General features: G+C 35.8%; 6 protein-coding genes across 12 annotated transcripts; 3 read left to right on the top strand and 3 right to left on the bottom strand.

Annotated features, from left to right (window-relative positions):
• Positions 1 to 11,617: 11,617 nt before the first annotated feature.
• LOC131553952 (microfibril-associated glycoprotein 4-like) lies at positions 11,618 to 13,304 on the bottom strand. Its single transcript, XM_058798942.1, has 5 exons — positions 13,214 to 13,304; positions 13,040 to 13,092; positions 12,806 to 12,956; positions 12,353 to 12,520; positions 11,618 to 12,167 (listed from the first exon to the last, which is right to left on the bottom strand). The coding sequence occupies exons 1-5, from the start codon at positions 13,302 to 13,304 to the stop codon at positions 11,911 to 11,913; spliced, it is 720 nt and encodes a 239-aa protein (XP_058654925.1). The 3' UTR covers positions 11,618 to 11,910.
• A 2,455-nt stretch (positions 13,305 to 15,759) lies between these two features.
• On the top strand, positions 15,760 to 23,628 carry ube2ka (ubiquitin-conjugating enzyme E2Ka (UBC1 homolog, yeast)). 2 transcript variants are annotated; one of them, XM_058797728.1, is made up of 7 exons: positions 15,760 to 15,912; positions 17,340 to 17,433; positions 18,194 to 18,252; positions 19,264 to 19,346; positions 19,431 to 19,530; positions 21,679 to 21,798; positions 22,377 to 23,628. In XM_058797728.1, exons 1-7 carry the CDS (start codon positions 15,841 to 15,843, stop codon positions 22,449 to 22,451), a joined length of 603 nt encoding a protein of 200 aa, XP_058653711.1. In that variant the 5' UTR covers positions 15,760 to 15,840; the 3' UTR covers positions 22,452 to 23,628. The 2 variants fall into 2 exon arrangements, with proteins under 2 accessions (XP_058653711.1, XP_058653710.1); XM_058797727.1 differs by having other exon boundaries at positions 21,670 to 21,798.
• Positions 23,629 to 25,090: 1,462 nt separating this feature from the next.
• On the top strand, positions 25,091 to 31,228 carry LOC131553224 (neuronal acetylcholine receptor subunit alpha-9-II). 2 transcript variants are annotated; one of them, XM_058797716.1, is made up of 6 exons: positions 25,091 to 25,662; positions 26,661 to 26,806; positions 27,631 to 27,785; positions 27,909 to 28,089; positions 29,399 to 29,750; positions 30,601 to 31,228. In XM_058797716.1, exons 1-6 carry the CDS (start codon positions 25,602 to 25,604, stop codon positions 31,137 to 31,139), a joined length of 1,434 nt encoding a protein of 477 aa, XP_058653699.1. In that variant the 5' UTR covers positions 25,091 to 25,601; the 3' UTR covers positions 31,140 to 31,228. The 2 variants fall into 2 exon arrangements, with proteins under 2 accessions (XP_058653699.1, XP_058653700.1); XM_058797717.1 differs by lacking the exon at positions 25,091 to 25,662 and adding an exon at positions 26,508 to 26,527 and having other exon boundaries at positions 26,626 to 26,806.
• Positions 31,229 to 37,242: 6,014 nt separating this feature from the next.
• Positions 37,243 to 59,394, bottom strand: LOC131553951 (GTPase IMAP family member 2-like). The gene is made up of 3 exons (XM_058798941.1): positions 59,346 to 59,394; positions 47,390 to 47,991; positions 37,243 to 37,362 (listed from the first exon to the last, which is right to left on the bottom strand). Exons 1-3 carry the CDS (start codon positions 59,392 to 59,394, stop codon positions 37,243 to 37,245), a joined length of 771 nt encoding a protein of 256 aa, XP_058654924.1.
• A 1,793-nt stretch (positions 59,395 to 61,187) lies between these two features.
• On the top strand, positions 61,188 to 102,456 carry LOC131553715 (putative methyltransferase NSUN7). Its single transcript, XM_058798556.1, has 13 exons — positions 61,188 to 61,381; positions 62,610 to 62,925; positions 75,157 to 75,215; positions 80,346 to 80,482; positions 82,435 to 82,587; positions 83,609 to 83,792; positions 83,858 to 84,116; positions 90,312 to 90,455; positions 90,534 to 90,635; positions 93,462 to 93,582; positions 98,423 to 98,558; positions 101,394 to 101,673; positions 101,938 to 102,456. The coding sequence occupies exons 2-13, from the start codon at positions 62,613 to 62,615 to the stop codon at positions 102,312 to 102,314; spliced, it is 2,265 nt and encodes a 754-aa protein (XP_058654539.1). The 5' UTR covers positions 61,188 to 61,381; positions 62,610 to 62,612; the 3' UTR covers positions 102,315 to 102,456.
• An 18-nt stretch (positions 102,457 to 102,474) lies between these two features.
• Positions 102,475 to 135,983, bottom strand: LOC131553714 (amyloid beta precursor protein binding family B member 2). 5 transcript variants are annotated; one of them, XM_058798552.1, is made up of 14 exons: positions 135,844 to 135,983; positions 131,329 to 132,300; positions 129,940 to 130,118; positions 127,648 to 127,779; positions 127,434 to 127,567; positions 127,292 to 127,352; positions 122,582 to 122,710; positions 122,295 to 122,485; positions 112,786 to 112,900; positions 112,263 to 112,338; positions 109,809 to 109,892; positions 107,866 to 107,981; positions 106,629 to 106,811; positions 102,475 to 104,699 (listed from the first exon to the last, which is right to left on the bottom strand). In XM_058798552.1, exons 2-14 carry the CDS (start codon positions 132,281 to 132,283, stop codon positions 104,544 to 104,546), a joined length of 2,511 nt encoding a protein of 836 aa, XP_058654535.1. In that variant the 5' UTR covers positions 132,284 to 132,300; positions 135,844 to 135,983; the 3' UTR covers positions 102,475 to 104,543. The 5 variants fall into 5 exon arrangements, with proteins under 5 accessions (XP_058654535.1, XP_058654536.1, XP_058654534.1 ...); XM_058798553.1 differs by having other exon boundaries at positions 109,809 to 109,889; XM_058798551.1 differs by having other exon boundaries at positions 122,358 to 122,710.
• Positions 135,984 to 144,179: the final 8,196 nt, after the last annotated feature.

Here is a 144,179-nt window from a genome sequence, read left to right as displayed (position 1 = left end):
GCATGTTGAAAGCGATCCGTGGTTCAGTTACTGATGTTGTCCTCAGCTCTTGATTCTGGAAGACGTGCAGCGGAAGCACTGAGGAAGGCTATCGGAAGTTGAGCGCCGAAGAAGCGACTCGCGAGGATTCCATTTTTCTGCATCTACCACGTGAACGATGATGGTGATCCCGGCCCACAGATCCTACTGACGGAGAGGGTGGAGCCAAGGAACAGCTCAAAGTCCTCCCGAGACGAGCCTGGGAGTGAACGCTCACGGGCCCAGGAATCTGCGCAACCGAATGAGAGCGCTCTGAACAAACGACTGCGATCGGGACGATGAGAAGCATTCCTCGAGCGACGCCAGTGACATCGAATTGAACAGAACACCGACCATGCAAGTCCATCTTTCTTTCGAGAGAAAGAGACAAACAGCGTGGTATGAGGCGGCCTGATATATGAAGGATTCGGGAAGTGAGGTGATTGGTAGAGGCGTGACCTCGCTCCTGACCCTTATGAAAAAGAAGTTTATTCAAATGTGGTATGAGTATACTTCTTTTAAACTAAAAATAGGAAAGTATACTTTTTGTCTACTTTTTATGTACTTCTCAGAAATGGGCTTTATGTACTTCTCAGAAATATACTTAAAATTACATTTAAGTATACTTGACTTACAAGTGCATCTCAATAAATTAGAATGTCATGGAAAAGTTCATTTATTTCAGTAATTCAATTCAAATTGTGAAACTCGTGTATAGACGGTTTCATCGGGCGCACGCGCCTGGACCTAAGTTAACTTCCGGTCTGTGTTTGTTTATCAGTCTTGTTAGTGGTTCCGGCTACAAACGCAGTTAAAGTTAAAGTGATGAGCAAGTTGGGCTCAGGTTGTTGTGCTGTGGGATGTGTTTCACATACATTTATTTATTTGTGGCGACCCACCATGATATCAAAACTGACCGATTTTCCAAAAGGCTTCTTTGAATAAACATGAGCACGTAACGCATATTTAAAAATCAAAACGAGGCGCAGGTGTTTTTATATCACTGTATTTCTGAAGGAACACTGTCTTTAGAAAATGTTCGATGTCATTTTTATTTCATCTGACATGTTATATGCCTGATAAAGCAGCGTTTGTAAGCTCAGCACTGCTTTGTGTAACCTACAGCCCAACAGCCGTTTCCGGGGAAACCTCTAGTTCTCCCGCTTTAAAGCGCCTCCTGCTGGCAGAGAATGAATTTGCATTTTTAATAAGTCCGTCCAAGTAGTTATCGCTGCATCTCAGTCCGTCTGATTTACGCAGCAAACATATTTTGCTTGTTATCAAAACATATTCTACTCTAGAGGGACTTAGCTGTTGTTACTGATTGTATTTGGATGTCTACCGGAAGTTAAGTTAGGGCCACAAAAGCGCACATGCGCAGTAACGTTTGTTTATGTTGTTGCTGTTGAAACCGTCTATTAAATACATTCAGTGCACACAGACTGAAGTAGTTTAAGTCTTTGGTTCTTTTAATTGTGATGATTTTGGCTCACATTTAACAAAAATCCACCAATTCACTATCTCAACTAATTATAATATGGTGACATGCCGATCAGCTAATCAACTCAAAACACCTGCAAAGGTTTCCTGAGCCTTCAAAATGGTCTCTCAGTTTGGTTCACTAGGCTACACAATCATGAGGAAGACTGCTGATCTGACAGTTGTCCAGAAGACAATCACTGACACCCTTCACATGGAGGGTAAGCCACAAACATTCACTGCCAAAGAAGCTGGCTGTTCACAGAGTGCTGTATCCAAGCATGTTAACAGAAAGTTGAGTGGAAGGAAAAAGTGTGGAAGAAAAAGATGCACAACCAACCGAGAGAACTGCAGCCTTATGAGGATTGTCAAGCAAAATCGATTCAAGAATTTGGGTGAACTTCACAAGGAATGGACTGAGGCTGGGGTCAAGGCATCAAGAGCCACCACACACAGACGTGTCGAGGAATTTGGCTACAGTTGTTGTATTCCTCTTGTTAAGCCACTCCTGAACCACAGACAACGTCAGAGGCGTCTTACCTGGGCTAAGGAGAAGAAGAACTGGACTGTTGCCCAGTGGTCCAAAGTCCTCTTTCCAGATGAGAGCAAGTTTTGTATTTCATTTGGAAACCAAGGTCCTAGAGTCTGGAGGAAGGGTGGAGAAGCTCATAGTCCAAGCTGCTTGAAGTCAAGTTTCCACAGTCTGTGATGATTTGGGGTGCAATGTCATCTGCTGGTGTTGGTCCATTGTGTTTTTTGAAAACCAAAGTCACTGCACCCGTTTACCAAGAAATTTTGGAGCACTTCATGCTTACTTCTGCTGACCAGCTTTTTAAAGATGCTGATTTCATTTTCCAGCAGGATTTGGCACCTGCCCACACTGCCAAAAGCACCAAAAGTTGGTTAAATGACCATGGTGTTGGTGTGCTTGACTGGCCAGCAAACTCACCAGACTTGAACCCCACAGAGAATCTATGAGTTATTGTCAAGAGGAAAATGAGAAACAAGAGACCAAAAAATGCAGATGAGCTGAAGGCCACTGTCAAAGAAACCGGGGCTTCCACACCACCTCAGCAGTGCCACAGACTGATCACCTCCATGCCACGCCGAATTGAGACAGTAATTAAAGCAAAAGGAGCCCCTACCAAGTATTGAGTACATATACTGTACATACTTTCCAGAAGGCCAACAATTCACAAAAAATGTTTTTTTTTATTGGTCTTGTGAAGTATTCTAATTTGTTGAGATAGTGAATTGGTGGGTTTTTGTTAAATTTGACCCTAAATCATCACAATTAAAATAATCAAAGACTTAAACTCCTTCAGTCTGTGTGCACTGAATTTATTTAATACACGAGTTTCACAATTTGAGTTGAATTACTGAAATAAATTAACTTTTCCACAACATTCTAATTTATTGAGATGCACCTGTATACTTAGAAAAAGTCAAAATTTTGAGCTATACTTTTGCTCCGAGAATCCGTGTGTTCATTGTTGTATGGTAGGGGACGCTAGTACACATCTACAAAATTTCCAAAAAACAAAACACAAGTGAAGAACAAACCGAAACAACAGATGCTTCCACACGATCATCAGACATAAAACAGCATCAAAACTGTGTAACATTATGGAATAAAATGTCGACCAAATGAAGAGGTAATAATGACTGTCAATCTTTGGGGTGTTGATCGACTCCATCTATGTTTTGATTATCATTCTGAATCCAATTCATAGTCTTTTTTCAGCTTTTTGTTCAAAATGTTGTTTATTTCTTTATTTTTTTATTTATGAAACTTTCCCACATTCAAGTGTTTTAAAAAAGAATGCATGAAGCTAAAATAAAACATTTTTGTTTACAAGCAGACACCCTGTTCTTTCTGTTGATGTTTTGTATGTTCAGATATTCATATAACAAAATATATACAAATTAATAAATAGGGACATAGTAGTATACTTAAAGTATGATGTAAAGTTCACGTAAAGAAAACGAGTATACTTGCAGTATAAAACTACTAAACTAGTAGTTTACTGAGACTATGCTTCAAAGTATACTAAAAATGCTAAGTATTTAACTATCAGTATACCTATAAGTTCACTTTCAGTATAGTTGCAGTACAAGCTAAAAACTTTGATGTAAACTAGTTGTGTACTCAAAGTTTACTACTGGTATATTTAAAATATACTTAAAGTATATTTTATATACTAGAACGTGGGCCAATTTAGTCCCATGGAGTATTGAAATAGCACACTTACGAGTATACTACTAGTACACTAATATTTGTATACTTACTACATAAAGTACACTTACAAATATACTTGAAATTTACTTAAGTATACTTAATAAAATAAACTTGAAGTATACTGCTTTTTGGTAAGGGGAACCTCAGTTAACAAGTTAACTCCCTTTCATTTGGACATCTAAAATGATTTTTAAAAATAGCTTATGCAAGGTCTGACAAAAGTCCTAATTTGTAAAATCTGCAGAAACCCAGCATCGACAAGAAAGTGCATCAGCTTGATTTTATAGTATGTCACCAAATGTTTAGTCATCAACATCATGTTAAAGATGATTGAATATTTACATGTCAACAAGGCATCAGGACCTGGTTGTATCAAACCCCTTAAAGGCAAGGCAAGGCAAGTTTATTTATATAGCACATTTCATACACAATGGTAATTCAAAGTGCTTTACATGAAAGGAAGTGAAATAGTCATTAAAAATAATAAGAAATTAAAAATAATAAAAATCACAACAAAGTGATTTAAAAATTGATTTTAAAAGAATTTAAAACATTTAAGAATAGAAAGTGATTATACATAGTGCAATCAGTTCGGACGTAGCACAGTGCTCATTCAACAAATGCACAGCTAAACAGATGAGTTTTGAGTCTGGATTTAAAAGTGGCTAATGTTTTAGCACATCTGATCTCTTCTGGAAGCTGGTTCCAACTGCGGGCGGCATAATAGCTGAAAGCAGACTCCCCTTGTTTTGTGTGAACCCTTGGTATTTCTAACTGACTCGATCCTAATGATCTGAGTGGTCTGTTAGGTTTATATTCAGTGAGCATATCTCCAATGTATTTAGGTCCTAGGCCATTTAGAGATTTATAAACGAGTAAAAGTACTTTAAAATCAATCCTAAATGTAACTGGAAGCCAGTGTAAGGACCTGAGGACTGGTGTGATATGCTCAGATTTTCTGGTTCTAGTCAGAATCCTGGCAGCAGCGTTCTGGATGAGCTGCAGCTGTCTAATGGTCTTCTTTGGAAGGCCGGTGAGGAGACCATTACAATAATCCACCCTGCTGGTGATAAAGGCATGAACCAGTTTCTCCAAGTCTTGACTGGAAACAAAACATCTAATTCTTGCAATGTTTTTGAGATGATAGTATGCTGATTTAGTTACTGCTTTGACATGACTACTAAAACTAAGGTCTGTCTCCAGAAACACCCCAAGATTTTTGACTTGGTTTTAGTTGATTGACCCCTAGAGTCAAGGTATGCATTCACCTTGAGAACTTCATCTTTGTTTCCAAATGCAATGACTTCAGTTTTCTCCTTATTTAACTGAAGAAAGTTCTGGGACATCCAACAGTTTATTTCATCAATGCATTGGCAGAGGGAGTCAATGGGGCTGTAGTCATTTGGAGATAAGGCTAGGTAAATCTGCGTATCATCAGCATAGCTGTGATAGGCAATTTGGTTCTTTCTCATTATTTGACTTAGTGGGAGCATATACAGGCTAAACAAGAGCGGTGCAAGAATTGAGCCTTGTGGGACTCCGCATGTCATGGACGTCCACTTAGACTTATGCTCTCCTATACTCACATACTCTCCCTTCTAAGTATGACCTGAACCATTTGAGTACCATCCCAGAGAGCCCAACCCAGTTTTCCAGTCTCTCTAGAAGTATGTTATGATCAACAGTGTCAAACGCAGCACTAAGATCTAGTAGTACCAGCACTGATATTTTGCCTGAATCAGAATTGAAGCGAAAATCATTTATTATCTTAATGAGTGCTGTCTCTGTGCTATGATGTGCTCGGAAACCAGATTGAAAATTGTCCAGGTATCCATTTAAGTTTAAGTAGTTGTTCAGCTGATTAAAAACTACCTTTTCAATAATTTTACCTATGAACGGAAGATTTGATATTGGTCTATAGTTGTTCAACATTGTGTTATCAAGATTGCGCTTTTTCAGAAGGGGCTTAACAACTTCAGTTTTCAGGGAGTTTGGAAAAGTCCCAGAAAGAAGTGAAGCGTTCACCACTTCGAAGAGATCTGCTGAACAGTTAAGCACACTTTTGAAAAAAGTTGTGGGAAGTGTGTGAAGATAGCAGGTTGATGATTTAAGGTGCTGTACTATTTCTTTCAATATTTTACAATCAATTGCTTCAAAAACAGACATAGTCACTTCTTTTTGAAATTGCGGTCGAATCTTTGTGACCTCTGCAAAAGTAGATATGCCAATCTCCTTTCTGATATTATTGATCTTCTCAGAAAAGAAGGAAGCAAACTCATTGCATTTACTGTCGGAGAGCATTTCACTGGGAATCTGACTTGGGGGGTTTGTCAGTCTCTCCACAGTAGCAAAAAGAGTGCGAGAGTTGTTTAAGTTACTGTTTATAAGGTTTGAGAAGAAGGTCTGTCTAGCTGTGGCTAGTTCCACATTGAAAGCATGAAGGCTGTCTTTATAGATGCTATAGTGAATTTCAAGTTTTGTCTTCCGCCACATCCGCTCAGCTTTTCTGCATTGTCTTTTCATACTCTGAACTGCTGTTGATTTTCTCCATGGTGATTTTTGTCTGCCATTCTTCTTGCAGACCCTTGCCGGAGCAATATCATCAATAACATTCTTAACTTTTGAGTTAAAAGAATCCAGGAGAAGATCGACAGAGTCTGCAGAAATGCTTGGTGTTAAAGATATAGCCTTCATAAATAGTGCACTAGTGTTCTCGTTAATGCATCTCTTTCTGACAGAGACAGATCTAGATTCAGTGGTAACAGAGATCAATATATCAAAGAAAATACAGAAGTGATCAGATAGTGCTACATCCTTAACAACAATGGATGAAATGTTTAGACCTTTACTGATGAGTAAATCTAGAGTGTGTCCACGATTGTGTGTGGGTTCATGCACATGCTGGATCAGATCAAAAGTGTTTAAAACAGTAATAATTTCTTTTGCAGTTTTGATTTCTGCATTATCTATGTGAATATTAAAATCCCCTGCAATAGTAAAACAGTCAAACTCTGAGGAAATCATTGATAACAGTTCTGTGAACTCTTCAACAAAGGCTGGAGAGTATTTTGGAGGCCTGTAAATAATGATAAACAGAATGCGTGGAGCACCTTTCAGCACAATACCTAGATATTCAAAGGACAAATACTGACCAAATGACACTTGCTTGCATTGATAAACATCTTTAAATAGAGCAGCTACACCTCCACCTCTCCTAACAGTCCTGCAGACACTTGTAAAGTTAAAGTTAGGAGGGGCTGTTTCATTGAGGACTGTTGCACTGCAGCTGTCTTCAAGCCATGTTTCATTTAGAAACATAAAATCCAGGTTGTTTGTGGTTATAAAATCATTGATCAGAAATGATTTATTTTTTAGTAAGCGAATGTTTAAAAATGCTAACTTGATGGAATTACATTTTGTCTCTACAGCAATCTTAGATTGACGCATTACAGGCCGCAGATTAGATGGGTCAGCCGTACGGCTTGAGAAGGCCTTAGACTTTCTATCACGTGATAAAACAGAAATATAGAAAGCTACAGGCACACTGGGTTCCCGCTTGTTCTGTGAACATTTGTGAGTGTTGCTGCTAATATAGCGGGGACCCGACACATATCACTGAGAGCTGTTATCAGTTGTTTTTGGTTCACCTACAGCTGATGGAGGAGGGTTTGGGCCCTGGCGTTGTGGCAGCGGACGGAGAGCTCTCACAGGAGGAGGAGGGAGAGCTGGGCCTGCTGTCTTTGGTGGTTGTGGGGCCCGCCGTTTTTTAGTTGATATCTGGGGGCTTGCAGCGAACGAGTGGGAGAGTTTGGTCCCAGCATACACCAGTTCCTCCATTTTCTGTGAGAAGCTTAGAAGTGGAGATTCTGGAGAGAGGGATAGTGTGTCTGGCGAGCGGGGCTCTGGCTCTGGTGTTTCCGGTGGCTGTGATATGTTGTCCTGGCTTCCCTGGCTGTTTTCCAGATAGTTGTCCTTGGATGCTGAGTCTTGGAGCTGTTGTAGTACGTCACAGTCTGTTTGTGATGAGCTGTGTGGGCAGGGCTCAGCCGGGATAGTCTCTGTGAGGAAAGTTTGTTTTGGCTGCGTGGTGTTATCAGTGTCCTTGTGGGATGTGTCAACCACAAGATGACTCTGAGGCTGACATGAAGTCCTGTGGTCACTCATATTCTGTCCAGGTGTGTGTGTGCCATTGAGGCCGAGTGGATTGGCACACACCACTGAAGGATGACGGAGGGAGAAATAGATATTGTCCTTTAGCACTCTCGCACCAAGTTTGTTTGGGTGGAAGCCATCCAGTTTAAACAGTTGTCTATGGCCCCAGAAAATATTGAAGTTGTCGATGAAGTTGACTCCTTTTGTACTGCAGGTTCTTTGTAGCCATGTATTCAGCCCAAGCAGCCGTGAAAACATGTTAGTTCCTCTTGCTGGGAGTGGTCCACTGATGAACGACTGAACTTCAAGTCTTTGAAGTGTTTCAAAGAGTTCACTGAAATCCTTCTTAAGCAGTTCTGACTGCTCTTTCAGAATATCGTTCTTCCCCACATGGATGATGATTCGATTTGCAGTCTTGTGCTTCATCAGAATGTTCCGAAGTTCCTTGTTCACATCAGAGACGGTTGCTTGAGGAAAGCAGCATGTAGTTGTAGTCCTGCTACTGATGTTTCTGATAATAGAGTCACCCACTATCAGAGTCCTGGGCTCGGCTGCGCTCTGAGCTGAGTGCCGCTGTCTGCTCGACCTCGAGCGCCTGTTAGTAGCGATGTTAGCTGCTGGCTGATACGATCCATGTTTTGTCACATTTGGGGATTCCTCACCCACATTCATTAATGCTTCGAATCGGTTCTCAAGATGTATAGGGGGTTGTAAAATGCCAGTGTTTACAAGTCTTGTCATAGCCGTATCTGGGGTAGAGGATGCTACGGCAGCAATACGAGATACTCGTGACAATCTGATGTCTCGAGTGCCTTTGGGTCTCGCTCCCTGTTTGTGCCATCGATTAGTCTGTCGATCAGCTTGTTCTTCTACACTTTGTATAAACTGTTGAGATTCACTAGATTCATAGGACTCACCGGCTGTATGCTGCGGGGGTCCGTGATGACGATCTGCTGTGTGTTCCACTTGTTTTGGAGGTCCAGCAAGTAACTTTGTTTCAAGAACCGCAATCCTTTGTAGAAGTCTGTGGCAGTTCATGCAGCAAGTAGATTCCACAAGGGGCATTTTCTTTCCCGTCTGTTTGAATGTAGACAGCTGTGTTTTCCCGTCTCCGGAATGTAAACTGCTGTCAGTGGGAGGCAAAGAGTCTTCTTTTTCTAAAAACTGTGTTGTTTGAGCACTGTGCTGATATGCTGAAGTTAAAATCTTAGAGAAATCTGAGAAAAGTGCATAAATAGGGAGTGAAGCGCAGAGCAATAAGCAGGAGCGTCCGAACAGTAGTGAAGCCGGGAAGCAGAGAAAACTAAGAAAAAGGTTTTCTTAAGCTGTCTCTGCTGCAATTGGTTGCAGATAATCACTTTATCAACATTTTCAGATGAAATACATTTCTCTTTTAATTCCACTGAAGATGATAAAGGTTTTTTTTTTTTTTTTTTGTAAATGTCAGATGAAGAGGAGGATCAGGATCCTGACAATCAGAGAGACATATAAAGACACATCTGTCACCTGAACATTCACAAGATTCTCAGCGCATACGGTGAGTTTGATTCTGGTCATTTTGAAAATGATGCATCTTATTTCAGAAACTGACTTGATTTTAAAGTATGTCACCAAATCAGGCCCGGCACCAGAGGGGGGTGGCCGGACTTTAGTTTAGCGTGTACAATAGTCTAACTCATTGTGTAAAATAGTCTAACTGATTGCTTTTAGATGGAAAAGCTGCCCACAACTCCTGGTCTAGAATCAGTTTACTTCGTAATAATAGCATAACGAAACGTTAAATGATTTTACAATGCATTTTCACAGAGGGGAGCAAAGTAGCCATTCATAGACTTGTTTGTTGATTTCTACAACGCAATGGCCAATCAGTGGTGTTTAGGTTGGAATCCACGCACTCACCGCTTTTTGTCCAGCGCCGAGTTCTATCATGCTCGCAACTTCATAAAAAAAAAAAGGTTTCATTGTGTGGTCACATTAATTAGTTAAAACGGAACTTAGGGACAGTTTTTAATAAATTTAAAGGGTGCGCTCTTTGCATGCTATATATGATAATATATTCAGAATTTAAATAAAACTTGTTTTTCATGGTTGACAAGCGACCATGTACGACACAGAGATAGCTATAACTAAACTATATAGATCAAGATAATAATTTCAGAAGCACAGAGTGATGTGATTCTGCAACCGAGCCTGGTCCAAACGCAGGATTTAGGAAAGGAAACGGTTATTCATTATTTGTATTGGCCGCCATGCCAAATCATGCACCCCGTATCAAAAGAACACAAATAAATGAATATTTGCATGTCTACAAGGCATCAGAACATGGTTGTATCAAACCCCTTAAACTAAGAAAAAGGTTTTCTTAACTGTTTTTCTTAAGCTGTCTGTTGCAATCGGTTGCAGATAATCACTTTATTAACACTTTCAAATGAAATAAATTTATCTTTGAATTCCTCTGAAGATGACAAAGCAGGTTGCTCAAGAAAAAAAAAAGTGAAATGAACAGAATCTTGTCCTTTTATGGCATCGAACCCATGACTCCTATCATGATTTCAAATTGTTGTTTTTTTGTAAATGTCAGATAAAGAGGAGGATCCTGACAATCAGAAAGATATTTAAAGACACATCTGTCGCCTGAACATTCACAATATTCTCAGCGCATACGGTGAGTTTGATTCTGGTCATTTTGAAAATGATGTTTCTTTCTTCAGAAAATGACAGAATGCATGTTCATGCTCTAATAAAGAGACTGTATTTGTCTGAACTGTATTTCAGGTGCATCTGATCCTCTGAGCTGGACGTCTGAAGCGATGATCACAAACATGATTGTGAGTTTCTGTATGTGAGAATGTGAGTGTGATTTTGTCAGACGTCGATCATCAGGCTCAGATCTTGAGTTTGTGTCTCTCAGGTGTTGCTGTGTTTGTCTGTAGTGTTTTCTGTGTTGATGGGCACTGAAGAGGTCAAATCAGATTGTTTTCTTGCCAAAGACTGCTCTGATATTTATTTGAGTGGGAAAAATACCAGTGGTGTGTACACCATCGTCTCATTAGATGGACCTGTGCAGGTCTACTGTGAGATGGTCTCCAGTGGAATAAATGACAGAGGACACTGGATGGTACGCACTTCACTTTGAGCTAATGTTTTATTATCTTCAGAACTTATTTGATTAGCAGATGCATCCCAGCGTGACTCCCATGCAGCTAGTTTATAAAACATTGTGGGAACATTGTTTTGAAGTGTTTCTAAAATGTTGAAATGCCAAGTTTTCTTTATTAGAATGTTATTTAATAGTTACAAAAATGTTTTTAACTACATTCTGCTAAATTTATTTTCACCCACTTTATTGGAATGTATATTTTTAATATTCTTAGGTTAAAATTACAAATGTTCTTGTCATGAACGTTACTTAAAGGCTACAAAAACGTTTCTTTCAATGATAGATGATGTGATGTGTGAAAGTGATGAATGACTTCTGAGTGTTTCAGGTGATTCTCAGGCGAATGGACGGTGAGGTGAATTTCTTTAGGCCATGGGAGAGTTATAAGAAGGGTTTTGGTAATAAAGAAGGCGAATGTTTTTACATAATAAACTATTTTCTTAATTTATATACTGTATGAAACCTATTTAGTTGGTTAATATAATACAAAGCAACCACAACAACAACATTTTGAGAATAAACTTTTATTGTTTCAGACCAGATGTAATTCCAGCTGCTGCAGTGGGACACATAGGTTTTGCTGGTGCAGAAGAGCATGAAGAAATGCTTCAAGTCAGGAACCCAATTTAAACACATTTTTATTTAAGAGGGCAAGGGATTTTTCTGGAGTCAAATTCTTTCTTTATATATTTTTATACAACCTCATATTTGAGGTTTCTTGACCTTTTGAAATATTTTTCATCACATAAAAAGGAAAGGGACATGTTTGTCACCATATTTTAAGAAAGATCCACATGCATAACAGTTGTGGATATGCACACAAGCTGCAGTGAAGCACATATAAAGGATAGAAACCCCTTCTCTACTTCACACGTCTGATCTTCATGGTGATGGACTTCAGAGAATTCCAGTTGTTCTTCCAATAGTACCAGGTGACTCCAGTATTCATTACTGTACCCTCTTTCTCCCACAAATACTGACCAGTGGGGTTTGTGTAATAACAATCGTTGTACCAAAACCCTCCTCCAAAGTATGTCATAGCACAGTTTCTTTTTGAATTATCTTGGTCTTTATCATAGGTGGAGAACTTCACTCCATTAATATAACTCAAAGAGTCACCTGCAGGAAGGAGAAACTTTCATTATAAGCATTCATTTGGACTTTTTTAAATAAATAATATAAAAAATAAAAGCATTCGTTTAAATATTATGGTTTAAAAGAACTTTTAAAACTCCTTCATTACTACTATTTTATTTGATTAAATTCTTCTGTATGGAAAATTAAACGTTTGTAGTTTGTCTCACCTGCTCCTCCATCTACAAAGCCGCTCACATGCAGTTTGTACCCATCAGCCTCAGAGTCCACAGAGAAAGACTCGTACAGAGCGTAAGCCTTCTTTCCTTGAAAGTCCTCCAAATCTACTCTGAGTTTATAGTGATGCCTGCGCGTCAGCTGGTGAACAAACTCTACACCTGTAAAAAAGCATGAAATGAAACCGGTTTAATAACTTTAATAACAAATATAATCAGCATTTATACTGCAGCCAATTCTTTTGTGTGATTTCTCAGTGATTTCAATGACTGTTCTCCAACGTATCAAAAGAACACAAATAAAATAACTGAATAATAGTTTATTTGAAATCATGGTGTCACACTGGGGTGCATCTGATAATAAAATATCCTTCTGCAAGATAAAACCCATTGAAACGCATACCATCCAGTGTCCTTGCTCATTTTGTCCGCTGGACTCCATCTCACAGTAGACCTGCACAGGTCCATCTAGTGTGTTGATGGTGTACACACCACTGGTACGATATCCACTCGCATAAATATCAGAGCAGTCTTTGACACGATTTGACACATGTGCGCCCATCAACACGGGAAACAGTGCAGACAAACACAGCAACACCTGAGAGACACAAACTCAAGATCTGAGTCTGATGATCGACGTCTGACAAAATCACACTCACATTCTCACATACAGAAACTCACAATCATGTTTGTGATCATCGCTTCAGACGTCCAGCTCAGAGGATCAGATGCACCTGAAATACAGTTCAGACAAATACAGTCTCTTTATTAGAGCATGAACATGCATTCTGTCATTTTCTGAAGAAAGAAGCCATATTATATATTTGCTGAGACCTGCATAATTATACAACTCACCGTATGTTCTGAGAATCTTGTGAATGTTCAAGTGACGGATGCGTCTTTTTATATATTTCTGATCATCAGGATCCTCCTCTTTATCTGACATTTACAAAAAAAAAAAACACTTTATGGGACAGCCACGAGTTGGATTCCATAAAAGGACATGTTTTTGTTCACTTGGCAATCTGCTTTATCATCATCAGAGGAACTGAAAAGGACATTTATTTCAACATCGATTTTATTTAATTGCAACAAACCCCTCAAGAAAAAAAGTTAAAGGGCTATTTCACCCAAAAATTAAATTTTGTCATCATTTATTTACCCTCATGTTATTCCAAACCTGTATGAGATTCTTTCTTTTGTTGAACATTAAATACGTTTTTAACAATTGTTGTTACCCATTGTTATAAGTAAAAGTAAACATTTTCTTAGCTTAAGGTGTTTGCTGACTTTTTCTGATAACTTTGTGAGAACTTTATTCCTTCATCTCCCCCCAAGTTCGGAATCTGGGTGTGGTGTTTGATAACTCCTTAAAATCTGATAAATTAGTGCTGTAGCAGGTTCTTCTTCCATCTTCGTTCTCTTTCTAAACTTGGATCACGTGTGCCTTTATAATCAATCACACTACAGCCTTGAGTTTGTCAATAATGCAAGAGAACAGTAACAAAGAGTCGTTTTCAGTTAAAGCCAATTAACTGGTGATTCAGTGATGCCAGTAGAGTGTAAAAGTACAAAGATTTAAAGGGAGACAAAAGTTGTGCCATCTTCAGACAGAATCTGATAAGATGCTTAAGAAAACAAGAAGATGTTTGAAGTTTCTTCAGAGGTTTTGATCTAGTACCCAAGATGAAGCCTGCAGCATTATTTACCCAGCTAACAAAAATATCCTAAAAACGTTTTGCTAATGTTCCAGTTAAGTTATTAAAATGTTGTCTCAACACTTAAAACATCTAGTTTTTAAGAACATTAAGGAAACATTCCATTGTATCATTTTGCAAACATTATAGGGATGTTACTGTGAACGAGTATTAATTATTAAAACGTAATACTCTTAAAAAGCAGAACAAGTGCTTTCAATTTTTTTTGGTGAATTTTGAGTAAACATTAAGTTTAAAAAAAAGGGGTTTTTTATAATAATGTTTATAAAGTGTTTTATTTTTATTTTTTTAAACATATTTGTCAGTTTTGTGTACTTCTCATTATATAAGCCGTATCTCTGCTGTTTACCAGAATCAGAATCAGAAAGTTTACATGTTAATTACTAGTTTTCTAAAGATGCCAGTCATTTGAGCGAGTGAAAAACAAAGCGAAAAGAACCTAATGACCAAGCAGCAGGTGAACTTCAGTCATGAATTAACTGCTGAAATACGTTAAGTGTATTTAACAGAAACACAGCAGACCAGACCGGAGCCCTAAACCTGTGCAGTCACGTGAAAGACAGAAATAACGTCAGGTTTAAGGTCCAATTCAGTGAGTTTAATGGTCTTATCTGTGTATTTGTCTATTTACTGGAATCATTTATTACAAAATATTGCTAAAAGTATGTTAATGTTTCTGTTAATGTGTCTGGATATGTTCTATGAGGATACATCTTACGCATTGAGATTTAATTAGCACCAACAAAAGCCATCTTTACACTGTAAAGGTGGAACAGAAGTTTCTTCGGTCGTGCCATTCATGTGTATTGGCACAGACTGTTTAATGCTGCTCAAATGTGGCATAAATATATGTATACAACAATTGCATCATGCAATGAAATCAATGTAGTTTTTAATTATATAATGTAGCCTATATAAAATATAAATTAGGAAAATGACAAAAACAAACTTTAAGGTTGCTCTGATGCGTCTATTCATTTTTCACAGAACCAAGCTGGATCAGAAGTGATCTGGGGGTCACATATCAGATGTTATAAACACAAGAACTTTCTAAATACTAAAATAAACTTACAGAGGGCTGACAAAAACAAAATTAATTATTGTTTATTATTGATATGTAACCATGATTATTCATTTACATTTTTGCACACCATATTCTACATTACACAAACTAAACAAGCAAGGAACTGCTTATGAATTAGTTTATTGCTGTTTTATGCATCTTATACTTCTCACTGGTTCTCTTCAGGCAGTTTTTACACAGCCAAGTTAAGGCTGCTCTGTGCCTGCTTAAAATTCAGTGTAAAGATGCAATGCTGCATAATAGCCAGACTAAATTATTCCTGCTCAGACCCACTTTAGACCCTAGTATCAGAGCATACAGATGTAAATGCTGTGTAAATGCATTCATGCCACCTCTGAGCAGCACTGTCTGTATAAAGCACCTAAATGCCAGAAGAGCTTCAGTCCCACCTTTGCCATGTAAATTTGGCATCTTTAGTAGCATTAAAAACAAATTGGTTATGCAAATTGGGACAACATTATACACAGAATATGAGTGAAGGGCATTAATGCAATGCTGTAATCTAAAGGTTGTGCAAAAGGTACTGATAATCAGAAAGTAATACTGATACCAAAGCACATGTCCATAATCTGTACCATATTGCACAGAGAGAGAGAGAGAGAGAGAGAGAGAGAGGTGTGTGTGTGTGTGTGTGTGTGTGCGCGCGCGTGTGGTGGTGGTGGTGGTGTGTGTGTGTATATATGAACAGCATGGCCAACATCGCGGTCCAGCGGATCAAACGGGAGTTTAAAGAGGTCCTTAAAAGCGAAGAGGTGCGTTTCACATGACAGCTGTCAATCATGTCAATCATGCTTCATGACTCACACATGTGCATTTATTCATGTGAGATGATACACACACACATGCGGCTGATCCGGACCGAACCCGATGAAGCTGCTTGGACTCGTGCATTGAGATAACGCAGTTTAGTGTGTGTTTGATTTGTCAGATGGGTGGTTTGGGGGAATGTTATGGTGTGTTTGTCCCATCCAGGCCGAACCGCATTGCTAAACGAGTCCAAACCAGCCGAACCGAGTCACAACACAGCTCTGGCCTCTAAATGTACTTATTTAATCGTTTACATAGCGCTTATTGTGTTGATACAGTGATTTGATGTGTATTCCTGTGTGTTTGTGGTGTTTTTAATAAAGGCCTGCGAGTGTGAATGTTATTATTAGCCGCGTGCTAACTGAAGGCCAGCTAACGTTAGCTTCATAAACACACATTTACTCACGTTTGACATCTAAACGATCTTTTTAGACTCACGACAGTTAATATTTGGGATCATTTATGTAGGTTGACTGGTTTGTGAACTTTTATTTCAGTTTTATCGAGGTTGTGGTCTGATAGCATTGTGTAGCATCGAAAGAATCACGACGATAAAATTAAGCATTGTTTTGATTTATACGAACACGTATTTTCATTTAAACCACCTGATTAATGTTTGTATTATAAAGAATAAGTTACGTGCGATAATGTACTAATGTGTGTATTGAATGTTGTGTGAAACTTTTAAGATTAAAACTTCAGCACAAATCAATTGAATTTACCATCTAGCTAAATCTTTGATCCCTCTTTAAATACTCATTAAACTTAGATTATAGATGTAAAATTGGGTATAACACACTGTAGTGAGCTGTCAGTGTGACTTTGTGATGTTGTCACAGCTGTCATCCACAAATAAAGTGCCAAAAATACCATAGTATTACCATGGTACCAAAACCACCATATAATATCATGTTTTTTTTGTTTTGATTTAAGTAACGTTACAATGGAGTATAATGTAAATACCATAATACATGATCTTTCTGTAGGATGATTTACCATATAATACCATCTCTGTACCACAAATACAGCATTTTTGTAATTAATTGTTTATTTTATTATTATTATTATTATTATTTGTTTATTTTGCAAGAATTTGTAGTTTTAGCGTTTGGGTTTTGGATTTATTGGGTTTGAATTTTGGATTCAGTTTTGAAGTTTGTGGTCTTGACTTTTGATTTTGCATGGTTTTTCCATTTAAATTTCAGATGTTAACTTTAACGTTAACTCAATTTTGGCATTCCCAACCTTGGAAACCCAATCCAGACTTTCTAGACATTTTCTGCTCTCATTTTGGCAGAATTCTGTGGAATGGGTTTAAAAATGTAAACTATGTCACTTGTTGACTAATTGTTCTGACACTTTATTTTCACAGACGAGTAAAAACCAGATCAAGGTGGATTTAGTAGATGAGAATTTCACAGAACTAAAGGGGGAGATCGCGGGACCGCCAGATACGCCTTATGAAGGTCAGAGAAAAGATGTTATTCTGAAGTTTTGATTGTGTTTTTCCAAAAACCTCTTAATTTTAGACCAGAAATACCATTACTGGTTGCAAAGATATCCGCAGTATTTAATATATGCTTTTTGAAGATTTAATTTTCAGACCATGTGCAATACACAGAGTCCAAATGTTTTGCCACACTTGCCAGTGGGCAGAATTGAGCAAATGCACTGATAAAGTGCTTTTCTTTTTACCAGTTGTTAAATTGTATTTTGCATTATATTTATGAAAAATACATAGGCTATTTGTTCCCATGAGAGTGTGATTATTCTGGCAGGAGTCTCTCAAAGTTATGAACAAATGTTCTTCAGTAATGTTAATAGAATGTTCCCTCAGAGTTATATGGTCTTTAATAATGTTCTCAAAATGTTACCACAACATTATTTATATTAACATAATTTATTCATTCATGGAGTGTTTTTTCCTGAAAGGTTTCAGTTAGTTATATTTTTAAATGTTACTACTCATTTCAGAATGTTCAGAGAACATTCAAAAGTAACATTCTCAGAATGTCCGTAAAATTATAAAATGGAATGTTCCATTAACATAACCAAGTAAAAAAAGATTTTTTCAGAAACATTCAGAAATAACGATGTTATAATTTAATGTGAACGTTAGCAAGACGTTCTTGGAACGTATTTTTGTTAGCTGGAGTATGATGTTGATTTTATATCTTGCTTTGATTTTGGCTCTACTTTTGCTTGACTTTCTGTCTTGTTTTGCAGGTGGCAGATATCAACTAGAAATAAAAATTCCAGAGACATATCCATTTAATCCGCCAAAGGTGAGTAACGCGACGATGATGTTCTGCCGAGTCAAAATACTGGCTAATCTAGTTAAACTGGGTTTGTTGTTACAGACTCTTGCTCAGAAACATGTGGGGCTGTATTTACATGATATTAGGGTATTGTTGACTAGCAGTGCTATGTTTGTGCAATCAAATACATACAGGAGCCTTCGTATAAACTCAATAGCCTTCAGTAGACAAAAAATGCTGGACAAGCTTTATTTTACAGCATCTCAAAGAAAACACTTTATATATTATGTACAATTCACTTTAAGCCAGTATTATTTTAGTGTCATTGATATACTATAATAATTAGATTTTGTTTATCGTTTTCACTTTAATCTTATTTAAATTCTTAGAAGTTTTGTTGTGTTTTTGTCATTTTTTATGTATATTTTAAGCATGCCTATATAGTTTATAATTTTTTATTTAGTTTTAGTTATTTTAGTACATCAATTTAAACTAAACAAAAATGAGAAATGTTGCCTTGGTTTTGTGTTTTTGTCATTTTATTTATTTATTTATTTTTATGTCTACATAGTTTTTATAAAATGTTTTATTTATTTTAGTTTATTTAGTTTTAGTTATTTTAGTACATAAAGTTAAACTAAATGGAAATGAGAAATGTTGCCTTGGCAGCTAGGTGAAATAAAGTAAGTTTAAGTTTCATTAAATTTAATTTTATTTCAGTAAAAGTTTATTTTATTTCAAGAATCAATTTTTTTTTTTTTTTTTATGGTTTTAGTTTTACCTAACTATAATAACTTTGCTTTAAGTGACATTAATTTTTTGCACGGAAATCGCTTTTTATTTTTGTTTGTTTAAACAGCAAAATATGGCAACGATATGTCTTAACTTGTTCCTAGTTTAAATATTTAGTTTGAATAATTTTGTACTCGCATTGTGACTCAACTGAATCAAATCATGAGCTTCACCTCTATCATTGAGACATGTGTCTTTCAAAGGACAATTATATAATTATTGCATTTGACCACTGATGTTTTTCAGGTTCGGTTTATAACGAAAATCTGGCATCCCAACATCAGCTCAGTAACAGGTGCTATTTGTTTGGACATCCTGAAGGACCAGTGGTAAGATCTCACTGAACGCACAGTAGAGATGTGAACCGCAGCGAGCTGGAGCTGAAGCTGAAGCTGAAGCTGTGTGTGTTTCAGGGCGGCGGCGATGACCCTCCGAACAGTCTTACTGTCACTACAGGCTCTTCTGGCCGCCGCTGAGCCAGATGATCCACAGGACGCAGTAGTTGCCAATCAGGTAGATGTTTTGGGCTCGTGCTGTGAATGTGCAACTAGGGATGGCCGATATGAGCTTAAAAATATATCACGATATTTCTGGTATTTATTGCGATAACGATATCAATGATGATAATTCAGGGAATCCTGTTTCTTTAGGGAAAAGTATTATCTTTCCTATTTTTACCCAAAATAGGGTATTGTGAGCATTACTGAGTAGCCTGCACGTAATGTAATGACTGTTTAATTCATACCGTAAGCCGGAGGGCGCTCTTGCGCAGAAACTACACATATGCATCGCAGAAGTAACGCTCCAGGAAATCCCTAATATGGACAAAGGTATCCAGTTATCGCTGAATAAAACGCACAACGGAGATAGAGAAGTTTTAACTGATGAAACTTGAAGACAATAAACATACGATTGCACAAAATATGTGACCCTAGATGACAAAACCAGTCTTAAGTGTCAATTGAGATTTATACATCATCTGAAAGCTGAATAAATAGCTTTCCATTGATGTATGGTTTGTTGGACAATATTTGGCTGAGATACAACTATTTGAAAATCTGGAATCTGAGGGTGCAAAAAAATCAAAATATTGAGAAAATTGCCTTTAAAGTTGTCCAAATTAATTCTTAGCAATGCATATTGCTATTCAAAAACGACGTTTTGATATATTTACAGTAGTAAATTTACAAAATATCTTCATGGATCATGATCTTTACTTAATATCCTAATGATTTTTGGCATAAAAGAAAAATCTATAATTTTGACCCATACAGTGTATTGTTGGCTATTGCTACAAATATACCCCAGCGACTTAAGACTGGTTTTGTGGTCCAGGGTCACATATATGGTTTATCCGAGTTCTTCAAGCAATCTTGGGTATTTTTATAAGGAAAGCATATTTATAATGCAATGCTAATCGACATGACAGCTGATAATTCTTTATCACTGTATATAATACTATTATTCTGTAATAGGAAACCACATCTGGTCACTCGACTATGTTATGAAGTTAATTTGGAGAAAAAGCATGTCAATAAATGATATCTTTGTTGGACAACAGGTTTGTAAACAGGCTCATACACATGCAATACTGTATCGCACACATGCTACTGTAGTACATTTACTCAGACTGATTTTTTGTGCGCTGTACAGCCCTGACCAAACCAGTTTCAGACTGAAGAAGGAGCTTCTCGTTTAGCGATAAACTCCTCCTCAGTTTCACATCCGCTGATGTCGCTCCGCACTGTCGCACACAGAAGTATGTCAACAACTAGACTTTATCATTATTATCACGGGAAGACTAATTATTATGGTTGGGAGAATTTTTACCAGTATATTGCAAACGATAAGATATCGCCCATCCCTATGTGCAAGAAAAAGTGGTGGAAAAATGCCTTTCAGGTAGCATTCCGGGTCCTTAAAAAATGTCCTTTTACTTTGATCAAATTTAAGGCCATAAAAAGTCTTACATATCTTAAATGGTGTAACAAAGGGCAGGAAAAAAAGGAACTGTGATGCATTCTTATGTGATTATTACACTCCAAAAGGCAAATATTAAATTTAATTATTGTGAGTGCTGCACATTTCAAAGTAAAAATGCTGTGCTGATGTACTGCTGATGAATTTTGATTTTGAATTTTTTTAAAAACATAATTCATCTGTGAATCCTGAAAAATAAAATGTATCATGCATTCCCCAAAGATATTGTGCAGCACAACTGTTTTCAACATTGATAATAATAAGAAATGTTTCTTGAGCAGCAAATCAGCATATCAGAATGATTTCTGAAGATCATGTGACTCTGAAGACTGCAGTAATGATGCTGAAAATACAGCTGCGCATCACAGAAATAAATTACAGTTTAACAGATATATTCACATAGAAAACATATTTTAATTTGTAATAATATTTCACATTTTTACTGTATTTTTGATCAAATAAATGCAGAAGAGACTTCTTTCAAAAACGTTTTTAAAATCTTACCAACCTCAAGACTTTTAAAGAGTAGTGTGTATATATACCACCATAGTTTCACTAACATGCAGGTTTTCTACTAGAAAAACATAAAATTACTTGCTAATATAAATAAACATGTTTTGAGTCTGAATTGGTCACTTCCTCTTTTTTCATTCTTTATTTCCTGTCTGGAAGTATAAACAGAACCCAGAGATGTTCAAACAGACGGCTCGACTCTGGTCACATGTTTACGCAGGAGCTCCCGTCTCCAGCCCGGACTACACACGCAAAATAGACAAACTCTGTGCTATGGGCTTTGATAAAGTGAGTAAATACACACACATTGACATCACGTTTGTATGGAAGCTCATTTTACAAAAATGTTTTCTCTCACAATTCAAACTTTTTTCTCATAATTTTGAATTTATAGCTGACAACCTGCACTTTGTTTCTCAGAATTGCAAGATATAAACTCAGAATTGCAAAATAAAAGTTTGAATTGTGTGCTATAAATTGTGAAAAAAACGATGTCACAGTTACCTTACTTTTTTTTCTGTGGTGGAAACAAAAAGTCAGAACTGCGAGATGTAAACTCAGAATTCTGATTTAAAAAGTCTTAATTGTGAGAGAAGAAGTCTCAATTACCTTTTTTTATTTTTTTATTCTGTGGCAGAAACAATCTTCCATACATTTGTGTATATCACGTTTATTGCAGTTTTTCAAAGCTGGAAAATAATTATCACAAACTTCTCTTTCTGTAGCACTTCTGTGCCAAATATTTGTCCAAAAAGCATATGCAAATTGTGATGCAGCTTATGATTTTGTTATGACAGATGACGCTTGTGTAGCAAGTATTTGCACCCCGCAGAATCACTGACATGTGGATCTTCTCTTCTCCTCAGAATGCAGTAATAGTGGCGTTGTCGTCGAAATCCTGGGACGTGGAGACCGCGACAGAACTGTTGCTTAGTAATTGAGTCCAACCTGAGGGGCCAAAGCACCTTATCTGACACAATCCCACCCTCAAATCTCCTCCTCAGTCCACACTACCTTCATCTTTCTCAATCTCTCTTTCTTTATCCATCTTTTACCATTCCTCTGTTCGGAACAGTTCATCCCAAACTAAAATGCCGTCATCTTTATGTTGTTCTAAACTTGCCTGACTTTATTTCTTCCACGGGAGACTTTCAGCTGAATGTCTCTGTACAAAGAACAGCTGGTGATTTGGCAGTAAAAACCTCCACCCGTTTTCCTTGTATAATGCAGATTGGTTTGGAAGCTTGTTTCCACCATGAAAAAAAAAAAAAAAATAATTGAGACTTTGTTTTTCGCAGTTCTGTAAACAAAAGTCAGAACTGTGAGATGTAAACTCAGAATTCTTTATAGTTTTTTCCTCCAAATTGAGTTTATATCTTGCAATTTTGAGTTATATCTCATAATTCTGAGTTTATGTCTCATAATTCTGACTTTTCTCAGAATTGCAAGTTTATATCTTGCGATTCTGAGAAAAAAGTGAGAATTGTGTGATATAAACTCAGAATTGTGAGGGAAAAAAAGGTCAGAATTGTGAGATTAAAAAATCACAATTACCTTAATTTTTTATTCTGTGGCAGAAATGCGCCTCCATAGGTTTGGAACAACATGAAAGTGGGAAAAAATTACATTTTCATTCATTTTTAAGTGAACTGACCATTTTTCCCTCTATATGTCTTTCGCTCTCTTTTGTTTTGTTTACTTATTTTGGTTTGGATGTGCCTTTTTCTTTCTCATAATAATAATAATCATCATCATCATCATCTCCCTCAGATTGGTTCTGCAATCTGACTGTAGCCCCGCCCCTCATGCACATGCCCAATCAGCACTACGGTTGTACTCCCACCTGCACAATCATTGGCCCTTTCATCTGGAAAACATTTGGATTCCATTTTTGAAATTCCAGAGTTCAAACTGAATCGAAATGGTTCCTTCACTCATAGATGTTAATCTCAAACAGTCAAGACTGGAAGAAACCCACACACGCAAATAAATGAAAGACGAGAGTTCATCTGTAAATAAAGCTATTAAAGTCTGTATAAATTAAAGCAATGTGGCAATGCCTTTATTTATTATTGCTTTGTGGAATAGTGAAATAAACACCAGTTTCATGGCTGAGCACGTGATGTTTGGATGATCTGTATTTTGCGTTAACTGCAGGTTCTGAGAGTGCAAAGACATTCATAAAAGTATTTCTTTCTGAGTATATATGGACAGATATTGGCATAATATATATAGAGAGAAAATGTTAATTAGAACTTTAGAAGACACTACAGTGCAGTAGACAAATATGTAACTATAAGAGCAGTAACACTTTATAATATGTTATATTACATTACAATTACACTTATGCATTTAGCAGACCCTTTTATTATTATTTTTTTTTACATTTTATCAGCTCTTGCTTTCCCTGGGAATCGAACCTATGATCTTAGCGTTGCTAGCGCCATGCTCTACTATTTGAGCTACAGGAAAGCCGATTAAACTGAAAGCTGAATTGATTTTGATCATATCTAGTGTAAGTATTGTTTTTTGAGTGATCTCAGATTTTTAGACCCCACTGACATTTCAGATATGAAAGTGAAATTATGTGAATAAGTGTGTCCTAAGTTAAAAGTAGCCAATCTGTGAAATGTATTTCACTGAAATTAACAGTAAAAAATATATATAATGTATATTAACTAATATAATGTTAGTAATATTATATATGAATACTTTGTTTTATACCTGTATAACATGGACAACAGTTTTTCTCCATAAAGTGAAAAGGTTTTTTTTACAATTTTCACTCAGAAATGTTGTCATTTTCACAAATAATTGCAGTTAACTGATTAAGTTTTTGTTTTTTAGCGGTAGCATTTTTAGTCTTTTACAATTAAAATGACAAACGTTTTTTTCAGTATGTATGTTTGTTTGTTTATGTATTTATTTATTTATTAATTTATTCATGTGTGTGTGTGTGTGTGTATACCTGTTTTTCTATTCAGGTGGGGACTTAAACCTGAATACACACAGACTCATGGAGACTCGTGTCACGGGTAAACAAGCTAATAAATCACACAGAATGAAGTTTTTTGAAAATCTAAAAATGCCTGTAGTCTCCTGTAAGGGGTAGGTTTAGGTGTAGGGTTGGTGTAGGACAATAGAATATACGGTCTGTACAGTAGAAAAACCATTACGCCTATGGAGAGTCCCCACAAGGATAGCAAACCAGACGTGTGTGTGTGTGTGTGATTAAGTGTAAATCATTAAAATTAGTATTTTATGTATCTGTGAGTAATGATATGTAGGATAAACAATTGTTTACATCATTTCATATTTACTAGAAACGTACTTAAACATGCGTAAAGTTTTATTGGACGCTATTACCACTTTATTGCACATATACTATGACATTTTCAGACATGGCACCACACTGATAATATATTTGGATATTTATGTATGTATGCATATTGATTAATTAGGCTACCATTGTGAAGCAATTAGAAGAGATGTATTTATGTTGGGAATCATTCAGCATCAACTATATAATATTACCCACTTTTTTCGGACACATGGCAGCACGGTAATGTGTTTTGGTGGGTTTTGTGAGTGTGTTTGTGTTGTTCTGGTCAGCTGTCCTCTGGTTCCAGTCCAGACTGATCAGGCCTCTCCGGTTTCTGTCCGTTTTGTCGTGTTTCTGTTGGCTAGATGCGTATCTTGGTGCTGAAAGGAGGATAAACTCAGTCACCTGATCACATGACCCTCAGATCTCACGGCGGGTTAACACGCGCTTTAAACATCTAAAACTCAACTCTGTGCCAAAAGCGCGCAAGACAATTGACCCAGATTGCATTTCGCTCCCGTGTCACTTCAGGACACGATGTAATGATGAAGGTGTCATTTCCGTCTCCGTTACCTGCCCGCGAGCCCACCTGTTGCGCGCATGATTGACAGCTCAATAGCGGCGCGTCTGGTTACCCGGCGCGCAACGCGACACCCGCAGCTCCAGTGTCCCAAACGCCAGCGCGTAACGGGCCAGAACCGAGCGGATGACCGCCGAGCTGATGAAGATCCTCGCTGTCCTGTGAGGCGGAGGAGCTGCGGTCGGCGTGATGGAGGGGACGCGGCGCGGGATGGAGATGCTCTTCTTCTCTGCGTTATTGCTGGTTGAAGGTGAGACATGCATATTCATATTTATATTCTAATCAGATTATACATTAATATTAATTCCAGGCTGGTTTGGTGTTGGTGAACCTATGCGGTAGATAATTAATAAGCAATAGGTTGGTGTCAGCTAACAAAATGCGTTCTAAGAACGTTCTTTAAACGTTTTCTGAACATTCGAATATTTTTGTTTACGCGAACGTTAAGGGAACGTTCCATTTTATCGTTTTGTACGAGAATGTTACTTTTGAATGTTTCTGAACGTTCTGTAAAAAAAGTAGCAACATTTAAAGAACATTAGAAAAACTAAAATGAACAATGTATAGCAAATGTTAACGTTTTGAGAACATTATTAAAGACCACATAACTTTGAATGAATGATCTAATGTTACTGGAAGAATGTTTGTTCATAACTTTGAGAGAACCTCGCCAGAACGTTCTCACATTTATGCTAAATATTGTAAAGAGTTAAGCTCAATGAAATATATTTTTGAAACGGAACATTTATCCATTTCAAAATGTATTTCAAGGGCAAGAAAATTAATTTCCATTCCATACACTTACAGTAGCCTACATTTAGGCTAAATCCTAATATATAATCCCTATATTGATATTATATGTAATATTGTATTTTTTGGAACATTATCAAGTATGTTCCTTGCTAAATTTTATTCAGATGTGTTCTACGTTCACATGCCTTATAGACAACAAACAAGCTTTTCTTCAAATATATTTTCTTGGATGGAAATATAGGCCTATACGGCCAAATATATTTTTATATGCTTTAAATATATATATAAAAAAAAAAAAAAAAAAATATATATATATATATATATATATATATATATATATATATGTGTGTGTGTGTGTGTGTGTGTGTGTTGGCAGAAAATATATCTTGAAACATATTTTAGCAAATATTTTTTTGCCATTTTTTGTATATTTTGAAATATATGTGCTGATCATCTGGAGTGATAATGTGTGTGTGTGTGTGTGTGTGTGTTCAGCGGCTCATTGCGCTCAGGGTCGGTTCGCACACAAGCTCTTGAACGATCTGATGGAGAATTACTCCACCGCTCTGCGACCAGTTGAAGACACGGACAAATCCCTCAACGTCACGCTGCAGGTCACGCTGTCTCAGCTCAAAGACATGGTCAGCTCACACACACTCTCACACACACACACACACGATGTTACTGCAGGTCAGCTGAGCAGAGACACTCAGACTGCTGTTAATATTAGATGCAGACAAGAGACAGAGACAGAAAGAGAGAGAGTGAGAGAGAGAGACGATGGATATATCACACAGATGATGTCATGGCTTGTTCTTCTTCTGCTAACTCAGTGTAAAACAACACATAATTCTCGGTATGTAACACAAAAATCTAACAGGATTGATATTATGGCAAAGGTGTTTGCAAATGTTTGCTTTTGAGATGTGTTTTCGATGTTTTGAATGCAGAGCTTAATTTTGCAAGAGATGTGAGGCATTTTGCGTGCAATTCTTGGATTTGTGTGTACAATTTAGGTGGGGGTGGGGTGAAAACTTTTGAACAGAAAGAAGATGTGTAGGCTACATTTTTCTAATTTTGCCTAAATATCTTCTTTTTTTTTCACTTAGTACTGCCCTTCAGAGGCTACAGAAGATATGTACATGTTTCCCAGAAGACAAAATAAGTTAAATTTACCCTTATCTACAAATTCAAAAAGTTTTCACTTTTATAAATTCAACTAATATTTTCTCTTGTGGACTATATGTAAACATATTTTATGTGAAATATGTTATTCAGGTCAGTACTAAATAAATAAAATAACATGCATTTTGTATGATCCCTCTCATTTTGGTAAAATAATTAACATTTTGCAGATTCTGAAAGGGGGATGTAAACTTTTGACCTCAACTGTAGAAGTTCAAAATCACCTGGCCATGTCTCTCTGTGTGTCTGTGTGTGTGTGTGTGTGTGTGTGTGTGCGCAGGACGAGAGGAACCAGGTGTTAATTGCGTATCTGTGGATCAGACAGACGTGGCACGACGCTCATCTGAAGTGGAATAAAGAGGAGTACGACGGTCTGGAGGTGATTCGCATTCCCAGCAGCCTCGTGTGGAGACCGGATCTGGTGCTGTATAACAAGTACGTCCCCCGTATGTTCACACACACATCGCTTTATCTGTTATCCTTCCACTGACGTCTCCCCACAGCTCCGGTGAGGAACGATCAGTAACCTGTATTCTCTGTGTGTGTTCTGCTCCTCAGGGCAGATGATGATTTCTCGGGGCCGGTGGACACAAATGTGGTGCTGCGGTATAACGGTGAGATTACGTGGGACGCTCCGGCCATCACTAAGAGCTCCTGTGTGGTGGACGTTTCCTACTTTCCCTTTGACAGCCAGCAGTGCAACCTCACCTTCGGCTCATGGACCTACAACGGAAACCAGGTGCAAATACAGTATTACATCCCCAAACATCTGGCTGATGTTATGTAACGGTTGGGTTAAATAATGGGATTTTTGTGATGTTAAAGGTTCTCACAACATTTGTGGAAAACAATCTTTTTAAACATTAGATGTTTTTAAAAGATGCCATTAGATTCCTGATTTGTCAGGTACACATATCTAAACATTCTTAAATCAAGAAACATTTACTGGAGATATTAAGTCTTGTTTTCTGAAAAATGTGTCAAAATGAAGTTTATGCTTAAAACAAGAAAAATATCTTTCAGATTATTTTGCTTTTTTAATCAGAAAAATAGTCCTGTTTTCCTTTTTTTGTTTTCAGTCATTAATAAATATTGCCGTAATGAACCTATTTTTAGATATTTATACTTGAAAACATGAGAAAATTCTGAATAAAATGATTTTCTGCAGTGCATGGGATATTTTTGTATGGTGCTAATATCAGGGTTATTATAGTTAACTAAAACAAAAAACAAAAAATAATGATAAAAAAATAAATAAATAAAATGAGCGGAAATAAAATAAAATATTTAAAAAAACCAAAGCTAAACTCATTTTAGTTCAGCTACCCTAACTTGATGTACAAAATTGCTCAAACTTAATAAATAAATAAGTAAATAAATATAATCTATAAGACATATAAAAAAACTAATAAACTAATAAAAATGACCAAACCACACAACAGTATTATTAAAACTAACAGAAATTACAATGAAAAGTGAAAATATGAAAATAAAAACTAATTCAAAATAATAATAAAAACTATAATGGTACTAAAATAGCACTGGTCCACATTAAATGATCCCACATTCAAATATTATAGGAATTACAGCATAAATGAAGCACTACATATTTAACAACAAACTATTTCCCAACAAATAAAGATGAGAACATTTCTTTCACAGTATTATGATAACCTATAAATAACATTAAATTAATGTGCATGTGCAAAAACCTGTAAAATACATGTAAAAACTTTTTTTTTTGAAAAGTGTAAAGTTTTCCACAGCCTAAATAATAAAACATTAGCTGTCTGATTTTAATATAACTAGACTTTAGCTTTTAAATGCTTAGACATTTTGGCACAACATTTGGTGGAAATCATTGTCAGGATGTCCTAAAAGTGCCTAAAAAGTTTGAAGACAGCGCAACCTAGCCTTTAGAAGATATACAGTAAATCTCTAGTTCAGCTTGCAGTAAATTCTGGCCAAGATTTATCCACAGACTTATTTTAATAATTCTATAGTGGGACATGTCTCTGGTATCTAACCCATGCATTGATCTCCTGCAGGTGGACATCACCATGGGCATGGACAGCGGTGATCTGTCGGACTTCGTGGAGAACGTGGAGTGGGAATGTCATGGGATGCCAGCCACTAAGAACGTGATCATGTACGGTTGCTGCTCGGATCCGTATCCCGACATCACCTACACAGTCCTGCTGCAGAGACGCAGCTCCTTCTACATCTTTAACCTGCTGCTGCCCTGCTTCCTCATCTCCTTCCTCGCTCCTCTGAGCTTCTACCTGCCTGCAGACTCGGGCGAGAAGGTCTCGCTGGGCGTCACGGTCCTGCTGGCGCTCACCGTCTTCCAGATGATGGTGGCGGAGAGCATGCCTCCCTCCGAGAACGTTCCTCTGATCGGTGAGTCTCTCAATTAGTGTGTGGGGTCCTAGTTTTGGGGTCCGAAATGAATGCTTTTATTCATCAGGGATGCATTAAATTGATAAAAAGTGAGAGTTAAGACATTTATAATGTCAACAAATATTTAAATTTCAAATAAATGCTGATCTTTTGAACTTTCTATTAATCTGTGAATCCTGAAAAAAAAAAAAGTATCATACTTTCCACACAAATATTGTGCAGCACAACTGTTTTCAACATTGATAATAATCAGAAATGTTTCTTGAGCAGCAAAACAGAATATTAGCTTGAATCACAGAAATAAATTACATTTTAACAGATATTCACATAGAAAACAGCTGTTTTACATTTTAATAATATTTTACAATTTATACTTTATTTTTGATCAGATAAATGCAGCATTTTGAGCAGAAGAGGCTTCTTTCAAAACATTAAAAATATTACCAATCCCAATCAAATTATGAATTTTGCACAACCTTGTATGCAGTATGAATATTATACATGATGGTTTAAAAAAATTACTGCTGATTTTACTTCCATTTTCTTACTGGTGATGCAACATTATTTAGCATTAATACATAATATATAATGATAATGGAATTAATTAGCTGTTTTAGTGAATGTCAGATTATTATACTGATATAATATTGTAATTCACAGATTATGTTGGAGTTTGCTAGTCAACAATTAACTGGTGAATTTTATTCATTTGCCAAAGCTTGCATTTTTACTTTCATTTGATGCTTGGCAAGAGGTCATTTTGAATTCTGATTGAATGATCTATTATTCTATTCTAAACACAAACAAAATATAGCAAAAAAAACATATTGACACAGTCTCTCTCTGTCAGGTAAATACTACGTAGCGACGATGACTATGATCACAGCGTCCACTTCTTTGACCATCTTCATCATGAACATTCATTTCTGTGGAGCCGAGGCCAAACCGGTGCCGTACTGGGCCAAAGTCATCATCATCGACTACATGTCCAAGATCTTCTTCGTCTATGAAGTTGGAGAGAGCTGCACTTCTCCGTTTGGACAGATGGAGGAATCCGAGTCTTTCCGTCAGAACCAGAAGCGGAAGCTCCATCCCAAAGAAAAACCTAAAGCAGCTCCGCCCCCCTGCTGCCCCGACAATGACAAATCGGCTGCCTTCACGCTGACCTTTGACCCCTGTGTTTACTGCAGCGGTGGAATCCTCGGGTGCGATCCGAAGCTGGTCTGGAATGTGGAATATATCGCAAACTGCTTCCGCGAGCAAAAGGCCACGTGCCTGAAAGTGGCCGAATGGAAGAAGGTCGCCAAGGTCATGGACCGAATCTTCATGTGGATATTCTTCATCATGGTCTTCCTCATGAGCATCCTCATCATCGGGAAAGCACCTTGAACTGATTGGTGTGGCAGTCAGGTGAGAGACTAGAGCGCAGACGCCATATTTAATTGGACTATTGACATTTTCAAGTTCCACTACCCATGTTTTGCCCACTTTTTATTGTCCACCCTTAAATTTACATGGAAAACAATGATTTTCCTACTCAGTATTTTTGCCTTGTTTTTCAGTACAAATATCTAAACATTCTTAAATCAAGAGGCATTTACTGGAGAAGCAAAATGAAGTGAGTTTCTTTTTAAAACAAGAACAAATATCTGCCGATCAGGTCAGAAAAATGAACTTAATTCAAATAGAAAACAAGATTCTTTTTTCTGACTCCCACTGGCTGATATTTTTTCTTGTTTAAATCATACATTTTTAGAAAATAATACAATATCTTAAGTAAGTTTCCTTTTAAAGCAAACATACCTTGATTTAAAGGAATAGTTCAACTAAAAACTTGTGTTCACTCTCAGGTCATCCAAGATTAGAATGAGTTTGTTTCTTCATCAGGTTTGTAGAAATGTGTCTCTGCATCAGTGTCTCAGCAATGGATGCTCTGCAGTGAATGGGTGCCGTCAGAATGAGAGTCCAAACAGCTGATAAAAACATCACAATAATCCACACCACTCCAGTCCATCAGTTAACATCTGGAGAAGACAAAAGCTGAAACAAATCCATTAAGAGGTTTTTAAATTATGAGTCCATAATCCATAATAACGCTTTCTACAGTTAAGAAAGACCATACTCTTACGATTATAATTGAGTTTTCTTAACTTCTTACTACAGCCGTTTTGTTTTCGATTCAGACAGATTGTGCTGTATTATGCATCATGCTGGAGCCTCTGTGTGTGTGTGTGTGTGTGTGTGTAAGATAATCTGAGTATTAATAATGCAGACTATTGCCTCTCAATGAGCACGTCAGTTATATCGGTCTTTCTGATAAGAGATCCGCTTTTCTTCATTAGAAGGCTGTGACACGTCTTCATTACAGGAGTCTCTCACACACATGCAGCTGTGAATGAGGATATACCACAGACTTATACTGGTTTTATATGAAAGTAATGATCATGCTCAGTGAATTTTGTTGTCGCATTCACTTTACAGAAGCCCCTTTTGTCACCTGTGTGTGGTGGGAATGTTTTACACTACATAATGTTTAATGTTTTTTTAGCTTATTGTGTTTATTTTCCATTTTTTGCCATATGTACAGTGGGGGAAACAATTATTTGATCCCCTGCTGATTTTGTACGTTTGCCCACTGACAAAGAAATTATCAGTCTATAATTTTAACGGTAGGTTTATTTGAACAGTGAGAGACAGAATAACAACAACAACAACAAAAAATCCAGAAAAACACATTTCAAAAAAGTTATAAATTGATTTGCATTTTAATGAGTCATAAGTATTTGACCCCTTTGCAAAATATGACTTAGTACTTGTTGGCAATCACAGAAGTCAGACGTTTCTTGTAGCTGGCCACCAGGTTTGCACACATCTCAGGAGGGATTTTCTCCCACTCCTCTTTGCAGATCCTCTCCAAAGCCGCTTTTCTACCAATTTGTCCCAGGAACTTTTTTTCCCCCAGACCTGTTGCTGTCTGCGTTTCCATCGCGGTCTAATGTACCGAGAAGAATAGGCAAACAGTCTGGTGACATAGGTCTACAAAGTACGCAAATTTCAAACTTTCATCCTCGGTAGTTCGGACTTCGTGAGTTCGACTCGGGAGTGTGAGTACAGCGTACTGTACTTGATAACATCAGTCAGCTCACCTTGGCTACTGCAATTTTCCTCACTGTATTTACAATAACATGAAATATGATATCAAACACCACTGCCTCTTTTCAGTTTCATTTAAACATATTAATAGCTGCAGAAATGTAGTTCAGGGGACATATATACATTACAGTGAAACAAAATATTATATCAAACAGCATTGCCTCTTTTAATTTTAATTTTAACATAGCCTATTAATAGATTAATAGAATAAAGACCAAAGATGACCTGTTAGATTTACCCAAAACAAATTATATCTTATGTTTAACCACTACAGAGACATCAGAACCAGCAGCAAATGTCAGAAGGACTAGCCGAGTTGAGGCTGCTCTCGTCGGGATACATGAGCACTGAGTGCCCGGTGATCGCGTGGAGCTCACGTCTCCAAAATCGGCGAAGAACATTTTCAAATAGGCGCTGTCTTTATAAATAAACCGCAGATTTGAGTTTTAAACAACTACATTCTCGCCTGAAATACTTTTAAAACTACATTTCATGACACAATAACAGTAATATTTCAAAAAATTATGCGAATATGGTGGTTGAAATACAATGCTGCATGAAGTCAACCAATCAGCATGCTCAGCGCCCAAGTCCTGCCCCCGAAGGTTCCGGACCTTTAAAAAAGTACTAGTTCCTGAGCAGGGACTTTCTGAGGGGAAAATTTTTACCCGGAACTTTATTTAGTTCCTGGTTCCCGCTGTGGAAACACACCGAGTACCAGCCCAAAGTCCCTAGTTCCTGGGTAAAGTTCCTGCGGTGGAAAAGCAGCTCAAGTCATTAAGGTTTGGAGGTTGACGTTTGGCAACTCGAACCTTCAGCTCCCTCCACAGATGTTCTTTGGGATTAAGGTCTGGAGACTGGCTCGGCCACTCTAGGACCTTCATGTGCTTCTTCTTGAGCCACTCCTTTGTTGCCTTGGCCGTGTGTTTTGGGTCATTGTCATGCTGGAGTACCCATCCACGACCCATGTTCAGTACCCTGGTCCTGACGGTACATGGTCCCGTCCATCGTCGCTTTGATGCGGTGCAGTTGTCCTGTCCCCTCAGCATAATGTTTGCACCTCCATGTTTGACGGTGGGGATGGTGTTCTTGGGGTCAGGCAGCATTCCTCCTCCTCCAAACACGGTGAGTTGAGTTGATGCCAAAGAGCTGGATTTTGGTCTCATCTGACCACAACACTTTCACCCGGTTCTCCTCTGAATCATTGGCAAACTTCAGACGGGCTGTACATGTGCTTTCTTGAGCAGGGGAGCTTGCGGGCGCTGCAGGATTTCAGTCCTTCACGGCGTAGTGCGTTACCAGTTGTTTTCTTGGAGACTATGGTCCCAGCTGCCTTGAGATCATTGACGAGATCCTCCCGTGTAGTTCTGGGCTGATTCCTCACCGTTCTCATGATCATTGAAACTCCACGAGCTGAGATCTTGCATGGAGCCCCAGTCCGAGGGAGATTGTGTTTCTTCCATATGTGAATAATCGCACCAACTGCTGTCACCTTCTCACCGAGCTGCTTGGCGATGGTCTTGTAGCCCATTCCAGCCTTGTGTAGGTCTACAATCTTGTCCCTGACATCCTTGGACAGCTCTTTGGTCTCGGCCGTGGTGGAGAGTTAGGAATCTGATTAATTGATTGCTTCTGTGGACAGGTGTCTTTTATACAGATAATAATCTGAGATTACTCCCTTTAAGAGAGTGCTCGTAATCTCAGTTCGTTACCTGTATATATCTTGCTGATTGATTGGGGATCAAATACTTATTTGACTCATTCAAATGCAAATCAATTTATAACATTTTTGAAATGTGTTTATCTGGATTTTGTTGTTGTTATTCTGTCTCTCACTGTTAAAATAAATCTACTATTAAAATTATAGACTGATCATTTCTTTGTCAGTGGGCAAACGTACAAAATCAGCAGGGGATCAAATCATTTTTTTCTTCACTGTATGTACTTCACCCTAATGAAGTTTTGTGTTCATTTATACACTGATTTTGTTCTTCTGTTGAAAAAAAAGTAAATCCCATAGATGCTTTTAAGACATTATACTCTCTCTCTATTTGTTCATAGATATTAATGAATATATATTTTATATGTTTTATTTGTCTCCTGCAAGTTAAGTGGACTGGAGTTTACAGAAGAAAAAAAAATAAAAAATTTGTAATTGTTAGATCATGCATCTACGCTAGAAATATAATATCCATCCCCGGATGCCAGATCCTGTCAGAAAATATCCATTTTGTCTGGTAACAGAAAAACTAGTCAGCTAAGTTGTTTAATACCCAAAACCTGTTAACAGCAAGTCTTGTCTGGTTCCCAAAACCGTATTAACAGTCTTCTATCAGCCAAGAAGTTGACTGAGTAAATCCAGTGAAAAGCAGAAACAGGAGACAAAGTGATGATAAAAAGAAGCAGAGTTTATTGAATAATGTTAGTTGCGTATGTTTCAATGCTCAGAATTCATTTGATGAACACAAATCCAATAAGTGTTATTACATCAAAAACAATAGCAATGGAAAATTATTGCTTCACAACAACATCCCATGACGTTAAAAACCTTGAAAGGAAACATTCTCTGATCTCTTACTCATGAAGACAAATATCCCTTCAAACCACACATTATAAGACTATAACAACAATGGAAAAATAATATTAAACATAATAATATAAAATGAATCACTAATCAATCAATGAATCAGTGAAATGAGTATATAAATGGCTTAAATTATTATTCTAAATTATTATATGATTCAATGGAATAATAAATGATAAATGAATATAAAAGAAAGTAAAACAAATATATGGTTTCATTTGAGGATCTTTAGGTCCTTCACTCCCCCTCTTAATCATATGAAACCATCTGATTACATATACTGATTAAATGCAAGCAAACTTCCATAATCATCATCAAAAACATAATTTAAAAAGTCTGGGTGATCTGGATTTACTCTTCACTTCATGTTCAAAAGAACAGGTCTCTTCAGTCATGCCACATACCAGCATCAGTTAATTTGGTACAACTGGAATTTCCAAAAATTATTGTGAAAACATTATTTTGTTATTTGAAGATTACTGGCGTATATTTTACAAGAAAATGTGTTCGTTGCCTTTTCTTTTTACCATTATTTGCTAAATTTACTTGCAATTTTTGAGTGAAGTGAAAATGACTGAAATGTTTAAAATAAAAATTATTTACAATCAAATTAAAAGAACAGATGAAATGAAATAATTATTTGTTTGGCTGAATTCAGAAAATAAACCAGATCAGGTTAGATGAACACGAACTCTGGTCTGAAAAGTAAGCTCACTTTACTTTCATTAAGTTATTCCAACTAAACTTTATCAGTTCAAATAACTACATTAGTCAAGTTGAAATACTTAATATTCTGGGTTAATATAACCCAGAGTCAAATTATAAAGAGAACTTAAAAAAAATTAAAAATTAAAAATTAAGTAAACTAAAACATTTTTACAGTGTGCCCTGTGCAGTCTGTTTCAACTAACTAGATATCTCATTTTAATTTATATATTCAAGACCAATCAAAAAACAATGAAGAAAAAAGTATATAGGCCTACAAAAAGCTGAGGATATCAAATCACAAGTAAAGCAAATCATAAGTCATAGGCTATAATGAAGATATATGTTTTTAGCTTTGATTTAAAACTATGTAATGTTGGAGCAGTTCTAATATGGATCGGTAAACTGTTCCAAAGTGTGTTTGCGTTTATGGCAAAAGCTTGATCTCCCCTGCATTTTAATTTTGACTTTGGAACAGTTAACAAACTCTGTTCGGCAGACCTAAGAATTCTTACTGGATTAATACAAGTCAGAAAGGTAAGACGGGTGAAGCTATTCAAACATTTAAAAACAAGCAGAAGCACTTTAAAATCAATTCAAAATCAAGTGGATTGGGAGCCAACGTAAGGAAGATGTTCATGTTTATGAACACATGGTTTAACAGTTTTTTTGTTTTGTTTTTTAAAGAAAAACCCAGCCTTGGTGAGCATAAAATACTACTTTCAAAAACTTAAATCTTACTGACCGCAAACTTTTAAATGTTAGTGTATGTTAGTATACGGGAGACTCTGGAGAGGGGAGTGAGAAAGGACGCTGGCGTTGTCTGTTCGCCGCTTTTCCACTCGAGTTTCAACTGTAGTGTAAATGACTGTAATCAGTAATCTGTCTAAATAATAATTGGGTCGTACGGATTTTACCGACTTTGAAGACTTTTTACCGGCAAGTGTTTACGGCTAGCTGTGTAGCTAACCAGCAACGGCTTCTTCTAGCTCTGCCTGCATCATCAGCGCTCACAGTTCCTCGTGGTGCTCACCGCGATCCACATCTCCGTCACGGATGATTTCTTGGTGCCGAGTTCTCCTCTTGCTCTGCATATTGCCTCTGTGGCTTGCGGCTAACAACAGACATGGAGCCCGTGTGACTGGCATAATGATCTACTCGGCTACTCAACTGATGGAACATAATAACTATGACACTCCATTATGTATATCAGTCATTAAAGAACTTGGACTCCTACGTCGGCCCCGTTATATCCACAGATGCTTTCGGCGAAAGTTTGTTTACTCCCGGTCTGATGACACCATCCCTTCCATCTGGGCAGCTGTGCGCCCTGTCGCATCTCATTCATGTCATCAGAGTGCTGACACTCTGTGGACTAATAGCAATGGAGATACTGCAACAGCGCCACACATGGAGATAGACAGAAAACGCGGAGTGGATCTTAGCCTACTTAGGCCAGTAAAAAGACTCAACGCTAACGCAACGTCTAACATTAAAATTGAGCTGTTTAATACACAATCTCTCACAAACAAATCCTGTTTTATACATGATCACATTCGGGACAAAGGTTTGGACATAATGTGCCTCACAGAAACCTGGCATCAACCAGATGTTTTTTCTGTTTTAAATGAGACATGTCCTCCTGGCTATTGTTATCTTCAAAAAGCCCGTAGCACTGGCCGTGGTGGTGGCTTGGCTGTTATCTACCGCAGTGAGTTGGATTTGTCCCCTCTGACCCTCCCTGAGCTGTCTTCTTTTGAATGTCTGGCATTTAATTTTAATTGCAAGCTTTCTCCCCCAATGACAATATTGCTAATTTACCGGCCACCCAAGTCAAATTCATATTTCATTTCAGAGTTGTACAATTTACTTTCAAATTTTTGTGCAACCTCGTCTAATATAATAATACTTGGAGATTTTAACATTCATGTTAATAATCCCTCTTGCCATTTTTCTACAGAATTCTTGCAGTTACTGGACTGCCTAAATCTCAGACAATATGTTGAGGTATAAAGCCTCTGGACTTACTGTTTACAAACTGGCTTATCGGGACCAACAAAAAGCTTATTCAAAGGCCATCAAAGAAGCACGGTCACAGTACTATTCAAATATTATTCAAAATAGTCCTGGGAATTCCAAACGGTTGTTCTCCACTATAAATCATCTGCTTAAACTAAAATTGCCAAAATTCGCTCTTGCTTTTCTGTTCCCTCTTCCTCGTATGTTCCAACTGCTGACCTACAGTCTGGGAGTATGGTTGCTCAGTCTGTACCTCGTCATTTGTCTTCTTAATTTACAGTCTTTCACTGTACTCAGATATTCTGCAGTGGTGTAATCTCTATTTAGGGCCAAATAACATTCAAGTTTACTTTGTTTTTCTGTTGTTTCTGTCCAATAAGTTAGATAATTTTGTTTTTGTGCTTTTATAATTAGTTTGGGCTGAATGTTGTGGATTAATATTTCAGTGTCCTGATGCTGACTGTTGTTAGTCATGTTAGTCTGTTTTTGCAGCTTCAGGAGCATCTGAATCAGGGGACTTTTTCAGGATTCACTTCATGGTTTTTAAGGGCTTTAAAATGGTAAGAGTTGGGGTCTCTCATTTTTAGGTGTTTCCAAAATTTGTTTCTCAATGTGCATTAGTAGAGGGTATTGGTCTAATTCTGCCCTGCATGCGTTTGTTCAGTGTGTTCCTCTGTACTCTGAGGATATTCTTACAGAACGCAGCATGCAGGGCTTCAATTGGTTTTTTGTCCAAATTCAAGTTTGTGATTTAGGAGAGAACCCCACACTTCACTGCCATATAATGCAATAGGTTCTATGACTGATTGGAATATTTTGAGACACTTTCTCTTTCAGTTCATTCACAGCCAAATTAAGTTTAAATGTGCAGTAGGAGATCTTGGAAAATGCTAACTTTAGCCTGATAGCACTGAAAGCGAACGTCCCACCCTCCCTTCAATCACCAAGCCACGCCCCCTGAACGCATACGCTCACAGACCGAATAACAAAGACAACATTACTACATCATTGGTTCCCAATCCCAGTCCTCGCCATGATTCCAGTTCGAAGCGAGCGTATATGTTACATACAAAGGGAATGTAAATTTAAATAGTATTTATTTACAGAGGTATATTATGTCACACTTCACACTTCTCTAGTAAGATTCGTCTGTGTGTGAAGACGCTGCACAAATCCTTGAATGAATGAACACAGTTCATGCACGTAGCTCTCTTCTAACGAGCTGGTTATCTGAAACAGGTGTGTTAACTAAGCGAGACATGCAAAATATGCAGAGCGGGGGGCGTGAGGACTGGAACTGGGAACAGCGCTGGGCTACATCATGTGTCATTCGCTGGTGAGAAAGCTTTACACCAGCGAAAAGCTTACAGCACAAGGAAGCATGATTTAAAATTTGATTTCAAACTTAATTGAATGTATAAAAAAAGACAAGCACACAGTCAGTAATAAAATAAAAATTATAAAACAAATGACTTCAATTCAGTTGAGGTATTCAAAATATGACAACACTGAATTTTTATAGGCAGTGTTTTAAGAGCCATATATGTTGTTTATTTAGATAAAATGGGACATCAGATGGCTTTGACATGTAATGTCTGTACAATGTAGCGATGCAGTTAGACAGACTAGGATGTACACTGTAAAAACAATTATGTAGTTTTTACGAAATAATTTTGGCAGCTGTGGTTGCCAGAATAATTTTGTAAAAAAATAAAAATAAAAATACAGAAAAACTGTAAACACATTTACGGCCAAGAACTACATTTTACAGTATTAAACTGTAATTTACAAACAAGAAAATTGGAATTCAAACCAGTAAATTCAACAACGCACATTGCTATTAAAATCTGTTTTGTACTTTTAACACACTGACAACCACCATAATAATGCAGGTGGTAAAAAAGAAAGCCACATGAAGAATCAAAGCTCATCACAGGTAACTTCACCACAAGCAGAAGTATATACTGATATACAGAAGGTGCACAGAGTCATTCATGCAAACAAACACAAAACACCATCGTGGTAACACACATGATACTTAAATAATGCAATAAACATTCATTAAACAACAGAAGATGTAACATAAAGCCCAAATGTACATAACTGATAACAAAAACTATTAAAAAAAACATGATTATTTAAACAAAATACTTTCAAATGTGGAGTGTCACACAGGGAATTCTGGGAATATCAGTTTTGACTGTAAATTATACATTGATTTGTTGTTTTTACTTCTAACAACTGTACAATTAACAGCATTTTACTGTAATATTACATGAAATGTCTGGTTAGATCTTTTACAGTTTTTCCCTGTATATATAGTACGGGAAATTACTGTTAACCTATTAACAGTTTTTTTCCGTAGCGTTTTAACAAAATTTTACAGTTAAAATTGCTATTATTTTTTACAGTGTACAAATCATACAAATATCCCATTCCGAAACATTTCTAGCATACTTACATTGTAAAGAAATTAAAGTTCCTTCTTTGATTATTGAAAGACTTTCTGATGCATTTCACTTACAGCCAATACAATTTCCAGTAGCATTTTCATCAGTCAGGTGTGGAGCTATTCTGCACACAGCCTTGAGTGCGCACAAGCAATATTGGAGTGAAAGGACAGGCAGTTTATTTGTATAAGTTATGCCTGAGCTCGTATCCAGTTTTCTGTGATTACATGACTGTGTTCTCATGTTACAATAAAGAGTTAGCCACATTTGTGCGGAAATGATCAAAAGAGAGAACAAGAGACAGCGTGTAGATACTGTGGAAAATGAGAAATGTTACCATGTCAGGTATTTCAGTATCGGCATCAAAATATAGATATTTATGATAACACTACCATTTAGTTAGTTTCTCCAAACTTTGAGTCCATAAATTACGCTGAGTTCCCTCACTGTCTGATCAGCTCTTCACCTGCTGCAGCTTTTCCCATGGTTCAGATATCAGGGCTTTTATTGGTCCGTTTACGATCGGATATCTTTATTGGCTACTTAAATGCCATCAAAGGTTTGAATATCAATTCAAATGGTGGGCGTACTCAGTAACAGACTATGATTTAAATGTAACGAAGTAGATTATTTTGCTTAATTTGTACATAAGTACAAGTAAAAGTACATCTTTAAAAATGTACTCAAAAAAGCACAAGTACCCGAAAAAACCTACTTAATTACAGTAACGTGAGTAGATTCGTTACCTCCACCACTGGTTGACAGGCAGGTAGGAAAGCAAATTAAAACGCTCGGATTTCTTGGTCCTACGCCTTCCACAGAATATATAAATAGGGTGTCAACGTTTCCGCATGCGATTAATCTAAAAATTTTAACGCGTTAATACGTTTTTAGCGCAAATTAATCATTTGATAAGGTTTGACTCCAACTTCTTTCCGTCATCGCAGCGCTGAAGGTCATCTATCATTGTGTGATGAGGGTACAGCACCAGTGTTGCCAGGGTAACGGCACTAGTGGGCTATTTTGAAAATACAGTCGCGGGAAAAATTACAGAACCGTGGGTTGTGGTTTTTTTGGGCTACTTTTATAATGTACCGCGGCCGCCTAAAGTGTATATAGACAAATAAAAATTAAAAAAGATCCTTTTACTAATGTGTATTATACTTTGAATGTATACCTGGCAACTTAAGAACGGAGAGACGGTTGTAACATCAAACAACGTGAGTTTCAGCAGAGCACATGTTCAGGCTTTTACACAGCAGAAATAAACATGACAACAGCCACTATAGATTATATAAGATAATAAACACACGATTACGATAGATATGGTTTGTATGTGATTTTCTTGAGATGAATGTGTACATCTGAAATGCTCATTTGTGCAGCGATATAAAAGGCTATAAATAGCATATTTTAACAACAGTAAATGACCAAATTCCACATGTGATCGTAAAAGGAAGTTATTACAAACACTCGATGGTGGTTTGTAGTGAGTTCTGAGGAAAAGTGTACTATTAATCTCATAAATTGTCTTATGAAGCATGATGCTAATATTAGCTCTAATGCACCTGCAGAACAGGTCCAATTCTTCTTCATAATGCATTTTGTCATAATACTTCACGTAAGGTCGCAAGAAAATATTTTGTTGTATTTATTTAGATTAATAGACCAAAAAGATCCGCACTCATCCAAATAGCCCAAAAAGGCTTATCATTTATCACTCAGAGGTCATAAAAAGTGCACTGAGGAAGGGGTAATACCCGGAAACGTCTTGCACTGTTGCACCTTTGCGCTTTTTTGAACTTTTTATGACCTCTGAGTAATAAATGATAAGCCTGTTTTGGATATTTGTATGAGTGCGGATCTTTTTGGTCTATTAATCTTCATATTTTTTGGATCTACACACCGTATATTATTGATCTACTGGACTTTCGGACAAGTGTTTGGCACTACAACCTTCTCTATTTGTTGTATTTATTTAGAAATACTTTTGATAATAGTTGGGTAAATGTATACTGGGATTGAAGCGATGTGGCTTGGTAAACGTTTTAATGCCAGTTTAAAGGATGATAATGGCTGAATAAAAACAAAAGAATAATGATAATAGAATAATAAGGATTATGTCTCATACCTGGCAGAAGTGTGAAAGGTTCCTTAAACTAGTTTGTCATGCATTTCTTTATTTCAACACATTTACAGGTAAATCCTGGTATTTTAAATTTGCGATTAATCGTAATTAATCACAGTCCATGACTGTGATTAACGCGATTAAATTTTTTAATCGATTGACAGCACTAATAAATACAGATAAATACATTTAGACCACTTAACTTAATGGTTGCTATCGGGATGTGAGGAGACTTTCAACCAGCATAATGACAAAAAATGTTTCTGAAGACAATCACCTATTGCACCTTTAACAGTTGTACTTATTTTCAGGCCGAGGTATGTGTAGTTTGTGGCATATTCAATTTTGGTCGTACCAACACTCTTAAAAATAAAGGTTCCAAAAGGGGGTTTTCACAGCGCTGCCATAGAAGAACCTGTTTTGGTTCCCCAGAGAACCTTTCAGTGAACAGTTCTTAAAAGAACATTTTTTTCTTAGCGTGAAGAGCATTTTAATAATGTAAAGAACCTTTTGTGGAATAAAAAGGTTCCATGGATGGTAAAGGTTCTTAAAACCTTCTACTCTTTGCATACAGAGAATACAAGAATATTTTTTGCATTTATTTTTTAGCCAGTTAAAAAGAAAAAAAACTATCTATTAAGAATAGTTAAAGAAAGTTAGTAGGGGACGTTTTTTAGAAAGTGTATCTAGTACCACATTAAACGTCTGGGTAATTTAATACATTGCTGGATCGACTGAGTCATCACAATCTCACTTTAGCCTGGAAACCAAAGTTGGCAATCCTGATTCATAGCAAGGACGGAATGACAGGTGCAGTTCCCTTTGTGTCCACCAGATAGCAGCAGATCCACACAGATTCAACCAAAGCTGCAACATCAACCTCTAAACCAGAGTACATATATAAAAGTTAAACACACTAGTGCTTTAATCTTAATTTATTCAGGGTGTGGTGACAGTTTTTTTTTTTGTTTGTTTGTTTGTTTTGTTTTTTACAGTTAAACATGAGTGTGTTACACCCTGATAAAGGGGGAAAATAGACATAAATAAATGAAGACAAGGCCTCGTGCTGTCGTCTCTGCGTCAGTCTGTATTAGCTGTGACGCACAGCTCAGCTCGCGTCAGCGACAACCTGCCACCTTCGATCTCCCCCTAGTGGACACTCCAAAAAGTACACATCATATTGATTTTAACTCTTTTGTTCTTTTTCTTTTTCTATTACAGTTGAATCACATTGATTCCATCATTTGTATGATCATTTTGATCTTTTTAACCTCTACAAGTGCAGGGCTGAGGGAGTTTTTCTGTAATTCTGTGAGGTTTTATATGAATCTATGATTGAACTTCTTATTCCAACTACAGCAAAACTGACTGAGAGCGCGTTTGTTTTGCTCTTGAAGCATCATTCCCGCAGATCTCCTATATTTATTTGTCTCCTAAAGATCTATGTTAAGTGGACTGGAGTTTACAGTAAAAAAAAAAAAGTTTAATCGTAAATTGTTTAATCATGCCTCTGCACTAGAAATCCATCCCCGGATGCCAGATCCTGTCAGAAAATATCTTTTTTGTCTGGTAACAGAACAACTCAGCTAAGTTGTCTAATGCCCAAAACCTGTTAACAGCAAGTCTTGTCTGGTACCCAAATCCGTATTAATAGCAATACCGTATTGACTGAGTAAATCCAGTGAAAAGCAGAAGTTTATTGAAGAGTTTAAAAGTTTAAAGAAGAGTTTATTGAATAATGTTAGTTGCACATGTTCAATGCTCAGACTTGAAGTGTTATTATACCACAAACAATAGTGATTGAAAATTACTGCTTCACAACAACATCCCATGACGTTAAAAACCTTGAAAGGAGACATTCTCTGATCTCTTACTCATGAAGACAAATATCCCTTCAAACCACACATTATAAGACTATAACAACAATGGAAAAATAATATTAAACATAATAATATAAAATAAATGACTAATAAATCAATGAATCAATGAAATGAGTATATAAATGGCTTAAAGGATTATTCTAAATGACTGTATGATTCAATGGAATAATAAATGAATAAATGATAATCCACGGAGTGATTATCACGATAATCTGTGGAGATGGTCGTGGACTTCAGGAGAAACCCCCCTGCTCTCCCCCCACTCACCATCATGAACAGCACTGTGGCTGCAGTGGAGTCATTCAGGTTCCTGGGCACCACCATCTCTCAGGACCTGAAGTGGGACATTCACATTGAGTCCATTGTTAAAAGGCCCAGCAGAGGTTGTATTTCCTTCGCCAGCTGAGGAAGTTCAACCTGCCACAGGAGCTGCTGAAACAGTTCTACTCCGCCATCATTGAATCCGTCCTCTGCACTTCAATAACTGTCTGGTTCAGCTCAGCTACCAAATCTGACCTCAGAAGACTACAGAGGGTAGTCCAGACTGCTGAGTGAATCATTGGTACAACCCTCCACGCTCTCCATGACCTGTACTCATCCAGAGTGAGCAAAAGGGCTGAAATCACTCTGGACCCTCACATGAACTGCTGCCGTCTGGTCGACGCTACAGAGCTCTGAGCACCAGAACGACCGGCACAGGAACAGTTTCTTCCCTCACGCAATCCATCTCATGAACACTTGACAATAAACGTGGAACACACAACACTATAATTAATTATTTATTTAACACACATACTTATTTACATTTCAAATTTGCATATATCATACCTGTACATACATAATTGTCTACATTATATATTGTGTTTTTGTTATTTTGTACATTGTCTATTTTGTATATTTGTATATTATTCTTTTTATTATCTGTCATTCTGTCACACTGTGGAGCTTCTGTCACTAAAACAAATTCCTCGTATGTGTAAACATACCTGGCAATAAAGCTCATTCTCATTCTCTCAAATGAATATAAAAGAAAGAAAGTAAAACCAATGTATGGTTGCATTTGAGGATCTTTAGGTCCTTCACTCCTCCTCTTAATCATATGAAACCATCTGATTACAAAGACTGATTAAATGCAAGCAAACTTCCATAATCATCATCAAAAACATACTTTAAAAAGTTTGGGTGATCTGGATGTACTCTTCATGTCATGTTCAAAAGAGCAGGTCTCTTCTGTCATGCCACATACCAGGCATCAGTTTCACCCCATAATTTGGTACAACTGGAATTTCCAAAAATCATTGTGAATATTACTGCTGAAACTCTGCAGCATGTGCATTCAGCAGCGGTATTTACATTAAACGGCATGACATTTTATGCACAGAAGTCACTGACACGTGTTTAATGGCACATCTGGTTTTCAGTCTAAACATTTTCAATAAAAAAACTGACAACTAGAACCTCTTTTAATTCTCAGAAACAATTTATGAAAGAAATAAAGGCAAACTGGACTGTAAAAAATGAAGTGAAAATGACTGAAATGTTTGAAATAAAAATGATTTACAATCAAAATAAAAGAACAGAAGAAATGAAATAATTATTTATTTGGCTAAATTTAGAAAATAAACCAGATCAGGTTAGATGAACACAAACTCTGGTCTGAAACGTAAGCTCACCTTACTTTCATTAAGTTATTCCAACTAAACTTTATCAGTTCAAATAACTACATTAGTCAAGTTGAAATACTTAATATTCTGGGTTAATATAACTTCACTGAGTCAAAGTAAAAAGATAACTTAACTTTTTAAGTAAACTAAAACATTTTTACAGTGCAGACTGTTTCAATTAACCAGACAAAGCACAATTAAAACAGCCACAGTTGACCAATGTGCTCTAAAGACTTATAAAAACAGCAAAACCAAACAAAAAACAATGAAGAAAAAAAATATATATATACAAAAACAAAGCAAAATATCACAAGTCATAGAATATAGTGAAGAGATACGTTTTTAGCTTTGATTTAAAACTATGTAATGTTGGAGCAGTTCTAATATGGATCGGTAAACTGTTCCAAAGTGTGTTTGCGTTTATGGCAAAAGCTTGATCTCCCCTGCATTTTAATTTTGACTTTGGAACAGTTAATAAACTCTGTTCGGCAGACCTAAGAATTCTTACTGGATTAATACAAGTCAGAAAGGTAAGAGGGGTGAAGCTATTCAAACATTTAAAAACAAGCAGAAGCACTTTAAAATCAATTCTAAAGTGGATTGGGAGCCAACGTAAGGAAGATGTTCACATTTACAAACACATGGTTAAGAGTCTTGCAGTCGCATTTTGGATCATTTGTAATCTAAATGAAGAATTGTTTATTCACAGGAAGTTACAATAGTCAATTCCTAAAGAAATATAAGCATGAATTGCAGTTTCAAAGTTCTTAAAACAACTGAAAGTCTTCACTTTAGCCAGCGCTCTTAGCTGGTAAAAGCTTGATTTGACAACTAAATTCTTTTTACAGACAGATAAAATCATCTAAATACGCCGTACGCAGCCTGGGAATGTGTAATTCTCTCAAACAACTCAAGCCAGCTTTTCAAACTGAATCGACGTCTCTTCAAATAATCAAATTTATGGATTAACAAATGGAGATCTACCTTTTCCCACTGGATCAGAAGAACTGTGCCATAGTGCTATTTTTTATATATATATATATATACTGCTGTTACCAATGCTGCTATTGCGATCACTGCTGCTACTCTTCCTGCTGCTGCTGCTGCTAGTGCTAGTACTGTTCCTGCTCCTACTACTAAATGTACTGCTGCTCCTGCTGCTGCTGCTGCTGCTTCTGCTACTAATATTAATGCTCCTATTACTGTTAGCACCATTTTCCCCCTGTCTTTCATGCTTTGAATAAAAGCCTCCTGATTGATCTTTCTCTGGGCTTCTTTATACATCTCATTAGTGTAGTGCTGTCCTTCATTCTCCTCCACCATCTCCTCAATCTTCTCCAGCAGTCGTGTGACCTGAGAGCGGTTCCTCATGTTCTCATTATTGAATGAGTGAAATCTGCCACCACATGAATCAACAAGAGCCCTGAGGTCATTACTTTCACTGATGTACTCATCTAATGGTTTACCCATCAGCTGATCAGCGTGAGTGAACAGAACGATGGTGTATTGAGCAGCATCTTCTCCGAAGTTCTTCTGAATCCATTTCACTGCATTTTTCTCCTCATCTGTGAATCTCACACCCAGTCTGATGACCAGCAGAAACGCATGAGGACCAGGAACAGACTTGTACATGCACTTCTCAATCTCAGCCCTCAGTTCTTCTCACTAGAACAATCCTCAGATCTGATAAAAAGTGAGGACTATATTTACACATCATTTACAAACATTCAAAGAAAAAATTAGTTATGACATAATATTAAATGTATGGTTAACATGACATACTATATGTATTTATATCTTTCTCTGGATGACAAAGAATCATACCACAAATATGTGACTGCTATGTAGCCTAACGGTGCATTTAAAAACTCAGAAATCTGTGCGAGCATTTCCATGTCGTCATCAGTGTTGGGTAAGTTCTAAAAAAGTAATTAATTACTAGTTACTAATTACATCTTCAACAGTTTAATTAGATTACTGTACAAATTACTCTCTCCAAAAAGTATTTAATTAATTAATTATTACTAATTACTTTCTAAATCCAATATCAACCTCGACAAGTTAATGATACAAGGATAGACATGAAACGGTTCTTTTAATACTTTCAAGTATTATAATATAATTCTCACTATTAACTAACTATTAACTATGACTTTTGCCTTCATATACTCCTAATTACTGCTTATTGATACTTAGTAAAGTAGTTGTAAAGTTTAAGAATTGGGTAGGTTTAAGGATTTAGAATAAGGTCTTCAGAGTAAGACATTAATGTGTGATTTTTAAGTAATAATAAACATCCAATATCCTAGTAATATTCATGCTAATAACCAACTAGTTAATAGTGAGAATTGGACCCTAAAGTGTTAAGAATATTCTTATTAACTCACCAAATTATTTAAAGTGAGAAGGGTATACATAAAAAGCATGCATTTTAAGGTTAGACTTTAAATTTTGATGTTAAATTCACAATTGTATTGTATATAAATGTTCTACAGTCTTTACACAGTATTAAGTTCAATTACATGAAAGTAACTGTAATTAAATTACAGAAAAAAAAAATAAGAGTAATCCCTTACTTTACTTTTTCAAGGGAAAAGGTCAAATTAAATTACAGTAACTAATTACTTAGTAAGTAATTACACCCAACACTGGTCATCATTTACTCATCCTCATGTCATTCCAAACATACAAAACTCTTTCTTCTGTGGAGCACTAAAGGAGAAACTTTGAATGTCTCAGTTGCTCTTTTCAGAAAAGTGATGTGCAAGGCTGACACTTTTGAAGAGAAACAAATTTTACTGCAAATTTCATTGTTAAGTGAAAATTCTGATGTCTGCTTCTGTTCTTCTTAGTCTCCAAATGTCGTCTTTTAAAGAGGAAAGAAGGTCATGTAGGTTTGGATCTTCATTTATGGGTGAACTTTCAGTTTACATTGAAAAGGCAGTTTTATGATTCAGAAATGTAATAATATCAAGTCAAGTTGAGCTTTATTGTCATTCCGCTACATGCGGGGGGCATACAGTGGAACGAAATGTCGTGCCTCACAGGACCACGGTGCTACATAAATACAGGCATGCAACAATGGAGTAAGACAATATAAACCTATACACAACTATCCTACTGATAGATTTTGACTATAAATATACTATCTATAAAAAGTACCTATACAAACTAAAAAATACAAACTATACAAACTATACGAATGCTTCAGATAAATACTGTACATGTGCAAGGAGAAACATTGAGTTCAAGCAGCTGGCTGGGGAACAGTGCAGGATGATTTGTAGTGCATGAGCATGTAAACATACATATATTACTGAGTTCTTTTTGTGGGATTTGTGTACACACAGCAGTGTGTGTGAAAAGTGACTAGTGTGCATAGAGGAGGAGAGTGTGCTACTACAGGTGGTTTGTACAGGCCCACTCACCTGTGTGTAGCACACTTCGAATTGCACGTTACATGTTACAGGAGGTAGGGGGTTTGTATGGGGGTTCAGAGAGGGGCGGGGTGATTTGAGTTCAGGGCTCTCACAGCCTGGGGGAAAAAGCTGTTGAGCAGTCTGGCAGAGCGGGCTCTGATGCTCCGGTACCGTCTTCCTGATGGTAGGAGCTGGAAGAGACTGTGGGAGGGGTGTGTGGAGTCCTTCTCGATGCTATTTGCTTTGCTGGAGCATCGTGTGAGGAAAATGTCCAGGATGGAGGGGAGAGGGGCACCGATGATCCTTGCAGCTGTGTTCACTGTCCGCTGGAGGGTCTTGCGATCTGCTGCGGTACAGTGCCCGTACCAGACAGTGATGCAGCTGGTCAGCACACTCTCAATGGTGCCCCTGTAGAAAGTGGTGAGGATGGGTGGAGGGAGACTTGCTCTTTTCAGCCGGCGGAGAAAGTGTAGGCGCTGTTGTGCCTTCTTGGAGAGTGACATGGTGTTGGTGGACCAGGTGAGATCCTCTGTGATGTGCACCCCCAGGAATTTAGTGCTGCTGACTCTCTCCACAGTCGAGCTGTCGATGGTCAGTGGGGGGTGATCAACGGAGTTTCTCCTGAAGTCCATCACAACCTCCTTTGTCTTAATCACATTGAGGGACAGGTTGTTAGTGCCACACCATTCAGCCAGCTGTGCCACTTCCTCTCTGTAGTGCGTTTCATCGTTGTTGCTGATGAGACCTACCACTGTTGTGTCATCAGCGAACTTGATGATGTGGTTGGAGCTGGACTTGGCAGTGCAGTCGTGGGTCAACAGCGTGAAGAGCAGCGGGCTGAGCACACAGCCTTGTGGGGCACCTGTGTTCAGTGTGGTAGTGCTCGAGGTGTTGTGGCCGACACGGACTGACTGAGGTCTTCTGGTTAGAAAGTCCAGGATCCAATTGCAGAGGGAATTGTTAAGGCCCAGCAGGTTGAGTTTATTTATGAGCTGTTGTGGGATTATTGTGTTGAATGCTGAGCTGAAGTCAATGAACAGCATTCTAACGTAGGAGTCTTTATTTTCTAGGTGGGTAAGAGTCAGGTGGAGAGTGGAGGAAATTGCATCGTCCGTAGAGCGGTTCGGACGGTATGCAAACTGGAGCGGGTCGAGTGTGTTGGGGAGGCTGGTTTTGATGTTGTGCATGACTAACCTCTCAAAGCACTTCATTATGATTGGAGTCAGTGCTATGGGACGGTAGTCATTTAGACAGGACACAGGTGATTTCTTTGGTACCGGTATGATTGTTGTGGATTTGAGACATGTGGGGACGACTGCCTGGCTCAGCGAGGTGTTGAAGATATCTGTTAGGACATCTGTCAGCTGTACAGCACAGTCTTTCAGTACACGGCCAGGTATGTTGTCGGGACCCGCAGCCTTGCGTGGGTTGATCCTAGATAGGGACTTCCTTACGTCGGCTGGAGACAGACAGAGCGCCTGGTCGTTGGGAGGTGTGGGTAGTTTTTGTGCAGGTGTGTCATTCTGCATTTCAAACCGTGAATAAAAGTGGTTGAGTGTATCTGGGAGGGATGTGTCATCATCACAGGCCTGTGGCGGGGGCTTGTAGTCTGTGATGGTCTGAATAGCTTGCCACAGGCTCTGTGTGTCACTGCTGTCTGTGAAGTGATTGTTGATTTTTTGAGCATATGACCGTTTTGCATTTTTGATGCTGCGGGACAGATTGGCTCTTGCTGTTTTGAGGGCTGCTTTATCTCCTGATCTGAATGCTTCATCTCTGGACTTTAGCAGCCCACGAACCTCTGCTGTCAAGTCAAGTCAAGTCACCTTTATTTATATAGCGCTTTTACAATACAGATTGTGTCAAAGCACTTAACAGTATCAAATTGGAGGATAGAGTGTCAGTAATGTATAATGATAAGATTAAACACTCAATTTTCAGTTAAAGGCATTTCATTATTGAATTCAGAGATGTCATTGTCTAGCTCAGTTTAGTTTAAATAGTATCTGTGCAATCAAATCGGCGATAATCGCTAGAAATTAAGTGTCCCCAACTGAGCAAGCCAGAGGCGACAGCGGCAAGGAACCAAAACTCCCTCTGTGACAGAATGGAGAAAAAAAAACCTTGGGAGAAACCAGGCTCAGTCGGGGGGCCAGTTCTCCTCTGACCAGACGAAACCCGCAGTTCAAAAGTTTATATTTCTATTTTAATTTTGTTGCAATTTCTAACAATAGTAGTATTATGTAGTTAGGTATTTTATTATATTTTAGTTATTTTGTTATTTTGGTTGATATATCTGGGGATATATCTCTGGGGGTCATCTGGGTGTCCTGGTCTCCGCTGACGATCAGGGCTGTAGACATCATCTCTTGGTGCTGATCCACCATCTGATCGGATACGGACTGAGAAACAGACTAGGAAAGAAACAGACAAATATTAGCGTAGATGCCATTCAACTTATGATGTAACGAGTACATCGTGTGTTATGGGGAGTGTTCCGGTTCCGGTTGATCTAATTAATGCAGCCTAACAATCCTTTAACGGATTTGAACAATAGAAGCGTGTGTCGTTATGTGTAAGCCAGGCTAAAGAGATGGGTCTTTAATCTAGATTTAAACTGACAGAGTGTGTCTGCCTCCCGAACAGTGTTAGGTAGACTGTTCCAGAGTTTGGGTGCTAAATAGGAATAGGATCTGCCGCCGCAGTCGATTTTGATATTCTAGGTATTATCAAACGGCCAGAGTTTTGAGAACGCAGCGGACGTGGAGGACTATAATGCGATAAGAGCTCGCTCAAGTACTGAGGAGCTAAACCATTCAGGGCTTTATAAGTAATTAACAAGATTTTAAAATCTATCCGATGCTTGATAGGGAGCCAGTGCAGTGTTGACAGAACCGGGCTAATATGGTCATATTTCCTGGTTCTAGTAAGGACTCTAGCTGCTGCATTTTGGACTAACTGTAGTTTATTGATCAAGCGTGCAGAACAACCACCTAATAAAGCATTACAATAGTCTAACCTTGAGGTCATAAACGCATGAATTAACATTTCTGCATTTGACGTTGAGAGCATTGGTCGCAATTTAGATATGCTTTTGAGATGAAAAATGCAGTTTTACAGATGCTAGAAACATGGCTTTCAAATGACAGATTGCTATCGAACAGCACACCTAGGTTCCTGACTGATGAAGAAGAATTGACAGAGCAGCCGTCAAGTGTTAGATAATGTTCTAGGTTATTACATGTGGGGTTTTTAGGTCCGATAATTAACACCTCTGTTTTTTCAGAATTTAGCAGTAAAAAATTATTCGTCATCCAGTTTTTTATATCGACTATGCATTCCGTTAGTTTGTCAATTTGGTGTGTTTCACCGGGCCGCGAAGAAATATAGAGCTGAGTATCATCAGCATAACAGTGAAAGCTAACACCATGTCTCCTAATAATATCTCCCAAGGGTAACATATAAAGCGTGAAAAGTAACAGCCCTAGTACTGAGCCTTGAGGTACTCCATACTGCACTTGTGATCGATATGATAGCTCTTCATTCACTGCTACGAACTGATGGCGGTCAGATAAGTACGATTTGAACCACTAATGCCAACAAAGTTTTCTAGTCTATTCAAAAGAATGTTGTGGTCGATAGTGTCGAACGCAGCGCTAAGATCCAGTAGAACTAATAAAGAGATACAACCACGATCAGATGATAGAAGCAGGTCATTTGTAACTCTAATGAGAGCAGTCTCAGTACTATGATACGATCTAAATCCTGACTGGAATTCCTCACAGATATCATTTTTCTCTAGGAAGGAATATAATTGTGAGGATACTACCTTTTCTAGTATCTTTGACAGAAAAGGGAGATTTGAGATCGGTCTGTAATTAACTAGATCTTTGGGGTCAAGTTGTGGTTTTTTAATGAGAGGCTTAATAACAGCCAATTTGAAGGTTTTGGGGACATATCCTAATGACAATGATGAATTAATAATAGCCAAAAGAGGATCTATGACTTCTGGAAGCAGCTCTTTTAGTAGTTTAGATGGAATCGGGTCTAACATACATGTTGTTGGTTTAGATGATTTAACAAGTTTATACAATTCTTCCTCTCCCACAGTAGAGAATGAATGAAATTGTTCCTCAGGGGATCTATAGTGCGCTATCTGATGCGATACTGTAGCTGACGGCTGCAAGGATACAATTGTATCTCTGATAGTATCGATCTTGGAAGTGAAGTAGTTCATAAAGTCATTACTGCTATGCTCTTGGGAAATGCCAACACCTGTTGATGCTTGGTTTTCGTTAATTTAGTTACTGTATTGAATAAATACCGAGGGTTATGTTTGTTTTCTTCTAGAAGAGACGAAAAGTAATCAGATCTAGCAGTTTTAATGCTTTTCTGTAGGATAGGGTACTTTCCGCCAAGCTAAACGAAATACCTCTAATTTAGTTTTCCTCCAGCTGCGCTCCATTTTCCGGGCTGCTCTCTTTAGGCGCTGGTGTGCTCATTATACCACGGTGTTGGACTCTTATCCTTAATCTTCCTTAAGCGTAAAGGAGCAACCGCATCTAGAGTGCTAGAAAAGAGAGAGTCCATAGTTCCTGTTACATCATCAAGTTGTTCTGAGCTATTGGATATACTGAGGAACTGAGATAAGTCAGGAAGATTATTTATAAAGCAGTCTTTTGTGGTAGAAGTGATGGTTCTACCATATTTGTAACAAGAAGTTGGCTTTACAGCTTTAGCTATATGGAATATACAGGAGACTAGATAATGATCTGAGATATCATCGCTCTGCTGTAAAATTTCAACGCCACTGACATCAATTCCATGTGACAGTATTAAATCTAGAGTATGATTTCGACAATGAGTAGGGCCTGACACGTGTTGTTTAACACCAATTGAGTTTAGAATGTCTATAAATGCTGATCCCAACAAATCTCTTTCATTATCAACATGGATATTAAAATCACCAACAATTAGGACTTTATCTGCAGTCAGTACTAACTCCGATAGAAGATCAGAAAATTCTTTAATAAAGTATGTATGGTGCCCTGGTGGCCTGTATACAGTAGCCAGTACAAACATCACAGGATTTATCATTAACACTTGTTTCTTTGGATAACGTTATATGAAGCACCATTACTTGAACGAATTATACTTGAAACCTGACCTCTGAGAGATACTGAAAATATTTCTATAAATTGTAGCAACACCTCCCCCTTTACCTTTTGGACGCGGTTCATGTTTGTAACAGTAATCTTGGGGTGTAGACTCGTTTAAAGTAATGTAATCATCTTGTTTTAGCCAGGTTTCTGTCAAACAAAGCACATCTAGTTTATGGTCAGTGAACATATCATTTACAAAAAGTGCTTTTGAAGAAAGGGATCTAATATTCAATAAGCCAAGCTTTATCATGTGTTTATCTGTATTATATCGTTTTTTTTATTTGTTGAACATCAATTAAATTGTTACTATTACTTTGGTTTGAATGTTTTCTGTATTTTCTAGTTCGGGGAACAGACACAGTCTCTATAGAGTGATATCTAGATGAAAAAGATTCTATGTGCTGAGAGTTAACTGACTTTGGTGACATGAGGCGGCTAGCAGACGGTCGGTTTAGCCAGTCTGTCTGCTTCCTGACCTGGGCTCCAGTTAGTCAAGTACAAACTCTAAGACTATGTGCCATATTTCTAGAGAGAAGAGCGGCACCACCCCAGGAGGGATGAACACCATCTCTTTTCAACAGGTCAGGTCTGCCCCAAAAATTCTTCCAATTGTCTATAAAGCCTATGTTATTTTGCGGGCACCACTTAGACATCCAGCCATTAAGTGACGACAGTCTGCTATGAATCTCATCACCCCGGTAAGCAGGGAGGGGACCAGAGCATATTACAGTGTCTGACATCATACTTGCAAGTTCACACACCTCTTTAACATTATTTTTGGTGATCTCCGACTGGCGAAGTCGAACATCATTAGCGCCGACGTGGATAACAATCTTACTGAATTTACGTTTAGCATTAGTCAGCACTTTTAAATTTGCCAAGATGTCAGGCGCTCTGGCTCCTGGTAAACAATGGACTATGGTGGCTGGTGTCTCTATTTTCACGTTCCGTACAATAGAATCGCCAATAACTAGAGCACTTTCATCAGGTTTCTCAGTGGGTGCTTCACTGAGTGGGGAGAACCTGTTTGATGTTCTGATCGGAACGGAAGAGTGGTGTTTTGACCCACGACTAGGCCGCCTCACTGTCACCCAGTTGCCCTGCTGCACGGGCTCAACCGAAACCGAACAATGTACAGGACTCCCTGAGCTAGTCGCATCCTAAGCAGTATCTACAGCCCTCACATTCTTACTGTCCTCAACTAAAGTTTGGATGCGTGTCTCTAGTTCTAAAACCTTCTCTGTCAGCCTAACTATTTCCCTGCATTTATCACACGTGAATCCCTCGCTGCTGACAGAGACAGATAAACTATACATGTGGCAGACAGTGCAAACAACAATAGCAGGAGAAGAAGCCATTACTCACCGTGATTGATGAATGATACCAACTTAACTTACCACTTACCACTGTTGTTTGATGAACTCGTGAAAAACGGAACGAGGAAAAAATAAAATAATAATAGGCGCGAATAGAAATGCAAATGGAAACCGCGAGTGACAAGCTAACGGGCTAACAAGCTGCACTCGCGGTTTTTAAAGGCGAACGATCAAATTAGTTAGATTAGTTTGAAAGATAACACCAGAAATATGGTGAGAATTAAGTTATATATTATCACTTTAGACAAAAGGGATTGAAAGTAAGGTAGAGATTCAATAAAAAGCGAAGGTACAAGGAGCTACAAACACAAACCTCACAACAGACTGAAGCAATCGAACTCAGAGAGAAGCCCGAACTCCTGCTGTCATCCATGGCTTCTGGTTGGCGCGTGTGGTGATGGTCTTGGTGACTGTCACATCATCAGTGCACTTTTGAATGTAAGCAGTCACAGTTTCAGTGTACTCCTGCAGGTCTGTGTGGTTGTTGTAGGTGGCCGCCTCTTTAAACATGTTCCAGTCTGTGTCCTGGAAGCAGTCCTGCAGTGCTGAGGTGGCATTGTCTGGCCATACCTTGATCTGTTTGTGAACCGGTTTGGCCAGTTTCAGAAGTGGTCTGTATGCTGGGATTAGCATAACAGAGATGTGGTCTGAGTACCCGAGGTGGGGGCGGGGTTCAGCTTTGTATGCGCTCTTAACTGTTGTGTAAACAAAGTCCAGTGTGTTATTTCCCCTTGTTGCAAAGTTCACATGTTGGTAGAACTTTGGCAAAACTGTCTTTAAGTTTGCGTGGTTGAAGTCACCGGCTATGATGAAAAAGCCGTCTGGGTTATTTGTTTGTTGTTCGCTGATGGCGCTGTACAGCTCGCGAAGCGCGTCCTTAGCGTTTGCACACGGGGGAATGTATACCGCGAAAATAACAATGGCCGTGAACTCCCGCGGCAGGTAGAACGGTCGACACTTCACAAACATAAACTCCACCAGCGATGAACAGTGTTTTGATACTAACGCAGCATTGTTACACCATTCTTTGTTGACGTACACACACAAGCCACCGCCGCGAGTCTTACCAGACAGGGATGAATCTCTGTCCGCGCGGTAGCAGGTTAGCCCGTGCAGCTGAATGGCGGAGTCCGGGATGTTGTCGTTCAGCCATGTTTCAGTGAAAACAAACACACAACAATCCCTTGTCTCATGCTGTGTAGATCGACTGAGTTGAATTAAGTCCAGTTTGTTTTCCAGAGAGCGAACGTTTGAGAGCATGAGTGTTGGAAGAGCCGGTCTTGTGGGGTTTTCCCTCAGCCTAGTTCGTATACCTCCGCGCTTACCGCGCTTCCGTCCTCTCTCACACCGCTTGCGACGCCGCCTTGTGCGGGTAGCGACAGTAGGCGAGGCCGCGGTCTCGAGGTCCGGCTTCAGCAGTAAACAGAGGCCTCGTAGCTTCTCAGTAGCCGCCGGCGAGAGTTGGTCTTTGTATGCGTTGCCGATATCCAAAAGTCTTTGGCAAACATATATGAGTTTAGGAGTGATTTCCTTATGAACTAGCGGTAAATTTACACTATTTGGAGATGAACAGACGGCATTAAAAGACAAAAAAGTACCGTCTTTGGGACCTGGAGCAGCCGCTGCGTCTGATCGCGCCGCCATCTTGGATCCATTATATATCACTTAATATCATTATATAAAGTAATAAAAATCTGTATCAATGGCAACCCAGGACATTTAAAATACAGTAAGCATCCATCATGCTTGTGTTTAATGATAAAGTTGGAGTATAATGCTAAATCCATCATATTTATTCACTGGACTGATGGATTCATTCAAAAACAGTAGAACGGATGAAGTTCTTTGTTACTGAATTTGTTACATGAACAGATACATGATTTGCCTTTCCGTGCCAATAGAGACAAACAGATCAGACATACAGTATTTGCATATGCAAAGTAGAGATACCATCATTTTTGAAAGACAAATTTTTAATCATGATCAGATAATAGCCTCTTAGTTAAGAACGATTTCACTTCAGTAAGTTCCTTGATCCTGCTTCTGACCATTAAGCCTAAAATCATAATAATAATATGTTTAATTTATATAGCGCCTTTCCCAGGCTCAAGGGCGATCATATTACTTAGTTTGCCTTTATAACAAATGCACTTATGTAATACTATTTCATGAACAGTAGTTATGTGACACATTTACAGTGTGTTTTATTTAACATTATCAGTGTAACACTGTTATAGCATTTACTTAACAATTTAGTTTAACTAAAAGGCACAATTTAATCATGTTTGTAAATATTTATTTGTTGACCTGTGCTCTATATCTGTATGCTATATATACTTTGTATCACAATGACAAGAACCAAAGACTTTGTTTTGCTATCATATGATATAATGTTACCAATATTCTCTTTGTGTAATTAACAGAGCTACAGTGATTCAGGATTTACTGTTTTCAATAAATCACAGCGTAATATATTAATTCTAAATCCTATTAATACAATTTAATTGTAAGTTAATAAAGTTTGACTGACCTTTATCTGATGATGCCATTATTTATTTAAATAGTTCTGCTGTTGTTGTACTGAGAGTGTTAACCTGACAGTGTATGAACTTAGAGTTTGAGTTTCATTATATTTATCTTCAATAACAACTCCACCCATCTCTCTCTCTCTTGTTCTTATGGACAGTATGGACACGGAACCTGAAAATGTTCCATTTAAGACATTGTTTGAATAATTAAAGTATATCGACATCATATATTTAAGGTATAAATAAATATATATATATAAATATATATTCGTGTCCACCAGAAGGCAGCAGATCCTCACAGATTAAACCGAACCTGCAACATCAACCTCTAAACCAGGATACACGTTTATGAAGTTTAAACACTAGTGCTTTTATTTTCATTTATTCATGGTGTGGTGACATTTTTTTTTTTTTTTTTTTTTTACAGTTAAACATGAGTGCAGGGCTGAGGGAGTTTTTGTCTAATTCTGTGAGGTTTTATATGAATCTATGATTGAACTTCTTATTCCAACTACAGTAAAACATACTGTTTTGCTCGTGAAGCATCATTCCCGCAGATCCGCCTCCCGTCGCCATGGAGACGGAATCCCTCCTGCGATTATAAACTTCTGCTGCTTCCAGACTGTTTTTGTTCGCTAAAGTTTCTCAAACACACGCAGATTTATTCTTCTGATCGTGGAGATTTTCCGTGGTCACATTCACAGAAACAGCGATGCTTTCATAAGAGCTGCAGGACTCAAGAGTTTCCGGTAAGTAACATCTTCATGTCATTATTTTACATCCTGAGACACTTAAATATGTAAACAACTTCCTGCAGTAACTAGGCTAGTCTACGTTAGATATTATATTATTACGTTACCATATTAGAGTGTTTTACACAGTGTGTGTACAGTTACTCTGTTTTGTTTTGTTTTCGCACAGATGTTTAGTATTGAATATCTCTACTCTGATAATTGAGAGTAATGATTTTGGGAAATTATTTCAAGTTACTGTATGGTTATAATATGTCATATCTGAATGAAGTATGCTTATATGTTTTGATTGCCATACTATTTCTATTTACAGTGACGATTAAAAGTATTTGGAAGCATGTAAATGTAACAAAAATTTGCGTTAGATCAAGTGTCTGTGTCTGTTTCAAATTAACTTTAACTGTATGTTACTATGGTTACCAATGTTTAGGAAGCGCATTATCATAGAACGTGATTAAACTGACCTGGAACTATCTGTGCAGTTAAACTAATTTAATCAACACCTGCCAGCCAATCAGAATCCAGTATTCAGACAGACCACGGCATAGCCTAATTCTAAATAAAAGTCAGAATTGCAAGATATAAACTTAGAATTCTAAGAAAAAAAGTCAGAACTGTAAGGAAAAAAAGTTGCAAATACCTTTTTTATTATTATTATTTTTATTCTGTGGCAGAAACAGGCTTCCATAATAAACTCAATTAATTTTGATATTTATTTTAGAAAACAACATCGTATGGGTCAAAATTATCAATTTTTCTTTTATGCCAAAAATCATTAGGATATTAAGTAAAGATCATGTTCCATGAAGATATTTAGTAAATGTCATACTGTAAATATATCAAAACTTAATTTCTGATTAGTAATGCATTGCGAAAAACTTTGTCTGGTCAGCTTTAAAGGCGATTTCTCAGTATTTGGATTTTAGTTTTTTTGTTTTTTGCACCCTCAGATTCCATACATCAATCATATTTATTCAGCTTTAAGATGATGTAGAAATCTCGATTTAAAAAAAAATGACCCTTATGACTGGTTTCGTGCTCCAGGGTCACATAAGGAAGCTATCTAATCAGAATGGATAAAGATAGTTAATAGGAAACGTTTTTACAAAGTGCATCAAGTCACACATTAAATGCATGGGTAATTTAATACAGTGTTGGATCGGGGAATGTGATCTATTGAGTGAACACAATCTCCCTCCAGTCAGGGATGCAATGCTAACAACCCTGATATTATTATTATGCATCTGTCTTCAGCAGGTCTTCTCACAGAAATAACGGAATGAGGCGCAGCTCCGTTCGTGTCCACCAGACAGCAGCAGATCCACACAGATTAAACTGATCCTGCAACATCAACCTCTAAACCAGGGTATACATTTATAAAGCTAAACACACTAGTGTCTTTATTTTAATTTATTCAGGGCGTGGTGACTTTTTTAATTTTTTAATTTTTTAATTTTTTTTTTACGGTTAAACATCTCGTGCCGGGCTGAGATAGTTTTTGTGTAACTCTGTGAGGGTTTTATCTAAATCTATGATTGAACTTTACATTCCAACTACATTAAAAAGTTACTGACCAGCGCGTGATTTGCTCGTGAAGCATCATTCCCGCCGATCCGCCTCCCGTCGCCATGGAGACGGAATCCCGCCTGCGTCAGCTGGCTATAAACTTCTGCTGTTGACAGTTTCAGGCTGTTTTTATTCGCTAAAGTTTCCTCAAACTCACGCAGATTTATTCTTCTGGTCGTGGAGATTTTCCACATTCACAGAAACAGCGATGCTTTCATAAGAGCTGCAGGACTCAAGAGTTTCCGGTAAGTAACATCTTCATTTTTGAAACACTGAAACACTGAAAGATGTAAACAACTTCCTGCTCGAGAAGTTATAGGCTATTATTACTATGTTTTACGCCGTGTTTGTCCGTTAATAAATCATCATCATCATTCATCAGTGAACAGTTACTCTGATGTTTTGTTTTGTTTTGTTTTGTTTCGCGCAGGTGTTTTGTATTGAATATCTCTGCTCTGATAATTGAGAATAATGAATTTTGGGAAGTTAATTTCAAATCACTATTTGTTTATAATATGTCATATCTGAATGAAGTATGCTTATATGTTTTGATTTGTTACAGTTTCTATTTACAGTGACGGTCAAAATTATGTGGACGCTTGTAAATGTATTAAACTTAGATCACGTGTCTGTGTCTGTTTCAAATGCTTCAGATCTTTTCTTCATCATTTTGCTTATTGTATTCAAGTGTTTTGATGGTAAAGTGTGTTTGTGCGTCTTTCGTTTCAGTGAATGGCACTTGATTTTATATTTTGTTGATGCAATGACATGCTAAAAAGTGGGTTTCCAAATATATTTGAGAACAAAATGAAAAAAACAAACAAAAACAAAAACAAGATCATGTTCTTCCTCAGTATTTTTGTGTTGTTTTCTGTCACAAATATCTAATGATTATTAAATCAAGATGAATTTACTTTAGTAGTGCAATGACTTAAAATATCATGTGTTGTTTTCTGAAAAATGTGTTAAAATTAAGTGAGCTATACTAAAAAAACATCTTCCAGTGGGAACTTAATTCAAAGTGAAAACAAAATTATTTTTCTTACTCCATATATTTTTTTTTCTTGTTTTAAGCATAAAATATGAAAGCTCGTGTCTGACACGGGATAAAAAAATTCTAAAGTATTATAGTAAAATTGTGACTTTTTATCATAGTTCAGACTTTTTTCTCACAATTCTAAATACAAGTCAGATATAAAGATATGAACTTAGAATTACGAGGAAAAAAGTCAGAACTGTGAGGAAAAAAAAGGTTGCAGATAACTTTTTATTAATTTTTTTTTTATTCCATGGCAGAAACAGGCTCCCGTAATAAACTCAATTAATTTTGATAAACAAGACTAAAGTAAATGTGTCTTGATTTAAGAATTTTTAGATTTTTGTAATGGAAAAATAGAGAAAAATAATAAGTAATAAAATCATTTTTGCAGTGTTTGATTATGAATTTGATGTGTTTTTGTGTCTGTATATCAGAGGATGGTCAGGAAAAGCGGCGTTGCGCGTCGTTCATCGAAGCGCGGCTCTCAGATCCCGGCTCTCAAACATCTCTCTCTGCTGGATCCGGCTCCTCCAGAACCACCTCTACTCCAGACCGGTCCAGAAGAGAGTCCCGCCTGTCCGGACCGGGTTTACCTGCACGCGGCGGCCATCTTTCAGAGCACACACCTGGAGAAACCTCCTGCTCACAGGCTCATCAGCTACGGGAAAAGGTCAGAGGTCAGATTACCTGCTGCCAAGGACGAGGCGTCTCGGAGATCAGCGTATCAACTCGCCTTCAACACGCTCAAATGTAAGTGAATCGTGTTTACTAGAGAAATTACTAAATCAAGCAGCATCAAAGTCAGTTTTTTTTCTTTTCTATTTTTTTCCAAAACACACTGCCACAAGTTATTTTTTACTTAGTATTTTTGTCTTGTTTTCCATTACAAATATATATTTTTTTTAAATCAAGTTACATTTTCTTTATTTGAGTCTTGTTTTCTGAATGAAAAGCATGAAATAAGAACAAATATCTGACAATTAGGTCAGAAAAACAAATTTAATCCAAAGAGAAAAAAGATTATTTTTCTGACTGTTTTGGCAGATACATGTTCTTGTTTTAAGCATAAACTCACTTAATTTTAATGCATTTTTCAGAAAATAAAACTTAATATGAAGACATGCTTCTCCAGTAAATGTATCTTGATTTAAGAAAGTTTAGATATTTGTACTGGAAAACAAGAAAATGATTTTTTGCAGTCCAGTTTCTTTTTTTTTATCCCAAAACTGTTTACCACAAATGCACTGCAAAAATGTTTTTCTTTATAATCTTAAAAAACACGAGCAGATGTGTTTTTATTTTTTGGGGGGTGATGAAAAGTGATTCTATAAGATGGTGATGTCAACTAAAAAAAGTTTATTATGAAGACAAAAGTTTTTCTTTAGAATGAAGTGCACTGTTGAATCATTCATAAGAGCAGGAATGGGTTTTTAAAAAATAACTAACAAAAATATGTTCTAAAAGCGTGTTGCTAATGTTCACATAACGTTATGAAAACATTATTTCTCAATGTTCTTTGGATGTTCAGTTTTTAAAATGTTTTTTTTTTTTTTTTACGTTTCTTTGTTATGCAAATGTTAAAGGAACATTCCATTATGGGAATGTTACGTTTGAATGTTCTCTGAACGTTCTAAAACAAGTAGTAACATTTAAAAATGTTAAATGAACATTCAACTGAAACATTTCAGAAATAAAATGTTTAATGAATGATGTATAAAGATGTCGCTGTGCTAATGTTTTGAGAACATTATTAAAGACCAGATAACTTCGACTGAACGTTCTATTAACATTATTGAAAGAATGATTGTTCATAACCTCGCCAGATCATTCTGAGAACATTCCCGTTAGCTGGGCGGGGTGAGCTGTAATTTCACATTGACTCTCATTGAAATGCAGCCGTGATATTGAATATTGTGTTTATTTTCATTCACTGTTGATGGAGTGGGCTGGTTCATGCTGGTTAATGTCTTCCGAGGCAGAAGTTGCAGATTTCGTCCTGTGTGATGGTCAGTATCTATTAGCACTGTGTCGTTTTAGCAGAATATTTAATCTGCTGGTTCCCCAGAGGACGACTGCTTTAATGAGCACCGTACATGTCTGCTATAAACGACAACTAACTAATGAGTCTCTTTGTGCTCAAGAGACTAAGACAGAGTCAGTGCAACACAACACACATTCTGTACTGTGTGAGGATCGGCACTGGGTAATGCGTCACAATTAAAGCTACACTATGCAAATTTTGGATCAAAATGAACAATGTGTTATTAATGAGAGAGTGCTAAAATCAGGTTCTCAACTCATGTCTTTACCCATACAGACCATACTCTGTTTTTAAATTAATATATACATTTTATTTATTCTATATTTGAATCAAGATACATTTACTGGAGAAGCAAAATTAGTTAGGATATTAAAGGGATCGTTAACTCAAAAATGTAAATTCTGTCATCATTCACTCCTCATGTCAAACCAATCCTATAAGACTTTGGTTAATCTTCGAAACACAAACTAAGACATTTTTAATGAAGCTTGAGAGTTTTCTGTCCCTCATTTTAAAGTCCAGGTAACAAAATCCCCCCAAAAAAGAGCTAAACGGGTCATAAAGGCATTGTAAACTGAATTGGATGCTGTAAATCTTGTGAAGAGATACAACCATTTTATATGATGAACAGATTTAATTTTGGCTTTTACTGACACATATAAACACAGAGTGAATCACATAGGCCCTATAGGGTATTCTGTATTTACCATATGTAACAGTCGGATGTAAATAAAAATCTAAATTAAATCTGTTCATCATGTAAAGCAATCATATCTCTTCAGAAGACTTGTTCACTATAGATTCATTTTACGATGCTTTTATGGCCTTTTTGAAACTTTTAGGTTTTGTTTACCAATAAAGGGACAGAAACCCTGAGACAGTTTCTTATGTGTTTTATAATTTTAGAACAACATGAGGGTGAGTAAATGGTGACACAATTTTAATTTTTCAGTGAACTATCCCTTTAAGTCTTGTTTTTAGGAAAAAAATAAAAATAAAATGAAGTGAGTTTACACTTAAAACAAGAAGAAACTATATCTGTCAGTTTGGTAAGAGGAAAACCTCAAAAGGAAAACAAGATTATATTTGTTCTTGATTTAAGCGAACTCGCTTCATTTTGATGCATTTTAAAAAAACAAACAAACAAAAAAAAAACAAGACTTAATATCTAATAAGTAATGTTGTTTCTCAGATAAATGCATCTTGATTTAAGGATGTTTAGATATTTTCAGTGTTGGGGGTAACGCATTACAAGTAATGAGAGTTACGTAATCAGATTACTTCTTTCAAGTAACTAGTAAAGTAACGCATTACTTTTTATTTTACAAGAATATATCTTTTTCAAAAAAGTAACGCAAGTTACTTTGTTTTCCCATTTATTGATTGACAGCTCTCCTGTCCCCATATTGGGAGAAATCGGAAGTACAGAGACGTTGTGTGTGAACATGATCTTACTGTATTTCTAGACTAAATGTGAATGTGCATTAATTCATCCCACTAGCAAAAAAAAACAAACAGATTTAGTATTCATCAGAATGAATTAAAACAGTGAAATGCAAACTCAGAATATGACGCAAATCTGCAATAATTAAATATGTTAAATAACACAAATGTATCGAATCCCATTTTATTAACCAATGTCTTTGCTGCTGACTTTTGATGATCCAGTTCAACCATACTAATAAGCAAAAATAACTTTAGATAAACTAACAATTGTGCTTCATTGTTTTGTTTTTATTGCTGAAGAGTGTTGAAGCTTCTTCTCCTGTGTTCTACTGTACAGACATGAATTTACTTTTCCTTCAGCCTGAGGTTTATTCATTACACTTTTGGTGTGAAAGGGCTTTTACATTTGCTATAAATAGAACTTCTTATATTAAAAACAATCAAGCCCTGCTCATATTTAAAAAGTAACGCAAAAGTAACGTAACGCATTACTTTCCATAAAAAGTAACTAAGTAACGTAATTAGTTACTGTTTTAGGGAGTAACGCAATGTTGTAATGCATTACTTTTAAAAGTAACTTTCCTCAACACTGGATATTTTTACTGAAAAACAAGACAGAAATACTGAGGAGGGGAAAATTCAGTGCAGCAAACCTACAGGGAATGTAAAAACAGTATTTTTTTTAAAAGTATTTAAACTCATTTTTAATAAGAAAGGTAACATTACTTTTTCATAATATATTTTTGTTAATTTATCTGCATTTCTCATATAATTCTGTGTTTAAGATGAAAAAGACAAGTCTTAATCTGGAAGAAGGCAATCAAATCACTCTTTCTTATCTCTTAAGTTCTTGCATGTAAGTATCAGTTTTAGCTCAGATGCTTCTGCAGATCATTTGGTGAGAAATGGTTTGAGTATATTTTGAGATTTCTGATTTTTGGCAAATCTGAGCCCAGTTGTTGAGAGATCTCTTCTGAGACTTGGGTCTTTTCTCAGGAGAAGCTTCTGAGAATCAGCAGACTTATTTAAACGTGTCCATTTGCTTTCTGTTTAATCACATTGCTGTGTTAGAAACATTTGAGACATTAATGAGATCTTATTCATGACTTTTCCCTGAGAGTCAGAATGATGATGGATGGCTCTGTGAGCTGAATTGATAGAGTGATTTGAATTAAATATCTTCATTCTGCTACCCATAATGCAACTGATCAGTCGACCAATCATCTGCTGTCTGAGCTGCTCGGCTGACAAGGGCGTCTGCCGGACGATTTGATGAGATACGGAGATTGATTTCTCTGTGTGTGTCGGATGAAGAACATGTTGGGCCGGTGGCCTTTATCCGTCCATCAGTGTCCGAGTGTGGATAAACACTAATCCTACATTTCCCAGAATGCCTTTCTGCGGTCATCTGCAGGTTTGACGCCTCATCAGCATTCATTAGGCAGAATTAGGAGTTAAGACATGATCACAGATGTCTGACAAACGTCTCTGGGCCTTTACATGCACCTTAATTAGAGGAGCTAATGAGATGCAGATGCTTGTTGTCGAGATGAATGTTAATATGAAAGCTCATTGTGGTGTGATGAGATCGCACAATAAATACAAACACAGTCTCTGAAGAATATGATACTCTGATGCGGTATGTTTTAGTCAAATTCAGTGGAAGTCTAATAAATATTAGAATAAAATAATAATAATAAAATTATTATTGTTATTATTATTATTATCAATAAAATATATATATACTATTATACTGGAAAAATTTTTTATAATAATATTGTTTTACAGTACAATTGTAAAAGAAAATAATAATTATTAAATAAAATCTTTAAAAATATATTTTGCTATTTGAATACTAATATTTTTAAAGAACTGTTATTCTTTAAAAATTTAGCTTTTTTTTTTTTTTTTTTTACAGAACAGTTTTAAAATAAAATATTAAAAAATATTACTATTTGAATACTAATGTTCTGCAAAAAACAGGTGTTTTATTTTAATTCAATTGTAAAATAAATCTATTATTACAGTACTGTTGTAAAATAAATTAATTATTATTAGTGATTTATTAGTAAAATAAAGAATTAACAACTATATTACTATTGTAATACTCGTTCAATTCAATTCAATTTTATTTGTATAGTGCTTTTCACGATGCAAATCATTGCAAAGCAGCTTTACAAAATTTTTTAATTTCTATTATATTTAAAGTAGTTTATCAGTGGTGACACTCAAGTTGATGTCCATATGGCAGAAATGTATGGTAAAAATCAAGCAGTTAGCTAATGACATGTAATCAAACAGACAGTGAACACTATTAACAGCAATGATTATATGCTGCGATCAAACTTATAGCAAAATTTGGTAGTTTTATATGTTGTCTGAGGGTTGGCATCATCTCTTCTCAGATGTTCGGTCATCTCAGATCTGATGCTTCAGTAATTCCTATTTACCAGGGGATGTTAATCTCGTGGCAGAAAAAGAGAAACAAATAGAGACATAATTAGCGTAGCTGCTGTTCCAACCAAGCAAAGATGATTTGTTCAACCCAAGCTAAATAATAATGTGCGTTGGATCAGATATAACTGCAGTACAAGATTATATGATGCATTATGTGAATGCTTGGCTGAAGAGATGTGTCTTTAATCTAGATTTAAACAGAGAGAGTGTGTCTGAACCCCGAACGTTATCAGGAAGGCTGTTCCAGAGTTTGGGAGCCAAATGTGAAAAAGCTCTATACCTCCTATACAAAAATGATATATTCTACTCTCATTAACTGTACCATTATTCTTTTATAGTAGCCTATTATACTGAACTGACTGACAGCTTCAGCGATTTTCAAAGGAATGCTCTTTACCTTGAGTTATTCAGTTCCCAATTGAACAAAAGTTTGTTTTTTAATGCACTTTGTGACTTTTCTTACTTCATACACATGAAAAGTGCAAAACTTTGACAAAATTTGATTTCTTGATGATTTGATATTTTATAATAGTGATTTTATAATATCAAAATATAAAGCAAAAAAAGTGGAAATGAATGATTAATAAGCCATTAAGTGCCTCTCTGCTGCCATCTACTGGTTATAGTGGTAATTTTATGTATTTTTACATTTTAAATAAGTGTTTGTTTACCACAACGTTTATTTTGGTAATCCCATTAAAAACAACATTTGAATTGGATCATTTTTAGAGCTCTAAAGTGCTGGAAATACTTGAAAGTCACTGAAAAGTGCTTGAATTTCTCTCTCAAAAGGCTGTACAAACCCTGAAATGGATAATGTAATAACATTCGACTCTTTCTGCCACAACACTATGGTATAGTTATCATTAATACTTCTGGTTTTCTACATCAGCGCTGTTTGATCTGTTTATGACAGAATTCTGTGCAGAATTTGAATGCATCTCACCGGATTTCGCAGCAATCTTTATTCATTCTGCGGTGAATTCAAACACTTCTCACTGGATCTCGCAGTGCTGTGCTCTAATAGTGTCACGAGATCAGCATTGGTTCCAGAGTAAAGCTGTTCCGAGCTCGGACCTGTTTGCTTGAGCTGCGCTTAATTATTGGTCCGAGCTGATAAACGGTCCGCGCTGCTGCTGCACAGCCCAAAAAAGCGGTTTCATCACGCTTTTGTTTCGTTTGCCATTTAATGTTTCTCATATGCAACAGAAATGGTTGCGCTTATGAGTTGGGCAACGCGGTGGTCGTGCCAGTGAAACCGCTCACAAAATTTAGTCGCACCGGTAGAAAAAATGGTCGCAAAATATTTAATATACAATAATTTTTTCTGAAATATATACATGCATTTTTATCGTTTGACAACACTAAATATATATATATATACTGTATATAATATTACAATATGATTATGTAATGTAATTACAGCATGGCCAGCTTTAATACTCATTCTTAGAGGTTTAATCACGTCATTATCAGCACTAGTACTAGTGATACTTGACAAATATAAACAGCACTAAATGTTTACATGTTAACAGTTGAAGGCTGTATAATGTTGAAGCATGTTTAAAAGCTGATTTTGCACCAGTGAGCTCTGAGAACAGCGCAGTCAGATAAAAACAGAACTGAGAATGAAGCTTGTGATATCGATGTGGCTGTTTTGGTTTGGCGAGCATGTTTCACATGAGACCGCACACCTGGGAAAACCTGCTTTAATCTATCTTAACTCCACGCTGCACAGTCAATACACACACACACACACACAAGCGTGACTCACATACACACTAGCTCTGTGTGTGCTGGACACACACACACATCAGGAGATCTGCAGAAAAATAGTTTTGCATTCGCCCTCCCAGTGATTTTTAAAACTAGTCTTGATTTCTGTCTGTGCAACACTGTCTTTGCAGTGAAAATACGGTTGCAGACAGTCGAACAGATGCACGACTGAAAAGACAGTTTGCATAGTTTGCAAATAGTGTAAGAAAACTTTGCAATGAAAATTGTATTGTAGATGATTAAATACATTGTCTTTGCAGAGAAAATGTGGTTGTAAAGGGTTTAAATGATTTGTATTGATTGAAAAGGGTTAAATAGATTTGTATTTGCAGTGAACATATGGTTATAAATGGTTAATTGGTTTGTAGTTGCAGTGAAAATGTAGATGTAAATGTTAAAATTCATTTGTATTCAGTGAAAACGTGGTTGCAAAGGGTTAAACTGATCTGTATTTGCAGTGAAAATGTGGTTGTAAAGAGTTAAACATTTGTATTTGCAGTGAAAATGCGGTAATAAATGGTTAAAATGATTTGTAGTTGCAGTGAAAATGTGGTTGTAAAAGGTTAAACATATTTGTATTTGCAGTGAAAATGCAGTTATAAATGGTTAAATCTGTTTGTATTTGCAGTGAAAATGCAGTTATAAATGGTTAAATCTGTTTGTATTTGCAGTGAAAATGCAGTTATAAATGGTTAAATCTGTTTGTATTTGCAGTGAAAATGCATTTGTAGATGGTTAAATAGAAGCAAGACTGAAAAGACAGTTTGTACAGTTTGCAAATAGTGTAAGAAACAGGTCAGTGTGTGTTTTCTGGATTTTGGTCTGTAGATGTGGTTTGATTCTGTCTCTCTCTTGTTGAAAATGAGATCAAATTCATGAAATGCAAATGAAGCAGGTTTCGGTTGTAAAGGGCAGAGACTTTATTGGTCCGGTGACCTTACAGATGCCGTGATCACGCTCACTCTGCACTTATAGGCGTGGAGGGGCGTCTGCATGATTCCTCTGCGGCTTCATCAGTTTTCATCAGGTTTCTGAGTGCGGAGACACGTCCGGAGGAGATTGGAGCTGAATTGTCTCAGGGTTCGTGGGATTGTTGCAGTTCACTGGAGGAGATAAAGGCTTTTTAGCTGAGCATAAAATCCACAGGGTTCATTGTGATTTTGTCCTTGAGCAGCAGAACGGTTCCCCTGCCAGAAATACCGCGGTAAATATCAGCCTGCAGGAGATCCAGAGCATGTAACTCATGCAAATGACCTGATTAAAGCTCTGGGCCAAAATGAGTCGTTTCTCACGCTGGGTTCCTTCTCTTCTGACAGATAGATGAGTGTGTTTGTGTGTGTTTCTCACATCTAAGAGATAAAGTAGAGAAATGGAGCTCCGTTCATTGTGTTCATCTGTCACCCGCTCATATTTCTCTTTTTCCTTTCATTTGCTGTTCTTTTCTCTGCTGTCGTCCATCACTGGACTCTCTCTGTGTCACATGACTCCGCCCAGATGTATGACATCATCGATCCTGCATCATGACCGATTGTATAACGCAGGGGTTTTTAATCTTCTAAATGCCACAACCTCCCAATCCCCCCCAACAACAAAAATATGATCTACCATTCTAAAATTTAAAAGGCATCTGTATAGGTTATTGCATAAAGACTCAATTTATCCTGTAAAAAAATTTACATTATAAACATGTCTAAAATGTTTGGAAAATGTTTTGTTTCTATTCATAGAAATTAGATTAAATTAAATTAGATTACATTATTATGTTTCTTTCTACCCTTTATAGTGCTGTATTTATTTACTTTTATTTGAAACAGAATTTAATTATTTATTATCTATTTATTCAGTCATTTATTTACTTATTTTAATCTAATTATTTACTTTTTGTTTTATTCTAATGTTTACTTGTTATTTATGTATTTTAATAAATTATTGTTTATGTATTTATGTTTATGTATTTTTTTTTCATTTTTATTTAATTACTAATTTATTTATTTATATTAATCAAATTATTATTTTTGTCTTAATGTTGCTTTTTGTTTATTATTCATGTATTTTAAAATAAATTTTAATACATTTTGTTTATTTATTTGTGTCTAATTTTAATTGTTTATTTATTGGTTTATTTGCTCATTTGTTATTGCTTTTTAAGCAAATTATTAATTTATTTGTATGTATTTGTTATTTATTCATTTTTATTTAATTATTAATTTAGTTATTTTAATTTAAAAATGGTTTTATTATTATTATATATTTTCATTATATTTTTAAAATGTATTTATTTGTTTATTTATTTCATTATTTATTTTAATCTATTTTAATTTAATTTTTAATTAATTCATTAATTTAATTTAGTTGTTTGTTTTAATCCAATGTTTATTATTTTAATTTAATTATCAAATATTTATTTTTTGTAATCTTATTTATTTATTTTAAAAAACATGTTTTCTGTAAACATTTCCACTGAACCTCTAGCCCCCCTGGGTGTCCCTGGACCCCAGTTTGAAAACCCCAGGTTTAATATCTTGACATAATCCAGATTTATGACTCCACCCACAGTCCTGACACCATCGCTCCTGCTTTGCTCCTCCAACTCGAGTGATTATTGCTCCTTCTTTAAACCAACAACCTTCAGCAAGAACTACTTTGCTAAACACAGTGTAATCTCAGTAAACGACCCTGAACAGATCAGTGTTTCTCCTCAGCGGTGCGATTAACATGATTTTCATTCTGCTGGAGTTCCAGACCATTAGTGAGGCTGCAGATTTACTCTGTCAGGTGTTTCTCCACCGAGAGTTTGGCTGAGGAGCTGCTGTAAATGTGATCTATGTCATGACCATTGCTGGAGTTTGTATCGCTCTCTTTTCCAGCCTCTTTGTTATTCCCGCCCCTGCTCTCCTCTGATTGGACTGTGGCCACGCCCATATGCACTGCTGATTGCTTTATTATTGGATGATTTGACTCTACCCAAAGCGATGGCATCATTGATCCATCATCATGACTCGTGTGATGACCATCTGTCTAATGTAGGGTTAATACCACAGACCCTCAAATATGACCATCCTCACACGAGGGATGCCCAAACAAAACAAACATCTATGTGGACACTATTTATACGCTGGAAAATAATAGTATAAATATGTCTAAAATATTATTCAGAAAATATTTAGTTTCTATTAAGCTACATTATTATGCTTTTTCCTAAGCATTATAGGACTGTTTATTTATTTATTTATTTATTTACTTAAAACAATCTGATTACTTATTAATTTTTGTTTTAATCTAATGTTTATTTTAGCCTAATTTTTGATTATTTTTATTTTAATAAAATTTTATTTGTTTTCATCTGTTTTTTTTCTTTAATCTAATGCTTGTCATTTAATCTATTTTTGATTATATATTTTGATCTCATTTGTAGTCATTTATTATTTATTTATTTATTTATTCCTTTATTTACTTAAAAATACTATTTATTTTGTTTTATCAAATGTCTGTTCATTTATTTTAATCTAATGTTTTATTCTTTATTTATTTTTAAAATAATTGTATTTATTATTTATTTACTATTTTTGTACGTATTCATTTTAACCTAATTTTTGAATATTTACTTTAACCTATTTTGTAATTATTTATCATGTATTTATTTGTTTAATTACTCATTTATTTACACTTTTAAAATCTAATTATGTGTTTTTTAATTTTATGTTAATTTATTATTTATTTTAATTGAATAATTGATTTTAAAATATATATATATTTTTTTTCTGTAAACATTCCATGGACCGCCTCTCTCCTCTGATTGGATAAGAGCTATGCTGTGACCACACCCACACGCAATGCTGACTGCTTCATTAACAGCTGATGCGCTCCACTGGAAGTCATTATCTCTCCTGCCTTCAGTCTGTGTTGTAGATTTTAAATGTTTGAACACAATTAATCGCTTAATGAGTCACAGATCAGAAGGTTAATGACTGGCTCATGAATCACATCCGAGGAAGAGAGATTTCCTCGTATATTAACACTCTCTATGTGAATTTATGATCATATTTACTGATATTTCTTGCCCACACACAGTGACGGTCCTCTGTCAGGCCGGATGAATGGGATGTTTGTGGTTGTCATGGAAACGGCTGATGGGCGGAGACGGAGATCACAGCTGTCAATCACGATAAGAGCCTTATCTTCGCTCTCACACACATCATTCACACGATTCCTGCAAGAGTCCTTAAGATGCTGCCGCTGTACCTGCTCAAGATCAGCGTCCCGCAGGAGCAGCTACTAAAAACAGCCACACAGAAATCCCTCATGACTGATTTCCCTTTTACTCGCATGCAAATGTTCAGGAAAACTCCCGGCTCTCTCTCTGCGCTCGGGGAGACAGATGCCTGCTTTATGATGTGTAATTCAAGTGCTATTCTCCAGAGAAATGAAATAAAAATGAATTAGGTTCTCTATTTTTACTCACTCTAGGAAAATGAGCTATAAAAGGTATTTGTGCGTCCTCTGCCTTTGATCTTTTTAAGGTACACAAATATAATTTTTGCTGAATTATGAATTCATCAGATTGATTCAGTTCAGTAAATGTGGGAATATGTGGTAGATGTTTAAAGGAGTATTTTTCACTCTCATGTTGTTCTGCTTCTGTATATTTTCTTATTTGCTTTAATCTTCAGCAGAATGAATATTAAAAGAAGTCAGATGGTGATTGATGCTGTCAAAAAAGTAGTTTTTCATCAATTAAACAGATGATCTCAATCTAAATGTGTGTCTTTTCCTCACACAAATATACAGTATGGCTTCAGAAGGCTTGGTATATAGCACATTAGTCACATGAACTACTGTTTATTATGTGTTTTATAAGTGTATGCTTTTTCATCTTATTTTTATTTTACTTTTAATTATTTTATTTTATTTTCATTATAGAATTATTTTGAATGTTTCAAAAATATTTAAAATATTATTAATATAAATATATTCAGTATATAAATATCATATAAAGTATAGGTAGATCATTTTTTGTGGAACCAAATGTTAATTTTTACAGTTAGTCTTCACTAATCTAAAATAAAGCGGTTTAATTAATTGGCTCAGTGGTTTGAGTAAGTAAAATGATTTAGATTAGTGTTTGGATATTTTTTCTTGTGCAATGTTTTAATATTTACCTGTGATCTACAACTATATCACTTTAACTATAGTCAGTGTGTCTTATTTTTCTTGTGTATCTGGACTCATTTGAACATGTTTATTTGATCTCGTTTCTGTAGATCAGGAGCTGCTGGAGAACGTCATGATTGACAGCTGCTTCTGTCTCTCACAGCCAATGGTGAGTGGAGGGCGGGACTCTCTGTGTGTGTGTGTGTGTGTGTGTGTGTGTGTGTGTGTGTGTGTGCGCGCGCATTTTTGTGACAAATAAGGACATAAATTTGTATAATGACAAGGGTATGACAGGTATTACAAGAAGAAGGTGACTTTTCAGGACATTACCCCGTGTCCCCACTTTTCACAAAAACAAACGTGTGTGTGTGTGTGTGTGTGTGTGTGTGTCTGTCTGTCTGCCTTCCTAATGAAACAGAAAGTCCATAAATGACTAAAAACTCCCAGAATGCACTGCAGGTGGTTAATGTGACAGCTGATGGTCGTGGTGCAAAGACACTCACAAACGCTCAGCTGCGCATTTATTTTACACACATTCACACCCTTGTGCATGGATACACACACACACTGGAGGCTGAAATACAGCTGCTGTAAAGGATGAATCGTTTGTCCGCCGCTGCTTTGGCAGGTCGTTACTCTGAATCTTAAGAGAGACCATAAACTCTGAACACAATGAACCACAAACACACACTCACACACACACACACACACACACACACAGAATGACCTCTAACGAGCTGATGCTAATGTTAATCAGCAGATTAGCACACACTGACAACACCAGAATCCCTACACACACACACACTCTCAAACACTCACATACACACACACACACACACACACACACACACACACACTCACAGACACACACACACACACACACACACACACTCAAACACTCACATACACACAAACACACACACACACACTCACAGTCACACACACACACACTCTCAAACACTCACATACACACGCACAAACACACACACACACACACATTCTCAAACACTCACACACACACACACACACACACTCTCAAACACTCACACTCACACACACACACACACACACTCAAACACACACACACACACACACACACTCACACACACACACACACACACACACACTCAAACACACACTCTCAAACACTCACATACACACACACAAACACACACACATTCTCAAACACTCACACACACACACACACACATATTCGTTTTTGTGAAAAGTGGGGACATTCCATAGGCGTAATGGTTTTTATACTGTACTTACTGTATGTGCTATTGCCCTACACCAACCCTACACCTAAACCTACCCCTTACAGGAGACTGTGCATTTCAACTTTCCCCAAAAACCTCATTCTGAGTGATTTATAAGCGTTTTGAAAAGTGGGGACATGGGTCAATGTCCTGAGATGTCACCTTCACCTTGTAATACCTGACATACCCTCGTCATTATACACATCTATGTCCTGACTTTTCACAAAAACGCGCGCACACACACACACTCTCAAACACTCACAGACACACACACACTCAAACACAAACACACTCTCAAACACTCACACACACACACGCAAACACTCACACACACAGAGGTCTAATGCTCAGATGCTGCTCTTTCAAAGCTCATGAGACTTACTAGAGATCTCATTTACACTTTAATAAATAAAAAATGAAACAAAGATTATTAGAAAATGTTTTGCAAGAAAAGACCAATTCAGTCTTTCTACTTCAAAAATCCAAGCTTAAAGGGGTCATCGGATGCCCATTTTCTACAAGTTGATATTATTCTTTAGGGTCTTAATGAAAAGTCTATAACATACTTTGGTTAAAATTTCTCAATGATAGTGTAAAAAAACACCTTCTTTACCCTGTCAAAATCAGCTCTGTTTTCATCAAGCCATTTTTTAGTCCATGTTGCTTTAAATGCTAATGAGCTCTGCTGACTCCGCCCCTCTCTTCCATGGAGTGACCAGCAGACTGTAACCTTCAGCCGCGAAACCGGCTAACTAGCACATTATTAGTTTAGGTGATTTGCAAAGATTCATAAAAACCCTTATACTCACTTCTTCTGTAGATGAAGCTGGATCACGAATGATTCTCGCATTTATGTAGATTGGGGATCGGCGCATTCACTTCCTAACAAAAGTAACGTTAATCCTCTGCGTCTTCAGCAGCTCAGATGTTGGGAGTAACTGACGACTGCTATATTCATTACTACATCCAACAACAAAACACCTCAATCGCTTAATCGGAGACATCTTGTCTTCCCCTGCACCGGAGACGGACAGCTCTCAGCTCACTCAGGGCGGGGCTAAGGTGAGACGAGTCAATCAACTCTTGTGGGAGGGGCCTGTACAGAACTACGTCATTCTGACAGGAATCTCAGAACAGCCTGATTTGAGAAAGAGGATTTTAAAACAGGGATTTAAAAAAAAAAAAACACTGGGTGGATTTTTATCATTATAGGATAGATGTGTACACACACTTCCAACACACATAAAAAATTTAAATAAAAACAAGATTATGAAACAGACACGTTTCTCAAAACGTTGAACACATTTCACCTGTTTTCACACGTTCCGATTTTCTGTGTTTTCTGCAAAACTCTACACAAAAACACCATCATAAAATGAACTCAAACAGCGCACATTTATCCCTGTGTGAACATTCAGTAGCAAAACTGATGACACACAGGTCAGAATCTCAGGATGATATGAACAAGAGCACAGCTGATTATGTGTTTTGGAAAATGAATCCTGGTCGTGGGAGACAAAGAGGAATTGGGGGAAAATAGAAATGAAGGGGATGAGGTCAAAGGTCATTTGTTGCTGATGAAATATAAAGCACTATAGTTGAGCATGTTCTTGTGCATGGAATGAACATAAGGAAAGCTGCCTGCAGGATCATCTACTCTCACATTACACTTGCAGAACATAGTAGCAGTACTTCAGATGAGAGGACTTGTACTGTAAATACTGTAGCACACAGCCTCAAACTCATAACTGTTGAATTGATTTGTAGCCAAGTACTTCTCACATGTATTTGTGCAGAACTGAGAGTCGACTGAACAGATTCTGACAAAAGAGAATATGTTTTTGACTAAAATGTTTGACTTTGAAGATTGCACAAATTGGTGTGTAGTTTTGAGATTGTGTTTATAGTTGTGAGAAAATAGTGAATTGTTTCATGAATTGTGTTAGCAATCGAGAAAAACTGTAATAACCTATTTAAATTAAATTATTGTTACTTTTTTTTTTTTTTTACATTTTACATTTTACATTTACAGAAGTAAAAAGTTTAACTTTGGTATCTGGTCACAATTTGGGTTGTGGTATATCAGTATGTGTGTGTGTGTGTGTGTGTGTGTGTGTGTATCAGTATATGTGTGTGTGTGTGTGTGTGTGTATATCAGTATGTGGGGGGCAGGTTGTGTGTGTGTGTGTATCAGTATGTGGGGGCAGGTTGTGTGTGTGTATCAGTATGTGGGGGCAGGTTGTGTGTGTGTGTGTGTGTATCAGTATATGTGTGGTGTGTGTGTATCAGTGTGTGTGTGTGTGTATCAGTATGTGGGGGGCAGGTTGTGTGTGTGTGTGTCAGTATATGTGTGGGTGGGTGTGTGTGTGTGTGTGTGTGTGTGTGTGTGTATCAGTATATGTGTGGGTGTGTGTGTATCAGTATGTGTGTGTGTGTGTGTATCAGTATGTGGGGGGGGGGCAGGTTGTGTGTGTGTGTATATCAGTGTGTGTGTGTGTGTGTGTGTGTATCAGTGTGTGTGTGTGTGTGTGTGTGTGTGTATCAGTATGTGTGTGTGTGTATATCAGTATGTGGGGGCAGGTTGTGTGTGTGTGTGTGTATCAGTATGTGGGGGCAGGTTGTGTGTGTGTGTGTGTGTGTATCAGTATATGTGTGGTGTGTGTGTATCAGTATGTGTGTGTGTGTGTGTGTGTATCAGTATGTGGGGGCAGGTTGTGTGTGTGTGTGTGTGTGTATCAGTATATGTGTGGGTGTGGGTGGTGTGTGTGTATCAGTATGTGTGTGTGTGTATATCAGTATGTGGGGGGCAGGTTGTGTGTGTGTGTGTGTGTATATCAGTATGTGTGTGTGTGTGTATCAGTATGTGTGTGTGTGTGTGTATATCAGTATGTGGGGGCAGGTTGTGTGTGTGTGTGTGTGTGTGTGTGTATCAGTATATGTGGGTGTGGGTGGGTGTGTGTATCAGTATGTGTGTGTGTGTATATCAGTATGTGGGGGGGGGCAGGTTGTGTGTGTGTGTGTGTGTGTGTGTGTGTGTGTGTATCAGTATATGTGTGGGTGTGGGTGGGTGTGTGTGTATCAGTATGTGTGTGTGTGTGTGTGTGTGTCTCCTGCTCTCTAATGGGTCTGAGCTCTTAGGTCGGTAGCGCTAAACCCATCAGAGACGCAGTTACCCAGCGACACACAGGAATCTCAGGGGTCTGAGTCTGACCTTCACTGAGGACAAACACCGAGCAGAATAAACTGCAGCAGCTGCTCATGATTATGCCTGAGAAAAGACAAAACTAAAGCAAACTCGCTGGAACAGTGCGTACGAGCCGGAGAAACTTCTGAATCCAGAGCTGCATTTAATCCACCAAACTGAGCACCTACATTCACTTCTGAGGCAGAAATGTGTTTAGACACGAGGAAACACTGCCTGAAAAATGAAAAGAAATTACTAAAACTTTAACTAAAATTTAAATGAAAGTGAAAAAATGACTAATTATTCAAAATAATATAAAATATTAATATACACTTAATATATTAATATCAATTATACTAAAATAACACAAAACAAAACACACACATTGACAACAGGAAGTTGTAAACAGCCAGTTAAATTATATTATATTATATTACAGTATATTGTATTGTATTATATTATATTATACAAGCTTAACATGTTTACTTTTACACTTTCTGGATCATTCAGAAATTTGTAAACAGACAGTCCTTAAATTATATTATATTATACATTTTTAAAATCCATGTGTACCTTTTATACCTTCATTTTATACCTTAAATACATTCAGAAGTAGCAAGTTCTTGAGTCATTTATTATCAAGTTAACTAGCTATCCATGAGCAGACTGTTTATTTCTCTTGCATATTTTGTTTGCTTGAAAGTTGTATTTCTATTTTCCTCTTTAAGATCAAATTCGATAGAATCTCTTGATTTATTCCCCAATTGTAAGTTGCTTTGGATAAAAGTGTCTGCTAAATGAATAAATGTGAATGTATTGTAAAGGAAAGCCGCTCAGTCTCTGTCTCTCTCTGCAGCCGGATCATAGCATGAGTCTGGTGGCCGTCATGCTCACTGACTTAATGGACAGGAAGTTCCTCCCACGCCTGCCAGCGGCCAATCAGGAGGAGGAGGAAGTGAAGGCTGTGCAGGAAGTGGAGGCGTGTCTGCTCAGGTGGGTCAGAATTACAGACTACTCCCACTGTTCTGCACTATATAGACTGGACACTGTGCATAAGATGGACATTTTGTGAATGTATGAGCTTCCAGTGAGACGAATGATCTAGAACAATAATTTCTATGTATAATAAGAATGCTACTATAAATAATACAAATAATTAGTGCTGTCAAACGATTAATCACGATTAATCACATCCAGAATAAAGGTTTTTGTTTACATAATATATGTGTGTGTACTGTGTTTATTTATTATGTATATTCAAATACACACACATACTATATATATTTTTTTTTAAATATATATTTACATGTATATATGTATATTTATATAATTTATATTATATATAAATATATTTAATATATAAACATAATATAATTTTATTATAAATATATACATGCATTAAATATATACATGCATGTGCGTATTTATACATAATAAATATACACAGCACACACACAAAAACTTTTATTTTGGATGCAATTAATCGCGATTAATCGTTTGACAGCACTAAAAATAATACATAATACAATAAAAATACAAAAATAATACAACTATTTACCCCTCCCCAAATAACTGTTGTTTTTTATTTTATTCCTCAGTATTTTTGACTTGTTTAAGTGAGTTTATACTTATAAAATTATAAAATATAATAAAATTTAAAAACAATCTGCCAATGAGGTCAGAAAAATAAACTTAATTTAAAGGAAAAACGAGTTTTATTTTTCTGACTCCACTGGCAGATATTTGTTTTTGTTTTAAGCATAAGGTCACTTAATTTTAATACATTTTTCAGAAAACATTTTTAAATTTTAAGTCATTTTGCATTTAAAAATATTTAGATATTTTACTGAAAGACAAGACAAAAATATTTGTTTAGATTATTTTATTTTTTTTTGCAGTAGAGTTCATGAAACTACTGAAGAAAAAAATATTAAAAATAAATCATGCTTAATTTAATTCATCAATACTACCAGATTTTGTTAATTAAAAAAGTTTTATAAACAAACAGCTTTGTAATAATTACAGCATTAAACAGCCTTTATAAGGGAGCCTTTGAATATTGTGGGCCTTCGAGTCAAAAAGCTTGAGAACGGCTGATATAGAAGTCACATCAATCCATCACAAAAATGAATGCAAATGCAAAATAAGTGTTTTTATGTATGAGATGATAACTGTACACCGCTCACTGAATTAAACATGAAGTGTAATGAGATTATATGTCTGTGTGGAGTAACACAGTTTGACTCATAGATGCAAACTCCTCACCTTTCAGCGACAACTCACTTTTTTTCAGATCAAAATAGGTCTTACAGTTTTTTTTCAATCTTTACATATCACACAGTTTCTGAAAGCTGACACTCAAACTCCAGAACCAAACACCAAATCTGCAAAACCAGACACTAATTCTCCGCCTTTGACTCAGTTTTCAATTTCATAAAACACTTTTTGCAAAACAGTTCTCACTCACAAATCTAACAGGAATTAATATTACAGCAAAGGTGTTTGCAAATGTTTGCTTTTGAGATGTGTTCGTGATATTTTGAATGCAGTGCTTCATTTTGCAAGAGATGCGAGGCATTTTGCATTTTGTGTGCAATTCTTGAGTTTGTGTGTAAAGTTTTGAAAAAGTGTGTAAGCAGCTGAAAAAAAACTGTAAATAGCCTGCATAGCACTTCATGTTTTATAACATGGGATTTTGACCAAATATATTCAAATATTTAGATTTTTGTAAAATGTTGCAACAAGATTTTTATTTTATTTTTTGGTGAAAAATAACAGTTTTGGACATATAAGGTAATAAAAAATAAAATACTTTAAAGTACGTGTAAAACAGCATGTAAAGCAAATATCTTCAGAAGAAATATTCTCACTTTTCCCCTCTTACCTGTTTGCATCTCTGTCTGTCGTTGATGTGAAGTGTTGCACATGCTGTCGGTGTTTGACAGGTTCAGGACGAAGCTGGTGGCGTCTGTGGCTCGCTGTCGAATCAAACACGAGCTGCTGACGCTGGAGAGCATCGTGCCGGAGAAGATACGGCACAGACAGGAGAGAGCGGCGCTGCTGCCGCTGTACGGCTGGATCAACTCGCTCCGCAGCAGGTCATCAACACACTGCATTATAAACACTTCTGATTCATTTCATACGCTCTTAAGACCAGTGATACTCATATACTGTTATAGTTATTGTTAACATTTTGAATGTTTCTTTTTATATTTTCACATTTTTACTTTCATTTTAGTTAAAATGTTAGTAATTTTGATGTTTTAGTGAGAAAAATGAGAGATGAGCTGAATATTTAATATATTTCAGTTAATGTTTATTTATATAAATGTTTTTTTATATCATGTCATATATCTAAAAAGCTTAAATCAAGGTGCATTCACTTTACTTAAGTCTTGTTTTCTAAAAAAAAAAGGTATAAAATATACATATTGTACATAATAATACATAATACAGTATATGTAAATATATGTGGTATGATAGATGCAAATATATATTAAATATTTTATAATATAATTTTGGTAATAAATGCATATATATATATATATATAATGTATATACACACAGCATATAAGAATGTGTAATAATATTTAATATAATATACATATATTAAATATTATATTTTGTGTAATTGTAGAAAACAAGACTTGACTCAAGACTTAAGTAAATGTATCTTGATTTAAAAATGTTCAGATGTTTGTACTGGAAAACAAGACAGAAATACTGAGGACGAACATCAGGCTTTGCAGTGTGATTTGTGGGATGCTCAGAAACACACGCTGCTGTTTTCATCTCTGTTCCTTGTATTGCTGTATGATTTTCCACTGAAATTATTTATTGTTTATGAGGTAGAAAGACGAGAATGTGTTTGTATGCATGTGATTTATGGTTCAGATGTGGCATTATTCTGCTTCTCCCCTGTTTAACCTCCATTCTGGGGTGTCCAGGCTTATTTGTGTGTGTGTGTGGGGGGACTGTAAATTTCACTGAGTTGTAGACAGATCCAATCACCAGTGCTGGAGGTCACACACACTCACTTCAAAAACACACACACACACACACTCACACACACAACTTAATTTCATCATCTGTGTGTGTGTGTGTGTGTGTGTGTGTGTGTTTGGAGGAGGTCAGTGAAGTGTTACACACATCAGGCTTCTCCTGTGTTAAATCTGTCGGGCAGCTGGAAGGACGGACCTTCTGTAAGGACCCGCACTGCCACGACCTGCTGGTGTTTCCCAGCAGCGTGAAGAACGATCTGACCAACAGCAGATTACTGAGAGACGGCAGACTCGTCATACAGGTACAGGTGTGTGTGTGTGTGTGTGTGTGTGTGTGTCTGTGACAGTGTGTGTTGTGTGTTCGTAGGATAAGTCGTGCTGTGTGGGCCCCTGGGCTCTGTGGCCCCTGCTGGCTGATGGTGGAGACGTCCTGATGAGCGGCTGTTTCTCTGCGCAGACGGTCGCACACGTGTCTGCAGTGGCTGCGTCTGCGCACACAGAGGCAGAGACACACACGTCTCAGTCAGATGCTCGCGGTCAGAGCGCAGTGATCGTGTGTTTGGGAGACGGAGCGCAGTCTCAGACAGACGAGCTGCAGAACACACTCACCAAACTGGGCTGCAAGAGTAAGAGTGTGCTTATGTATAAACATATACTGTATGTATGTATGTATATACATATATATATATATATATACAGTGTTGGGTAAGTTACTTTCAAAAAGTAATTAATTACAGTTACTAATTACATCATCAATATTGTATTTAAATTACTTTACTGATTACTCAGTCTGAAAAGTAACTTAGTTACTCAATAAGTAACTTAATTATTCAAATCGCAATTAGGCTACATCTTAAAATCCCTATAAACCTTAATAGAAATTAAACTGTTTATTCTTTCAATTTGAGTCAAACATAGAATAGTTTAGCCTTTTATCTTTAACACAACGTTAATACTAAAACATTTTTGTAAAAAATGTTAACCTTTGGTTAACAAATATAAATACTCTTCAAAATATCTGAATAACAAAAAAGCTTAAAAGTTAAACAATACATTTCAGTTTGGTAAGATGTTCAGGAAAAGCGCAACTAGTAAAATCCATACAGGTTTATGTAAAAATAACACGTTAACTAATGTAGGTAAGAATAAATTACAGAAATGTTCTTCTGAATAAAGCCGTGTTAGAACGCGCTGTTCTTATGAGGTAAATTATAAATGAGGTAAATCATAGCAGGTCTTCTTTCAAAAATGATGAAAATTAGATGAATCTTGTTTTTTTTTTTTTTTTTTTTTAATCTATCTAGGTGTGGGCGTTTGCGTTGGGTGAGTGACCATTTATACCCGCACGCACACAATGCATATTTTTCAATTAAAGACAGCTTATGGATTTATATGGGCTGCTTTTGGTGCTTGACACCTTTTTATTGGTCATTTTGTGTTTCAAGAATAAGGTTAAGAATTATGCTATTAGTTAGCCTACTTAAATATAAAATGTTTTTCTCTATTTAACAGCATTACAATAGTGAAAGACATCTTACTGACCATGTCTCTTGCACGGCGGGATGTTGGACTGAAATGATCACTTTTTCACAATGATGAAAAATAATCACTTTGTTTGTATTCACCAAAACTGATTTACTGATGTCAAAACACAGACGGAATTCGCGATAGTGCGATAGTGCTCTGCACGGGCCTCAAATTTAGGCCCTGGTCCGGCCCGTGTCCGACAGCTTATCAGAATTACCGACCCGAGCCCGTCTTTTTTCCCCCTTCTCCCAAAACAGCTTACTACTGTTTCGGCTATTAAAATAGTTCAGTTTTGTATGTAATGGCAAAATTATTATATTTCGTTTCGTTTTTTTGTTTGTTTTTAATAGTTAATTTAGAAAAACGTTTGGAATATTTTTTTTCGTTAAATATAAGTTTTATATAATGTACAACGACCAAGCGGCCGGCGGTATACAGTGAGCTGATCATAGCCTATGTTTGATCAATTTAGCCTTCTCAAATCATCACGACTTGCCTAAAATAAAATCTATAGATATACTAAAACGGTTCAAGCATATAACAAGGTTTAAACGTTAAACCTGCGCTAACCTATATCCAAGTTGTACGGAGAGTGGAAGCTAAAGCGCGCTCTGCAGGACATGGAGGCACCAGGGCAATCGCTTGTATTTATTTATTTTTTTTCAGTGGAAACAACTTAAAATAGCCTATGCCGTCATTTTATTTTCTGATAAAGGTAAGAGTAATACATCATTCGGAACTGTAAAGGGTCTACTTTTATTTGTGTGCACTCACAATATCAACAAAACGTTGTGCTTTTATTAAACAAAGAAAACACACATGATGCGCTTTCTGGCGTCTCGTCTTGAACAGGAGCGCTTCACAAAAACGAACCGAAGCTGAGCGAATACATGCCTCACAGACATGATAAATATATCTATAGAAAGCTTTAAATTAACGAAATAAAAAAAATCGAAAACAAAAACTCTTTTATTATAATCTTAATCATAATCAATAAAGATGCATTTCTCTCTAAAGGCGCGTCTAATGAAGAGACGGCGAGTCAGGGTCAGCAGCTTCATCCTTGTGACAGGGACTCAGAAAACATTAGTTTATTAGTAAATAATTCAAATAGGTCCTTACTATTTCCCGCGGACACATTCATGGTCATGTTTGCTGGGGCTTTGCGGCAAGCTTCAGCCTAATTGCGTGCATTTGAACGCAGAACTCTTCAGCTGTGCTGAAGTCACTTGCTCTCGCTGCTGCTGCGGGACACTAAACACCGTCGAGCCGCTCTCAGTCGCGGCAGCACGGTCTCGGCTAATACGGGACGGTTGGCAACCCTACTTATATGTATCTGAGTATTTTAAGGTTTCTCTGTGAATCAGGAAAATCTGAAAGTAAACGAACCGGCGCGCGGAGGGTTAACGCCGCTGCATTCAATTTTATCTTTAGATGGTAAATTTAGATTTCAAATTCAATATTGATTTTAGAACTGTTGAAATTATTTAGTGTATGTAACGCAAGTACTTTATAAGTAACTGTAATTAAATTACCTAAAAATGAACAGTAATCCCTTACTTTACTTTTTCAGTGGATAAGTAATTTAATTACAGTAACGCTGCTACTTAGTAACTCGGTACACCCAACACTGTATATATATATATATATATATATATATATATATATATATATATATATATCAGTGTTTCCATACATTGACTTATTTGTGGCGGACCGCCACAAATAGATTTTACAAAAGGCTTTGATGAGCACTGCACGTTTAAAAATCAAAATCTGGCGCGGGTGTTTTTATATCACTGTATTTCAGAAAATTTTCGATGTCATTTTCATTTTATCTTGCATGTAATGCCTGATGAAGCAGCGTTTGTGCACTGAACGCTGTTTTTGTTCCACGTTACCGGGGAAACCTCTATTTCTCACACTCTAAAAGCGCCTCCTGCTGCCAGAGAATAAATTTGCATAATATATATATGGGGCGGGGGATTGCCACCACAAATAGAGTGTAAGGCTGTGGGAAACACTATATATATATATATATATATATATATATTAGTGCTGTCAATCGATTAAAAAATTTAATCGCATTAATCACAGTCATGGGCTGTGATTAATCATGATTAATCGCAAATTTAAAATACTAGGATTTACCTGTAAATGTGTTGAAAATAAATGCATGACAAACTAGTTTAAGGAAACAGAACCTTTCACACTTCTGCAGGTATGAGACATAATCCTTATTATTCTTTTATCATTATTCTTTTGTTTTTATTCAGCCATTATCAGCCTTTAAACTGGCAATAAAACGTTTACCAAGCCACATCGCTTCAATCCCAGCATACATTTTCCCAACTATTATCAAAAGTATTTCTAAATAAATACAACAAAACATTTCTTGCGACCTTACGTGAAGTATTATGATAAAATGCATTATGAAGAAGAATTGGACTTGTTCTGCAGCTGCATTAGAGCTAATATTAGCATCATGCTTCACAAGACAATTTATGAGATTAATAGTACACTTTTACTCAGAACTCACTTCAAACCACCATCGAGTGTTTGCAATAACTTCCTTTTGCGATCACATGTGGAATTTGGTCGTTTACTGTTGTTAAAATATGCTATTTATAGCCTTTTATATCGCTGCACAAATGAGCATTTCAGATGTACACATTCAACTCAAGAAAATCACATACAGACCATATCTATCATAATCGTGTGTTTATTATCTTATATAATCTATAGTGGCTGTTGTCATGTTTATTTCTGCTGCTCTGCTGAAACTCACGTTGTTTGATGTTACAACCGCCTCTCCGTTCTTGAGTTGCCAGGGATACATTCCAAGTATAATACACATTAGTAAAAGGATCTATTTTAATTTTTATTTGTCTATATACACTTTGGGCGGCCGCAGTACATTAAAAAAGTAGCCCAAAAAACCTGCAACCCACGGCTCTGTAATTTTTTCCTGTGACTGTATTTTCAAAATAGCCCACTTGTGCTGCTGCCCTGGCAACACTGGCTCGCTGTTATCATCACACAATGATAGATAACCTTCCACGCTGCGATGACGGGAAGAAGTTGGGGTCAAAGCTTATTAATCTGCGTTAAAAAAATATTAACGCGTTAAGAGTTTTTGATTAATCACATAAGTTAACGCGTTAACGTTGACACCCCTAATATAAATATATATATATATACATACACATACATGGTTTGTCTGAATACTGGATTCTGATTGGCTGGCAGGTATGCAGTAAAACCATTTAATGCACAGGTAGTTCCAAGTCAGTTTAATCACCGTTCCATATTAATGCGCTGCTTTGATTGATGCACACAAACCCACACACATCGCTCACTCGCACATACACACACACACACACACACACACACACAGAAAGAGAGGTGATCACAAATTCCACTGCGCACACACATAAACTTCTTGTCAACTTGTTGTCTTTTAACTTGTCTATAACTTGGCAAATGACCATGGAATAAGCCGGATAATCAACGGCTAGCCGTGCATTAAAGGATTTTAAAGGATTGGTTCTTGGCCTCCACATTGTGCATTTAAAATCCTTTAATGCACGGCAAGCCGTTGATTATCCCTTACATATATATCTATATATAAAGGATAATTCAAACACACTAAAAGCTTAATGATAATTTACCATACAAAAAGTGCATTTATGAAAAATGCAATATTATATTATATTATACATAAGTATTTATTATTAGTTTTAATATTAAATTATTAGTAGTTGTATTATAAAGATAAATAAACAATATACTATATAATATATAATATATACAAAAGAAAATTCAAACACATTAAAATTTAAATGGTAATTGAAGCATTTTATTGTCTAGTGAACTTAGACATCACTACACTATAATGTACTAATTCAAATTATATTATTTTGTGTGTTTGTGCAAATTTATTTTTAAAGACATACAACATAAACATACAAAAAGTGAATTTAGACATCACAGCAAAATGTGCAGTAGGAAAGATGATAAATATTCAAAATTCATGAAAATTCATTATATATAGAGAGAGCAAGGCATTATATATCAATATAAATACACAACATTATAATGTACAGTATAAAAGATGGATAATTATTCCTTTTAAAGTCTACTATAGGTAAAAAATGCATTGTTTGAATGAGAAAGTATATGCTCATAATAACAGGAGAGAAACCGCTGGGATGCTGGTTACAAAATAGAGCTCAGCGAATTAAAACCAATGGATCTGAACGATTACTTGGGTTTCCACACAACACTCAGCTTACTGATATGATGCAGATATATCACTTATTACATGATATGGCTCTTATGATAAATTGTTTGTGTTGTTCCTCATTTGTAAGTTGCTGTGGATAAGGGCATCTGCTAAATGAATAAATGTGAATATAATGTAAATTTTGTGCGTCCCTGTTTTGCTGTAATGTAAGCATTGGCAGGTGCAGGGCTTTGATTCCCAGGGAATGCAGGAACTGATAAAAATGTATATATGGAATGCAGTTTAAGTTGCTTCACATAAACGTTTCTGCTGAATGCATGAATGTAAATGCACAAATGAGCTCCTCCAGGACCATGATAGAGAGACACTGCTGAAGGTTTGACTCAAACGCGTGTGTGTGCGCGTGCGTGTGTGTGTGTGTGTGCGCGCATGTGAGTGACCTTGGTATATTTCTGTGGTAAAAAAATGCTAATACACATCTCTCGGGGTCTGAATCAGGAGAAATAACTCCCTTTGGGGACGTCCACTAAGATAAAATGGTTCATGACTAAATTATGTATTTCTAACAAAATCATTTTTTATTGTGATTACTGAGATATTTTGAGTTAATCTACATCATACCACTATTATAGTTAACTAAAACTGAAACTAAAATCAAAACCATTAGGAGAACATTTTTGTTGCTTGAAATCAATGTTAACTGAAAGTTAAAAAGAACATATATATATATATATATATATATATATTCTAAAAATAAAAATAATTTCTATACAAATGACAAAAATACTAAAAAATACAAAAACATGCAACTAAATTATTAAAACTTTAAATAAAATTAAGAATTGATTCAAAATATTAATAAAAACTATAATAGTAATATAACACTGATATATTCCTTATATGAAGGCGAAAAAACATGAAATGCATGCTCATAATAACAGGGGAATAACAGGAGTGGGATGCTGGGATGCTGGTTAGTCCTTGGTTAGAAAATAGAGGTCAGAGAGATTCATTTTGTTAGAAGACAAAGTAAATGTGTGTTTTTCAGATGTGAAGCTGCTTCCAGACTCTCTCGAGTCTCTGGACGTCTCTGACGCGCGTCTGCAGAAGATCAGTGTGCTGTTTCTGATGCCGGCGTGCTCCCTGTCCGCCGTCAGCAACCCTGTAGATTACATAATGCAGGAGAACAGAGGTACACACACACACACTCATCATACTGAACACTGACTCTGAGCATCAGTGACATGTGATTGTTCTGGACCGGTTTCAGACCCGCGGCTCATGCTGGATCTGTCCCAGGATTCAGTCTCTCCAGAGAAACTCCAGACGCTCGTGTGCCAGCAGAGGAAAGTCCTGCAGCGCGCCGTCCAGTGTGAGTGTGTGTGTGTGTGTGTGTGTGTGTGTTTCACTTCACCTCACCTAATGAGTTCAGACACAATTAAATAATGATCTAAAATTGTAAATCTCGATGAGCTGTAAAATATTATACCAAAAAACTATACTGCCTTAATAATACCTCTGAAAGAAATTAGTATTTGACTAACAAATACAGACACTTGCTTACAACAAAACCATCCATTATCTAAATTACTTAATTACTTTCTCCAGGTGTATGCCAGAGCCTCAGACTCTTCATCTTCGACATCTACCTTATTTTTATTAGTAGTTTTATTTATTTATAAATAACATTTAAATTTTTTATCAAACAAAACTGAATGACATTTAAATTTCCTTTTAGAACAAAAAGGGAAACACATTTAAATCTCTTTTCTAGAACAAAAACCCCAAACAACATTAAATCTGTTTCTGGAACAGTACTGACCAACATTTCAATCTCTTTCTAGAACAAAACCCGAACGATATTTAAATCTCTTTCTAGAAAAAAAAAAACGGAACAACATTTAAATCTCTCAATTGAACAAAAACCGAACAACATTTACACACATGGTCAGAATTGTTGGCACCCTTGGTAAATATGATCAAAGAAGGCTGTGAAAATTAATCTCCATTGTTAATCCTTTTGATCTTTTATTTAAAAAAATCACAAAAATCTAACCTTTCATTGGATAATAAGAATTTAAAATGGGGGGAAATATCATTATGAAATAAATGTTTTTCTCTAATACACATTGGCCACAATTAATGGCACCCTTTTATTCAATACTTTTTGAAACGTCCATTTGCCAGTTTAACAGCTCTAAATGTTCTCCTATAATGCCTGATGAGGTTAGAGACACCTGACAAGAGATCAGAGACCATTCCTTCATCCAGAATCACTCCAGACCCTTTAGATTCACAGCTTCTTCTCTTCAGGTCACTCATGTTCTACAGGGTTCAGGTCAGAGGACTGGAATGGCCAGCAGAAGCTTGGTTTTGTGCTCAGTGACCCATTTTTGTGTTGTTTTTGAGGTTTGTGTTTGGATTATTGTACGGTTGGAAGATCCAAACATGGCCCATTATAAGATTTCTAACAGAGTCAGTCACTTATTGATTTTTTATCTGTTGGTATTTGATAGAATCCATGATGCCATGCGTCTAAACAAGATGTCCAGGACCTCCAGCAGAAATATAGGCCCACAACATCAAAAATACAGCAGTATATTTCATTGTACACATGGGGTACTTTTTATCTCTGTGTTCACCAAACCCATCTTGAGTGTTTGTTGCTAAAAAGCTATTTTCTTAGTTTCATCTGACCATAGAAGCCAGTCCCATTTGAAGTTCCAGTCGTGTCTGATAACTGAATATGCTGGAGTGTGTTTTTGGATGAGCGAGGAGAATTTTTCTTGAAACCCTCCCAAACAACATGTGCTGATGTAGCTGCTGTTTGACCATTTTTTTTTAAGGTTTTCTGACCCCGAGCCACTTTCTAATTTGTGAAGTTCAATTGTCTTTTGAAAGTGAAGTGACATTGAACCACTGAACCAGTATGTGTGAACCATACTCAAAATTTGTGCTCTGCATTACACACACACACACACACACACACACACACACACAGTTGGTTATTCACTCCCCCCACCGACAATATATTTCAGAGGGGTGCCAATAATTGTGTCCAACATGTATTTGAGAAAAAAACATTTATTTCATAATGATATTTCCCCTCATTTTAAATATTTATTCTCCAATGAAAGCTTTTTGAGATGAAAGTGATTTAAAAAAAATAAAAGATCAAAAGGGTTAACAATGCACATTTATTTTCACAGCCTTCTTTGATCATATTTACCAAGGGTGCCAACAATTCTGACCTTGTGTGTAAATCTCTGAATTGAACAAAAACTGAATAACATTTGAATCTCTTAATCAAACAAAATTGAATGACATTTAAATATTTCTTGAAAATAAAAACATTTACATTTTTAAACAAACAAAACTGAATAACATTTAAATCTATTAATCAAACAAAACTGAATGACATTTAAATATTTCTCGAACAAAACCAAGCGACATTTAAATGTTTAATCAAATAAAACAGAATGACATTTAAATCTCTTCTCTAGAACAAAACTGACCAACATTCGAATCTCTCAATTGAACAAAAACCGAACAACATTTAAATCTCTGACCCCCGGTTTCACAGACGAGGCTTAAGCTAGTCCCAGACTAAAATGCATGTCTCAACTGAAAATATCTTGCTCTGACATGTCTTAAAATATGTCAGTGTCATTGTTCTGTGTCAAGATGCACACCTTAATGTTTTCGTCTAAGGCATTTTTGTAAAAGTTGCTTAAATATCTTAATTTAACTAAGGCCTAGTCCTGGCTTAAGCTAAGCCCCGTTTGTGAAACCGGGCCTCAATTGAACAAAAACCGAACGAAATTTAAATCTCTTTCTAGAAAAAAACCCAGTCAAGTGAACATCCAGTGAACTAGAGCTGATCCAGGGCTCTGAGTGATTTGAACATGCCTCCCTGTATTGATGTTCATAATTTTTGTGATGATTTATGTCATATTGATTCAGTGTGTGTGTGTGTGTGTGTGTGTGTGTGTGTGTGTGTGTGTGTGATCCGTTCATCAGCGGTTATCGAGCGTGAAGACGCTGCGGTCCCTCCCTGCAGATTCCCGTTAACACAGCGTTAATTAACATCCTGCGTGAATCGATTGTAGTCTGTCAGTGAACAGAAAGCAATGGTTCTCTGCAGTGTGTGTGAACAATCGTTTTGCTCATGCCTGTGTGTGTGTGTGTGTGTGTGTAGTTCCTCAGGTGCGGGCGGTGCTTTACTCCACCTGTTCTGTTCACCCAGAGGAGAACGAGGAGGTGCTGAAGACGGTTCTCTCACAAACACAGGAGAATCACTCCACAGCGCCGCCCTACAGGTGTGTGTGTGTGTGTGTGTGTGTGTGTGTGTGTGTGTAAACTTACATCTCAAAGGTCTTGTCTCGTGATCACGAAATCATTTTTCTGTGTACTTGAAAATGAAAAGGGAATTGAGTTATAATGCTAAAAACAAATTGTTTTCCAATTTGGTTCATTCAGGTTCAAGTTCAAAAACTGTCTTTTTTTGTTCTAGTTTACTAAAAGTTTAGTAAAGTTTACTAGTTAGAATGAAATAAAAGGATGGTTAATAATGTTCTTTTTTTAATGAAAGTGCATTGTGCTAATTAGCTATGAAATAACAATAACATTAAATAAATCACTAATAATTCTTTAAATTTTTATGGAATTTTTATAGTGTCAAATTTGTATTTTGTGTGTGTTTGTGTTTATTACATTTATATAATATATTTATATTAATACAAAATGTATATTATATGCATGTTTTATATATAAATATACATTAAATAGTGTTATATATATATATATATATATATATATATATAATTTATTTAAGTGTATTATATTGTGTATATTTTATACATAAATATAAGTTCAATAATTTTATATACTGTAAACAGTTTATGAATATTTTATCTGTAAGTGTAAGTGTCATGATTTTTATTTGTCATGCTGTACAGCTTCTGCCTAAAGCAGACTTGTGATTTGATGATCAATTACTGCTTTATTCTGAAACAGAAATAATTTAATAACTAAAAAAACAAATAAGCAATAGAAGTAGTGTAAGGGAACAAAGCATTTTTATGAGGCATCTGACAAATTAAAATATTTTTTCTGCAAAAACAATATAGCATCAAACCATTTTTAATTATTTAAATACAGGTTAGACTAAATACTGATGCCTTAATATGGTGTTTCTTGAATATTTAAACGTGTTTCACCAAATTTCGATAATGACCCAAATTGTGTGTGTGTTTGAGTGGCTGGAAAGATTGAGCTAGTCATGATTAACCAATCAGCTGTGTGCAGTGATAATTAACTCCGCCCCTCTCTCCCTGTGCTCCAATCAGCTGATGGTGAGAAGCTGTTGTTGAGCATAAAGCTCAGTGTTCAGTGAGGAGCAAAGAGTGTTGAAGGAATTTCTTCACACACAATATCAGCGCTCTCATAAATCAGTGTTTATTTAATCTGCAGTAATATAATTTCACTCCTTCTGTCTGTCTATTTTGTGTGAGTTAGTTAGATGGTTACTAATAAGTTAGAGGTCCGGAAAAATCCCTAATGTGACTTCTGTTGAAGTGTTGAAAGAGAAGTTTCTAAAGCGTTTAGATCATCAATAGCTGCAAACACTGGAAAGGCTCTGTCAGTGATTCTGTTTGCTGTGTTTATAGAGGAAAATCAAGATGTGATTCTGGAGCTCAGTTATCACAATTAACTCTCATTGCTTATGAGATATGAAGGCAAAAGGAACTGAAATGCATCTCATGTCCAGCAAGAACTACAAACTAGCAGTGATCTGTTTTAACTCCAGTTTTGCTCACAAACTGCAGTAGAGTCACTCTTGAAGGATTTTTACACTTGAGTGTGTTTGTTAATAGGTTTTCATGGACTCAAAAGTGAACCCAGTTCTCCCACACTGTATCAGCATTTAAAAGGGACATCTCCTATTTTTTATTTTAAATTAAAATGTAGTCATGCTGTTTTGTAATATTACGTAAGTAATATCTCTATTTTTACATTGCATTGCTTAAATCTTCCAGCCTTTAGTTTGGCAAAACCTAAAGAAAGATCTCCACGTTTTCTTGTGTAGTTGGCAACAGTTTTCATAAACTTCTCATTAGAAATCTGCTTTAATTACGTACATTTAATTATTTAGCAAACAGTTTTATCCAAAGCAACTTGCAAATGAAGTAAACCTCGGTCTAAAAAAACTGAACAATGTTAAAATGAAGCTGATGTGTTTAGTATTTTCAGTGCATTAGAAGCAGACAGCAGCACAGACACACAGTAAAGAAGGCAGAATTCACGTTCACTATGCGTTTTAATTTATTCAGTTTAATAACTGCACTAGGTCATATCTTGATTTTCAATATATTTTGATTTAATTGTACAGCCCTGTTGGAGGAGGATAGAAAGGAGTCGAGCTGCACGCGTAGTTTCCAGTGTCAGATAAATGAGTGATTGTGAATGTCTCTCTGTTCTCTTTCTAGTTCACTCTTAGTCTCAGAGCTGCATTGAGTGATCAGATGGAAACAGCAGTTCACACAGATTCTGGTGTTACACGCTTTACAGAGAGAAAAGTCTACCTTTTTTTAGGACAAAATGGCACTGTGCAGAATTCAGTGACGCCAGGATAAAAATTAAATCCCAGACCTGTAAACCATGAAAGACATTAACTTTTTTTCCATTTTAAGGAGCAATATTTGCCCCCTGGGCAACATTTTGAACCTCTTTAAATGTATCTCCTTTCATGTAAATTTTATTCAGTAAATGCAATTAGAATAGTAAGTCTTTATTGGGCTAAAATCAATATCAGCAAAATCTAGTTTTTCCCTGCAGAAATGGCATCTGAAGTAGCATTTAGGTTTGCATACATGGTTTAATCCATCTTAGAGATTCCATAACACGGTTTAAATAAAAAACATTAAATATAGAAATAATGAAATGCTGGAAAAAATCATTTACAGGTGCATCTCAATAAATTTGAATGTCGTGGAAAAGTTCATTTCAGTAATTCAACTCAAATTGTGAAACTCGTATTAAATAAATTCAGTGCAGACAGACTGAAGTAGTTTAAGTCTTTGGTTCTTTTAATTGTGATGATTTAGGCTCACATTTAACAAAAACCCACCAATTCACTCTCAACAAATTAGAATATGGTGACATGCCAATCAGCTAATCAACTCAAAACACCTGCAAAGGTTTCCTGAGCCTTCAAAATGGTCTCTCAGTTTGGTTCACTAGGCTACACAATCATGGGGAAGACTGCTGATCTGACAGTTGTCCAGAAGACAATCATTGACACCCTTCACAAGGAGGGTAAGCCACAAACATTCATTGCCAAAGAAGCTGGCTGTTCACAGAGTGCTGTATCCAAGCATGTTAACAGAAAGTTGAGTGGAAGGAAAAAGTGTGGAAGAAAAGATGCACAACCAACCGAGAGAACCGCAGCCTTATGAGGATTGTCAAGCAAAATCGATTCAAGAATTTGGGTGAACTTCACAAGGAATGGACTGAGGCTGGGGTCAAGGCATCAAGAGCCACCACACACAGGCGTGTCGAGGAATTTGGCTACAGTTGTCGTATTCCTCTTGTTAAGCCACTCCTGAACCACAGACAACGTCAGGCGTCTTACCTGGGCTAAGGAGAAGAAGAACTGGACTGTTGCCCAGTGGTCCAAAGTCCTCTTTTCAGATGAGAGCAAGTTTTGTATTTCATTTGGAAACCAAGGTCCTAGAGTCTGGAGGAAGGGTGGAGAAGCTCATAGCCCAAGTTGCTTGAAGTCCAGTGTTAAGTTTCCACAGTCTGTGATGATTTGGGGTGCAATGTCATCTGCTGGTGTTGGTCCATTGTGTTTTTTGAAAACCAAAGTCACTGCACCCGTTTACCAAGACATTTTAGAGCACTTCATGCTTCCTTCTGCTGACCAGCTTTTTAAAGATGCTGATTTCATTTTCCAGCAGGATTTGGCACCTGCGCACACTGCCAAAAGCACCAAAAGTTGGTTAAATGACCATGGTGTTGGTGTGCTTGACTGGCCAGCAAACTCACCAGACCTGAAGCCCACAGAGAATCTATGGGATATTGTCAAGAGGAAAATGAAAAACAAGAGACCAAAAAATGCAGATGAGCTGAAGGCCACTGTCAAAGAAACCTGGGCTTCCATACCACCTCAGCAGTGCCACAAACTGATCACCTCCATGCCACGGCGAATTGAGGCAGTAATTAAAGCAAAAGGAGCCCCTACCAAGTATTGAGTACATATACAGTAAATGAACATACTTTCCAGAAGGTCAACAATTCACTAAAAATGTTTTTTTTTTTTTTTTGGTCATATGAAGTATTCTAATTTGTTGAGATAGTGAATTGATGGGTTTTTGTTAAATGTGAGCCAAAATCATCACAATTAAAAGAACCAAAGACTTAAACTACTTCAATCTGTGTGCATTGAATTTATTTAATACACAAGTTTCACAATTTGAGTTGAATTACTGAAATAAATGAACTTTTCCACGACATTCTAATTTATTGAGATGCACCTGTATACTCTAAATATGAAACAAGTCACTGTCTTAAGTGAGTCATTGAGTCATTCAGATGATGCATAAATCTCAATTTCAAAAAATGTACCCTTATGACTGGTTTTGTGGTTCATCAGCTGCACACTTCATAATTATATGAATACTTCAGACATTTAGACATACTACTTAATTGACATCTCTTTTTTGCGGTCTATATAGTATTGAAGTATGCAATTTTCTTTCTCAAATGGATGATTGGCTCACCTGGTTTGTTTAACGCTGAATCATTCGCAACTGTGTTTACTAGAGACGCAAAAGTTGTGCTGTATTCTGTCAATTAAAATAAATCCAAACAGAGTCAGAGCAAAAACAGTCGATTATTGTGGCCATAATAGCATATTTAACTTTTTTTATATTATATCATTGGATAAAGTGTAACGATGATCTTAAGAGGAGGACAAATGAGTGGACACACACTCCTGGTTCAAAATCAATGTGGTTTTGAATTTCACAGGAAGGAAATCAAAAATGAAGTAATGTTGATTTTTGTTTTTCTTTTGTTTTATTATAACCTGCTTGACTGACCACAGTGACATAACATAACCAAATAAGTGTGTGTGTGTGTGTGTGTGTGTGTCAGGTTGAGTTCTCCGAGTCTCCTGCAGGACTCTATCACTGAAGATGATGAGGGATCAGAGGAGATGAAGACCACATTCTTCAGACTGGAAGCATCAGATCATAGTAATGGCTGTTTTTTAGCGCTGCTCACACGAGAGGTACTGAACATCAGCATTATCATTCCCAAAAACATTTACTGACCCTCATAACAGCCCAAAACCAAATACTCAAGTATTTACACAATGTGAGAGTTGAGGACATAAATGAGAATAAACTCAGAAGAAAATCATTAATTCAGCATTTAAAAACATATTACATCACATCTGTTTTACCCTCATTTATGTGTTTGAAAGCACTTGAAATGTGGTTAAATATAAAGAAAACTATTTGTCAGAATGGGATACTTGCATAGTATGTAGTATATACTATATGCTACATTTTTAAAAAATTATGCAGTATGCAGCAATACATGTTTCAGACAGTTGTATGTTACACTGCTGTCACATGACCTCATTGTGTTGCATATTTAATTCATTGTGTGGTGTCCAGTTATCACACATCTGGCATTTCTGCATTTTTTTTTTTTTTTTTTTAAATACAGTTTTATAGAAGAAAGTAATTAAATGACTAAAGAAGAAAATAAAAGGTCAGGCTCATTGAAAAGATCTGGTCATACACTGTGCATTATAGCAAATAGCTCTGTGATGAGAGGAAACGGTTATTATCTCTGATCGAGCTGTTTGTGGTTACTAGTCAATCACTATTGATGTGTTTAGACACTATCAAATCAACACATATCTATTCTGAACACTCACTCTATGTAAAAACATCTGACAAATGCATAAATTATATATGTGTGTGTGTGTGTGTGCGTATATGCACAATCCCAAAAGCAGTAGTTAAGTACCTAAATATAAAGTATGTATGTAAATAACAATTTGGAATTGTTCTTACGTATCGTTTAACCAATGTTGTATATTTATATAACTTATATATTTTGAAGTATTTATGCATTTTGATTTTAAACCTACACTAAGCCAAAAATAGTACTAAGATAACAAAAATATAAAAAATGTTCCTGAAACATTTGTAGCCAAATTTGTGTATTTATTTATTTTGAACAATAATATAATATTAAGATTTTTTTTTTAAACTACACTAATCAAAAAATAGTAATAAAATCTCAAATATTTTAAATATTATATTTTGATTTATCTTTCTGAAATATTTCTAGCCCTTTTTTGTAAATCTATATAACTTATATATTTTGAACTATTTATATTTTGATCTTAACTATACTTTGCCAAAATAGTAGTACAAATATTTTTGAGCCAGATTTTTGTATATTTTTCTGTGTGCGTGTGTATAATCATTACAAATAATAATTATATAAACCTGGAACAGATACGGTTCTTTAAGGCTGGTTATTTTTGTGTGAGATGTTGTTTTTGCTAGTTGATGCTCAAAGCGTGCTGGGAGGAGTTTCTCTGGGGTTTGATGGAGACGCTCTTTGTTTCTCATGTTCATGTTCTCATTGACTAATCCTGCTGTGTCTGTTGAGGAATCCCGTCTTTCCCTCCCTCTGCTTTCATCTGCAGCTAAAAATAACCCAGCAGAGAAGAGACTCCATCAGCCTCCTGCTGGATCAAAGTTAAACTCCAGCAAACGACGTGATGCATACGAGTTAGATTACAGCGATCCGTCATATTTATTTCTGCGCTGACAGTCAGGAAAACATCATCAAGCTCCATATCCTTCCTGCCATGACCAATAAAAGCCACTAATAAAGATCATTGTCGTTCGCTTAAAAAGGTCTCATAAAAAGGCTATTAGACGTGTGTGTGAATATTACCCTCCTCCCGTAACACACGCTTTTACGATGCATCTGTACAGTCACACCTGGGACTAATAAAGTCTTCAGCTGCATTCAGACCAAAGATCGGTGCGTTTGCATCTGAACTCGGCTCTGTTTCTGATCGTGAGGGTCTGTTTCAGTGTGTGACCTCATGTTCAGCTAAAGGACAATCATAATGAGCGTAATCTGGGGCCGGAGCCGCATCAGAACCACAGGACGGGCAATAAATGTGTGATGAGGAGGAGGAAGAGGGCAGGACGTATTGAATAATTCAGCCCTCATGTCTGCATGTGTTAGCGTCAACAGGGCAAAACCTCACGTCCTCAAACACACACACACACACACACACGCTGAATTATTCACTGTAAGAGTGTGTGTGTGTGGTGCTGAGACAGCAGTGACCCTGAAAGAAACACACACACACTGATCCAACATGCTTCTCAAAGACAAGACCTAACTTACGAGAATTTTTTTTTTTTTCATGAAAAATTTGAAAAGTTTAATATAGTTGGGCACATTTTTATTTTTTATGCATTTTTAAATAGAGAGAGATTTAGCTCAAATATTTCAGGAAAAGATTTTCAAACACTTTATTTTTTTATTTATATCTTATTTTACTATTACTTTTGATCTTTTTTTAATTATTATTATTATTATTAACTTTTGGCTTTTTTTATTTAATTTTTCCCAATAGTTGAGACCCAGAAACACACGCTGCTGTTTTCATCACTGTTCATTGTATTGCTGTATGATTTTCCACTGAAATTATTTATTGTTTGAGGTAGAAAGATGAGAATGTGTTTGTGTGCGCGTGTGATTTATGGTTCAGATGTGGCATTATTCTGCTTCTCCCCTGTTTAACCTCCATTCTGGGGTGACCAGCCTTATTTCACACTGTCTGTGTGTGTGTGTGTGTGTGTGTGTGTGTCATATATATAAAGCTATAAATATAGCTCTAAAATATTTTTTAAAATACAGTGCAGAAGTTCCTCTTAGTTCAACAGATTTTTTATGCATTTGTCAGATGTATTTATCTAAAGCGACTCCTCAGAACATAAACAAACAAACAAACAAACAAAAGAATGGCTGAAGTGTATTTGAAACACTGTGTTGTTTGTTGTCTTTGTTTCCTGCACAGCCTGAACCACAAGTGATAGAAACGCCACAGGAAGTGCTCGCTCGCGCAGCGGCCAAAGGCCTGTTAGACGGCCTCCAGCTGAACCAGCCAATCAAGAAAGAAGGCCGGGGCCGGCGGTCCCGCAGAGCACCTGCCAATCAAAAGCGCTCTGTGAAGACACGCCCACGCGCCACACAGAGCAACCAATCACGTGTGGCGGAATTTCTGAACCGTGAGATGAAAGGAAGCAGCTCGGAGCCGACATTGAGTCATCAGTCACCTCGGAGTCCAGCACACTACGGTTACTTAAATTCAACGAATACACATAATAACATTAGATTTAGCTTGATTTAACTGTTAACACCGTGTCCTAATTACACGTGACAAGCAATTTGGGACATTTCGCATGTCGCCATCTCAGCTGGTTAGGACAAAACCTCTAATTAACATGGAAAAGATACCTTTTATCAGGTCTAGTTAGGACACAGTGTAATCCTAACATTTTTTCAGAGTAAACTACTGAGGAAAACTAACCAAAGTCATGTTTACTTCTGTATATCCACAGATAAAGCCTCTAGTTCTCAACGTCCCTCTCAAAGTGGTTTCTCCAGGACAGGCTCCGCCCCCAGCCCCGCCCCTTTCCCCAGTTCATACCATAAAAGTGTCATACCATTGGCCGCAGCTACGGTTTCCACCAGTGATGATCACTCCTCCCCGCCTCCTGCTCCGCCCAAAGGCCGACAGGAAGTGCTTCGGCCGACGACCGTCACGTTTCCTCCTGTTCTGTTGCCAAGCGACGGTCTTCTTCCTCAGAGGTGGAGCCACGCCCTTCCTGCCCGACGAAGCCCCGCCCACACAAACCTGCAGTGGCGTAACTCGACACCAGCTCTCCCTCGAAACCAAACGCCGTTCAGACTGAATCATCGGCGGCCGTGGCTCTGACACGCATTAGTCAGTATTTCACTCAGCTTTCTTAATATTTAATATCTGTATAAGAGCCCAACTAACTCATTATTACTAAACTTGTGTGTCACTGCCATACTTTCCAATGTCACTTGAGTTTACATGCAAATAAAACACGGAGAGAGACACTTTAGTTTTGATGTAATTTATTTCCACAACATGATACATTAATATGGTGTAAAAATGAGTGTCTTTAGTGGTCGATCTGGTTTAAAACACCATTCTGTGAGAAATAACATTCCTGTGTTTGTTTGATATCTGAAGCTTATTCTTTAGCAGGGATTCCTCATGTATGTGAGCCTCCGAAACGCTCTACGCAAGTACGCAAAATCTCTTAGCAAAGCAAGCTCTGTTCATGCATCACTGCGTTCCACTATTCATAATGCAATGCAAGTACGTTTTGCATCTTCAGCACTGCTACAAAGGGGCGTTACGACCGGCATTAGCGTAAATCGACATTCGCTACAGTTTCTTAAGGAGTCACGGTGGAGAAATGGCTTTTAGATGGTGTTGCTTTTTAAGGTTGAGATTTAAGGTTGCTTTCACAGTGTGGGATTTCTTAATGAAAAAAAAAATAAGCAAGGGACTTCATTTTACCATTTAAAAATTGATGCAGTTATGAAAGTGGCTGTTACACACCAAAATAAGAGGGTTTTCTCACTTTGAAACATTGACGTGGATCCAACCAGCTATTCAATGGGAATGATCGAGGTTAAATCAACATTTCAAATCAAATCAACATTGATATTGTCAAGTGGTTTCAACATCAAGCAAAATTTCAATGTTAATTTGTTTTTGTTTTTTTTTAACAAACATTTAGCATTAAATCAATGTATTTCGACCACATTTTACAATGCTGAAGGTCTTTTTTTTTTTTTTTTTAATCCAGTAAAAGCTCTTTTAGTGTAATTATACAAGCGTCCAGCTTCAGCTGCTGCTTCTCGTGTCAAATCTGGACTGATTTTGATCAAGTAAAGGTCAGAATAACTGCAGTCATGTCTCCAGATGAACTCTTACTGAAGCAGCTCAGCTTTACTTGATTCTCCATCAATCTTTTTTTTAGTCTAATATCTGATCATCTCACATCTTCTGAGGAGCGTTTATTTCTTCATCTCTCCATCAGCATTGCATTATATGTTTGGATCATTTCAATCTCATCTTACTAAGATATTATTGGAGATATAGAGCGAACGCTGATATTTAGATCATTTTATGTCAGTATCTGCTGCACTGTTATAAACATCTCATTGATTTACATCACAAGCATCAGAATATCATCATAGAAATATCAGCATCTGCAGCAGATTCATATTTTTGCTCAGTTTTATTCAGAGTCTCTGTTTTTCCATATTCTCACTATATCGGACTATATGAGCCATAAAAGCCTGATGGATCAAATATGATATTAAACAAAAACACTTTTTTGAATGCATTTTGTCTAAAGGTTCAATAAACGGTTTCATTTAAAAAAAAAAAACAGATGGACTAACTTTGGCATCTTTAGCTGGACATCTGAACAAAAACACTGGTTTAATGTCATTTATACATTTGAATGAGTTTTTTTTTCTTTCATCACCACAGGATCATGTTGAGTTTGTACAGAAGCAGCACACGTTTGCCAAGCGTTCGCGTCTGTGTTTGCGTACTTGCGCAGGGCTCTTTCAGGCCGTAATGTTTAACTAAAGGAGTGTGCTTGTGTGATCAGAAGATCCCCGTTCCGCTCTTCATTACAGTATTAGACTGAGCAGATGTTACAGACTCTGATGTATTACAATATTCCCACTGAACATCATGATGAAAGATGATAGATCAGCCAGGCCGTGAGTCTGACATTTTACACACTCTCCAAAAGCAGAAAATTCACTCTAAATTTCTTGGGGAAAGAGAAAAATTTTCAAAGGATCCAATTTCCCGAGTGTGTGGGTGGTTTGAAATGAGACGCACTGAATCCAGGTCACGCGTGTGAAGACTTACATTGATCTGAACGTGACTGGATCAGTGCCACATGAACACTGACGCCCTCGAAATACTTCAGTGAGAGTGTGTTAGTGTAAGGCAGACGCATGCTTCATTCAGCGCAGTTACGCGCCGACGACATCTCATTCATCTCGCTCCTCTTTTTTTGTTATGTTGGCCTGTGTTTCTCTTCTCGTTTGCATCAGTAAATACACACACACACCTGCTGTCCGTCACAGCCGTTCTGCTCCGTCATTGGTGGGGAACCTCGGGGGCGGGCTTCTTTTTCAGAGTGTCTATAATTGATTGGACGCCGCGCTTGACGCTGGACGTTACGCGGCGGGTGACGGAGTCGGTAGGGGGCGGAGTCAAGGAGCCAGACTTCCCCAGACACTTCTGATACCGCAACTAGAGAAAAACACAGATTTAACCCTTAAACGACTAAAGAATGATGTATGATGCACTTTAGTGCAATTTAACACTATGTTCAGAATCTGTGGCAAGCTTTCACTCCAAACAGAAATGAACTTGTCTTTCAGCTTGTAAGAACTAATAAAAATGCAACAGTTTACGAGCAAGTTTCTTAGAGGATGCAAAATGCTTATAATTTCTTGATGGAACACAAAAGGTTTCTGACAATGCAAAGTTTAAGGAGATATTTTGAGTTAAAAAGTTTGTGCGTAAACACAATAGTTTTGCGAGCTTGATGGAATGCAAAACATTTGCGAGCAAACGCAAAGCTTTAGGCTAACAGTTTTTGGCTCGCGCAAAATTTCTTAAGCGAAGGCAAACATTTGTGAGAGTTAAGAAATTCTTTCAATGCTTTTGCATTCAATTGCAAAAAATTGTGTTCCCTCAAGAAACTGCTAGTTTGTAAAACTGCGTTTGATCTTAAACTTTGGCGTTTTTTTTTTACAAAATGTCTCAATGTTTGCATCCCTTAAGAAATTCTTCCACTCACTAACAAAACTTTTTGCTAACTCTTAAAATGTTTGTTCATTTCAATTTTGCATTAGCCGAAAACTGTTAGCTCACACAATGTTTGCATTTACTCAAACTTTGCATTTGCTAGCAAACATTTTGTTCCCTCAAGAAACATTTAGTTCAAACTGTTAAAACATTTGCGTTCACTTGACAGAATTTTTGCTCTCAAACTTATTTCCTCAAGAGTATTTGTGTGCATCACAAAATTTGTCAACTCTCAAAATGTTCCCTTTGAGAAACTTGAAATTATGTATGCTTATGAAAGTTTGCATTCCTCACAAAACCTTTGTTCATTCAAAATGTTTGCTTTCCCAAAAACTTTTAGCTCACACAATGTTTGCATTTACTCAAGAAACCTTGTTTGCACACAAAACGTTTGTAAACCAATTGTGTTTGCTCTACAAACCTATGCATTTGCTCTCAATACAAGTGCACTGCCTCAAACTTTTGCACTGTGTGTTTGCAATCAAAACTTCTGTCAGGTCACAACATGCATTCTCTCAAGAAACTTTTTACTCACAAAATAATTGATCGCACAAGATAATTGGAATTGGTTGCAAACAAATGTTTGCATTAGCTCAAGAAACTTTGCATTCATTCACTTGAGAAATGTTTGTGCTCAACGTTTGCAGTCCCTCGAGGAACTGAAGCTCATATTTTTTTGTTTGCATAAAGCTTTTTGTTTTCAAAACACTTGCATGAATGATTTGGAATATGTGCCAAATTATATTTAAGTTAAAAATGCAAATATGTGCCCCTGCAGCACAAAAGCAGTCATAAGCAGCACAGGTATATTTGCAGCAATAGACAACAATACATTGTATGGGTCAAAATTATAAATTTTTCTTTTATGCCAAAAATCATTAGGATATTAAGTAAAGATCATGTTCCATGAAGATATTTTGTAAATTTCCTATCTTAAATATATCAAAACTTAATTTTTGATTAGTAATATGCATTGCTAAAAACTTCATTTGGACAACTTTAAAGGTGATTTTCTCAGTATTTTGATTTAATTGCATCCTCAGATTTGAGTTTTTTTTAAATAGTCCCATCTCAGTTAAATATTGCCCTATCTTAACAAACCATATATCAATGGAAAGCTTATTTATTCAGCTATAAATCTCAATTTCAAAAAATTGACCCTTATGACTTGTTTTGTGGTTTTTAGAATCTAGATCAGTTTTGCATTTACTCAAGAAACGTCGCACTTGCTCGTAAAAATGTGTTAGGTCACGATTTTTCATTTTTACAAGTGTTCCTTCTCGAAACGTTTCACCTTACCTCGTTTAAATTTGTATTTAACCTGTAATATTCCTTAAATGAGAAGCATGTGATTTCCGTGTCACTCACCACACAGGCCGACTGCACAGCCTCCGACACGCTTCCGGCGTTGGGTTCGCACCAGAACACGTGACACTGGAAGTGCTGGTTTCCCGTGTCCATGATGAACGCAAACGTATGGACGTCACGCCCCACGCCCATGAAAGACAGGAAGCGCACGCGGCACTCCACTATGACTTCCTCCTCTTCTTCCTGTCCGAACAGAAGAGAAATGACAGTAATAAACCTGTCTGTCTCATGTCACCAGCGCTGAACTACTTTCACAGGCCTATGAATGTTTTATCAGGGTCCAAGCAGAAAGAGAAGAGCAGGAGTCGCAGTTTTGATTCCTGTGCAGTGAGTTTGTCCTCGGATTGTCCTGGTGTCCGTGTGGACAAGGTTTGGTGTCATTGTGATATTTTAAACTCAAATTATACAGGTGAATTAGTCATTAAGGGCCAGATTTGGCATTTACGTTTGCCAAAGAAGTGAATGAACCTAAATTATTCGATATCAGTCTTAATGAGTCACACCCCAAAATTGCATTGTATTTCCCTTTATGGGCTCCATAAAATATAGAAATCTGAAGCTTATGTTTCTTTTTTTTTAAAAGCACTTTCTGTAATTACTCAGTAAATTGTTGCATTTTCTCTTTAAAGTTTGCATTTGTCTTCAGCTTATTAGCTCACAACATGCTCAATCCAAAAACTTTGTGTTAGCTCACAAAATGTTTCTGAGTAACTTTGCATTCATGTTCAAAACTGCGTACGCTTAAGAAACCTTGCGTTTGTTCACAAAAAACTTTTTTTCACTCCCATCTCATGTTTTTTTTAATGCACTTACGTGAATATGGTAAATCTGATATTATTTAAAAACATAAATGTAAAGTATTTAAAATGTTTTCATTCATTCATTAAAATTGTGCATTACTTTTGAGAAAAATTCTGTTAGCTCACTAAATGTTTGCTTTTGTACATGTCTGTATTTTGCGGAGCCGCTAAAGGGAATGAATGCAAAACGTTTTGTAACTTGCATGAATTATTTGATAAATGTGTTTAATTATGTAAATGTAAGAAGTGTCTAAATTAGTATCCAATCAAAATTTTAATTTTTTTTAATTTTGTCTCTAGATGACATTTCATGACAGTCAGACAAAAACCAAGGATTAGATTCTAGATCTGTGTGGTCTGATGCACAAACTGTTTCAAGGCAGAAAAATAATGAAGAAAATGTAGAAATTGTCACAAAAATGTAAAGTAAGTGTCACCTTTTCTTTGATGACAGTAATTGTGGCGTCAGCGACGTTGAGCAGGACGGGGGTCCAGTCCTCTTTCCCTGCGGAGGACACCAGACTGTCTATCGCTCCATTTATCATGTCCATTCCTGAAACACCGTTTGAGAAGAGCATTATAGTTCCTTACAGTTACACAGGATGAAGTTTATAATAACCAGTGGTGTAGAAATGAGTTTGTCTCCAAAACCTAGTGATCAGTCTGACTGTCAGGTTTTGTTTCAAAAAGCTAAATAAATGTAACTTGACTGATTTGGATATACTCAATGCAGACATCATACATGATGTGCACAAGACTCATCTCAGAAGTGCATGTTGCAAAGCCAATAACGTCATGCTTTCTCCCATTGTGTTGGGGTCAATCTGACCCACACTCGATTTTCAAACAGTTTGAAATACTGGTTAAACTATTTGTTTCTTCTTGAAATTTGGTGAATATTTTTCATTTTGGGTGTTGAGTGTGCATGCAAAGTTTCAAGTGTTTTGGAAAGGCTATACAAATTTTGTCAGGACTTTTGTAATGGGGTCAGTTTGACCCATACTCGATATTAAAACAGCTTGAAATACTGATTAACTATTTACTTCGTTTTGAAATTTGGTGAATATTTCTTATTTAGGGTCATGAATGTGCATGCAAAGTTTCAATGCACAGATGTGTTCTGGAAAGTCTATACAAATTTTGATAAGACTTTTGTGTTGGGTTCAATTTGACCCATACTCGATATTCAAACAGCTTGAAATACTGGTTAAACTATTTATTTCGTCTCGAAATTTGGTGAATATTTTTCATTCTGGATTATGAATGTGCATGTAAAGTTTCAACACACCGATGCGTTTTGGAAAGGCTATACAAATTTTCGTGCAAGCTTTGTGTTGGAATCATATCAAGTCCCCCATTAGTTTCCATGCAATTTGCCAAAAAAAATCAACACTTTCAAAAACACCAAAGTCAGGTAAAACACAGAAAACTGTTACTGTAATTTGTCAAACACTAAAATATGAAATACATGTGAACAATGTAATTTAAAACTCAAAGTTTTCTCTAAATTGAGATCCATCTTCTAAATCAACTAAAGAAAAATCTGTCAAAGGTTGTTTTTGGTTGTTAATGGTTTGGATCTCAATTACTAGACTGTTGCAGCACTGAAAAGAATTGTGAGAAAGAGAGAACAATAAAGAGAGAGGGGAAGTATGTGTTTATAGTACATTGTGGGGACCAAATGTCCCCACAAGGATAGTAAAACTGACATTTTTGACATTATGGGGACTGGCCTGCGGTCCCCACGGGGGAAAACAAATTATTAAAAATAGTGAATGATGTTTATCTGAAAGTGTAAGAATGCAAACAGGTTTTCTGTAAGAGGTTGGTTTAGGGTTAGGGGATATAAAGTATCGTTTGGTCAGTATATAAGTAATAGAAGTCTATGGAAAGTCCCCACAATTCACAGAAACCGTGTGTGTGTGTGTGTGTGTGTGGAAAATTTTAAACATAAATATATTTGGGTCAAATATTCACCCCTAATACAGTGACAACAAAAAGTGTATGGGAATTATTAAATTTCACATTTCATATTTTTAGTCTCTGAAAAGCTACAATAGAGGTTTTCTGTATCTACATAAATCTTCAGTTCCATTCATTTCTGTAATGCTGTATGCAATGCAGATTGCTTCAAAGCAGCTTCACATTGATAAACAGGAAATTAATGGTGTTCAAAATTAATCATTTATGAAGCGAATTCAATTTCAGCTGTAAAGCAGCTCAACAGAAGACAATAATGTCATTATTCAGCTCATTTTTTAATCAATTCAGTTCTATAACAATGTCAATGGCACAAAATAAGCATCATGCTTCATTTAGTGAGGACGCCCTTGGTTTTTGTTCAAAGTTCGTTCACAGAGTTGTAGTGTGTGTGATTTACCTATAGGCCGCAGTACTGTCGTCATTCCCAGGTAAAGCACGTGGAAACTGTGTTGCAGGTCAGTCTTTGGTGTTGGAAACTCTACTGAGGAAACACACAGATGAGAAACATCACGCAGAAGATTTCACACATCGAGCGCCTAAATGCATTCGTATAGAGCGGGAACCTCTGGCATGATGAAAACAGAGCAATGCGTCCCTCAGGAGCCCAGAAACCCTGCGCGGCGCGGCTCGCATTATAAACGGACGCGTTTGAAGCTGCTGTAAACTGTGATCGAGATGAGACGGATGTAAATGCAGCAGCGGCGGTGATTCTCTGATCTGTAACACGGGCGATTTAATTGCGTTTTAATGGGTCAGGACTGCAGCTTTCATTATCTCACTGATCACTGCAGGAATTTACAGACTTTATGCAATAAAGCGCGAGCGTTTGCTGAGGTCAGCACAGCCCAATGCTTTATTTATGGACTCGTACTGCTGGAGCGTGTATTTACAACCCTCCAAGCACACACACACACACACACACACGCACAACATATGTATTTACATCAAAACAGATGAATATACCTGAGCTTGTAGGTCTATTTATGTTCATGCGTTTAAGCTGCGACAGGACGTTACAACAAAGCAATGCATCTCTGTGGAGCACAGCAGTGTTTACTCACCGAAAACATCACTGACCAATAAAATACAAGCATTTGGGTCATGAAATCAGAACTTTAGATACACATTAAGTTATTTAATAAAAAATACAGTGTCATTGAAACTAATGAACCATTATGGTGCCAACAAAAAAACATTTCATTGATCATTGATTAGGATTTGCATTATTTTGTTGCTTTGCTCATTTCAGTTTTATTTCAGGCCATCTGTGTGTTTTAATGAATAAGCAGTCACACTGACTGAATTTACCTCTCATTATTTTAACCTTCTGTTCTAACAGTTTATGCTTACATTTATTGAAAATTAGTTTCGTAGAATACAAATTGCACCTAAATATGAATTTATTAAAAAAATAAATTAATTACATTTTACAAACGCTGAAATGTGCTAAAACAAATACACATTAAGATAAGCTGACATATTTCTTATTTTAATTTGTTTCCTCACAAGCTGTTATTTTTATTTAAGAACCAGGATTTTCACTGTTCTGGAGAAAACCTGGATATATGAGGCAATTTTAAACGTATGATTTCTAGAAATGGAAATGAATGGTCTTAAAAATCATGAGAATATTTATAATGGATATAAATGCTCTAAAATATTGTATTGGGTAGAAATGGCTTTGTCACAAAAGACAAGAAAAGTCATTTAAATTCATTGGAAAAAAGTGTTAACCCTGTAGATCATGCATTTATACTTTTGTTATTACAGCAAAACAATAAAAATGATTATAATGAATATAAATGTTTTTGTTCTGTCAAGCTCTAAAATATTTTAGCAGGTAGAAATTGCTATATTTGACAAAATATAAAAAGAAAATTGCTATTTATAAAACAAAACTGCATTCGCAAAAGACTAGAAATAAAAATACAAATTTGAAACCCTGAACAACATCAACTAAACTTTCAGAATTATGGGATTTAATTAATTTTTAAATATTTTATTTCATTATTTTATAAATACAATTCTAAATCAGCTTTTATGCTGTAATGCATCAGTTCTAAAAAGAAAGTTGATATTTATGAAAAAATCTGTAATCACAGATGACTAGAAAAGTCTGTAAATTCATTGGAAATAAAGTGTTAAACTTCTGAAATTATTGAATTTGATTATTTTAATTATTTTATGAATAAACTTTGAAATGAACAAGCTTACGCTATAATGCTAATGTTAGAAAATGAAATCTGGAATTATCGACTTGATTTATGATATGATATATAAATGTCAAAAACGTTTGCATTACAGCAAAATATGGATGGCCTTGAAATATCGTCTTCAATAGTCTCGGAGTCAAAACGGCTGAGAACTGCTGCACTAAAGTCACTCACAATCATCAAATGGTTGAGATTTGTGACCCTGGACCACAAAACCAGTCATAAGGGTCAATTTTTGGAAAGTGAGATTTATACATCATCTGAAAAGCTTTCCATTGATGTATGGTTTGTTAGGATCGGACAATATTTTGAAAATCTGGAATCTGAGGGTGCAAAAAAATCTAAATATTGAGAAAATCGCCTTTAAAGTTGTTCAATTAAAGTTCTTAGCAATGCATATCACTAATCAAAAATGAAGTTTTGATATATTTACGGTAATAAATTTACAAAATATCTTCATGGAACATGATCTTTACTTAATATCCTAATGATTTTTGGCATAAAAGAAAAATGTATAATTTTGACCCATACAATGTATTGTTGGCTATTGCTACAAATATAGCTGTGCTGCTTATGACTGTTGTGTGCTGCAGGGGCACGTTTGATCGGTCATGTGACTGAACGTGTGAAGCTCTTACCTCTCAGAGGAACATCAGAGCTGATCTGAGACGAGGAGCCAGCGACCGGACCGATGCTCCTGCGATCAGCCATAATCTGAGAAAACAAAGATCACGACTGAGAAAAACCAGTCAGTCTTTCTGCAGGTCGTTAATCTGGAGCGAATAAATCTCAGCTCAATGTTAATCAAAGCCTGAGGATGGACGTGCTGAGCGGGCAACTTCACACGAGGATGGGCGGCGCATACTAACACACACACACACACACACACACACACACAAAGGCAAAGAAATACTGTAAACACAGATATTTTCCCAAGAAGACACATTTATCTTTCCACAGACCCACAGAAACGGCTTCAGATTAAACCGGACAGATGATTGGTTGCTGAGGCTCTTTTCTCATAAATATTCATGAGCCTGATAATAAATATGCGACTGGTGATTCGATTTGTCAGAATGAAAGTGTTTGTGTTTGTTTGCTGTGAATGTGGATGTGTGCGGATTGTTTTCGGTGGATTGTTTCTTGATTGTCGCTCCTCACCTTCGAGCAGATCTGCTTCAGGCTGCTGGCGACGCTTTCCGCGGGACTGTCACATTGAAACACGTGGCATTTCAACACACGCGTGTTCTTGTCACGGGCCACATACGCGAAATCCCTGAAACGGAACGAGACAGACACTGTGTTTGAGTTTGTAAAGCAAGAATCAGTAAATAGGTTTAAAACAAAAAACACAGACATTAAAGTGTGTTACTTTCACAGGACTCAAGGGGGCGCTAGAGTTTCCTTCAGATGTCTGCGATAATAAACCAGATTATTATTCAGTTGAGTAGATATGTCTAAGTTTAACTGACTCAGGCAGTGGATGAGTATCTGTAAGAAATACTTAAGTCATTTCATTTTACAACGGTTTTCATAATTTGAGCGGGAAAAAAAGGCAAATTACAAACATGTATTATTGTAATAATGTCTGATGAAGGCTTTGATAATGGCCGAAACGTAATTTTAACCAGTAAAGTTTTGATCTCTTCAAGAGTGAGTGCTGCACCTTTTCTAACTGAAATTACAATAATTTAAAAATAAAAACAATAAAAAAAAATAAATAAATAAAAAAAACTTGCTAAAAATTTATAAAATAATAAAGTAATATTAAATGTAAAAACAATTAAATCAATACACAAAAAAGAAAAATCTAAAACACTATTAAAAAGCTAATAAATCATAAAATTGTCAAATTAAAATGCAAGTAAAAATCTAAATTAAACGCTTACTAAAAAGCAATTATGTACTAAAAATGTAATCTTAAAATACATGTAAAAACCAATCAAAAAACTCTTACTAAAAAGCAATTAAAATCACAAATATAAAATTAAAATCAATGTAAAAATAAGAAAATCAAAACAAAACACACCTAAAAAGCAATGAAATAAAAATAAATGTAAAGAAAAACAATCCAAATAAAACACTAAAAAGCAACTAAATCACAAATGTGAAATTTACATTTTAAAACAAAAACATCTAAAAACAAAAAAACCCTTATTAAAAAATCAATGCCATATGACCATTAACCAACATCGCTGAACCGTGAAAAATTATTATATCTGAGCTTCAAGTAAATATTTTAGCTCGAAGAGGTTCAGTTTTTATTTGGAAAACCTAGTGTGAATAATTTAATCACAGGAACCTCACACAGATTCATCATGTGATTCATCAGGTGTTCACAGATGAAACTAACACATTGTTCAGATTGAAGAGCATTCGCTGCATGAGAGCAGGACAGCAGCTAATGAGACGGCAGCAGAAAACCATCCATCAGACGGAGAGCAGAGAGGAGAGCCGGAGGAATATCCACATGTGCGTGTTGAGAATGTAAAGGTTAATGGTTTAGTGGCCGTGTTCGGTGTCACTCGTGACATTCAGAGCACAGCAGCGACGGCCAGCAAACCTCGATTCTGACGTCTAGAGCCAACGCTACACAAAACACACTGACGCTCCATATTATGCTGCTCCGAAAGAGAGATACTGTAGTATCACTCAGATACTATTACACTTTTCATTCATATTTTAAGCCAATTTAGGGTTGTTAGGGTGTTGCTAGGGTGTTTTGGGTTGTTTCCAGGTGTTTTCCTTTTGTTTGGTATGAAGGGAGTGTCTTTGTGATCTTCTGGTTTGCTGCAGGGGTTGCTAGGGAGTTGCTATTGTGTTTTGGGTGGTTGCCAAGGTGTAGCTATTGTGTTTTGGGTGGTTGCCAGGGTGTTCTATGTGGCTGCTAGGTGTTTTCCTCCTGTTTGGCATGAAGGGAGTGTCTCTGTGATCTGGTCTACTGTGGGCAGTTGCTAGGGGGTTGCTATTGTGTTTTGGGTGGTTGCTAGGGTGTTCTATGTGGCTGCTAGGTGTTTCTTCCTGTTTAGCAAGAAGGAGGTGTCTCTGTGATCTTGTGGACAGTTGCAAGGGAGTTGCTAGGGTGTTTTAGGTGGTTGCTAAGGTGTTTCTAGGGTGTTCGGGGTTGTTTCCAGGTGTTTTCCTCCTGTTCGGCATGAAGAGAGTGTCTCTGTGATCTGGTTGCTAGGGTGTTGCTATGGTGTTCTGGGTTATTGCTAGGATGGTTTGAGTGGTTACTATGCTGTTGTAAAGGTGCTGTGGTTAGAACTTTAGGTTAAACTAAATAGAAATGAGAAATGTTTCCTTGGTAAATATATTGGAAAAATTGTTGTTTTTTTATATTTTATTTTACTTCTTTCAAGTTTTATGGTTTTAGTTTAACTACAATAGCTTTGAAGTTTACATGTTAAATTGTCAGCATCCATATTTGTAGTTGACGGCTGAGGGAAGCTGACGAGTTCATGAGTTTACACTCTTCACTATCAGTCAGAAACTGCAGTCTGAATGTGGCTTTCATGTGTCTGGAAACCGAGTTCACTATAAACTACACAACACACTCACACTCTCGTCTGTTTGCGCTCGCTACCTGCACATGAAGAGACTTCAGCTGACACAATAATCACAAGAGTGTGTTTCTCAGAAGTCTCAGAGCCCCAGCGATGAACCCATTCTGTCACACACACACACACACACACACACACAGAAATTAAAGGTTTCTGATACACTCTTATGGCGAAAAGCACTTTCAAAACTGAAGGGACTCTGTGAGGATAGAGATGATGGTGATGATGAACTACATTATACTTTATAAACTCACACTGTCAAACACTAATGAATGTGAGCTGTTTATAATGAGAACATTACACTCATTTACTGAGTTGTCTCTATGCTCCTGTTTTAAACCAATGAGAGTGCTGATAGTTCAGTCAGTCCTCACTAGTGCTGATAGTGCAACCCAATCAGATCTGCAGATCTGAAGATCACAGAGACTCTACAGCACCCTAGCAACAGCGTAGTAACCACCCAAAACACCCTAACAAGCACCCCATCACATTTTTGGAGGGAATGTTTGTTTTTAAATCACATTTTGAATCACAATCACAATTTTATCAGAAAAAAAAAAAACCTGAATTAGATTCCCCAAATTGTGCAGACCTTCCGCAACAACTGAGCAACCACCCTGGCAACACCCTAACAACCTCACTGAACACCCTAGCAACCACACAGAACACCATAGCAACACCATAGCAACCATGATGTCACACTAGCAATACCCTAGCAACCACCCAAACCACCAACAAAATCCTAGAAACCTCATTGAACACCCTAGCAACCACCCAAAACCATAATAATACCCTAGCAACCACCCATGCCTCCACCAACACCCTAAAAACCACACAAGGCAACATAACCTAACATCCACCCAAAACCATAGTAATACCCTAGCAACCACCCAAACCGCCATATACACCCTAGAAACCACACAGAACACTGTAGCAACACCCTAGCAACCACTTAAACCACCACCAGCAACGATAATGTCAGACTAGCAACACCCTAGCAACCACCCAAACCACTAACAACACCCTAAAACACCCTAGTAGCCCTTGTTTTGTGATGTTTAACACAGGCTAAAATCTAGTCCATTGGGCAGTTTGTCTCATGAGGAGACTTGTCTGTCCAGTATTGGTTTGTCAGGTTGTACTATCATTACACGCACACACACACTCACACACACACACACACACACACGCACGCACACAATCAGTCACTGCCTCTTTCTGTCCTTTTCCCAAAAGATTGTGATTGTTTCAGCATGTCATTAATATCTGTCACCTCCATACAAACCCTCAGAGACACACACACACTGACTGTATTGTGCTCACATTTGCAGAACAGCAAAAGTCATAAAACATTTACACACTCAGACAAACACATTCTCTCTTTCTCTGCATATTTTTTTCCCTTGCATTTCTGCTTGATTTGCATAATTTTGCACACAAAATGCATGGATTCTATGCTAAGATATCAAACATACAAACACTCAAGTTTATATAGCCTAAACAAACACATTTCATAGACTTTTCTATACAAGAAATTATAATGACTATCCAAAACAATGTAAGCAGACAATTTCATCCTCAAAGTAAATCAAACACACACACGAGTGCACGGACACAGCAGCAGAGCGATGCAGTGTGTGTGTGTGTGTGTGTGTGTGTGTGTGTGTGTGTGCTACTCACACTGATGTCACTCATCAGCATCCAGCTGCACTCTGGGTCATTACTCCCATCGCCACGACGATCAGCATCCAGCACAAACACACTCTCTGAGCCCCGCTCTGATCTCCCCGTCTGTCCCTCCGTCTCTGATCCGTCCCTCCCTCAGCAAACACACACACCGCTCTAAGAGCCCAACACACTCCAACAACCTGCCCTCGCTCGCTCGCGCTCTCTCTCTCTCTCGCTCTCTCTCTCTGCTGCTGAGGAAGAGATGCTGGACATTCAACAGAAACACAGAAAGTGGAAACCAGAGGATGGAACAAAACAAACCAAGATAAAGAGGAGTCACAGATGGTGAAATTAGTAAAATAGAACAACAAAAAAAGAAAGAAATAGAAAGAAATAGAACAAAAAATAAGAACAGAAACAAAAAAAATGATAATTTGAAAATGTGTCTTGCTTTTGGAGAGTTAAAGAGATGAAACGCGTCTGTATTTATTAGGTGAAATGAGAATGTGTTTCACTATCAGAGATGCAACAAAAAGAGGGAGGAGTCAACACACACACACACACACACACACACTCTCTCTCTCTCTCTCTCTCTGCTCCATATATAGAGCTGTGACTTCATCGCTTCAAAACCACGTGTACACGGACACAGAAAACGCTGAGTGCTCCAAATATAGCGCAATGACTTCATCCACCCAAAGATACTCATTCATATTGTATAGAACTGTGTGTGTGTGTGTGTGTGTGTGTGTGTGTGTGTTTCTCTAAAAGCAAAGGGAGAGAAACACACAATCTTTCTCCATTCTCCTTTCTTAACCAGGTTTAGGGTCTCTGACATCTCTACTCTATTTCTATCAGTCTGCATCTCTTATTATAGTACTTTTACAGGATTTAAAATATAATTTAAAAACCAAAAATGACTGCTTTTGGATCATTTTAGATTTGCATTCATTAATTTAGAATTTTTTGTCAATATAATTTTTATTAATTTCAGTTTTTTAATTAATTTTGGTATTTTGGTATTTGTATTAGTTATTTTAGTGCAAGTTAAACTAAATTAAAATATAAATTTTGCTGAAATATTGAAAAACTATTTAAAAAAAAATATTTTAGTTAATGTTTATTTTATTTCAAGTAACAAATGTTTTCAATGTTTTTTTTTTTTGTTTTTTTTTTTTTTTTATTTTAGTTAAACCAAATTAAAATTGAAATGTTGGCAACTAATTAAAATGAAAGTGTTTTTTTTTATTATGATGTTTAATGGTTTTAGTTTTACTTTTTTTGTGACTCATTTGGGTATGTTCAGAATAAAACACTAAGTTTACTAATTATGTAGTATATAGTGCACACTGACTAGTATGCAATACTAAACGGTTTCAAGCAGTATGCTATGTTTATGAACTAGTGGAATACTTATATAAGCGGATACTTTTATATGAAACAACTTGAGGTAACACTTTATAATTAGGTCTTATTTGTTTCCATTAGTTAACTAACATGAACTATGAACAATTTCATTTTCAATTTAATTACTTTGTATTTAATTACTCTGAAATAAACAATGTGAGAAAACACACACACAATAGCAAAAGCTATCAAAGTTGATGAGATGATAGTTTACCACATTAATAACTCATCTTTATACGGGGAGCAGGCTGATGTGAGTCTCGGTCTGCAGTGGCATCTGCTGGCGAGCGCCGCTACTGCAATCACACGATCAAACTCTGACAAACTGGCAAAACTCATTTATCATATGCATTTTATCACGTTATAAAACAGCAGATGGTTTTAATGTAAATCTTCCATCATCCTGGATTCATATGAAATGAAAATATGAAACCCTATTCGTTAAAAGATCACTTGTTTGTATTTATAATAGCTAAAGATTTTCTTAGTTGAAGGGATTTCTTGCACCGGGTCCAGGTCCTTTGTTCAGTCAAACACAGACAGACCATGTGATGAAGCTAGTCAGCGTACTATGATGTAATATACATAGTTTGTGCTGGAAACTGAACTACTTTTAGTGTGCCGACTATGTTTTAGAGCAAGTGTGCATGATTATATTGTGTATTTTGTTCTATAAAATGTTAAATGATACAAAAATAACATAATTATTTTTAAAAACGTACACTGACTGACAATAAACAGTTTAATATATTTCTTTCCGCGAATGTAACTTCAAGTGACAATAATGGTTTTAATTTTAGTTTCAGTTTTGATTACCAATAATAACTCTGAAGTACTGCTAGTCTTTTTCATGATGTTCAGAATGAAACACTAGTCTACTTACTAAATATTAAGTATACAGTGCACACAGCCAAGTCAATTTCAAACCTGCAATTGAAATGGTTTCAAATAGTCACGTGACCTATAGATGCCCTGCATTTATGCAACTTCACCTTCCATCTCCAGTGTGATGAAAGCACTGCAAGCACTATCGTATCTTAGTAAAGCACTATAGAAATGCCTCATTTACTCTTGATAACATCACTGGATTCTCACACATAGTGAGAGAGTCACTCTGCACTGGACTGAATGAATCGGTGTGTTTCTGAGCAGGGGATCTGTGAAACACACACACACACACACACGTGCATCAGAGCGAGAGAGAGTCTCTGCAGCAGTGCATCAGTCTCCGGTCGGTGTCGTTACCACAGACACTCATCAGCCTCAGGGGACGCAGAGAAGAGAGCGATAGAGACTGAGACGCTCTGCTGCATTCATCACCTCAATACCATTCACTACTCACACCAGCACACCAAACACTGGAGTGAGCGGTGAACCACCAGAGCAGACTCCATCCCACAATGCACTGCACAGATTTCTGCAGTGTGCATACTGTGCACGTTTTGTCTTTATGCATGAAATCCCCAATTTCAAGCAATCATCTAAAGCATGCTCATCTAAAATAGAAAAAAAAAAGAAAAATCATATGCACAACCAAGAAATATAAATCATAGGAAAAAAATATCTGCACATTGTTGCTCCCGAAAAGCAGATGAATGTTTTTAGAAGCAAAGGTGTGTGTTTTTGTTTTTTGTTTGTTGTTTTCCAATAAAATATTTGTTAAAATGTGCAGCAAACCACAAAAGCAGACTTGACATTTTATCCCACAATGCCCTGCACTGGAGGTAGGATTGTTTTAGTCTCATTGAGATACTATTATAGTTTATTTAAATTTATATATATATATATATATATATATATATAATATAATATATTCTGTTTTAATTTTGGTTAAAGTTTTAGTTATTTTGTGGTGTTTTTGTCATTTCTAGTTTTAGTACATCAAGTTTAACTAAAGACTTGAAAAAGTTTTTTTATATTATTTTATTTTATTTCAAGTAACAAATGTTTTTTTTTTTTTTACGTTTACTTTTAATTTTTGTTTTAGTTAACTAATAACCCTGACTAGAAATACTATCAGTCTTTTTCTTGATTCGATGGCAATGTTCAGAATTAAATCATATTTAGTAAAATAGTAAACTAGTAGATTAAAAACAGCACATGATCTCACTGTTGTATATGAATGTTGTCATCTTGAAAAATAAATGTAAAAAATGCAATTTAATTCAATAAAAATATGAGAATGTTGAATGCACTGCATAATGAGACAGTATGCTTTATCACTGATATACTATTATTGTTTTCATTAATGTTTGTTTTAAATCAGATTTTATTTTTATATTTTCTAGTAATTTTTTATGTGTTTTTAACATGCCAGTATAATGCTTATTAATTTGTATTTATTAGTTTTAGTTTTGTTGTACTTATTTTAGTACGTATTGTTTTAAACTAAATGAGAAACTGAAATATTTTTTTTTTATATATATATTTATAATGTTTATTTTATTTCAGTTTTTAGTTAAATGTTTTTAATTTGTTTTAGTTATCGATAATAAACCTGCTCTCGCTGCACGTTTTTGCAAATGCAGCGGGTCATCTGAGTATTTAACAAAAGCGGAAAATTCCCAATTCGTATAGTTCGTAATTTGTTAGTATGCTGTTCTGAACATTGACATTATTTGACACTTTACACAAGCTTTGTATACTAAAATAAGCCCATTTATTTGTGTGATGATAACTGAATAAATGAAATGCACAACAAAACGAGATCATGTAGCACACTGCTGTCGTCAATCAAATGTTTGTTTGTTGCATAACGTGTAGTTTTCACACTGTATATATTTTGCAGTATGCATTACACTAGCATTCATTAGAGTTGCTTTGAAATTGATGTAAAATCTGACTGAATGAGCCTCTTTGTTTTGTGAAAGGTGTTGTGTATATACTGTGTACATGCACGCACACACACACACACACACACGCACACGCACGCACACGCACGCACGCACACGCACACGCATCAGACAAACTCTTACACTTAAACATGCGTAATGGACCTTTTTCAGATTCCCGTGTTTCTCAGCAGCAGAAGTCGTCATAGTTGGGTTAACTTGAAGAGCATTGAATAAAAGAGTACATTCCCATTTGCTCAAATAGCAAAAGAAAACTCCATGATAGTGTTTTCATGAATTTCAATCAAAGGGAAAAAACTGAGAGAGACTGATAACGGCGGTCAGAAGAGAGAACAGACGCTGTATTAGAAACACCCTCGAGTCAGCGTTAACTAGCTTTTTTGTCATTCGATGCAAAGGTGATATAATACAAAGAATAGGTGTTAGAAATGTACTTTGTTTTTTTTTAATTAGTGCTGTCAAACGAGTAATCATGATTAATCGCATCCTAAATAAAAGTTTTTGTTTACATAATCTATGTGTGTGCACTTTGCATATTTATTATGTGTATATATAAATACACACACATACAGTATATATTTTGAAAATATTTACATGTAGTTACATTTATGTATTTACATATTATATTTTATATCATATATAAACATATTTAATATATTAACATAACATTTTTCTTAAATATATACATGCATGTGTTTGTTTGTATTTATATATACACAGTACACAGACATATATTATATGAACAAAAACTTTTTGGATGCGATTAATTAATCATTTGACAGCACTAAAAAAATACAAATATGAAAACCTTTTGAGGATTTACGATGCTGATGACCGTTAAACCAGTCATAAGGGTCAATTGTTGAAAGCTGAAAGCTGAATAAATAATCTTTCCATTGATGTATGGTTTGACAATATTTGGCTGAGATACAACTATTTGAAAATCTGGAATCTGAGGGTGCAAAAAAATCTAAATATTGAGAAAATCTCCTTTAAAGTTGTCCAAATGAAGCAATGCAATGCACTTTACTAATCAAAATATATGATTTGATATATTTACGGTAGGAAATATCTTCATGGAACATGATCTTTACTTAATGTCCTAATGATTTTTGGCATGAAAGAAAAATGTATAATTTTGACCCATACAATGTATTGTTGGCTATTGCTACAAATATACCTGAGCTGCTTATGACTGCTTTTGTGCTCCAGGGTCAGATATGAGAATGATGGAGTCACTGACCTGCTGAAGCCCCGCCCCACTCCCCAGACGCGGATGCAGCTGATTGGCTGAGAGTGCAGGAGGGTGTGGTCAGTGGGGTCGATGAGGGTCAGAGTGATGTCCTGCAGCACCAGCAGCATGGCTTGAGTCTGAGAGCGAGACGAGAGAGATGAGAGAGCTGTGTGAGCGTGTGAATGAGATCCGAGCGCTGTCTGTCTGCGTCTGCGTCTGCGTCTGCGTCTCACCCGCGGCCTCTGCGTCTCTCTGCGCTGCTGCAGCTGCTGGATGCAGTCGCTCAACACCGCGCCGCTCCTCGGAGACGTCACGTCTGCGTCTCGCACCTCCAGCCAGCCCAGATAACACACCGCAAACACCTGCAACACACCAGCACCCGCTTTCACTACACACTTTTAAAAAGGTATCGCCTTTTGGTTTTGGAGGTTATCCCAACTCCAGATTTTCCTTTCATTATATCCTTTTATAATCAGCTGGGCGAGAAGTTACAGATGTTCGAGTCCAGGTTGGTTTCCTTTTTTTACGTTTGCATGTCTTACTATCAGCCATGATTATTGTACTCTGTTAAGTAAAAGGCTGTTTATATGCATATTCACTAATTATGAGATGCACACACACTGTAAAAACTCAAAAGTTGAAAAAAACTTAAGTTTAAGTCAACCAGCTTCAGCAGATTTGAGTTTCAAATCACAACTCAAAAATCTGCTGAAGCTGATTGCCTTAAACGTTTAAGTTTTTTGATTTTTCACAGTGCATGCTGACGATTAACTGAACATATAGTGTACAACAACGGGGCTAAAGGCCCACCTTAAGAGAAAATGTGCTATTCACAGGCTAAAATGTATAATTGCAGAAAAAAAAAAAATATATATATATATATATGTTGTATTAAACATTAATGGAGCAACAGATTTTGTGTGAAAATAAATCATTCAAGTTGTTTATTATTGTTTATTAAATCTTATAAATGTATGAGGTGGCACACACGGTATTGATACAAATATTTCAGCTAAAATAATGCGTTTTTAAAGTTAATACTTGTTCAAAACAATCACTTTAGCAAAGTTTGTACTATTTTGTGCTTATTTTGAAAAATAAAATAATACATTTTTTGTTCAATAAATATACTGTCATTAAAATGTTAATATAAAAATATATATATATATTTAAAATACAGAAACAAAATCATTTTAATAAGTAAAGATTCTGAAAGTATTAAATTAGATCCAATAATAATTGAATATATATTTACAGTAGTAACAACAAATTATATTTTATTACATGATTAATATCATGTTTTTAAATATGATGGTTTTATTCTAAACACAGTGATTATCTCTAATATGGACACATACATAATATATGATATTTACCATCTGAATCTAAGCATGTCATGTCAATAAATGGAAAAGTCAGCGATCTATTAATTATCATGTTAATTACTGCGCCTTCAGTCCCAACAGCAGGGCGCTTTTTACCCCAAATACCATACTTTTACATATTCTTTCGTTATTTAAAAACTGTTGCTTTTATTATCTTAAACAAAACTGAAAATCATAAAGAAGACCTTTTGTCTCAAAATATACGCATTAATTTTAGTGATTCTCATTTGGTACTTAAATCTACAACATTTTAAAAAACATAAAATATTAGATTAAGTAAGCACAGAATCAACTTTACAAAAATTATATATATATAATATGTTTTTTTCTTTCGGTAAACATTTAATTTCAAGTAAAGAAAATGATTTTTTTATTTTTTATTTTTATGGTTTTAATTTTAGCTGACTATAATATCCCTGTTGTATACAAACTTATAAACAGATTTATTATCCAAATTTTAATATTTTTCCAGGAAACTTTTTATTTATTATTTATTGTGTTCTAGTATCATTTAAAGCAGGACACTTTAATAAAATGTTTCACAGTTTTACAGACTTCTCAATAAATACACCCGAGTAAGGTTTGTGTGGCCAGTCTTGTTTATATACACTCTGGTCATTTCAATTTTCTTAATAAAATCAATGATTAAATATATCACTTATAAAAGGAATCCTTTCATATAATATATGTATCTTTGGTATTAATCCCTCTAAATCGAATTATGGATTTATTTTGTAACAGATGCTGCTTGCAGTGCATTCTTGTGTATTAGACATGAGCTGTTTGTTATTAAACTTCAAGATGATGTCATTCTTCTGTTCCCACAATGCATTGCGTTAAACTGCTGCTGTTACACGTGACCTGCTGTCTGCTGCAGACTCTCCATCACACACACACACACACACACACACACACACACAGCAGAGGGCGCCAGATCTCTTTATTCTGGCGTCTCTAGATGTAACTGTTGTTCAATCTGAATCCAGAGCTCATGTAACTTATAAATGAGTTTTTACTAGAAAGCTGTGGGTTTATGGCCACAGATCTATTCTTCAATGTCTTTCCATAATATCAGGATATAATCATTTGATAAGACCACACAAGAGATTCACAGTAAAATCCTTCAGAATGTTTACCCTTGCTATGTTTTCTCAGCTAAATTGATCCAAAACTGTTCTTGTTGTGCTTTTGAAAATAAATCAGCACATCTATTCTTCATATGCACTAATTCAGTCTTATTCTGGAATGAGATCTCATTACTTATTTTTACATCTTTCAATAATTTAATTCAAATCAAAGAAGAAATGGTTGTTTCTGTTATGTAATACCTATTTTCTTGAATTACGCTGTTATAATTTTGTAATTGTTGGGAAAATTTCATATACAGTATATCCAGACGAATAGCTTCAAAACTTACATTTTTCCCTGAAATAATTGCTGATCTCCTACTTAAATTAAAGAGAAAAAAGCCATCAAAACATCCCAGGTTTTAACTAAGATTACCAAGTTCATTATAATTAGAGCAAATATTCTGCGGTAGACTGGGGAAAAAGTTCATTTTATTTAGTAATTATTAATAATAACAACAAATATATATTATATTTATGTATTTATATATGTTATATTGTTTATTATTTTTATGTATTATTTATTAATTACTTATTATAATATAATATAATATAATATAATATAATATAATATAATATAATATAATATAATATATAATATAATATAATATAATATAATATAATATAATATAATATACAATGCTGTTGAAATTAATAAGAACAACTATTTTGGAGTAGACAGGAAAAAATTATTTTTATTTAATAAATAATAATAGTAATAGTAATTATTATTTATTAATTTATTATATTATATTATATTATATTATATTATATTATATTATATTATATTATATTATATTATATTATATTATATTATATTATATTATATTATACAATGCTGTTAAAATTAATAAGAACAACTATTTTGGTGTATATAGGAAAAATATTCTTTTTATTTATTTAATTAATAATAATAGTAATATTATTTATTAATTTATTATATTATATTATATATTATATTATATATTATATTATATTATATTATATTATATTATATTATATTATATTATATTATATTATATTATATTATATATTATATTATATATTATATTATATATTATATTATACAATGCTGTTGAAATTAATAAGAACAACTATTTTGGAGTAGACAGGAAAAATATTTATTTTTATTTAATAAATAATAATAGTAATAGTAATTATTATTTATTAATTACTTATTATAATATAATATATTATATTATATTATATTATATTATATTATATTATATTATATTATATTATATTATATTATATTATATTATATTATACAATGCTGTTAAAATTAATAAGAACAACTATTTTGGTGTATATAGGAAAAATATTCTTTTTATTTATTTAATTAATAATAATAGTAATATTATTTATTAATTTATTATATTATATTATATTATATTATATTATATTATATTATATTATATTATATTATATTATATTATATTATATTATATTATATTATATTATATTATATATTATATTATATATTATATTATATATTATATTATACAATGCTGTTGAAATTAATAAGAACAACTATTTTGGAGTAGACAGGAAAAAATTATTTTTATTTAATAAATAATAATAGTAATATTATTTATTAATTTATTATAATATAATATATTATATTATATTATATTATACAATGCTGTTAAAATTAATAAGAACAACTATTTTGGAGTAGACAGGAAAAATATTTATTTTTATTTTATGTATTATTTATTAATTTATTATATTATATATTATATTATATATTATATTATTATATTATATATTATATTATATATTATATTATATTATTATATTATATTATATATTATATTTATGTATTTATATATGTTATATTGTTTATTATTTTTATGTATTATTTATTAATTTATTATAATATAATATATATAATATAATATAATATATAATATAATATATATAATATAATATAATATAATTAGTGCTGGGCAGCGATTAATCGCGATTAATCGCATCCAAAATAAAAGTTTTTGTTTATATAATATATCTGTGTATATTTATTATGTGTATATAAAGACACACCCATACAGTATATATTTTGAAAATATTTACATGTATATATTATATTAATATAATTAATATGATATATAAATATATTTAATATATAAACATAACACATTTTTCTTAAATGCATACATACATGGGTGTGTATTCATATATACATAATAAATATACACAATACACACACATATATTATGTACACAAAAACTTTTATTTTGGATGCGATTAATCGCGATTAATCGTTGCCCAGCACTAAATATATTATATTATATTAATTTCATCCCTTGTTTAATGCTTGGTGGTCATTTTACTTTGCAAAAATTGTATTGTTAAAGTTTGGTAATTCATTTGGTAAAAAAAATCAGTTCTATGAGCCACAGAGGCGTCAGTGCTTGATATTCAGATGTACCTGCGTCTCCGGGTCGTTGATGGGGATGACGGTGTCTGCAGGGGCTGATGGGACTTTAGCTCTGCAGAGAGAAGCGGTCAGTGTGTAGCTGCTGTGCGGTCTCTGTATGATGAATATGACGCTCAGGTGTGTTTGTGTTCACCTGTGGTTGATGAAGCTGTACGGTCCACCGTGAGCTCCCAAACTCACTCGGCTCATCTCTCGCTGTCTCTCGCGCTCCTCCTGTCGCTCTCTCTCGCGCCGGCGCTCGCGGGACTCGCATGTCTCCGTCAGGTCCTGTACAGAGAGTTTGTGCACTGTTAATTATTCTGGATGAAGCTGTGTTAGTCGTCCCTGTGTTTATTGTCAGTGTTTACCAGGTAGTTGTTGTTGAGGAACCCGGCGGCGCGGCCCATCGCCTCATAGCACAGCGAGGAAGAGGAGGGTGAAGAAGCTGCTGATGAAGGAACGGGTTCAACAGAGCTGTCCGAGACGATACTGCTGGGCCGCTACACACACACACACACACACACACACACACACACATTACAACACAAGTCGTCACATTTGTGACCCGTGATAGCAAAATGAGTGTGAATGCGCACGGTCTAATTTGAGCTACAGACAAAAGAAGTGAAAAATGTTTTGTTGTTAATTTTAACCTCTAATATGTGCCCCTGCAGCACAAAAGCAGTCATAAGCAGCACAGGTATATTTGTAGCAATAGCCAACAATACATTGTATGGGTCAAAATGATCCATTTTTATTTTATGCCAAAAATCATTAGGATATTAAGTAAAGATCATGTTCCATGAAGATATTTTGTAAATTTCCTACCGTAAATATATCAAAACTTAGTTTTTTTGATTAGTAATATGCATTGCTAAGAACTTAATTTGAACAACTTTAAAGGCGATTTTCTCAGTATTTAGATTTTTTTGCACCCTCAGATTCCAGATTTTCAAATAGTTGTATCTCAGACAAATATTGTCCGATCATAACAAACCATACATAATTTATTCAGCTTTCAAAAATTGGCCCTCATGACTGGTTTAACGGTCATCAGCATCGTAAATCCTCATAAGTTTTTCATATTTGACTGAAATTTGTAAAGCGCGTGCATAAGACGCGATCTCCCTAAAGTACATTATTGCAAAATAAGTCTTGGTGAGATTCACACAAACATAACCTGTTATGTCTTACATGAACGTTTAGTTAACGGTTGGGGAAAAATCTGATGTGTAACATTATATTCGATCTTAATATAGATCTGTCTCAATGTTAATCAAACATTAAAAGAAAAGGCGGAATCACTCGCTGTTCTCGATTAAACTACTGTTTATTTGCATCTTTGTTCTTATTTTTAATAACAAAGATAAAATAAAAAAATAGCTATATTGTGATTAATAATATAGTAATTATTAGTAAGAAATTTTGCTTTGGAATTTTCAGAAAACTTTAACTCTTTTTTTCTAAATCAACTCTGCTGCCTCTTTCGCCAACAAGTCATATATCATTTTGAAGGTATTTTAATGGAGAATGTGAAAAGTTGCTCATTCTGACTCATTTTGCCAGCACGGGTCACATTTACTTCTATAGTGCCTTATAAAATACAGATTCCCAGCTAATAGGAAATGACTCAGAATGTTCTGACAAGGTTCTCTCAAAGTTAAAACAATGTTCATTCAAAATTAATAAAATCATTAACAAAGTTCTCAGAACATTAGCAGAAAAACATTATTTATACATTATTCATGGAATAATGGAATTCATAGTATAAACACAGCTAGTGAGTAGATGATGTTCGCTGTGATGATGATTAATGACAACCTCTGTAGTCCCATGAAGACACTTGTTAGCTTTTTCAAGACAAGAGCTTAAAAAATTACTGAAATATTATTTATTGTAGAATAAAAATGAAACATGAAAATCATTTTGTTAAACAAAGACTTTATTTCATTTAACCAAAAAAACTTGATTTCTTAAAATTAATATTTTGGATTTTGTTTTAATTTAAAATATGTCTATAGTTTTTATTAATGTTTTTCATATTTTATGTGGTAAAATAAATGTGTAATATCTTAAGACCTTATTTCAGGCATTTAGTCAAAAATTCACTCAAAAAACTGTTTATTAATTTAATATCTTTTTATTAATATTTAGAATTTTAAGTTTTAGTAATTTTGTTTGTCATTTTTGTTTTAGTTTTTTTTAATTAATTTTTATAGTTATTTTAGTATGCCAATTTAAACTAAATCAAATTAAGAAATGTTGAAATAAGTTAGTTTAAAAAAAACAAACATTTTATTTAAGTTAAGGTTTATTTTATCCCTAGTAACAAAAATGTTTTATATGGTTTTAGTTAAGTTTAATTTTTAACATTTTTAAAAATATTTTACTTCATTTTAGTTCTTTTTTTATTTCAAGTAATGAAAATGTATTTAAATGCTTTAACTTTCAGCAAACAAAAAAGATTTGATCAATTCTGATGGACAAAATAATTTGTCTCATTCGAGAAGCTGATTCACTGATATACGTCATAATCGGGAAGATTGCAATTTCTATTTCATCCCAACTTGAAAAAGATCAATATTTGTTAATTCAATATTTCCTGTCTCAACAGGAAACCCATTATGATTATGCGGTATGAGATGAAGATCTGTGTCTACCTCAGTCTGTGCTTTAGTGCAGGGCACAGGAAGACACGCCCCCTTCAGCCTCGGCTCCACCTCCTGGTCAGAGTGGGCGTCGCCAGCCACAGGCTGATCTCGAGGAGTGGAATCAGCTGAAATACGCCAAAAATACTCCTGAGACACGTCCTGAACCTGAGGAGGCTCTTCCCAAACACCTACAACACACACACACACACACACATGCTTCAGAAACTGTCTGTCGTCGTAGCAACTGCTGCTTCCTGCTACACAGGAGATAAATATAAACTTCAGACAGAAACACTACTGCTCAAAGGTTCAGGGTCGGATTTGGTCTTTTTGTGAAAGAACTTTTTTATTCATCAAAGTGCCACTAAAGACATTTATAATGTTACAAAAGAGTTCTATTGCAAATAAATGCTGTTCTTTTGAACTTTCTATTCATCTGTGAATCCTGAAAATAAAATGTATCACGGTTTCCACAAAAATATTGTGCAGCACAACTGTGTTCAACATTGATAATAATCAGAAACGTTTCTTGAGCAGCAAATCAGCTTATTAGAATGATTTCTGAAGGATCAAAGCAAAAATTTTAAATGGTATTTAAAGGGTTTTAAAAAGGTATTCATTTTATATAAATTTTATCAGTATATTTTGGAAACGTTTAAAATTTTAAATATATTTCAGTTACACAATAAACTGTATCTGGGACTTAATTCAAAATATTTTAAAATGGCAGATACAGTTTGTTGTGTAACTAAACTCTCAATAATAACCAGAAGGAAAAAAAAAATGCAGGGCTTTTAATTATAAAAAAGCCTGAAATACACAAAGACTCTTATTTTGAAATGTATTTACAACATCTAGCTGCTCATTCGAACAGTTCTCTTACAACACAGTACAATATAAATAAAATATACTGTAAATGCTCACATTTGCTTCAGTAAAACATTGCCTTTTGAAGTTTAATAATTACATTAAACCGCTTCACGATTCCTGTTTTCCAGACTCAAATTCTCTTAAAATGATACACAAGACTTATTAGACAATTTAAGATATTTTTATGACCTTAAACTAAAACTTTAATTAAAACAATCAATTACATTTGAACAGATATTCACATAGAAAACAGTTATTTTAATTTGAAATAATATTTCACAATTTTTACTGTATATGTGATCAAATAAATGCAGCCTCGCTGAGCAGAAAGGACTTCAAAAACACTGAAGACTGGAGTAATGATGCTGAAAATTCAGCTTTGATCACAGGAATAAATCACATTTTACGATATATTCTCATAGGAAACGTCTATTTTAAATTCTAATAATATTTCAGAATTTTTACTGTATTTTTGATCAAATAAACACAGCCTTGCTGAGCAGGAGAGCGTATCTGTCTGTCGGTCACCTGTCTCCTGAGGAGTCTCCACAGACGGGCTCTCCTGTGACAGCGTGGTCCAGCTGGAGTCCTCCTCCTCCTCCTCCTGTTTCTCGGGTCTGGCCGGGCGTTCGGGCGACTCCTCCGGCTCGTCTCGTCTCAGCTTCAGGCGTAAGGGACTCCTCTGCAGCCGCGCTCCCCCCGGAGACCCGTCTCTGACGCGGCCGATGCGCTCGTTATTGGGCCGGAGCGAGTGTTCGTGAACCTCCAGCGTCTCTCCGGGACTCTCCTCCTCCTCCTCCTCTTCCTCGCTGGCCAGCAGGAGCAGGTGGTTCTGAGGGAGGGTGAGGTGCACCTCCACATGGTTCTCTTTAGCCCACGTCTGCGCCTCTAGTTTGGGCAGGAGGTGTTTCTCCTCGGCCCGTGTGTCTTTATCTGGGCTGTTCGGTGCCTCTTCTTCTCGATGGTACTCTAGAAAGCTCTTGGTCCTCCTCCTGATGGTGGGGTTCTTCTGGTTGTCCTTCCCCTCCAGCCAATCCCAGCTGCTCCTCACCAGGTTCTTGTCGTTCTTGTTGAGGTCCAGCTGCTCCTCTTTGAGCTGCAGGTTGGTGCCGTTTTTGGCCAGTTTGGGATTGGAGGTGGAGAAGGAGAGCGAGGAGCAGTAGAGGGACGAAGAGGAGGCGGATTTTGTGGGGGCGGGTTTTCGGTCCGAGGAGGTGTGGCTTTGGGTCAAAGGGGCGGGGTTTTGGCTCAAACCCATCGCGTTTTGGATATTGGTCAGTGCATATTTCTGCCGACTCTTCGAGCTTTGCGCTTCCTTGGAAACGGCGACCACGCCCTCCTTTATGGTGTCGCAGCTCAGCTGCTGGTTGTGGGAGGAGCGTAAGTTGAGGGAGGTGGGCGGAGTCAACAGAGGCCCGCTGTGATTGGTCGATTCTACGGTCGATGCGCTGCGTCTGAGGGGAGGTTTCTGCAGTGACATCATCGCAAATGATCAGTCGGCTTCAGAGAGAGAGAGAGAGAGAGAGAACAATGGTTAATTTATAATTCATGTTTTTGTCCTCATTGTTATAGGCACTTGTTTCTGCCATGGGATAAAAAATTAAAATTAATTAAAAAAAATAATAAATTTAATTAAAATATCTCACAATTTATATTTTTTCTTGCAATTCTGAGTTTATATCTCGCAATTGACTTTATATCTCTCAATTCTAATTTTTTTTTCTTGCAATTCTGACTTTTTCTTGTAATTCTGACTTTTTATCTTGCAATTCTATTTGTATCTCACAATTCTGATTCTGACCTTTTCACCACCAGTTCTGACTAATTAGCTTCATTAATTCCGGTCACTGAAAACAGAGCTGGGAAAGGATGCTTAGATGTTTGCAAATATAATCACATCTTAGTATTTTCTCATATTAAAGAATATCACAAATGTGAGATCTTGTTGATATCTCAGTCATTTCTCCTAGACGCCAATGAGATTAATTCAGATTTTTACTCTTCTCCTGTTTCTCTCTAGATTTCTTGACGAGTCTCCTCAAGTGATCTCCATAATGTCCCAGAATGTGCTCAGATTTTTCAGAGATCTCAATATGAACTCGAACATTTCTCATCTGCCATTCATATTAATTATATCATCTACTTTTGTACTTTTAATGATCACTAAAGTTGTTTATATTGACTTCCAGAGTTGGAGGTAATGCATTACGAGTAACGTAACAAGTTACTTTTTCAAGTAAGTAACGCCAGTTACTTTGTGTATTCCCATGTACTGACTAACAGCTCTTGTGTTGCCATGTTGAGAGAAATCGGGAGTAAGTGCAGTATAAATATGAATAAAAACAGTGAAATGCAAACTCAGAATAAGCCGCAAACTAATTATGTTAAGTAACACAAATATCCTTTATGTATTTAATGCCATTTTATTAACCAGTGTCTTTGCTGCTGACATTTCATGATCCAATTCAACCATACAAATAAGCAAAAATGACTTTAGATAAACATAAACATCTTAAAACATCTTTTTTATAAACAATAAACAAACAAGCCAGGTCAGAACAGAAACAATAACGCAAAAGTAACTAAGTAACACAATTAGTTACTTTTTTAGGGAGTAACATTATAAAGCATTACTTTTAAAAGTAACTTTCCCCAACACTGCTGACTTCTGTCTTGATTTAAATATATATATATATATGCTCCAATTCTGTTTTATAAGCTGCTGACTGGATTGAGCCATAAAGAATTTCTTTAAAGAATAAAGAAATCTACAGCTACTTTTTGTCTGTTGCCAGCTGAGATGAATTTGAGACTTTGTATGAAACATAATTGAGAATGAGAATGAATAATAACATTTGCTCTGTTAATCAGCCGTGTTTCACTGTGTGTTTGTGACTCTTAGACCTGATCACCTTTACATGAACTGCACAGTCAGCACAGCATCTCTCACGTCAAACTCCACAAACACATACACAAACACACACATGTACACACAATCACACAAACACACGGCTGTGACGGACTGGGCTGGAAAATGTGTTTACTGCAGTTTTCCACTGAAGATCAGTGTGATTATAAAGCATTATTCAGCACAACAGCCCGCATGCAACACACACACACACACATATGATGTGTGTGTCAGTCTCCACATGCGTGACTGTTTTTCTGTGCATCAGCCAAATGGTGTTTTGACTGATCGCAACCCTGATACTGTATTCAGAACGATGTTATTGTGTTCATTAATAACTCAGATTTACTTAGATTTAAAGTTATTCAAGAAGGCGACTGGATATTAAATGCAGAAAATCGTAAGGATTAAGCTGTTTTAACTTGTTTTTACGCTTTTGCACATCTTACTGGGACTGGTCTGTAAAACCGCACAAAACAAATAGTTTATATTCCTATATGCAATAAAATTTAACAGTAAAACGGCAAGACACTAAGTGTATAATGGTATAGTAAAGTGCATTATTGCATAATACAGTAAAATAATTTACAAAAAATCTGAAATAGAATATACCAGCAAAAATGCAAGACTCGGTATAACTAAAGTAACTGTAGCATTGCATAATACAGTAAAAGACTATTGGATAATTTATACAACTCTTTGATTATAATCCTATATTGCAATAAAATGCAAGTTTACAACAGTATAGTACTGTGCAATATTGCATTGTAAAATAAAATTCTAATAATAATCCATATGAATGCAATACAATTTAAAATAAAATATAAAAGCAAAAAATGCTAGACTTAACTTTAGAGTAGTATAGTACTGCAATAATTGTATATTCTTATTTTAATAATTTATGCAATAAGATTTGAAACGGGATATACCAGGAAAAATGCAAGATTCAGTAACTTCACTAAATAAGATCAGACAACTGGAAAATAATTTATGCTAAATTTGATTATAATCCTATAAACTATAAAACTGCAAGACTTCTACTAGAATTCTACTGGTATAGTACAGTATTGCATTAAAAAAGAAAAGAAAAATGTATGGAACTTATTAATATAATCCTACATTCAATAAGATTTGAAATCAGATATAACAGCAAAAATGCAAATCTTAATAATGTTTGTAATGCAATAATTGCATATTCTGACTGATTATAATTGTGCAATAAGATTTGAAATAAGATAAAATGCAAGATTAGTGCAATATTGCATAATGCAGCAAAAAACATTTGGATGATAAATCTGAATATAATCTTATATGCAATAAAATTAAGAATAGAATATAACAGCAAAAGTGCAAGACTAAAACTTGTAGTATAGTGTAGTATAGTAGTATAGTATTGCTAATATTGCACATTCTAACTCTGATTATAATCCTAAATGCAAGAGAATCTGATTAGTAATATAGTACATTATTGCATAATATAGACTACTGGGAAATTAGTATAGTAATCATATATAATATTGCAATAATTGCATATTCTGACTGATTACAAATCATATATGTACTGAGATTTGAAATTAGATATAGCCTACTAAAAAAAAAAAGCAAGACTCAATAATGCATAATGTAGTAAAATACACTAATAATCCTATATGCAATACACAAACAGTAAAAATGTCATAAAATGCAAGACTCAACAGCACAGATATTTAGGTATTTAAGATAAAAGTCAATATTTTCCAAAGTTTGATGAAAATACAGCCATGACATCAGGATGCACAGAAGTTGTTTGTCCTCCTGATCATGACAGATCGCTTCTGATCGGCCCAAAACATTGTGTGCGATGGATGACGCACATCTGAACTTAAACACACAGTCTGCAACAAATGCTCCACGCATATCATCATCTCGCACATTATTAAACACACGCACGCACACACATTATCCCTGCGCGACACTGATGTGACAGCGAGAAGTGTCAAGTCACGCTCTCGTTACGCGCATCCTGTGCATAAACAAACTCAATGCAAGCATCAATTCTATGAAGTTGCAGCACCGAAGATCTATCAGATCAATCGGGATAATCAATAATGTGTGTGTGAGAGCATGACGTCATGCGTCCAGAGACTGTCACTCACCAGCTCGTTCCGCTCTTCTCTCTCCTGGAGATGCTGATGCGGAGCCGCGAGGTGACGCCCGCTTTTAAAGCCCAGACGCCCGCAATCTGAGACCGCTCCTCTGCTCTCCGCACCGCGTACAGTATGCGCGCCTCTCTGCGCATGCGCCACGCGCCGCTGTCTCTGTGTACGCGTACACTGACCAATCAGAGCGCCGAGCGCAAGGTACATTATGAATATTAATCAGGTCGTTCTGACATTGCGTAGCGAGTTTCCTTGAGCATCTACAAACTGATTTAATATTCATGAGGCATGTAGAATGATTGGAGGGATGGAGCGCCGACCCACCTTCTAAAAAAAAAAAAAAAGGTAATGGTCATTTTAGATGACCTTTCGGAAGTGTTTAATTATAAAACCCTTTATAACCTATAATAACATTAAATGTATTTCATATTTTCTCTAAACCTTCTTGGATATTAAGACACCTGCAATTTTGGCCAAATTAAATATAGTTTAGTTTTTGTTGTAGGCTATATCCTAAAAATCATGATCAAAAATCAATCAAAATTTTATGAACAGAGCTCGTGTCACAAACACGACACATTGACACACTCGTGTGTTCCTCGTATTTATACCCAATGAGGGAGAGCCTGTTCTTAAAGCTAGCAACGCCAAGATCATGGGTTCGATTCCCAGGGAAAGCAAGAGCTGATAAAATGTAAAAACTGTAACTTGAATGCAATGTAAGTCGCTTTGGATAAAAGCGTCTGCTAAATGCATAAATGTAAATGTAAATGTAAAGAGACCAACACATTTAAAGTGCAACACATTGGAATACACGAATCACATTGTATGATCTACAGTTTTTATTAGGTAACTTTACATTCAGTTAGTTTTTAAAAGGTAACATTATATTCTTAAGGGCTTTACGCTTACATTTCTTTTCAGGAGCACTTGTGCTCCTACTTAAAAAAAAATAATAATAATTAAAATTAGGAACACCTTCTGATCAGTGACAGAAATTAACCTTCCCAAAGGCATTATTTGACACCTCAAATGTCTTTTTTCACCTTTGTAATGCCTCTAACTTTATTAAATGTATGTCATCTTTTGTGCCAAAAAACTTCAATAAACTTTTATCGAAAATTTTAATTAAACAATAAATTAAATTAAAATAATAAGATACAATCAGGAAGAATAAGTAACCAGTCAAATTAAATCAGCATCAACAATTCATCTCTGCAAGGCACAGAAAAGCACAAATATAAATATAAAGTTTTGAATATAGAAATATTAAGCGATTGAAGTGACTCATTTGTTACTGAATCATTCATTCAACTGATTCGTTCAAACGGCTGATTCATTTAGGAAGGAAATCCACTCCCCCACACAATACTGATGTGTGTTTCCTGCTAGCTAAATTTCACTAACATAAACAAAAATCTGTCTCTAAGTCTGTCTTTTCTTTTTTCAGAGTTGATCTAGACAAGTAGGCCTACATGGAAACTATCCAAAATTCTGTTAATCCTAAAGCAGTGAAAATTGCATTCACTGTATGTGTCCTCTTAAGGTGTAAAAACAAACAAACAAAAACATAGTTATATAGCTAAACCATGGTAACCAGAAATTAACCGTGATTTCCCTACACTAATCGTAGTATAACCATGGTATTTGTAGTAAAACTGTGGCTTTTCACGCACTGCACATGGTAATCAAACCTTTGGTCTAAGGATATAAATGTTCACAATATTTGTGGATATATTAGGATAGTGAGTCTTTTGTTAGACAGGGAATCAGTTCAGTTTGGGATTCATATGTTTTGTTTGATTCAGTTGCGAGCGATTCTGTCTGATTCACAATGAAACTTTAATTTATGATTCTTAATGTGTTTTAGGTAAGAAAAACAACTACTAAACAACTAAGATTGTACACTAAATACATGTGTGTATATATATATATATAGGCTACATTGAATATGATAAAGTGTGTATAAAGCAGGCTATTTTAGAGCAATGTTTATATAGATATAAATCTATATAGCTATATAACGTTACTAATGTAACTACTTATTGTTTATATTATTATTTTTTATTGACTAAATCAATAAACAAATCAATAAAGTAATATTACTAATGTAATAATACTATTGTACCTTGAAATAAAAAACAAGTATTTTAAAATGATTGTTATAGTATTATTTTAATTAAAAAATTAAACAAATCAATTTTACTAATGCAACAATACCACTGTACTGTAAAAAGTAGTTAAAGAGTTAATAAGAATGTATAAAAATGAATAAATCAATATTATTAATGCAATAGTAAGCTGTACAGTTTAAAAACAAGTATTTTTTAATAATAATAGTAATAATAATAATAATACATTTAATATTGTTATTATTTAAATGATAAAATTAAACAAATTAATAAAGAAATATTACTAATGCAATAATAATATTGTATTCCAAGTCGACTTATATAATGCAACTAACATCAAGTATAAGCTTGACGCGGGGCCCGGTGCAAGGTAGGGAGCGGGGCCCCCTCAGTCCGTTCATGATCACGTTCCGGGGGGGGCCCCCTCAGTCCGTTCGCCACGGGGCCCCCTCACAGCGCGGGGCCCGGTGCGACTGCACCAGTTGCACCACCCAAAGGACGGCCCTGCATGTACTTTGTTCGAAATCTGGAAGAATATACCCGTGTTGATTTTATTAAAACAGTGTAAAACTATCACAGTTGTGTGAGTAGTTTGGAGTTCATGTCACATGTGTGCTATTCGTTTTAAAGAGCTGAGAGATCGTGGAGGAGGTCTGTGCAGATTTTTCCGGATTCAGGAGAAAGAAGTTCACTGTGGGCAGATCATCGTCTGAGGAAAGCATTGCAATCTTGTTACTCCTGGATTCATGAGTACACTGGTTTTGCATCAAAAGAGCTCCATCTAGCGTGCCATCTGTGTACTAAGAATCCCAGCTGGGGAAATAAATAAATAAATAAATATATTACATCATCTAAGTGACAAAAGAAGAGAACAAAACACAAGAGTTTGGGAATAATAAATATTTGCTTATTAATTGTTTTCCTGCAAAGAGAACAATTTATGGATAATCTGACATTTTCTTTTCCTGTGAATCATACTTATAGATTTGTGTTTTCAAATTTAAAGGTAACCACAGTAGTCAGTGTATTTTGATTTTCAAATAGAAACACAAATCTGACACTATATCAAGTGGAGATCTGAAGTCTGGGTGATGTACAACTGTAGAGAAATGAGCCTTTAGCGGTGGAGTGGTTAAATTTAAGACCCTCTCAACAAATCTCCTACCTTGTGAGCCAAGGGAGGGCTTCATATACCTATTTTATGTATTGTGTGTTTATATTGCTATGAGTGTCTTGTCACTGTCTGTGCACTTGACGCTTCTGTTCACATTCCTTGTGTGTGTAAGCATTTCAACCGTTCAGCATTAAACGCTGAAACAAGAACTGACCTTATTTCAACCATATTTCAGTGTTGAAGGTCGGTGATGCCAGCTGGGATACTTGGCAATAGCTAAAGCTCTTTCTGATTCTGATTCTGATTAAAATCATGGTACTCACCCACCCGCCTTGATCTTTTCAAAGAACAGCAACAAAAATCTTATCCAAATTTATCTCTTCCATTTTTTGTTGTTGTTTTTCTTTTTTCTTTTTTGTCTTCCAAAATCTTTTTATTCCAATATTTTTCTTTCAAAAATATATTTTCACTTAATTTTTTCTCCTCAAGAGGCACCGAAATAAATAAATAAATACATACATACATACAGGTACATTTACCTACAATTAAGATACACTACCAAAACCGGCCAGCAGGTACCACTATCAGTAAGCATATACTGTAGGCTTCATATGTTTACAATCTTTTCGATGTCTGTGGTACTTTGTTGATTTATGTTTTTATAATAGGGTAAACGTACCTATTTAGCACACCAAAGTCTACATTGAGACATTTTTAGTGCACAAGATATTGGTTTCAGTTCAAAAAGTTATGTTAAAATAAAATGTTAATCTCTCACACAAAAATATTTAATTTTATTTTAAATGGCAAAAGCATTTCATTTAAGATATACATCATTCAATTCAAAAAGTCTGGCTGTGCTTAATGGGTACATTTTTGTATCCTCCCCCTGTTCCCATTAAGATCGCATCTTGTTTTATTAAAAATTATTGTTTATTTTAAGGAAAATTTTTAAAGAATAATTGTAAAAATATTTTTTTGAAGGTACAAAGTCAATCACAAAAAAACATAACACTAAAATCAAGCAACAAGGCATTCAAGTCAATCAGTTATATATTCATATATATGAACATTGCAACATCTATACTAGTCCACGTCCAGCTAAGTAACATTCAAAAATCAAATAAAACAAACCAATAAAACATTTCATTCATGGGGATGAACACAGAAACTATCTCTCTTAAGAAACAATTTTTTTTACCAGGAATTACCAGGGAGTACATTTTTTTTTTTTTTTTTTTTTTTGCTTTATACATTATTTGTACTGTTTGAAATTGATCTAAATCAATAAATTTTTATGTCTCTGAAATTTAAAAATAATTAATTTGTGTGATCTCTATAACCAATTTTGTGAATTATCCGTATTGCTCGTTTTTGCAGCATACTGTAGATAGTGATGACAATCTGCATTTACAAGTATTACCCCAAACCTCTGAACTATAATATAAATATGGTAATATTAATGCACTATAAAGCAGGTAGAGTGATTTGTGGTCCAGAACATGCTTTGCTTTATTCAGTACTGAGACACTTTCATTATGTAGTTTATTATGTTGTATGTGAGATTTACAACTTAATTCATCATCTATAATGACCCCAAGAAACTTATTTTCATTTACCCTTTCTATATCCACACCATCTATCAGTATCTGGGCTTGTGTACACTTTTTACAATTTCCAAATAACATTTAGTTTTATTAACGTTTAAACATAATGTATTTCTATCAAACCACCTTTGTAATTGACTAATTTCTAGTAATAGGCTCCAAAAACTCCTTTAAATCCCCCCACCCTCCCCCTCCCCCTCCCACTCCCAGAACAAAAATAGTTGTATCATCTGCAAATAAAACTAATTTAACTATTTTTGATGCTTTGAAGATATCATTTATATAAAGCAAAAATAACTTTGGACCCAGTACTGACCCCTGGGGGATGCCACAAGCAATGCTCAAGCACAAAGATGAATATTCCCCCAACTTCACAAACTGTTTTCTGTCTCTTAAATAACTTTTCACCCAGTCCAGTACTACCCCCCTAATCCCATACTGTTCCAGTTTATTAATTAATATACTATGATCAATTGTGTCAAAAGCTTTTTAAGATCTAGGAAAACTCCAACAGCAAACCGCTTATGATCTCCAGCTTCTGTAATTTCTTCAACCAAATCAATTAATGCCATTGATGTTGAACTGTTTGATCTGAATCCGTATTGACTGTCAGAGAGTAATTTTTATCTATCTAAAAATTTGTCTAATCTATTAGTAAATAATTTTTCTAGAATTTTAGAAATTTGTGGAAGTAGAGAAACAGAAAAATAATAGTAGAATAATAATTAGAATAAATGTGTTTTAACAAATATAGCAACATCCATATAGTGATATATAGCAATATATAGTAAATTTACACTAATGGCTAATGCTGGCTGGTTTGTCTGGTAGAAATCTGGGCTTGTTTGCCTTGACATTCCAAGAGACGACTTCTAGCTCATTAAAATGATCTCTAATATTAGTACTTTTCATCTGTAAATACTTATTTCTGTGAAGTTGTTTTAATAAACCATTGAAAATTGCATTGCGGTTAGTATACTGAATGAGCAATCATGCTTGATCAATTAAAAATAATGATAGTTTTCATGTGGAAAAAAAAAAATTGTAATCAGCATTTTAATTGAGTCTTAATGATTGCAATTAGCAGATAACAAAAGTAAAGAGTCAGCAGCACTTGATTGACACAGAAAACAAAGATTAACAACAACACAGAAGTGAATGATCTGTCTTATGAGCAGTAAAACACAAATTCCTCATTTAGAAATGATCACACCACTGTTTTGTTGCTTTCATTTTGTGTTCATGGAAGCATTTCCCTTAAATCACACAGGTTAATTTCTCATTCCTGTAAACTATATTGATATTTAAACCAGTTTTATGAGGGTCTGGTATACGTTATAAAACAAACAGGTAAAAGTATTTTCATTAGGTCCCTAGGATGAGTGCCATTATGTCATCTGCAAATAAGAAAACACACTGGGGAAAAACATTATCTGGTTGCAGATTATCAAAAAGTATACAAAGTATATTATTCTTGTGCTGTTAGAAACAACATAATGCAAACAAAAATAAAATCACTTTTACTATCTTCTGAATGCATGAAACATGTTAAATTTGCATGAAACTTGGTACGCATTAACAGCACATCAGCAGCCTGTTATAGCTTCATGGCCACTCTTCCACACACGTGAACTTTTGACTTTTGGGTTGGACAGCAAATGTGCAAACACATTTTTCATGTCCACTACAGTGGACGCCATTACTGAAGCAACGTACAATTTCAAGAAACCTTTGGGAGGAATCCTCATATTTTAAACATACTGAAGAACTAGAGTTTAAACATATACAGTCTTGAAGATTGTGCTTAAAATTTTGTTCTTATTTTGTTTAAAGATTGTATTTTTCATTTAGAACTGCCCTGCATAAGCTATTTACGTTTGCCAGAAGACAAAATAGACAGGTTGTGAAGTTCATGTTAATGTTAAATTTTACTTTTTTTAAGTAGTTTAAAAACTGTACATTTTAAATGATGTATCTGTACTTTTACACTCCACTATTTTCCAGGGTTCCTACGCGGTTTTGAAAAGTATGGAATTTGATTTAAGTAATTTCCAGGTCTGGAAAAGTATGGAAAAAAGAAAGCAGAGTATGGGAAATTATTTGCATTTCCAGACTTTTGCCCCTAATTGTTTTTTTTGTTTTTTTCCTAATAGAAAATTAAAAATTTAATGAAAATAAATTTATCAAACAAGAAGTGTGTTTTCATGGCAGCTGTTTAGTGACTGTCAAACATAACAATGTGCTGAGATGAGGAAACGCCTCCCTGCTTATATAAAACAATAGTGAGATGTTTGAATAAATGGAAGTTTTTCAGCCTCTACTATTTGGCATTGGTTAGCTTGTATTGATCCCCCGCAACTTTTATTGAAAAAAAAAAAAAAAAAAATCAGTCTATATTAGTTTTATTTATTTTGGTTTCGGATTAACCCTAAGATGTCATCTGTATTTAAGTTACCCATTTTTTTATTGTAATTTATTGAAAGTGTGTTCACTTTTTGAAGTGTTGAGAAGTGAAAATGCAGGCTCCTTGTATTGGACTCTCCAAGAACCACCGATTTTTGGCTCATGCTTGGATGTCAAATAAGGATGTTTTTCCTGCTTTGATGGACTGACTTATCAAGTCTCAGATCACTGCTCTCAGAAGTCTAATTCATGTAACTGGATCTGATTTATCTAATACTAAAGCAATGGCAGGAAGGTTGAAGACGAGTGCTGTTGACTAAATGGAAAGAGACCATTACCAAAGAAGAATTTAAAATGATGAAAGACTTTGTAGAAGGGTGGGTTCAGCCAAAGAATGCTGATTTTATTCCAAATTTGTATTTAGTACCTGATCTTGAAATGTGTAATGTTTTTTTTTAGGTGTAATAATTTAGTTTTGTTAGACAAAGAGAAATCTGGTAAAGCAATATATAAATGTTGTGTTAAAGCTTTCTTGACGGAACAATAGATGCACCATTTAAATGAGAATGCAAGACGTGAAAGGGGAGGCACTTTATAAGTCACCATTACTTAAATGTTTTGGACAGAACTTTAGCTGTTAACACATTTGTTTCAGTAATAAAGCATGACGTTAATAATTAATATCATTTTTGTTTACAAAGAGAAACAATATTTCATACTGTTATGCATTGTAAAAGACTAAGTTCTTTATTATTATTATTATTATTATTTTTTTTTTTTTACAAGATCTGTTTAAATGGTTTGATGAATTGTTTTGGAGGTTTTTATGTGTGGTTTTAAGTATTCAAGAAAATGTTCTCATGAATGTCAATTGTTTAATTTTTTTTTTTGGGTCAAGCAAAAATGGCAATCTATGTAAGTATAAAGAGTTAAATTGAAAAGAAGTCTGATATAGATATAACAATGCTTTTTCAATTTTGGTGAAATCAAGAATTTTAATTTATTACGGTATAAAGCAACGGGCAAGGTATGAAATCTGGCACATAGACAGTCTTAACTGTATCCACAACAAATTCT

Source organism: Onychostoma macrolepis, chromosome 14 (assembly GCF_012432095.1).
Source record: "Onychostoma macrolepis isolate SWU-2019 chromosome 14, ASM1243209v1, whole genome shotgun sequence".
In the NCBI taxonomy this organism is placed as follows: Eukaryota; Metazoa; Chordata; class Actinopteri; order Cypriniformes; family Cyprinidae; genus Onychostoma; species Onychostoma macrolepis.
This window is presented reverse-complemented; position numbering and strand designations above follow the sequence as displayed.

Excerpts from the sequence above, each read along its gene's own strand:
- LOC131553952 (XM_058798942.1), bottom strand. The coding sequence starts at position 13,304 with ATGTCAGATAAAGAGGAGGATCCTGATGATCAGAAATATATAAAAAGA. Across the intron at positions 13,093-13,213 it reads CAAGATTCTCAGAACATACG|GTGCATCTGATCCTCTGAGC; the intron begins GTGAGTTGTATA and ends ACTGTATTTCAG. Across the intron at positions 12,521-12,805 it reads TGGACCTGTGCAGGTCTACT|GTGTAGAGTTTGTTCACCAG; the intron begins GTGAGATGGAGT and ends GCTTTTTTACAG.
- LOC131553951 (XM_058798941.1), bottom strand. The coding sequence starts at position 59,394 with ATGGCGACGGGAGGCGGATCTGCGGGAATGATGCTTCACGAGCAAAAC. Across the intron at positions 47,992-59,345 it reads GATGCTTCACGAGCAAAACA|AACTGAGGGCTGAGATTGAG; the intron begins GTATGTTTTACT and ends TCTAGTGAGAAG. Across the intron at positions 37,363-47,389 it reads TGATCGCAATAGCAGCATTG|TTGAGTAGCCGAGTAGATCA; the intron begins GTAACAGCAGTA and ends ATGTTCCATCAG.
- LOC131553715 (XM_058798556.1), top strand. The coding sequence starts at position 62,613 with ATGGTCAGGAAAAGCGGCGTTGCGCGTCGTTCATCGAAGCGCGGCTCT. Across the intron at positions 80,483-82,434 it reads GTGGAGGCGTGTCTGCTCAG|GTTCAGGACGAAGCTGGTGG; the intron begins GTGGGTCAGAAT and ends GGTGTTTGACAG. Across the intron at positions 93,583-98,422 it reads TCCACAGCGCCGCCCTACAG|GTTGAGTTCTCCGAGTCTCC; the intron begins GTGTGTGTGTGT and ends TGTGTGTGTCAG.
- LOC131553714 (XM_058798551.1), bottom strand. The coding sequence starts at position 132,283 with ATGATGTCACTGCAGAAACCTCCCCTCAGACGCAGCGCATCGACCGTA. Across the intron at positions 127,780-129,939 it reads GCACTAAAGCACAGACTGAG|CGGCCCAGCAGTATCGTCTC; the intron begins GTAGACACAGAT and ends GTGTGTGTGTAG. Across the intron at positions 127,353-127,433 it reads TACAGCTTCATCAACCACAG|AGCTAAAGTCCCATCAGCCC; the intron begins GTGAACACAAAC and ends TTCTCTCTGCAG.
- LOC131553224 (XM_058797716.1), top strand. The coding sequence starts at position 25,602 with ATGGAGGGGACGCGGCGCGGGATGGAGATGCTCTTCTTCTCTGCGTTA. Across the intron at positions 26,807-27,630 it reads TGTCTCAGCTCAAAGACATG|GACGAGAGGAACCAGGTGTT; the intron begins GTCAGCTCACAC and ends GTGTGTGCGCAG. Across the intron at positions 29,751-30,600 it reads CGAGAACGTTCCTCTGATCG|GTAAATACTACGTAGCGACG; the intron begins GTGAGTCTCTCA and ends TCTCTCTGTCAG.
- ube2ka (XM_058797727.1), top strand. The coding sequence starts at position 15,841 with ATGAACAGCATGGCCAACATCGCGGTCCAGCGGATCAAACGGGAGTTT. Across the intron at positions 19,347-19,430 it reads GACATCCTGAAGGACCAGTG|GGCGGCGGCGATGACCCTCC; the intron begins GTAAGATCTCAC and ends TGTGTGTTTCAG. Across the intron at positions 21,799-22,376 it reads GTGCTATGGGCTTTGATAAA|AATGCAGTAATAGTGGCGTT; the intron begins GTGAGTAAATAC and ends TCTTCTCCTCAG.